Below are 113,397 nucleotides of genomic sequence, written 5' to 3' on the forward strand. Positions count from 1 at the left end.
ATATAAATATATATATATATATATAATTATCTCATATGGATGAAACAATCATATTATTATAGTTTATATGATTTAATTCAAGTTCAATCAGAAATACAATAGTAACATAAATTTAAAAACTTAATAATTTAATATAAATAATTAATTTTTTGAATACATTTTTTTATTCCACAGAAAAAGCAATAAATTGATTTGCCTCAAATCGAAAAAAGAAAACCTGAAAAGGTAATATAGGTTAGTGAAAAATTAGGTGACCCAACCCAACAACACAAACACCCAGCCACAGCCCCTCCGTGACCGAGCCACCGCACACAGCTCAGACCTCTCAATCTTACATTTCACACTTTTTAACCTGATACAGTAGATTTCAAAAAAAAAAAAAACCTTATACAGTAAAACAGCCAAAAAAGGAGCAACTTATTTTATGGTTATCTTTCCGCCACGTAATACACTCACCAAACGGGGCAAAAATCTAGCGGAACCGGGGAAAAAGCGAACTACTATACTCCACGTGTAAGCCAATCCGGCCGCCACCTGTTATATTGCATATACTACTTGTCCCCTAAACTGAAACCCAAATTTATTCTCACGTGCGAGATCTCACGCGTGCGAAGTAGCCTACGTGGGCAAGATCGAAACGTGGCAAGCAGAGATACATGGGGCAAGAACTAACATAGATGTCAAGTAGTGAGATGGCATGACACGTGGCGATCGTACACCAATCTGTGTGCTAAGCAACCAGTAGTAGTAACCCTTTCTTTCTTTCTCTCTCTAAAACCTTACCCTTCCTTGTAGGAATTGGACTTTCTCTCTCTAGTTTCTTCTTTTCTTTTTGTAATTTACTTTCTTTTAGGGTTTTTACGAGTAATGGATTTAGAGAGATGCTCTGTTTCGAGTTCATCATCATCTTTTTCTTCTTCGTCGGCGAGTTCGTCTGCGGAGGTGGAAGTGGATCGGATGGTGAGGATAGAGATGGAGGCGGCGGAGGCGCTGGCGGATTTAGCTCATTTAGCTATGAAAGAGAGTGGAAGCGGGGATTCTTCTACTGCTGGTGGTGGTAGATGGGGAAGTAAAGGAAAACGAGGTAAAAAACGAGTCAAGAGCGAGTCGCCTCCGCTTGACCCGTTTACTAAACCGGTTCTTGACTCGCTCACTAACTGCCTGGATCCTGCCCCGGTTAGTCTTTTAAATTCTTTAACTTTTGTTTTTCTTTTTAAGTTATTTAAAAAAAAAAAACATTTTATGTACGGAGGGCTAAGGTTTCAAGAAATAGTGAGTTACATATTAGTTAAATTAGTATGATTATTTTGTGGGAATTATAATAAAATAATAGAATTTGTTACAATTATGATAATATAGTGTCGAATTTGTTGTATTAGATAATTAATCTATTAGTGTTGCAGAATATTCAACGAGTGACCTTTTAAATGGGATTAGTGGCCAAGGCATAAAGTGCATTTGCTTATCTAGCTTGTATGTTAGAATATGGAAAACTGCAGCATTGCTTAAAAGCTTAGCAATAAAATTTTTAAAATTCAATCTTTGTAAAATTAGTGAACACTCAAACTCAATTGTAGTTTTTTCTTGTGGTAAAATCAGACTTTGCTAAAGATATTTGGACTTAGTTGTTGAATCTTGAATTAATCTTATTCTGCGGATCCTATGCATGAAGATGGCACCCAAAGTATAGAGTCCATTGATTTTAGCCTATGTTCTCTTGGCAGAACTTATTTCTTGGAATTTGACTTCTATTAATATCACATAATTTATTGGATTTCTGCCTTCTTTTTTTTTTTTTTTTCCCTTTGATTTTGCTTTTAGCATTATACTTCTGAAAAGGAAAAAGATAATAGAAGAGAAATCTGAAGGTTTTGCTGTTTATATCTGAGCATTGCTTATTGTAATGAGCCACTTGATGTCTAATATGTTCTGCGAAACTAGTTTCTTATCATTCATAATGATCTGTCACCAAAAATCAATATTTTCTGCAGGACTTGAGAAATATTTTTGTGTATTAGCAGGATCCAGCACCTGTGGATCAGCAACATGATGAACCACTATGTAGTGATACAGTAATAAAAGCTGCAAAGGTTGAGCAAGATGCGGATATTCCTAAACCAAGTCCTGTCTCTGTGAAAAATCACCCATCATATGGTGGTGGCAGGTCGAGACAAAATTTAACCGAGGTAAACTTTCATTCTCCAGCAATGTTCTCTTAATACTCCTTATTAGCAACTGAAAGCTTTTGATATTTCACACAGGCAGAAAAAGAGGAACGGAGACTGCGTAGGATATTGGCAAACAGAGAATCAGCTAGACAAACTATTCGACGTAGACAGGTAAACTATGTGCGATAAATTTGATAGATGTTCTGTTTATAGTTTACTTTCATATTGCTCATTCTACCCATTATTGCAATTAAATCACATTGGTTGACATTTCTGCTTTTATATATGTCTTCCTGTCAAATGGCTAAGCTGAGAACTGTGTTTTGAATCCTTATTCGCTTTCACTTATTATTTTCTTCAGTCACTGGACATTCTAATTTCATTTCTATATGTGGGATATTAGTTTAACTTCTTAGGTGTTAAGTTTGTTTGCTAATACAATGACTTGGAGCATCTCTTTCTGTGTTGAAGAGGTCCTGCATATTCTTTGGTCAGTTTTCCTCCTTGTATTATGTATTAGTTAAAATAGATTACCAGAAGCAAGTTTAGGCATTCAACTCATCGGCCTTCTTACTATCTGGCAACTCCTTTCTTGCATGTTTGTCCTCAATTTAATATATAAATTTAAGGCCTAGAGTAGTCAGTTAAACTAATATTTTAAAAATTAAGAGTTTAATTCAGTTTAAGCGCTGGAAAAGTAAGGTAGAAAGTAGAGCTAGGTTAACAAGTGGATATCAAATAAGAATATTATTGCTGGAGTACAACCTAGAGTCAAAATAAAATGATCTTTTTTCAAGTGTTCTGATTTGTAGAAAGACGGGCAAGTTGTTTCGTGTTTTTCATGTGTCAATTCATGTAATATCCATTATCTTCTTATATATTTAGCCTCTGCTTTATTTGAAATGCTTGGTTTCAGTCTAACCAGATCGCTCATTGGTTATGCTACTTTTTCACATCATTTTTCCCATTAGGCTCTATGTGAGGAGTTAACCAGGAAAGCTGCTGATCTAGCATGGGAAAATGAAAACTTAAAGAGGGTAATCACTGTTGTCTATAATTTTTAACATCTTTCAAGGAATTAGTTTTCCTTTTTACTCTTTCTGTTACTACTACTAAAATTATTCGAATTAGGTTTCGGAGTGGTTTTGAAGTTGTCATAATTTCTATTTGAGTTCCAAATAATTACCTTTTTATGATTAATAATAAATTCCTAAACTTGCTAACGTTACTTTTTCTTTTAATATTTAATGACATTTCTGTTGAGAAGGAGAAAGAATCAGTTTTAAAAGAGTTTCAGTCTTTGGAGTCCAGAAATAAGTATTTGAAGGCACAGGTGAGATGCGGTTTAATTCTTTTTTCCTGTCCCATTTCTAGGATCTAAGTTATGGTTGACACTGAATGGACCTCAAAATTCTGGAGGAATTCTTACTTCCCTGTGATACTTTCCCAATTTTGCTAGATGGCTAAGTTAATAAAAACTGAGGTGGAGGATTCCCCAGCAGACCTTAAGTCAGCCCATGTTGACAACTCTCTTGCCCCAGCTACAAACTGCTCATTGCTGTTATATAACCAACATCCATTTTCATCACTTTGCTGGCCTTCCATCATTCAGTCTTCAAATTCTGTCCAATCACATCTTGGGCCTCAAAGTACCATTATGATTCCATCAAGCATTTCCATGCCACCCAATGGAAAGCTTGATTCATCTCAGCAGCCACAAGAAAACCCCATGATTACCAATGGACCAAGAATTCCATTATATATAGTGTCATGTCCTTGGTTCTTTCCAGTTCCTGAGCATGCGAATGGACTCCACCCTCTGCCCTCCTTTGGCTTGCAACACAAACAAGATGGAACTTCTGTAAATAATCAATGTAGTAGAACTTCATCTGCAAAAGCTACTGCACTTATGCAGAACCAGTTTTCCTCTGCGTCTGAAAAAGTTAACTCAGAAGATGGTAATCCAGCAATTAATGATCTTAACGAGACACCAGTGGGAGTCCCCCCAGAAGGAGGCGGTCACTCCGCAGCACCCAACCATAAAGAAACAGTTGTTGCTCCTGTAATGCTTAGTTCTGTTACACCTACAGTTGCTGTTAAAAATGAGACTGGGACTCGATCAGAATCTGTTCCACATACTGATGGCATTTGTACAACATCTAAGCAACTAATAAGTGCTTTACCGGGAAAGAATCGAGATCCATTCAAGTTCCTAAGTAAGAATCTAGTGGATGCAGCGGCTGCAGCAGTGGCAAGAAGGAGGAGGAAGGAACTTACAAAACTTAAGAACCTCCATGGGCGCCAATGTCGGATGAACTGCTGAAGTCGTACGGTAAACAGGGTGGCTTTTTGGCTAGATTTGATCCCAGGGCCTGAGCAGTTAAACCTTGTTCTGAATGCGAACATGCAAGCAGAGAAGGCCTCTGAAAGAATAGAGATCAACCACTTGGTCGCACATCTCTGTGACTGCTATTTTTGGCTCTTTTCTTTTTTAATCTGTATTAATGCGGGCAATTTTGGTTGCCCCTTTTCATATGCACAAAGTACACGACAGGATGGAAGCTTAGTCAGAAGGCAAAATAGATGTGGAACGTGTTAGCATTTAGTAATTTATATTGCAAAGTTGGGTAAGGAATTAGTTTCTATGTTAACTGAATGTTGCTGCCATTTTGGTGGGTAGAGTTGGCAGGGGCAGTAAAAGTAGAATTAGGAGATGAATTTGAAGCTAGCTGGTGGGTCTGTAACATCTTGTTGTAATTCCTGTTTCTGAAAAATACGTTAAGTTAGTTACAAAATGAGGCATTCGAGTCTCTTTAAATGGTTGTTCTTGTTCAGATAAATATTTGGGTGATGCTTGATGCTGCAACTTATGCTTTTATTTCTTGGCACTTCTTATATTATATAACGATATGATATGATCGTTCAGCTTTTTAACTCGATTATTTAGCATCAAACTTTTGCAATTATAGGGCCGATGGTCATGGTGTTGTAATGCCGATAATAGACAGTCCAGTTAGTTTTTTTTGAGAAGCCGGATGAATATCTTTTCAACATTGTATCTATCTATTCTTCCAAAAGAAAAAAGAAGAAGAATATTTTATCAACATTGAATTTTTCAATTCTTCCAAAAGGAAAAAAAGAAGAAGAATATTTATCAAAATCAATGGATATAATGTTGAATAGATAATGCATTGAGAATTTTCATTAGTTATTTGCAATGATTAATCTATTATGGCTGTGGTTCATGTAAGAATTATAGATAAGATTCAGATTTAAAAATATAAAGATCGAAATAATTCAAAATAACTTGGGATTTAAAATGGTTTGGTTTCAAATTAACTTTCAGTTTAAAAGAAAAATATAAGACCAACTTGAAAATCGAGTGGCTCGAATTAAAATTAATATAACTAAGAGCAAAAACGACAAATTTATAATTGATATATGTGGGTTTGATACAAATTTGACACACGTTAATTTTTATAATATTCTGAAACTAAGATGCTTCCAACTTGAAATAATTTTAAAATCTGAATTAAGCTGATTCAGAATTACTTAGATTCACAAGCAAGGAGATTTTCATCCCGATTTTAAGTCGAATAATTTTTTGGTCAGTGAACATTGCTGATATGGGATTTGCGAAGGAGATCAATGCACCACCACCGGACACGAGAGAGGTTATCACACTCTGGCATTGTGCTCAAGAAGTTCTGCTTCAATCGGATCAATACAGTTCAAAGATTGTATGTGGGGTTCTATAATGACTGGATTATTCACTTTCAAGCCTCTTTTTCCTGGTGTAAACGAACCTCATCAGCATTTGCCAGATAATTGGAAGCCCGACAAAGGAGTCCTGGTCTGATGGACTTGATCTTGCAACGAAACTTGGCTATCGATTTCCAGAATGTGGTGGTATGCACCTTTGATCCACTATCATTAAAATCAAGTTGTGAACAACTCGATCCACTATTTTCCTTCAATCTCTTTAACAAAATATGGCAAAAAGAGGAATATTCATGGATGGACCATTAGAAAAAAAAAAGTAATTATTAGATTAGGAATTTACGTATAATATGTAAAACAAAAAAAATTCAAGAACACGCTTAGAGTTGATATATCTTTTTTTTCTTCTAATGAATGAATTTTTTTTCATTGTTTAATGTATGATGATTGAATTATATGAAATATATTTATGTACTTCTGACTGGATGTCGTACCATTGAATACTGACGAACATGCTTTTAGAAAATGATTTTGTAAAATGGGTATAACAAATTAGCTTTCACTTTGGAGGCTATAAAATTATGATGTTATTGCTTCAGAATAATGAATATAATTCAGAAACAAGACTTTGCTATCTAAGGCAGAAAAACAAATCAACTAAAAGAACCTAGGTCATAAATTTCTGTAAATAGCAATAGGGCTCTTGACACTGTGCTTGGAATCATTCCACTCGAGCCAAGCTGTTTGGATCTCTTTTCCATTTGCCATTTGATCACCCTTCACTAAAACCTTGAAATTTAGCTTTTGGTGCTTTGTAGTGAATCTCAGTGTATCAGGTATTACTTTGACTAAAAAATTCTCCGGAGCTTTCACAATTGCCTTGTATACTGATTTACCATATCCCACATGGGTCACCGTCCGGTAGTATACGGCAGAAATTTTAGACTCCGGAGTTTTTAGCTGCAAATGCATTGAAGGGTAGTTGAGGCCATCACTGCCCCGTGCAGGTTTGAAGTCTGAGCAATTGTACTTTTTCTTGCCACCAATTAGTGAGCCTATAGTTGTGCTATTGTAACCTTCCTTGCATAAGAAACTAAGATAGTTGCTCATTGAAATGTCATAGACAAGACCAGGATGGATTGCCCTTCTTGGGTTAATTTGCCCTGATCCTGACCCCAACTCCATGCTAATATCTTTGATCTTCATAGGAGTGGCTGTAGCAAGGAAAATGAGACATTGATTAGAAGGTAGTCTTAATAAGTTGTTTACCAAAAACCCAATGGCAGAACTTGTATTTTCCTTTTCAGTTAGTAGAGTGTCACCAGTAGTCATCAAAGCAGACTTGATCATAGCAGGCGACCAGTCAGGGTGGAAGCTCTTGACATAGCCAGCAGCAGCAGCAGCATGTGGGCAAGACATGGATGTTCCTGATATAATGTTAAAAGCGGAATATCGCTTGTCAGCTGGATCCCCTGTAATTGTTGCTAGTCTCGAGTATCCAGCTAATATGTCTAGTCCTGGTGCAGCAAGGTCAGGCTGTCCAATACAAACTTTTAGCATGTTTACCTCTATTGACGCAGAAATAGATGTATATACACAGATAACAAACGTTTTGACAAACCTTGAGGATGTTGAGGCTGATAAGTTGAGGTCCTCTAGCTGAAAATGATGCTATAGCCGGAGCAGCAATAGGGACAGTTCTTGTTTTGTATATAACAGCCTGAGGGTTCCTGCAATATAGATTGATCCAACCAGGCAACCATGAGGTTTAATTCAGTTTAAAAGATGTGATTTCAGTGGCATGCAGAGGACCCTCCATTTCCTTTTTTTTTTTTTCCCCCTTGGCCCTCGGCTAGGATCAAACTCCTACTCTGACGTGGAGCCGAATCCAGGACCACTGAGCCAAGCTAATTGGTTTCACAGAGCTTATTTTAAGAATAATAAATGCAATAGACTGAGGAGAATTTGGAATTCTGAACATGCACGAATTAAAAACAGAACATACTTGGTTGTGTTGATGTAGTGATCTATCTTTAGGCCATCCTTGATGCTGACACTGGTTGATCGTATTACAGAAGTAAAGGCAACATCATTGAATGTATCAATGGATAGGATTACTCCAGCTCCTTTAAGATCTCTAATGGTGTAATCTTGGGGGCCGTTCCCAAGGCAGTATACAATCTTTCCTTTCACTTTGTTCTTGTCCAGTGTTCCAGCATCACAGGCACTATCCACCATTGTTAAAATAAGACTCTTAGAAAATATTGGAGACAAACGGTATCATGAAAATTACGTTGAATTACCAGTTCAGAAGGTCAATAAGAAGTAGGTGGTGGAGGGGCTATGGAATACCTGGTATTTACATAATCACTATTGCTAACATTGTTCGCAAGGGGTCCACTAGTTAGGGGGTACATCTGCTTCTTTGGTGCAAAAGTGCTGATTGAAATTCCCTACCAATCAAACGAACAGAAAAACTAAATTTGGTACGAACAATTATGTTTGGAATGCAAAACAAGAATAAAACTCTTTGTACTGAAAAAGGACATTTTGAAAGGAAAGAAATATCCGATCAGAAGTGTTCCAAGTTTGTAGGACTTCAATTCATTTGAACTTTTGCACGTAATACATTCTAAATTAGGCATACAGGATTCTGCATATTGAAAGGATTATGCACGTCCAACTATCACCAGAACTGGCAAAGCAAGAAATTTTGTGCAGTGAATATTGCTTAATTACAGTTATAATTTACAAGAGATAACTTACAGTAGTTTTCAGGCCATTGCCCAACTTGAGTGCCGTCTTGAACTGCCTGTCGATGCTAGAAGCACCAACAGTCATGATCCATGGAGCCACATTAGAGACTGAACTTTGCATAGGCCCATCATTCCCTGCTGAGCAAGAAGTTAATATTCCATGCTTCATGGCGTGAAAAGATCCAATGGCAATTGGGTCCTGAATATAATCCCTGGACCACCCTCCAATTGAAACTGAGAGTAGGTCTACTCCATCAGCAATAGCATCATCAAATGCCGCTAGTAAGTCCATGTCTGTGCAACCACCTTCCCAGCATACTTTGTACATGGCAATGCGTGCTGATGGAACGCCGCCGCGCGCAGTTCCATTACCTATGCCGTATAAGCTTGCACTATTCACAGCAACTCCAGCAACCGTGGAAGAAGTGTGGGTTCCATGGCCATCATCATCCGCTGGACTTTTGTCTCGAGTGCTAATGTTCTGCAGGTCGTAGTACTTTGCACCTATTACCTTCCTGCCAATTTGACAAAGTATTCAGCACTGAATTACTGAAGTCTTCATCTGCCCAGCCACTAAGAGCCTAGGGGGCAAAAGTTTGAATGAACCTTGTAATGATTTTTTTTTTTTGGTAAATATATATAAAGAATTAATCTAGACATGCTGGGTAGAACCCTTACCATTAATCTATGCGTCATTGGCTGGACTTAATATAAGGAATTGTGCAATAATTTATTTCTCGACTCATTAATGGAAGTTGGTATTTTGTTTTCAAAAGTACTGTTTGCCAGTTGACATATTTAGAAGTTATTACAGGCAAAGAGGTCATGTGTTCGCTATTCTTAGATCCTTTCGCATTTTGATGTATTATATACATGTAAAGGAAAAGTGTATACTTGTTGCAGCCTGTAAAGTTGGCGCCAGTGGCACACTTTCCCTTCCATTTAGCTGGGTTAGGCCCGTAACCTTCATCTCTGAAGCTGGGCGCATTCACATAAATTCCTGAAAAGAAATACAAGGAACAAATAATACATAAAAAAATCATTAAATCTTCAGTTGATAATTGTAATATTTTTCTACTACCATAAGAAGAGAATTAATTTCGCCTTACCAGTATCCAGCACTCCCACTACAATACTACTCTCTATTGTGAGTCTTCTCTGTATTGTTTCTGTCATTCCGAGATAATCCCATGATCTTGTTGTGTGCAGTTTGTTCCTAGTATTTTCAAACACCGATACCACACTCTCTTCCTCTGCAATTATTTGCATGCAGCTCATAATTAAGGCAATGGGTTTAATTAAATATAAAGATAATTACTATTTACTAATAATTTGTCATATTACACTGCTCGGTCTATCACAGAAAAACTTTTAGAAATCCAAATTAGTTTACTACTACAAACTATATTAAAAGAAATAGTATAATACTGAAAGTAAGGCGCTGACTACAAACCTTGAGAGGAAAATAGTAATTATTCTTAATATAATTATTGGTACATTTTGTACACACAGACACACCTGATAGTCTGTTCACTTCATGAGGTAATAGCCTGGCTACAAACCCATTGAAGCTCCTTCCGTAGCTATATATTTTGGATTCTCTTGCAATAGACTCGCTGATAAATATTGTAAATCATTCGTTTTAGTAATATAGTACTTGAGAAAGTAAAATATTATATAAAAAGTATTTTTTTTAATGCAAAAAATAGGCTTTCAGAATAAAGAAAAAAAGAAATTATAGCAATTTTTCTGTTGTTTAAATGAAAAGAAATTTAGTTCACAATCTAATTTTGATATGAGAAATAGTAATTGAATGTGATGATAAAGAATATGATCAATACTCTCCGACTGCAGTAACAAGCAAGTTGTGATGCTGGTCTACGACTGAAATTCCAGCTTCAGGCAGGTCTCCCATGTAGACTATGTATGGCTGAGATTCATTACAAATTGAATCAATTTCATCAGCTAAGTTATAAAATGAGAAAAAAAAAATTCATATGAGAAAAAAAAAAATTCATCGCTACACAAAATGTATCTAAATTCCTTCCGAGCAAAATATCTGACCTTCCATAGAAGTAAAAATACACTCTATACGGTACAACTTACCGATTTTAAATATATATATTTAAATAAAAAAAATCAAATAAATTAGAATATCTTTCACATTTATTATGCGTTTATCAATTCGATTTGGAATTAAAATTATATTTCAAGAGTATGTGTGATAATATTATTATAAAAAATGGACTTTCTCAGTGCAGATATGGTATTGTAGGAAAACCGGCATATAATATGTAAAGAAAGAAAACTGTTAACCAAATGAACCTCGTCTTTTGTATAAGATTATCTATTTGGTCACAGAAGAACAACCTTTTACCCTTAATCTATGGAAGACACTTGACAATCATGCAGATAATAGCACGTAAAGCATTGTCAGTATACATATGCATGCATGAATCCTGAATGAATGTACCTTTCTTTCATTGTCACTATTGCCATGAACCAACACTGAAGTTAAAAGGTTAAGACTGAAGATCAACACTTTTAGATTCTTTGACATTTCCATATTGTCCCACTAAGTTTTCTCTCTTTCACTGGCATGTGAAGTGAATGAAAGTGTGAAACTGCGCTTTAAATAGATGAGATCTATGGAAGTATGAGTATTATAATTACCTATGAGTTCTTCTGTCTTAGCAAGGCGCAAAAAATGGCAATAGAATAGAATTTTAGTGAAGCGAAAATGAAGCTTTCAGTCTGTTTCAGACTGAGAGTTTAGTGGCTTGGTTTTTGGATCTTTATAGTGAGTGAATATATATACATTAATTCCTTTTCTTGGACATTAATTCCTTTTCTTGGAAGGTTGAAGGAAGACAGGAGACTTGTTCATGTTCACCTTCTCATCTAACTCGCACACATATACACAACAAGAAAAAAAAGAGGGAGAATTTTGTTTAGAACAATCTTTGTTGCTCACATGTACAGCCAAGAATCAACTACGCAGAGATTAAGGAGAATGCATGATCATAATATAAATCGTCATTAACCTTTGCATTTAGTTTTAATTTAATAATTTTAATTTGTTTCATTTTAATCATTCAACTTTTAGTTTTGGTTGCAATTTAGTAACCTTACCAATAAAAAATTGACATTGTCATGTGTTTCTTACTTAATTATATTTTTTTATGAATTGTTCTTGATACGCATTGATTTTTATTTATGAAGTGATTAAATTAAAATAGAATTAAAATTGGATAATTAAAACAAAACAAATTAAAATTTTATGATTAAAATGAAACTAAATACAAAATCATTCTCACAGAAAATGCTTTTGATAGTTAGCTACTTTTTATAGTAATGGTATTGATCATTGGAAATAACTATTTTCTTTTCTTCCAAGCTAGATGCAGAGGAATGATCTACAAGAATAATAATTAAGAAAATATAAAATTCAATTTTCTATAAACTTGGTGATTTACGCATCAATATTGTGAACACAAATAGACATTAAAGATTCATCGTCTTTAAGGAGTCAAAATCTCTCTTGAAAAATTTCTATTAATTTATTCAAAATCTATCTTTTAAAATATCTGGAGACAATATATAAAAAAATGATAAGTTTTCTAGTTACCCTGACCCAAACAAAATGGCAAAATCTCTATTAAATACATTGAGTTAAATATTTAGATAGAATATTAAAATATTATCAATGGCGTTTCAATCTTATTCTCATATAAAAAAATATTATTTTAAGAAAAACTTCCAAAAATGTGTTTATAAAACCCTAAACAATGAAATTTGGTTGAAAAGTGAGCAAAGTTACTGAGTTTTGACTGTTGGTGCATTTTGCATATCAAATGAGATCAAAAAATATTTAGAAACTAAATTCTGAAAATTGCAGCATTTTTTACTCCCATTGCTTCATGAATTTCAAAACGTCTTCTTAGGCTTTACCTACCAAATTCGAGGAGGTTATCCATATTGAAGTTTCATTGAATTCAACACATCATAATTTTAGAGTTTTTTTTAACTTTACATACTATTGATCTTTCTATGTGTATTTGGGATGTTAGATGTTGAAAAAATATGTTTATAATTTTTTTTAACTTTACATACTATTTTCCTTCCTTATCAAACTAATTTTTTGAATCAGACTATCACATCTCCACCATCTTTTATCTAATTTATCTTTAAGCCACACATCTACTAAAATGAGTTCTCCTCCGGTACTATTTGTAATTAATTTGACTTAATTTTTTTTAGGGAATAATGATACCATTAGTAATGATTTGAAACTACGCTATATCATGGATTTTCTGCTTTGGCCTCTATTAGCATCATTGTTTTGCCTTATTCATGGATTAAAGAACATAGTAGGAGATCGGACATCTTACAGTTTTTTTAAACCTATCATATTTAGTTTTGGAGTTTCTTGAATTTCTCGGCCAAACAATTAGAATGCACCTCATGTAATTAGTTCTAACTCTTACATATATATATATATATATATATATATATATATATATATATTATCAGTTGTTAATTGTCACATTTTAATATGTAATTTGATTCATTCATTTACTCCCATATCTTAGACATCTGTCATTCTAAAATTTATTAGAAGCCGCTCTTATCTCTGTTTTGAAATTCGCTTCTTGTTTTTATCATTGCATCGCACCGAGAGTATCGAGGATTAAATTTTGAAATGCTTGTTATGAGATGAAATTTTAATTGGCATAGAATGGAACACTTAGTCTTATCAATTGAAATAGTAAGTGTGGGTTGCTCTTGATGAATCTATGCTTAACTACCGACGGACAACCCTCGACTTTATCGTGAGAATAATTTTTTTTAATTTATTAATAAGAGATTACCTTAGATAAAAAAAAGAAAAAACCATTTAGTCGTTGATGGAAAAAAAAAGGGGATGATAATCATAAATAGAGAAACAATATATTTAATTTTATGAAGTTATATTTTCTTTGCGGTGATTTAAATTATGGAGTAAAAGTATTCAAAGTCACTGCTTCTTGTTTTTGTTGTCCAAATGACACATATTTCTCGCCTTCAAATCCATTTTTCTTTCTCTGAAACAACTCAACAAATTTTGCGACCTCCATTTTTATTCATGTCTACACTCAGAAGAAGGCAACTGAATGGCAACCTGCTACATTAAATATAATGGGAAAGCAGCATCAAAGAAACACATAGGATGGAGCAGGTAAAAGAAGTCCTCTTGCTATCCTCAAAACCACATGAAACCTATAGCTATAGAATTAACATACTGCTAAGCAAAAGAGTAAGATTAATACAAATAAACAAAGACAGCGTGTAATTATTATAGTAAACCTCACTAAATAACTCAGGATTTGCATGCGGTAGGAGACGAGATTGAGCAATCCAATAGGAAACCGAACATCAAACATAAACAGGACTTTCCTAATTTCAAATACACCCTCTCGGTCTCTCTTTCTCTTCACTTCTCACTTTTCTTCCTTTTCTTTCTTTGATTGTTGACGGAGAGAGCTTTTCGATCGTTGGAGATCTTCTTTGCTGCTGCCCTATTCAAAATCTGATGATTTTGTATGTCCTCCTGTCTAAGTTTGTTATCTCAACTATCTAAGCGGCGATTAGACATATATTTATTTTGCAGTATCAAGAATTTAGTTTAGATTTTATACCTGCTTCATTGCTACGAGGGTTTTAACGATTCTGAGAATGGAAAAGTACGAGTTCATTGAAAACCTTGGCCATGGTTCATATGGGTGTGTCTGTAAAGCGATCAATAAGGTATCTGGTGAAACTGTTGCAATCAAGATTCTTAAGAAGAGTTATTCTTCGTGGGATGAGTGTCTTAATTTGCGTGAGGTGAAGTCGTTAAGGAGAATGGCCAATCATCCGAATATTGTTCAACTCAAGGAACTAGCCCTAGAAAATAAGGTAGTCTTCTTAGTTTTTGAGTGCATGGAATGCAATCTACACCAAGTTATGGAAGCCCGTGGAAATCGGATTTTCTCTGAACGTGAAGTCAAGAATTGGTGTTTCCAAATCTTTCAAGGTCTTGCTGACATGCATAGGCAAGGATATTTTCATCGTGATTTGAAGCCAGAGAACCTGTTGGTAAGACGTAACACAGTCAAGATTGGTGATTTGGGTCTTGCTCGAGAGATCAATTCAGAACCATACACCGAGCGTGTCGGAACGCGTTGGTATCGGGCGCCGGAAGTACTGCTCCAATCGCGCATGTACAGTGCTAAGGTTGATATGTGGTCATTGGGTGTTATTATGGCCGAGTTATTCAGTTCTACTCCTCTTTTTCCTGGTACAAGTGAAGCTGATCAGATGTTTAAGATTTGCAAGGTAATTGGCAGTCCAACAAAGGAGTGCTGGTCTGATGGACTTGATCTTGCAAGGAATATCCGCTATCAATTTCCAGAATTTGGCGCTATGGACCTGTCTCAACTCATACCAACAGCAAGTAAAGATGCACTGAGTCTTATCAAATCACTCTGTTCTTGGGATCCATGCAAGAGGCCTACTGCTGAAGAAGCACTTCAACATCCATTCTTCCACAGTTGCTACTCTATTCCACCAACTATTCCTTATGAAGCACCTGGAATTATTGGAGGGACTCCGGTAAGTTCCATCCGCCAGAACAAAGAGCTCCTTAAAGCTTTAGCAAGCCATTATCTACAAGGCATAGAGATCGACTTGAATGCGGGGCCTGGGTTTATGCCGTTAGGTCATTCTATATGGTAATTATGATTTTAGATTCCATAACAGAGTCTTGTCTAGTGCCTTCATAAGGCAACAATTTATTTTTTTTGGTTTTTTGATGTGGTTCACTTAGTGGTTTTTTAATTTGCATATTGGTGATTAGGATATTCAATTAAACTGAGTATAATGGCCAATCTGTTGACTATGGGTTGATTTATTCTTATGCAAGTCTTTCTTCATTTCTTTTATCAATAAAAATAAACATATTTTTTTAAGAGATATTAATAAAAATATTGACTTACAGTTTTGTCGGATTGCAGGTTCATTGATCTATTTAAGACAAAAATTGACTGTAAAAATTGATAATGACAAATAAAATGAGACTCCGAAAAGCCATCTCCATTTTTAATTTATAAGAAAATTTATACAAACATGAATTTAAACCGTAATTGGTTAACATATTAGGCCAATCCTATTATCTTTGTCCCCTTTTTTTCTTTGCTCAAAATAGGATTGTCCAACACTGTCAACAGTAACTTTCTAGTGTGCTTTACATGGCTTTCCATATCAGATTGATAAAAAGTTCCTGACCTCCAAGATTTAGCATATAATTAACTGATGCAAGTTATCAAATTACAAGGAAAACAAATAGAGATCAAATATTTGAATCATCCATTATATGTATAGATAAGACCATCATCAAATTATATATCAAACATTTAGCAACACATTAATTATGTACATCTTCTTCTTTGTTAACTTTTCTGGATAACCGAATTGTTTAAAGAGAACAAGTTGATGAAACATCCTCCCTATTCTAAGCAAGACAAGAGAGAGCTATAGCACAACTCTAGCCTCAAGAAAACCAAAATAACTACAAGAACAATAATGAGAAGAACAAAACTGAAAGTGCAAAACTAAAGAACCAACATGAGCAGATTAATTCCATAGCAGAAGCAATGCAGAAACTGTGCAAGCAGGGCAGCAGTAAACAGAAGAAGCAGCAGATGAACTATTCGGTAGCAAGCAGACAGCAGAAAAACAGAGACCGCAGAGAAGAAAAGGGAGTATGGAACAATGAAGCAACATGATAACGAAAGGAAAAAAATATTGCTTTTTAACCAACACGAAAAACTTCAAGAAAAACAGTTTATTGTAACAAGGCAATATTTTTGCCTGGTAGTTTATGTCGTTTTGATATCCGAATAACACATATTTCTCACTTGCAAATCCATTTTATTAATGTCTGCAGTCAGAAGAAGGCAACTGAATAGCAACCTGCTGCATACATTAATTGGAACATGGTTTTCGGGATCACTTTTTTTTTTTTTTTTGATTAAAAAAGTTGAAATATCAAATGTCTAATTTTAAAAAAGTTCGGACGGAAAATACAATTATCGAAAAAAAAGAAAAAGAAAAAAAGAAAAGAGACAATAATCAAATTGTGAACTCTGAATGAAACAAGAATCACTCCACATTTAACAGAAATCAGGTAATGTACAATTTAAATTGAATTAATTTTTAAAAAAATCTCATTTGTTTTTAGGTGTCTTGCTTGTAAACTTTTTCTACAGGCGATTAATTCCAATTGATAATTAAAAATGATGGGAAAAATCATTATGCTATCATCAAATGCACATGAAAACTTTACAGAATAAAAATACTGCTAACCAATCAGTAAAATATTGGTTATCAAACTTTGTAATATGTGATTTTAATTCATAAAAATTGATGGGTCGCAATACTTTAATTTGAGTAATTTCGGAAAGATTTTTTTTTTATATAAAAAAGTCTGACATGGTACTCAAAAAAAAAAAATACTTTAAGAATAAGATTTTGATTTCTCAATTATTTTGTGATTTAATTGTAGCCATAATTAGACATTTTAGTGTTTTCTTTAAACATGAAATTTTATAATTTCCGTAATTAGAGTCTTATTTATAATTTCCGTAGAAATGGGGTTTTTGTTTTAATGCAACACAATAATAAAAAAGTTCAGAGATTCGATAAATAAAGTGAGAAAATTTAGAGGCCTTAATGCATATGATACTTATATAAATGGAGGCCTTAAATATTGAGAGGCCTTAGGCGGTTGTGTCATTGGCATACCCCACGGAGACATTTGACTCACCATGCAGCACAATTCTAATTTTTGAAACCCTTTTCTCCGCCTGAAGATTTGCTGCAAAGAAATGTGATGGGTTTAGGAGCTGTGTTTGCAGCATTCTACTCTACCCAAATCTGAAAGGTTAGATACGTACGCCAGTAGAATTGAATGTTAGAAATACTATCACCAATTAATTTTTATTTTATCCAAATTGATGGGCATATATCTGTAAAACCTGTCTTTACAGAAACAAAAGAATATGAAATTGCACTAAGAAAAGAGAAGTAACCCAACACACTATTCTGGCTATACGTTTCTTAAAAAGTGTCACTAAATCTTCATAAACAAATACCAGAGTTTCCTGAAGTTACTCAACTACCAATGCTTTGTGTAATTAAACCTCACTAAATAACTCAGCTTCGTATGTGGTAGGGGCTGAATTTATGATAAGTAAACCAACAGACATAGGGAAAACCAAAACCGAACATAATTATAAATACAACCTCTCAGTCTCTCTTCTCTCTTTTCTCTTCACTTCTCACTTCTCTTTTTTCTTTGATTGTCGACAGAGAGAATATTTCTATCGTTGGAGATTTTTCTTTGCTGCTTCCGTAGTCAAAACCCGATGATCTTTTATGTCCTCCTGTCTATGTTTTGTTATCTCAACTACTTAATCGGAGATTAGACAGATATATTTTTAGCAGTATCAAGAATTTACCTTAGATTTCACATATCTGCTTTATTGCTTCTACCAGGGTTTTAACGACTCTGAGAATGGAGAAGTACGAATTCATTGAAAAACTTGGTCATGGTTCATATGGGTGTGTTTGGAAAGCGATCCACAGGCTATCTGGTGAAACTGTTGCCATCAAGATTCTTAAGAAGAATTATTCTTCGGGGGATGAGTGTCTTAACTTGCGTGAGGTGAAGTCGTTAAGGAGAATGGCCAATCATCCGAATATTGTTCAACTCAAGGAACTAGCCCTAGAAAATAACGTAGCGTTCTTAGTTTTTGAGTGCATGGAATGCAATCTCCACCAAGTTATGAAAGCCCGTGGAAATCGGATTTCCTCTGAATCTGAAGTCAAGAATTGGTGTTTTCAAATCTTTCAGGGTCTTGCTTACATGCATAAGCAAGGATACTTTCACCGCGACTTAAAGCCAGAGAACTTATTGGTTAGACATAACACGGTCAAAATTGGTGATTTGGGTCTTGCTCGAGAGATCAATTCAAAACCACCTTACACTGACTATGTCGTGACTCGTTGGTATCGGGCACCGGAACTGCTACTCCGTTCGAGCTTGTATGGTTCTAAGGTTGATATGTGGTCATTGGGCGTTATTATGGCCGAGTTATTCACTTTTACTCCTCTTTTTCGTGGTAAAAGTGAAGCTGATCAGATGTACAATATATGCAGGATAATTGGCAGTCCGACAAAGATGTCTTGGCCTTATGGAATTGATCTTGCAAGGAATATCCGCTATCAATTTCCAGAATTTGGCGGTATGGACCTGTCTCAACTCATACCAACAGCAAGTAAAGATGCACTTAGTCTTATCAAATCACTCTGTTCTTGGGATCCATGCAAGAGGCCTACTGCTATAGAAGCACTTCAACATTCATTCTTTAATAGTTGCTACTCTATTCCATCAACTATTCCTTGTGAAGCACCTAGTGCCTTGAAATGCAGAAACTTTGCAAGCAGAGCAGCAGTAAGCAGACAGCAGAAAAGGGACTGCAAGCAAAAACTACAATTTGAGGCTGAGCAACAATGAAGCACCGCCATAAGTAAAGGAAGAGAATGCTGCTTTTAACCAACCTGTAAAATCTTAGTTAAAGAAAATGTCAAGAATATCAGTTTATGACAACGGGCAGTAGACACAGAAGCATCATCAAGAGAATTTGGTGGTTGCAATTAGCCTCACTAAATCATCACTTTGTTCTTGGAGGCCTACTGCTAAATCGGGGGATGGAGTCGAATGAATTGTATTCTCACCATGCTTCATCACTTGCTTTACATTCCGTAACAGAGTCTTGTGTAATGCCTTCATGGCAACAATTTTCTAGTTTTGTGATGTCATTCACCCATTCACTTGCATATTGATGATTAAGATATTCAGTTGAATTGGGTGTAATGAAGCAGTCTATTGACTGTAGATAGATTTATCTTTGTGGAAATTTTTACCCTCTTTGAATTTGGATAGGGCGATTCAATTTCATTAATCTTTTGAACTTCAATCAAGTATTCATTTAATTACTTTCACATCTAACAAACACTCTCAAACTGACAAATAACTCTTTTTCTTTTTCATTTTCCCTTTCTTAGACTGGGTGCAGTTATCTAAATTCTTGTACCCAAGAGGATATATATTACGTCTTAGATCAAAAAGTCAACTAGATTTACTGAGAAATCTGTCTACGGGGTCATGAAATAGACCAAAGAGAACAAAGCAACCAGCATATGTAAGAAAGCTCATGAACACTAACTACGATCTATGTAAATTACAGTAACAACAACATAATCAAATGTACATCTTGTTGCCTATTATCGTTTCCTAGCCAAAAGTTTATCTGTATCAGACAATATAATTTCTTGACACCGCACAATTCCTGCTGCTCCTCCAGAGCACAGCCATCTCTCACTACCTTTGTTTATATTCCATCTAACTCTATGCATTGCAATTATTTTTGGAGGGATAACCTCAATTTCATTTGCAACTTCTGCTTTTACAATTTCTTTCTGCCGTCTGTTATTTTGTCCTTCATCTATGCAAACCAATGCTAGGTCCTCTCCTGTCATTTTCTTGCTGATACTTTTTGATTTTGATTTAGTTCGACTTCTGAAAGCTGCAAGACTTTCATCTGATTCAGATTGCACACCTGGATCATTGACATCACAAAGGGCTGCCACAAGTTTGAAAAAACATTATGATCTCAGAAAAATAGATAAATTATGGCTGGGTAGCAACATAAATGTAGCAACGGAATTGCTTAACCATACCTAATAGTTGATTATCTGCAGCCAGTGCATTTGCCTTGTTAATATTAGCTCTTTTTGTCTGATTCGACTCTAATAAACTCCGCATAGATCTTGGATTGTCCCCAACAGTGTTAACTGGCTTTTTCAAAGTTAAAGGGGTATCTGGTAATGGAATGTTAACGGTAATGGCTGCCTCATCTTTACTCAGGGACCCAACCATAAAATGTGGAGTTCGATGCCTGGATGGGCTTTTCTCTACAGCTTTTGTTGTGAGCTGATTACAGATAGAACACGATAAGTTATTGCAATTCTCTGATGCAACTTGGATATCTTATGCACCACATTTCCAGACTATATTTATATATAAAAAAGAAAAGCTGGATGAAATATAAAAATTATTCTGCTCAACCTAATTAAGACAAGGATCCCTTTAAAAGATACCTCTTGGGGCCAAATCCTGTCTAGCCACAACGTAAAAAAGATGCTAAAAGATAGAAAGTTTTTGTAGAGGGACCTCAGAACTGTAATTTTCCTATACGAAACAACAAATTAAGAGAAAATTTACAATGAAGAAAAAGAATAGAGAATTCCAAGCATTTGGAAGTCTACTATTTCTACAATTTTTCCACAATACATCATAATACGGGTCCACCTCACAATTTGAATCAGAGGAATTGGTCCTTCTGTGGACTGATCAATGAAATCATGTCATATGTTTCAGGAGTATAACATATTATACTAGAAGAGTAATCAACTAACCTGGAAGCGGCAAACAGTACCATCAGCACTGCTATACGCAGCCAAGCCTATTAAAATTCAAAAATAATTTATCAGATTTTGACAAATAAAAGCACAAAAAGAAAAGTAAAAGCAATTTCGATCAACCAGCTGCCATTATTTTGAGAAGGAAACAATTTGTAAATCTATCCATCCACAACCATTTTCCACAGAAGACTTTTCTTGGCAGCATGCCAAAATGCGAGAAGGTACAAGATGCTGCATACAAATAATAGTTCACAATATTCTGGTTTGGCCCATTTAGTATATTAAAATAAAGAAAATAAATAGTGACCAAGCCAAAGATTTGACGGAAGCATTTATAGACACAAGCATACAATTCTGAAGCAAATCGAACCTAGGATGCAAAACCTATTTCTGTCGTTAAGCATGCATATGCAACAGACATTTTTCAGCGACGGATGATTAAACCAAAACGTGAAATAAAAAAGGAGCCCAATACTTTTCATACTAAAAGGTAAATGATAGCCAATGCCAGCTTAAATAGGACTGCTCATGCCATATGTTCAAAAGAAGGTATAACTATTCGTACTCTCAAATCAAACTCCCACCCCTCTCTCTTTAAATAAACAAATAAAAAATTCCATCACTTAATAGTATGACTATATGGATTAGAAGCAAATGGGATTTACCTGTTTTTCTTGACACTTGAACACTCCAGATAGCAAAGGATGAAAAATTAAAAATATTTTGGATTCCTTGTTGTTTAGGCCCAACAGATGGTTGTCCATTAACATGGGCGTCATATGCCGCCTTCACCAAGCTAAGGAGTCTCAATGTTCCATCATCAAAGGAGAGGATAATACATCTAAAAAGATGTGAAGTTTCGATTTTAAGAAAAAGTATTGTCAAACAAAACCTCCAATCAGTGTTCTATCCGGCAAAAGGATTGATTAAGTACCTTGGATCTGGAAGCCAATCTAGACTATAAATGAATTTTGGTGCTGGATGGAGGTCCCACAAAGGTCGAAACGGATCACTGAAAAAGCCAAAATTAATATCTTTAATATGGTAGGTAATAAATCTGTACCATTAAATTTTAATATGAATGCCCATAGCCTGGACTCTGTAAGCTTTGCACAGCTGTACCGAGTTAATATTGTTTTATATCATGAATACAAACTAAACAATACAGACAACAGAAAAAAGAAAATCAGAAACTCATATAGGAAACTCAATCCTGCTGGCCTTTTATGCTTCCTCAACACTTAATATTGAGCGTCCAGATGGAACCAAAAAAAATAGTCCTATACAATAGGATGCAAATACATGGTTTAAACTGTATGGCTATACTGCTCTATCCAAAGATACCAGAAAATGCATGAGGCTAATAAAGGCACATAAAGGGACCAACACTTATGTTCACAAATCAGATGGATATAGCATCCATGAAAATTTATCACTCATACTTTGTTCTAGTATTATAGATTATAGCAGTAACAACTCAGCCATGAAGGAATAAAAAATATACTTGTGAGATTTATGCACATCTATATAATTTGTTTTCACTTCTTTGGGAGCCTCAGCACTTTATAAGCAACACATATCATACAATGTCATGGAAATGTAGTTGAAAGTACCAAAAAGGTAAACATGTTTAGGAAATCAGAAACAGGTTACGTCTCTGCTTTGGATGTCATAAAAGGACCCTACTCGATGAAATTTCTTATTCAGTGAGCATGCACGGACCATATGTCTACTACAGCCCAAACACGATAGACAAGTTACATTAACACTCCTATAAAAGTTCACTCAAGTCCTATACAACCACATGCTGAAAAATCCATCCAAGTAAGGTGAGAAACAAGAACACTTATATATTTCTAAATTAAACGAAAGAAACTGGGAACCACACCATCAAAAAGCCCCTAATTAAGAATCTAAAGCAACAAACAGAATATCTTACCGTATGTCCCAAAACTTCAGGCCTCCATGTCCACCAGTAACTATAACATTGTCACTCTCTTGATCACTGCAAACTTTCAAAAATTACTTTAGCCAAAGCTGCATTGTTTGTGACCTTTCTATGTAGCATGACATATTTCTTAAGAAAGAAGCTATTGGATTGGAAAACTCAACTACATCGCATAAGTACTTTGTATGGGACAAAGTTAGATTTTACATTTCATTAGGATGCATTGTTGAAAATTATGATAAGGGGTAGTTACTCCCTCCTAAGTTTTGCCAAATTACCAGGGGCAGAACCAGAAATTAATTTAGGGGGGAATAAAAGAATTATTTTTAAGAATATATGGAGTAAAAAAAATATTAAAGAGGATATGAATGAAATAATAATATTAATGAATAAAATAAAATTCAGCAATATATGAAAATTCAAATTAAATAACTAAAAGAATATGACTGAAATTTAATTAAATAATGGGGGGGGTGCAAACTATAAATATAAAATTTCTGGAGTAGCTAATAAGTACTTTCTCGACAATAATCAAAAACTTTATAGGTAAATTTGTAGTTAAAAAGTTTTTGGGAGGGACCATGGCCCCCTCAAAGGACCACCTAGTTCCGCCCCTGCATATTGCACTAGTCAGTTCCTCATTTTTAAACATTATATTGATTCCCCTTCTAGTTTGTAATACTATACTAGTTAACCCCTTTACAGTTACTTAGGTATTAAGTAAAACGAGGAAAAAATACCCTCTAATTGACAAAAAAAAAATAAAGGGATCATTACTATTTGCTCCTAGTTTTCCATATTACATTATTATACTAAATATCCATGTACTTTGTAATAATATATCAATTCCCCCATTTGTACTTGACTTGACATTCTGTATCTTTTGGAGTTAACCTTCTATTACTTTCACCCCAGATGATATATAAATATTTTAACATTTATATCTTCAGTGTATAAGGTAAATTGTTCAAATTTTCACAAGTATAGTGAATATTTTTCAATAAGATACTTAATTAAATATATTATCTTCACTACATTTTATAATTTAATTGAATTACGTAAATATATAGAAATAACTAAAATAACGTAAGTAATAATTATATTAATATGTTTGAAAGTATAAATTTTTAATATAGTTGCTAAAGTCACATGTGTTTGAACATACAATTCTACTTCAAATAATCTATAAACCCAAACAGAATACCAAAATAAGCCAGTACTAAAAATAAGTGCAATTATAATTTTAAATATATAATAATTTTAGTAATTACTTTAGAAATTTAAACTTCCAAAAATATTAAAATAATAATTATTTATTTATAATGGTTTACTTTTTTGTATATTTAAGATTTTACTTATAAAATTTACTGGTTATAATATAATTAGTTAAGTATTATGAAAAATGTTTCACTATAGTTATTAAATTTGAAGAATTGACATTACAGTTTACAATATAAATATTAAATTTTAGAAAATTCTTTTACCACATCAGGCCGAATAATGAAAAATCTATTACAAGTTACATGGGAATTTAGTATATTGAAAAATAAGGACAAAATAGTCTAATATGGAAAACCTCATTGGGGAAATAGTAATAACCCCTTTATAATTTATTTTAGGGAATTGAAGAACATAATTTTCCTTTCATTTTAAATTAACTGAAAAATAATGGAGGGAATTAATTTATTATTATAGACTACACGATGAGTTCAGTATAATATTAGAAAATGAGGACTCAGTAGTGTAATATAGAAAACCTCATGAGGGAAATAATAATTACCCCTTATATTAAACGAGAAGTTAATAATATGCTTGATCTTTAAAACTTAAATAATTACTCATTAGAAATTCTTGTAACTGTAATGTGGATGCAGGTATTATCATAAAAGAAAGAATCAAGGAAAGTCAAAAGAGAAGGCTGCAGGATACAGTACCATGTTAATTAGTCATGAGGAAAATAATTGCGCAGGTTGATGAGACCGCTTAAGCTTCTTCTTTTTCTTTTTGTGCAAATAAGTAAAATTGTATAAAAAAAAAAAAAAGCAGAAGGATGGAATTTAAAGATGCTAATTTGTCAAAGATTGATACTTGACCAACAATCAATTCTCTCTCATATTATTCCATCCTTAATACCATTGAGGTCAAAGAAATCCAGAGATCAGTATGATATAATTTCTGGTTCTGATAATTCAGATGTTTCCTGTGTTATGTTTTCTCATCGCTTAGGAGTTAGGAGTCTAATGCAACATCCAATATAAGAAACACATAAGTTTAGTACTATTAGAAATTTATTCTCCTTATGAATTGCTGCCTATAAATTTTAAAATGACCTAAACTTTAGTCATAAAGATACAGGAGTGGCATTTGGAAAATAAAAGTAAACTCTTACAACCCCCCAACCCCACCCCACCTCCAGAATCCCCCTTTCTGGAGATATTTGATTTCAAGGAAAGGATAGTGAAACAAAAGATTATGTATCTCAACCCCAACGCTTACAAATTACCTTTTAGGCAGGACAGGTCACACAAACCTATGGCAGTTTTGCAAATTATCAAATCTAATCACCAACATCACTAATTTGCACTAGAATAAATAAATAAAATGTTATGGTTAGTATTTCAAATCACTGACCTTCCAGCTGGTGCCCATGCAACTGCTCTAATAGCAACTGTATCTGCACTGAAGCACAGCAAAGGCCTTGTATCTGAAGAGTAGAAATGTAAAGATGAAATAATCAGCATACTTTATGCCTAAAGTATGAGACTCTACATAAACCATATCTAGAGTGTATAAGCACAGATGATATTTAGAATACTCAGCTCGTTACCTCCAGATAAGCCACTCGCAGAGAACTTCCATAGAGCAACCTGGAATTCGATGAAATGGCCATGGTTAGAAAAGAACATCCTTTTCGGAAGCATTATGCTAGGGGTTAAGTATTCTCAATTTTAAAAACAAAGTGAGATGGTTTGGTAAAAGACAAGTCTCTGGTAGTCATGAAGTTACTTGAATCTTCTATTTAATAAGACTTTGAATTTTCCATTATCGACTATTTTGATCTTTATAGCTACTTTATATTGTTCCAGTGTTGTGATTTCTAGCTAAGGATTCATTCATTTTCTAGTTCTAAAGGTTGTATTTTAGAGTTTTGTTCTCATGCTTGGTATTCTCTCTGAGTCACAATCTCCTTCTTCATGCTTTTCCCAGTATATTGCAAAGAACATATGAGCTTTCATTCATATGAAGATGAAACTCTGAAAACCTGAAAATTCAGTATTTGTATATTCCATTGCACATTAAGGTAAATCCTTATCATCCTAAACTTCTACCATGTCAAATCCTCATCTCAAACCAAACTTGAAAATACTTTTGGGCTTAATGCTCATCATTAGGAGTATTTTGGCTTCTGATGCAATCCATACTAAGACACGGTGAAAAGCAAGATGGTATTGCTTAAAAATGGATATTGAACTGAGTCAACCAACAAGATCCAATGAACATATATTTGTACACAGAATGTGACAGTTTTTAGAATTGAATAGCTACTCGTAATGAGCACATTAAGCATATTACCCTTGTGTGTCTGTGTGTATATATGCCTATAGATCTATGTATCTTCTGAACTATGCAAAATTATAATAGCGACACTCTTCTAGTTACTGTGAAGCAGATGAAGATGATATATTAACGCTGACAAGGAAACTCAGATGATTAATAGATTACCGTGCCATCATGGCATCCAGCAAGTAAGTAATCATGAGGGTATGAAGTTGACCACTCCACTGTCAAAGGAATGCTGCACAGAGAATTGCATAAGAGGAATTATAACAAATCAAATAAAACATGGTCACATTATGGTCAGTAAAGCCATTGTTTTATAGCTCACAAAAAGACAACAATTTTTTGGTAGATGAATTTGATATTCCCATGTGATAAAAGATCATCATGGATCGTTCTATTCAATTGTGCAATTCCACTTAAATGCAGAACCCCCCAAAGCCCATATCTAACATACAGGGGAAAGGATGGAAAATTGCAGTGAAGTCCTTCCATTTTGTCTATCCTTTGTTTGTACTCCTCGAGGAGGTAAATTATCTTTCTGCACCATTTCTATTAGAGGAATTTTTCAGATCTACTACATGGAATCTTAAAGTTCTCCAATTTCCATTAAAAGATTCTAGTTGGAGTGGACACTATAACACAAACTATAGTATCTTAGCTTCCTAGTATAAATACTTCATGCTTCTACTATTGTTACAGGCTAACACGTGAGAAATTAAAGGTTTTGGTCTATTTTACTGGATCTAGGAAAATCTTTACCGCAATCCCAATTAAATTTCACATAAATATCAAGGATATAGAAGATAGACAAGTAAATTACCTAAAAATGCAAGTAATTTACCTCTGTATTTCCCCACGCTTAGCAATTGAACCTCTAAATACTGGCTTCAATTTGACATATCGAGGATCAGTACCTTCTCTATTAGAAGAAGAATAAATAACTTTTGTTACATGAGGAAGAGGAACATCCCATCTGCACATAAGAATGGGACTCATGAGATACTAACAAATAAAACTATTGCTTTTGACTCATAACATGGAAACCAACAACTAGAGATTGGCATACCAAAAAATAAAGGCTCACTGTTATGGGAAAATAAAAAATAATAATAATAACATTGGCTATTGACCACATGTAGTTGTATGAACTTTGCCATTTTGACCTCTTATTACATTTTCTATAGGTCACTTCTACAACCCCTGTGCATCACATATTTAGCAATCATTTATTTCATTCCCGATATTGCAACATTGACATACATCTCTAATACATTTTCCTAGTTTTATAAAACTTGCTAAATTGCATAAATTGAACGCATAGAAGTTGCAACTTGCAAATCAAGATATACGTAATTTTGCATTATGCCTATTCCTTAATAAAGATACCGAAATCAGCAGTCCACCCCCCACCCAAACAGGCAGGTACTATCACCTCATAAAAGTAGGGAAAAAAAAAAAAAAGAACTGTAACGAAGAAAACGTCAACAGTTAAAAGCATAATTTATATATACTACTTACACTTCAAGGAATCCATTTCCTAGCAAGACGGCAAGATAACCCATCCGATGCTGGCACTTGGAGTCGGATCCATAACACGGCTGCCATTTTACATCCCATACAACTTTTGCATCATGAGCTATGCATAAGACAACTCTTGGCAAAGCAACATCCTTTGGGATAGAACAAAAACCAGTGTTGATTTCTCCAGAAACATTATCTAAACCACAATTAAGCACAGCAGGATCCTGTACACTGTTCTCCAGTATTTGGTAGTCCTCAGTGAAGGACTGATCATCTTCATTTTGAGTCAATACTGGTGGACATGGAACACCAGCACCTTTACCATCTGCCCTTGCCTTACTTTTCCATCTTCCAATTTTCCCAGCAGCTTCAGCAGTTGAATTACATGCAGAGACTGCTTTTGGAGAATCCTTTCGTTTTTTCCCCTTGTGTTTCTGTATGGTCTGCTTTTGGGTATTATCAGAAACCCCTTCTACAGCAAGCAATTGCGATGAGTCTTCTAGGTATTGAACAGCAAGGGTTGCCTTACTTTCCAATCTTCTACATCGCCCAGTAGTTTGAGCAGTTGAACAACTTGCAGACAAAGCTTCGGTACAACTTTTTCGTTTCTTTCCCTTGTTTTTCCCAATGATCTGTCTTTGGGTATTCTCAGAAATCCCTTCTATAGCAAGCACTTGAGATGAATCTTCTGGGTATTCAACAGCAAGGGCTTGAACATATTGGTTGTTGCAAAATATATTATCAAGATCATCGCTTGCCTTCTTTCTAGGTCGTCCTCTTGTCTTCTTAAGTTTAGTTAAACTCTCGTTCGTGGCTTCAGCATTAAGAGCTTCTTCTATTTGCTTCTTTCTGGGTCTACCTCTTGGCCTCTTGAATTGAGTGCAGTTCTGCTTTGTGGCCTCATCATTCGAAGATTCATCTAGTTGCTTCTTTCTAGGTCGTCCTTTGGGCCGCTTTACCAGAGCTGATTCGCCATTGCAAGCATCCTCATTTTGAGTTCCCTGTTTTGACTTTTTTAGTGGTAGTGGTGTCTCTTCATCATTGCCACTGACATTTAGAATACACCATATCTGAACTATACCTCTGCCAGTAAGTGAAGCGCCTATCTTGTGATAGTAAGAGTCAGGAGGATGAGCAGCAACAGCAACAAACTAGAAAAGAAAAGAATACTTTAAGGCATGAACATAAGATAATAGCATTCAATACTAGGTAAACCATCACACCTCATCCTAATAAAATGTCTGGTACAGGACTATAACTAACCACACATGTCTATAAAAATCTACCTCGTAAACTAACATTTAGATGAGTTTATTTACATAACTTCAGGAACTTTACTCAATTCAAATTGTATATGCACTACTGAATCTCATTGTTCTTCTGATGTTAATAGGCATGAATTCATTTTCACTAAATATTAAACAAAATCTTAACAGATTGGTTATACATTCAAAAAATATCAACATGCACCAAGAATCAATCACCAATATGAATTATAACGTGATTACATCCTACATTTATACTATGAGAAAGAAACTCAGACAGCCAAATAATATTTTATTTAATAGCCTATTTGGTTTCACTCAAGGTTAGCTCAAGTTTCATACCAAGCTCGTATGTGATAGAGGATAAGTAAAATCACCAAGATTAGGAGTAGTACCTCAGCAAGTCAAAGAGGTTTGATCTCAGCAAGTCAAAGAGGTCAGAGCTCAGCAAGCCAAAAAAGGTTGAAACTCGGTTTATGCTATAAGTGGGACAACTAGGATTATAAGAATCAACCTAGATTATTGATGGAGACCATATTTATAAGGCCCAAGCCCATTATAGCTAATGGCAACCTTGGAATTTTACTAAACCCATCATACAAAACCCTACTAAATAAAAATTTAGACTCTTCTACATGCTCTAACTTTTGATTAAAGATATTATTTTCTCTATGATAGCCTAAATTAAGCATCAGAATCGGATTGCTGGAATATGGCATCCTCTCGATCGCCTCTCGTTTTCCTTTTGCAGGTGCCCTCATTGAATATCAAGTTAGCATTCTCCTTAAGCCTTTTTAAGAATTCTATGAGCTTTCAATATGCATCCCAGTCGATTTGGGGATTAGAACTAACACAATTCTTCCTAGTTAATGTTTAACTCAAAAACAAACATCAACCCTAAGCTTATCAAAATTCAAGATTTTGATATATGGTCCTAGCCAATTATGGTTAACATTCTATAAAATTATAAAATTTGCTAGAATTAGGTAGAACTTCCTCTAAAAATTGGGCATTTACCCCTCTAAATATCAACAAAATGCAGTTCTTTTAGGATTCCAAAACTAACAATAACGTTGAAAGTAAGTTTCCCAACTCGGACTCCTAATAAGATTTTCAGTCTATCACTTAGAAATAAAAAAAGGTTACTATTTATATACTTTTATTAAACTTGTACTCACCTTAAACATCCATCCATTGAACATCGTACAAACTAAATATGTTTAATTTACTTTGAGATATTCCTATTTCATTCATAAAAATGTTTGCACTGTTAATGTTCTTAAGAACTATAACCATCAAAATTGACATTCTAATATCTATCAAAATCCTATTCGACAACCAAATTATACCATTCCACCAAAATAAGCAAAATTCTCAAGTCTATACCTTCTCAGACGAATAAAAAGCTAATAATTCCATAAAATGTCTTCTAGAATTCCAATTGTATATAAGAAAACAATTCATGTTAATTCCAGCCTATAATATAAACATACCAAGCCTAAATCAATTAAATACCTAGTTTCATCAAGGATACATAGGGATAAGCTCAAAATTACCAACAAATAGAGAGAACCTATCCATAAATAGCCGTTAATCAAACCATAAACACCTTCTTATGCAAATGTCCTATAATTTTCTAGAGGTGGAACCCTTTAGAAGCTAAGCTTATATAAAGAACTGAATGCATTACAAATGAGTTTATTCACCTCCTCATTCATCTGATAAATCAACATCTGTTATATTAATTTCAATTAATATGAATGACTATTGATAAACTTTAAAGACTAATACAATTCCCAACACTTGGAAAAGCATGTAAATTATTGCAAACTAATTTAACACCTAACAACAACAAATGCAAATTTGCATTTAGGAAGAATTTAGAACCAGAATTAGCTTGCCCGTGAATTAATTAAGCAATAAAAAAGCAATGAAAAACTTGAATGAAACCGCACATGGTTACAAAAATTATTGTTCATTGTTCAAGCATCTATAGATTAATATGGATATCAGGGTTTCATTTTTTGCATACAGCTAATGGTGGATGCTGCCGAGGGTAGCAACGCAAGAGAAGCTTCGTTGACCCCAATACAGAAGCCCCAATTGGATATCGGTGCTAGCTCAGCTAAATGGAACACCAAATTCCGGTTCTCCAAAGTCAAGATCTGTCTCCTTATTCCTTTAAATTTCATGTTCTATAGAGACAAGGGGCAGTTGGCGAGTCAAAGAAGGTTGGGGAAGGCAATTCATAGCACACCAGCACCAAGGATGAACCACAAAACGAGATGGAAGTATGGCTGATTCAAAAACTCAAGTTTCCTCACTCTGAACTCATTTCTTTTCTTTTTCATTTTTTTCTCTCTCAAAAATGAATGGAATGGATCATCTTCCATTTTCACCCCTCCTCTCTCTTTTGTACCTTTTCTTTTCACAATATATTACTAGAATGCTCACATCCCTTGGATTTTATTTAACTTATATCTGGACTTGGCTTGTGAAGGATAACCAATTCATCTTTCCATAGAATAGTGCTACCCTGAAGTAAGATGTTCAAAGACTAAATAAATAAAAACTCTCGTAACATCTCTCCTGAAATGTTTGTATTATCATGACTAACTCTATTACCTATAGTTGTGGCATATGTTACACAAACTCCCTAATATCTTCTATTCCCAGTCATGCATAAGCAGTAATTTTAAGTGATATTTAAGGAACTACACAGCTGCAAATTGTGGTGGCACTGGCAACCACAAAAGTAAAGCATTCCAAAGTACTCTTCGGTATGTCATAAATCTCAATACAAGAGATAAAGCCAATTAGCTTCCCATAAGCTACCCAGCAATCACAGCTCACCATATTCGCTGAAAAAGGAGGGAAAAAGTGGTGCATCAAGTAAAGGGAGCGGAGAGAGGAAATACCTCGCATTTGATATGGTCAGCAGGCCTTTCATGAGTCCTAGGACACCAATCCAATGCCCAAACAGACCCTCCAACATGCATAATAAAGTCATTACTGCAATAAAAAGGAAAAAGGAGAAGCTTGAACTAGATCACACGAAAGGTTGACTATACAGTAGTTGTGAACTTATCAAAAAGCTGCAGGATTGAAATGAGATATATTTACGTACAATCAATCCTGGAAAGTCTTTACAAATAAGAAAAGCATCAAATAAATGGGAAAAACAATGCAGAAAACACTTTTCATTTGTCAAAATGCAATTCAGTTTTCAAATTTGGCCTGATTAGAGAGAGAACCATTTAAAGAAAAGGTCAGAAAGTTGATACCTAGATTCTGACGATGCACTACCCCCATATAGTTTCTCTTTCTGCAACAAAACCAAACCAAAAGCAAATGATATCTACATTGCATAATAGAGGAAGTAAAATCAAACAAAAGATAACTCTTTCCTTCAAGTACATACCCTTGGAACAGCTACTGATGAAAACTGAGGTAAATTTACTTCACCAAGAAAACCTTTCTCTTGACAACTTTCCAATTCACAAGAGAACCTAATTGTTTTAGGTTCACAATAATAATACTTCCATTCTCTGATTACAATTCAAAATTCATAAGAATATAAACACGGATAGAGAAAAACAACAAGAAAGAGTGAAACTGAAGTAAGTAGTGACCTTAAGAAAGTTATTGAGGAAGATAATTGTTGAATTTCAGGAGAATCAGTCACCGTCTCTCCACATAGCTTAGAAATTTTGTCGATTGCATTGAGGTAATTATCAATTGAATTATCAAACAGCGAAACCCTAATTTCTGTATCATTATTGCGTTCTAATGATTCTTCTGCTTCTTTCACCATTTTTTGTGATTTTTGAACTTTTCTTCTTTCTTTTCAGTTCAAGACCCCGGGTTCGAACGCCAGACCTGTTGGTTACAGTTTTAAAAACAAAAACACTCCCTTTAATTGACTAGAGTTGTCTTGTCTGGAGCCATTTTGACCCGCAGTACCAATGCAACGATGGCGTATTAGTTTGAACGGGAAGCTGCTCACAGACCAAAGCAAAAGAGTAAAAAATTTTGCTTTTAGTCCCTGGACGAGCTTATTCCCCTGATTCTCAATTTGGTTACGGTAAAGGGCGTGTTTGAAATTGATATTATTTGTTCAAAAAGTATATCTGGAACTCTTTTATTTACTATATTAATTATTTAGTCTTTTTGTAAATTATTTTTCTCAAATCTTTTGAAAAATTATTAATTCATTTTCTTTTTTAAAAATTAATTTTAAAATTAAAAAGTAATATAAAATAAAAATTGAAGGTTGAAAAATACACAGCTAAAATAGTTCTGACCATCTTTTTGGTGATGGATTCATCCAGCATCAACATGATTGGCATGCAAAATTTCTTTTAAAATAAAATAAATATAAATTTGTATAAGATTATAAAAAACATATGATAATTATAAAAATATATAGTCTACATTGAGCTTTTAAAAATTTGTTATCTCTCTAAATAATTATAAAATTATGTTAATTGGCTATTTTTGAATTTCTGATTGGTTTTTATTGAGTTTTTCTATTGCTTTTGCTAGGTTTATATTTGATTTCTACTAAATTTATCTAGATTATGTTTAATATTGATATGTTTTTTAGTAAAACAATAAAAGATGAATAAGCATACAGTTGAAAACTTAAAATATTATCATTATATAACATGAAATAAAGCAAGATGACACAAACTTAACTAAATATAAAGTAAAATATCTAATTATAATATTTTAATAATTAATTTATTTAATAACAAAGCTGAACGTAAGCAAATCTAAGAAAAAAGCAAACCAACTTTTTCAAAACAAATTAAATTAAGTTTAAGAAAGTCTCTTTATAATATCCTTAGATAAATTAAAATGTATTTTTTTGGTAAAATACATTTCTTAAATGCATATATTTCTTATTAATAAAATATTTTAACTTGCCTTATATAAGCTAGCAAGTTTTTCTTTTTTACTTTAATTAATTATTTTAATTTGAAGAAAATACAATATTTAGAAAAACTAATAAAAATTGAAAGAAAAAAGTTAAATTATGTACTGGGCGGCCGATTTAAATTAGACAATAATTTTAATATGTTATCAAATATCTCATATAATAGTGAAAATTAAAAATGATGAAACTAATAATTAAAAACATTAAATTTATTTATAATTCAGGTGTACCAAAGAACCATTCTTAAAATAGAATAATTTGTAATTACTAAATAAACACGTGGGAGCACTTTGCCTATCAAGGGGCCGACAAAAGTGTGCTGTAGCCATCATGCATCTGCACAAAAGGAAAGCATGTGAATTTGAAGATGTGTGCAAAAGAAAATAAATTCTTTATAAAAATGATTAAAATGTAATTTTGTATAAACCCATTACTGCAAGAAATTTGCAGCTCCAAGAAACTGCCTCCTTCTCCTCCTCTAACTACCCAACTCTCCTTATCCCCCCCAGTTTTATGAAGTCTAATCATTTCCATCCTCTTTTCCACAAGAACCACTTTGGAAACATGTGGTGAAGATTGAGACCTACCTTTTGATTTAGTTATATTGCTAAGAAAAAGATTTCTACAACATTCTTCATATGAGACTTGTTTGTATTTATGCGCAGCACGTGTCAGTATAAGAGATTTTTAGATAGAGTTTGTCTGTCATGTTATATGTAGAAAATTCAATTAAATGTTAGTATGTTATATTTATATTTACTCTACTTTTTATATTGGTTGAATTATTTGTTATTATTATTATTATTCATCTATTATTTAAAAACTAATTAATACAAATGTAATAGTTAATAAATAATATTATATATTATTATACAATTGAATTTATTAAAAATGACATAGTGAGACAATGGAATTATCTAGTGATATATATATATATATATATATGTTACTTATTAAATAGTAGATACAAATTAATAAATGTAGTTATGCCACTTAAAAGAAGTTAGAGAAATTTGTAGAGTCAGTTATCAGGGCATTTACTAATTATACTGATCATCTATCACTTTAAGGCTAATTGATTGTAAGGCTATATTTGAATGAAATCCTTCATTTAAGAAAAATACATGAAGGAGAAAGTAAAATGTAGAAAGTTGAAAGAGATATTTTGATGCTCTGGAATACATTGATAAATTATTGTGAAATTCATTTAGAAATTCTATCTATTTTGTTAAAATTTAATTTAGCTATAACTAAGTCTACACAAATTTGAATACATATAACTTTTACTCAATCCAAAACACATAAATTTTGCAGTTATAAATGAATTTCATAAATTTTATAAATCTTAACTAAATATAATACAATACTATGTTTGATTAGAATCTATTAAAAAATTTATTTCATTTGAGAAATAAAAATGGAAGAGAAAGTAAAATATAAATAATAAAATTCATTAAAAAATTCATTTCATTTGAGAAATAGAGATGAAAGAGAAAATAAAATAGAAATGATAAAATCGAAAGAGATATTTTAATATTATGAAATGCTAATATAAAATTTATTTAAAAACTCCATATATTCTTTTATAATTTAATTTAGCTATAAACAATTCCATATAAATTTTATTATATATAATTCTAAATTAATTTTTTCTTCATTCGGACTATATAAACTTTAGAGTTATAAATAAATTCTACAAATTTTATGGATTTCAACCAAAGAAAATATAAGTTTTTTTTATTAAACATGTATGATTAAGTTTAAATCAATTAGGTAGCTCATTCTTATTGGATATATTAAAAATAATGCGGTAAATATACCTAAAAATATTTTTAAAAATTAATAAGTATCATCATTTATGTCTGATGATACAGTTGACAGATTGCACCCAAAATCCTTTAGAAACTTTAGATTATAGGATTTCATCTTCTTAATCCTAACTCCGTCCAGATCAACTAAAACAACAATTATTTGTATTTGTTTTGTTAATTGGGCTTCAGTTAAGATTTCAAGTAAGATTCTGCAGAGTTGAAGACAACTTCGAAATGAATGAGCCAAATTTAGCTTAACAAATTTGTTTATTAATCTGTGAGAGATTCATCTGTCTCGCAGTTCCAATAATTTCATAAATTAGTTCTTTGTGTTTAGCTTAGGGCAATGATGATGTCCGAATTAGGACACTGAGATTAACATAAAAGCAAGAAAACACAAAACTCTTGTACCATAAAACCTCAAAAGGATAATTCAATAATCAGTGCAAGAACGATAGAAGTACAAAAACATGCGGTTCATATGTATCATATCAGAACTTCGGGAAGAAAACAAAGGAAGTACATCCATGCCCACTTTACAGATTCCAAGAAGGAATATATCTAGACATGACAATCTGCATAGTCAAAAACACACTGAAACTGGAAAAGGAAATACAAGAATTTAACACATATATGAGCCTGTCCGATCATTGATTTTTGACAAGTAGAGATATATTTGCCTCGTTTTTTTTTTTCCTGACATCGACCAGGCATTATGCTATTGGTTTAGGCCATTAATTCACATCATACACCTTCCCTTATCAGCTCTGACAGGTGCATATCACTGTTCTTACAAGATCTTGTAATATCATTATACTTATAATTATTATACATGGATCGATCTCTGAGGATCAAGAAAGAAAAACTCCGGTAATTGATCATGGGTTTACCTTGCTCGATCGAACCACAACTGGTAGCCCACCGCTAAAAGTAGCAGTCAAACCAGGAGAGAATCTTGGTGTTCGATAAGATGTCTCTAATTCAATATGGAATTTTCTAAGCAATGAAATAGCAACACTTTTAAGCTCTAACAAAGCCATTTCTTTCCCCAAACATACCCTTAATCCTGCTTGGAAAACAGGATACTTGAAAGGGTTTTCATTGAAGAAAGTACCATTTCTCAACCACCTTTCTGGCTTGAATTCTAAGCAATCTTGACCCCATAAATCTTCCATCCGTCCCATTGCGTATGGATGATAAGTAACCCTAGTTCCTCTATTCACGAAAGTCCCATCTGGTAACGTATCATCTTCTTGACAAAACTTTGAATCAAATTGGATAGGAGGATAGAGCCTCATGCTTTCATAAACTGTTGCTTGCAAGTAGTGAAGATCTTTCATCTGTTCATAGCTTGTGAGTTCTTGATTCGGACCAAGAACTCTATCTGCTTCTAATAGAATTGCTGAACTTACTTCTGGGTGGTTCGCAAGTAGCCAGAATAAGCTAGTTAAGGCAGAGGCCACCGTGTCGCGGCCAGCCAAGAGGAAACTTATAACAATATCTCTTAAGTAAGTCTCATCATTAACAGTTTGCATAAAACGAGATAGAAGATCTTTGTGTGACAGGAATCCCATGATTCGCTTTTGCCTGATAACTTCTTGAGCTAAAATATTGATCACCGTCATAGCTTCTTTCATTTTCTTTTCTGAGCCTAAGTTCAGCTTCCTTTTAATCTTCCAAACAAGTGGAGAAACAACCATGGCTCTTTCAGCAGATAATTTTGATGCTAAGTCAAAAGCAACAGCAAATTCTGAAATCGGAAGAGTGGGCTCTAAGCATCTTGGGTCAAGTCCAAAAGAAAATCTGCATATACTATCGAAAGAAAATCTTCGAAACACGTCTTGCAAATCCAAGACTCCACCTTCGTTCCCTGAAACTGAAGATAAAAGTGGAACAAGGCGATGCTCAATCTCATAAAGAACAATCTCAAATGCGTACATTCTTATAGAGAATCTATCGAGTTCGAGACTGGCCATCTTTTTCTGAAACCTCCATGAATCACCATCAACATTGAATATCCCTCGACCAAGAAAATTACCCAAGATTGTAGAGAAAGGCTTCCCTTTTGGGTAGTTATCAAATCTTGTTTTAAGCATATACTCAACGTTTTCCGGGTTGGCTGTTATAGTATTTCCAAGAACATGAATATGGATTGTTTTTGTCGGAGAACTCTTCAAAAGATGAGCATACCAATCACAAAGATTATTGAATTGTTTGGTCCAACTCAAGGTGAGATAAGCTTCACATATCTCACAATTGCACCGAAGCTTTAATCTTAGTGAGTAGAATAAGAGAGAAAAAAGACAAGAACCGATGATAGCTAGTAAAACAAAGAAAAGAACAGCATGAAGAGACTGCAAAAACCAGGAAGCTTCAAGCTCCATTAATGGAAAAAGATTTGGTACCAAAAAGAAAAGAAAAGAAAAAGTAAATAAGAATGACAATAGACACAGACAAAGAAGAGAGAAGTGGGATAGACAAGAGCGCAATTGAAGGGTTTTTATGTATAGAATTAAGATTTTATAGTTAGAAATGAGTCGCTTTAAGTGCTATAATTCTGTGTTTATTAAAAACAATAAATAAAAAGAAAGACTAACAGTGGGACCATCATCACCAAAAGAAATTCTCTCAGAAAACTGAAACTGGGAAAGGAAAGGAAGCAGATCATCTGCTTCAACCCATCTCTCCCTACCTAAAAAGCACGTGTTCTTTATTTCTCTAATTAATTTTTATAAATAATAGGAAAAATCCTTCATTTTCATTGTTAGCTATAAGGGTATGGCGTGTGTTTCTTGGATTTTGGTGCTGCGGTGTGTGTTTCTTCGAATTTATGACCAGAAAAAGACACCAAGTTATTGTAAGCATATACAGAGGCCATTTATGAGGTTGGTCATTTCGCAGCTGCAATTACCAGCTGTATATTATGTTCATATTCATCAATCCATCGCCCAATTAACTTCAGATTTTCCTTTCCATGTGGATTTCATCCTCTGCTCAATTTTGAATTTTAAGGTCTCGTAGTCATTTGATTTAATTTTTTAAAAAATATTCTTATATATTCAATTTCAATAAATGTTTACAAAACTTAAATGAATTTTAAGTAAAAAGTTTCTTTTTTTCTTTTTAGTGAAAAAGTCTCAAATTTTATGTAAATTTAATTCAAATTTTATAAATCTTTATTAAATAAATATATAAAAGCATTAAAGAAGCATTGGATTATTATAAGCTATAGCACCTTAGAATCTAATTTTACTCTATATAATGTAATTTCAATTACGTGTTATTTTCTAATGACTGAAATATAAGTTATAAATGAATTAAATCTCTTGTGATCTACTTGAAATTTGTTTTATAAAAATCCGTTCAAATTTACTAACAAAAACTTATTAGTATTAACAAATTAATTTCAAGCTTATCAATATTTGGTTCGTAACTCGCGAGTTGGCTTGTATATAGATTCATAATCTAATCCATTCTTAAACTATTTCATTAATGAACTTATTAATAGATTCATAAAAGATGCAAAATTTATTATTTACATTATAGTTTTTTTATTACATATATATCAATACATATAAGTTAATACGTAAAATATTTTCATTCATTTTATAATATTTCATATGTAACTTGTATTAAATATTAAATTTTTTTATTATAAATGTAATAAATTACATCAGTTGTAAATAAATAAAAAAAGTTTAATAAATTAAATTATATTAAACAGCTAATATAAAATAAAGTTTAATAAATCAAGCTCGAAAATAATTCAAATTCAACTCAAGTTTATTACCATTGAACCTAAACTCAGTTGGAGTTCATGCAAGGCTTGACTCGATTAGTTTATAGCTTTACTTGCATCCATTTAATGATCACATACAATATTATTTAAACTAGCCAAAAGCTTTTTACACTAATTATATAGTGGGACAAAATTTAAATTCTATTTTAATCCATGAAATTTTAATTCAGATGACAAGGAGTAATTTACCATTGAACTCTTACCCTTTTCTCTTATAATAATAAGATTGTTTTTGTTACTTTTAGTAAATAAAAAGAAAAAGAAATTTATTAAGGAGTTGCAAAGGCATCTAAACCCAATAGAGTTGCCATATTACACTTAGAACTACAAAGAATACCCAAACACAAAACTCAATCCTAAAACTAAAATTTAATTTTTAATACTTGCATATAAGCAATTGCTTTATGAACTTTATATTTAGGTTTAAGTTAATTATAACACCCAATTTGATTCATTCAATTATTATTAAATTTTTAATTGTATTTGCAAGTAAGAGATTAGTATGTCTTAAAAACAAATAAGAAAAAAACAATGAAGAGAAAATATGGTTCTCTCCCTAATCATATTAATCAAATTGCAAGTTTATGATGTAAAAGAAGGTTTTATCAAAAATACTATGAAAATTTACTTCTTCTTTTTTTTAATTCACTAGCAATGATTCGCCAAAGTTTATTTATTGGCATCAGCATAATTTTGGTGCTACAATTGGTTTTAGTCAATATTTATTGAGGAATTCTTTATTTAAATTCTGAGAAAATAATGATAAATGGCATTCCTCGAATTCCAAAGCCTTTATTCTAAAGAACTATAAATAAGGAAAAAAAAAAAAAAAGGTCTGCCACTTAAAGACATATATAAGTCAAAAAAATGATGCCCAATCTTTTCATGTCACATTAATATTCCTCAACTATGCTCTAACGTCATCCCACCTGAGTAGGAATATATTAAATACTCAGTTTCGTTTAAAAGTTAATCAAAAAAAATAAAAAATCTAAGTTCCTTTTACAACAATTATTAGCAATACTTTCTTTTGGATATTGCTTTTAGATAATTTATTTTTGTGTTTATTTTTCTAAATTTAATAATTTATCATCTATTTAGCAAATTAAATTAATTTTATATTTTTGTTATTAGATAAAAATAAAATATACATATTTATTAACGAGAAATATATTTCTTCCACATACATTATATATTATAATTTAATATTTACTATTTTAGTTTTAAGATATTTTATTGTGTGAATAATAAATTTTTTATTTTTAATAATTCTATATTCTTGTATAAAATAAAATCCATTCAAAAAGTATTAAAAATAAAAATATTATTCTTCACGTAACAAAATACTTTTAAATTGATAGTTAGTAAATAATTTTATTTTATTTTTAATTATTAAAAAATATGTATTAATTTAATTTATTAAATAAATAGTAAGTTATTAAATTAAAAAGATTGAATAAAATAAATTAATAAAAGATATTTACTTATTAATTTAATTTTATCTAACAGATTGTTCAAAAGCGAATATTGGTAGCATATTTATTCCAAATTTTTTAAATAAAACTCTAAAACATATATCCAACCAACTCAAACACCTTAATTTTAATTTAATTTGTTTTTAAAGTTTTAACTTATAAAATACTTTTTGATTAAATTTTAATAATAGTATTATTTTTAATAAATTTATTTTAGAAATGTACTTATATTTTACATAAAAATAATTAATAAAACTAAATTTTATAATATAATATACATATATTTCAATAATAAAGTTGTAATTTTGGCCAGTAGGATTAATTCCAAACTTTTCAATCAAAAATCGAATCAAACCAGATTTATATCAGTTTATAAATTTTGTAAACCAAAATTGGATTAAAAAATAATTAAACCAAAGTAATAAATTCGAATTAGTTTAGCTCGCCCCTTCACTTAAGTTAAGCAACTGGGTTAATGATAATAAAGTAAAGTTGATACCGAAACACAAAGAGACCGCATAAATTGAAATTGTGCCAGAGAGACAATTCTGTCCGGTGAATCTCTTGTCAGAATATCAAATCAATTATATCAAAGTAATTAAGCACGTTTATGCTGGGATTTTATATATTGATACTATGATTTCTTAAAAATATTTCTGGAATATTTCCAAAAGAAAGAATATTTAGGGAATATTAGTTTGTCTTCTGTGTTTAGCTGCGTGAGTGGGTCAAGGGAGTACTGTGCTTGCTTGGTACGGCTACATAATTTAAAAAAAAATAAATAAATATTAAAATAATTAAGTAAGGACGAAAACATATTCCCCTGAAATTAGCTTTTTGGCCATGGAACACATGATAACCAAAAGGATAATTATTATTTAAACCCCTTATTTTGCTAATATTGTACACTGCATCCCTAAGATTTTAAAAAATATACCTACACCTTCTATCATGCACATATATCTAGAATTAATATAGAGAATGTCAAGTGCGATCTTAACGGGTGGTAAAATACTACTTCAATATAATTGCATATTCAATATTCGAATTTGAGACCTTAGATAAATTATAAAAAACAATTATCATCTCGTTTTCACGCTTTTGAATAAGGAATAATATTATTAAACTACATAATTAATATGTACCGAGTAATAATTATACGCCGACGAATAGCTGTGATAATTAAGAACTAACTACGGCAACTAAAAAATAGAATTAGTAGCTGATGACAAACCTAATAAAAATATTTTATATTTTCTAATCAATAAGTTGAATTTAGAACTCTGTTGATGAACTCATTAACCTTAAAATTGTAAAATGGAATTGGTTTATTGAGAAATGTGGGCAGTGTTTTGTGCTACGCAACATAATCTTAGTGAATATGCTTACCTAAGTTGACCATATACAATATTTTCATCAAGTAAAGATTAAGGCGATGATAGCCTCCATTTTTCAAGTTCATCAGGCTAAATTTCTTTTGAATATCTCATTTGTTCAATTATTGTGCCTTATTATTATATACTAGATTGACTAAAGCATTGCAATAAAAATACAAATAGATGAACAATAACATATCATATAGTAAAATTAATATATAGTTTAGGTGTAAGTGGGTCTACATCCATCATTCTATGCTCTACTCATTTAACCCTAACCATCATCCATATTCATCTTGTTAAATCATTGCCTCCACCGGTCTTTTCCTGTTAAATTTAAAAACAAAAGAAATCTAATTGTAGAACATAAAAGAATCCCTTTAGTGTTCAAAAAAAAAAAATTAAAAAAAAAACATCCCTTAAATTAAAACAACAAAAAAGGCCCCAAATTCTTATTATTGTTTGCAAAATAAATAAATGAACTGTCTTTAAAAATTAATAAATAATAGAGTAAAATTTCATATAATTTAAAACTAATGTGAGGAACTCAAATATGATTTTATTTTAAAAAATAAGAGACTAAGGTCACTATATGAAGAGAAAAATGCATTTTAGTCAGTATATGTAATAAGATAAGTTACAAAATTTCATAAAGAATAAGCCAACTTCTGGAGATTGTAGGATCATATGCAAACAACATGGAAAAAGAAATCCTATTAGGAAAGGAAGTTTTATTGAATAAGTATGTATAGAAAGCATGAGATTACACAAGACAACCCTAATTGCTTTACATGGATTCATCTCTTGCTAATTTAGTCATTTTGAATGAGTGGTAAGATTTAAATATTTGGTGCTCCTCCAATTTTCACTTGTGGTTTTAGGTAAGGCAACCAATTCAAGATCAAATTTAGCGAACCTCTAATCAATTACGAGACAACAACAACAGCTCAAGTATCCATTGAGAAATTGATGTGGTTTAAAATATGGTCATAATATCACAAAATTCTTTTCCCAAAAGAAAATTTTGTAAAGTGTCTATTGACATTAATCTTTTCTGAAACCAAACTATATCAAAAAATTATTTTAATATGATTTTTAATCTCGTTATTTATTTATATAAATTATTATATTAAACTTTCTCAAAATTAATTGAACTAAAGATCAAACCTAGATCAGATTTTAAAGGATTTCCATTTACCCCTACATATATACATATATACTTGGGACAAAAAATTTATTTGGCATATGTCGCTATTTTGATGATTTTTATTTCGACATGTATATTTGATTTTACACATGAAATTCAAATTTATATATAATTTTACATACTTTTTATTAATTAATAAGATACATTCATAATTAAAAAATAATTCAAATCCTAAGAAATAATATTTTAATTATATTTTTAACATTATATTTACTAACAAGATAATTTTTCTAATTAGACAACGATTCTAATTCTAGAAAAGTTATATTTTAAATATTTTATTAAATAATAAATTAGCTTTGTAATTATATAATAATTTATAATCTTAAAAAAATAATAATATCAATTATATTTTTAGCATTAATTTATATAATACTAAAAATTAATGGATAAAAAATTTCAAAGTAATTTTTATATTGTTACACTAATAAAATTCTAAAACTAAAATTTTATTTTAAGAAAGACACCTAAAAGTATCTAGTTTATTGTTTTTTTTTAAAATATTATAAATAGTTATAAAATATTATTTTTTTTAATTTTTTATATGTTAATTTTATATCATAATTTATAATCAAAATAATAACAATTGCAATGCAACAAAGATGTAAATGATATCTATAAATATATTAATTTATGATATTTAAAATTCTTTTGACATGTGTGTTTACTTTTTGACAATAAAATTTTTATTTTGACATGTAAGATTCAAGCTTATGTTTAATTGTATGAACTTTTTATTAATTTACTAAATAATAAGTTACATATTAATTAAACACTCATTATAATCCTAAGAATAAAATATTAATAATGATTAGATTTTTAATTAAATAATAATTAGTTTTTTAATTAGATAATGATTATTCTAAAAAATGACATATTAATTATATTTTAATATTATATTAACTAATAAATTAATTTTATAATTAGATAATTATTCTAATTATAGAAAATAATATTTTTAAATATTATATTCTCTAATAAATTATTTTTAATTATATAATAATTTATAATACTAAAAAACAGTAATATCAATTATACTGATAGTATTAATTAATATAATATTAGAACTAAAAATAATATTCTAAAAATAATTTTTAGATTATTTCACTAATAAAATTTTAAAAATAATTAATAACATTTAAAAATAGTTAGTTTGCTATTATATTTTAAAATAATATAAATTAATATTAAATATCAAAAATTTATTAAATTATATCTATAAATTTAATTTTATAATCGAAATAATAATAACAATTGTACAACGACGGACAAACGACTACTTATATATTAAATTTCAAAACATAAATTTTTGTTAAATATGTCACGATTTTTACATATAAAATTTTTATTGTGACATATGTACTTAAATTTAACATATGAAATTCAAATTAATATATAGTCTTATAATATTTTTTATTAATTTATTAAATAATAAGCTATGTTCCTAATTAAAAGTATTTTAATTTTATAAAATAATATTTAATGATATTTTTAAAATTATATTAACTAAATAAATTAGTTTTCTAGTTAGACAATAATTTAAATTCTAGAAAATAATACTTTTGACATTTTATTAATTAATAAGTTATTTTTATAATTATATAAAAATTTCTAGTTCTAAAAAATAGTAATATCAACTATATTTATAATATTAATTTTTATAAATACTAAAGTTAATAAATATTTTAAAAATAAATTTTTTATATTGCATCTATCAATCTTAATATTGATAATTAATTATTTCTTAAAATAATCTAGATAATCGTAAAAAATTTAAATATTCATATTAAAATTCAGAATTAAAGCAAAAGTTAAAATTTAATATAAAAAAAATATAGCAAAAAGGATATTTTCTAATAAAAATGTTTGATTATTAGAAAAATATTATTTAAAAATATAATTTCAAATCTTAATTTTTAATTTAGAATAATAGTTAAAAATTCTAAGGCTAAAAGTTTTTGGAAGTTAATTCTTTTATATATCTGAATGTACTTTCTTAAATTTAAATTCTTGAAAATTTAGAATTTCACCTTCAATTATTTAAAAATAATAAAACAAATTTTTTATAATTTTTTAATTCTATTATTAATTCTCCATTAGAAGATAGAAATACAAAAGAAAAGTTAGGTTTTTTTATAAAAAAATAAAATAAATTAATGAAATTATGTATGAATTTGAGTGGAACACTATGAAGAAGAAAATAGGAAAAAGAATAAATATTTTTGGGTGAGCAGTAATGTTAGAGCAGAACCCGAAAGACTGATTGGTAACGGCAGTTGGTTAGATAGGGAGTCAGAGTGGGTCAACCTTTTAGGGCAATGAGGAAAGTGGGTTTGGAACATCTTGAAGAACCCCACGTGCAAATGTCTTAGCCCATCCCTCCATCCACCCAAAAGCTTCTTTTTGCTATTCGTGTCGCATCCCATTCCTATGGCAGAACAGAAGCATTTCCTGTATTTTCATTTATTATTTTATTGTTTTTCTCTTCTTAGAAATCTCTGAGTGAAGCCACAAAGAAGACCCTCTAGTTTGGATAAGATCATAATCCACTATTTTAGATCTTTAATTTTATCCAACGTTGATTGGATGACTTTAAAATGTCTATTATTGGATTTTAAGTCAATTTAGATTTAGTTTTTTAATAATATTTTATTTAATGATTTTCGAATTAGCTTTTTACTTTACGAGTAGCAGATATCTAGTTTTGAATTGTAATGTTTGACACGAATTGATCATTTCTTTTTCTTTTTTCTTTTTTAGCAGGGTCAAATTCATTATTTCTCTAACTAAGTAAATAAAAGAAAAATTAATTTTCAATTTTAACACCTTTTTTTTTTTTGAGTTCTTCGACTAAATTTTTTATTTCGTCCGACCAACAATCATCTTTTGAATAAGCAGTAAGTAATTGATTGCATTTTCTATTTTATATAATTTTATTTGATTTACTAAACATATATTTTTCAAATTTATTTATTTATTTATTATTATTATTATTATTATCATGATTTATCTGAATTTTTTATAATATTTAATTTTCTTTGTGAAGTTAATGATGATATTTAATTTTTCTTTTATGAAGGTATTCATAAAGTATAATAGATTTAAAATAATAATAATAAAATTTTCTAATATTGATTTTCTTGCAATCGAATTCATATAAAAAATTAAAAATACTAATAATAAAATTTTTAATATTGGTTTTCTAGCAATCAAATTCATATAAAAGCTAAAAAGTTTATTTGTGATGTATATAGTCATTGAATAGAGCATATAGCTCGCAGAGTTATATATTAGACTGATAATAATGACTAAGCATTTTAATAAGTGCTAGAATTCAAACCTCACCAAATTTGAAAAGTGACTAAGAAATTAAAGATTTTTCTTTTGTCATTTTCATTTATTATACTAATTCAAAAACTGAATAAGGTGTTTTCTTCATATATATATATATATAATACAATTGCACAATAATATTCCTATATTATTATTGTACAATAACTTTCTATAGAATAGTTATAATATTTCTCTTATTATTATTATCATTATCGTGGCTGTATATTTACTTTTTCTAGTCTAATATAATTTCTTATTATAATAATATTTTCTAATTTGCCTCCTCAATTGAAGCAGGATTGCAAAAACAGTTGAGATTAACAGAAAAGGCATGGTTGGATTTGATACATGCCATCTTATTCTTGTAAACTTTTGTAAGTTGTGTAATGAGAATTCGAATGGATTAAGAAAGAAATTAAAAGAGAATAAAAAATCAAATTTTCTCAAAAAATAAGAAAGAAATTAAAAGAGGTTTGGTGGTTGGTAGTAAGGGAGACGTTTTTGACTTCATATGGGGGGTGAGGTTTGGTATATGAGGTTAGACGTTGAGTTGAAGGGATGAGTTGGATTTGATGAGGGCTAAAACGACAAAAGAAAATTTGTAGTTTTGTTTACTAAGACTATATATATATATATATATATAATGAATAAAATTAAAATAAAACTTAATTAGAAGCTAACTAGTAAAGAAAAGAAATGTGATGTTGAATAGAGAAACGAACAAAAATAATGACTTGTTTTTTTTATTGAGAAAATATTAATAAAAAGCCTAACAAAATTAGGGAGTTTCCGGGAAAGCATTGGAGGTGGGAGGGTCTTAGTAATTGGAAGTTTAATATTCAGAAATTTTTTGAAGTGTAATGTTTAAAGAGTAAATTGAAGCTTAATGGTGAGAAAGAGAAGATCTTCAAGTTTGATGTTTAAAGATAATTGCAAAATTAATTCATGTTTAGGAAAATTTTGAAACATAATATATGGGAGAGTTTAGGGGTTTATAATGCTTAAAGAGACAAAAGTTGATGGGAGTTACCATATAAACATAAATTTGGTTTAAAATCCTCAAATTATGTAGGGTGTTTCTTTCATATATAGGTAAACAATACTTTTCTATGTAATATTTATAATGCTTTTCCTATTATGATCATGACTATCTTTTTACATGCCCATTCTAATATATTTTTCTATTACAATAATATTTTCTGATGATTTATTTTGAAACTATATATAATTTAAGGGTTTCTCTAAAGTATTATTGTAGTATTTTACTTATTTTTTAATTATATATAATTAGTTATTTAAGTGAATTTCATAATTGTTACTCATTAAATTTTAAAAATAAATATTTTTTAAATAAATAAAAATAACATATTTAGTTGATCGATAATTAAGATATATTTAGTAGACATAATATGATAAAAAATGAAAGATTAAGTATGGCTAAAATTAATTGATTTTAATTATTTAGTATTCAATTATATTAACAATTTATTAAAATTAAAATAATATTAATTTTATAAATTTATATACATCCATTGTATTAGAATGACTTAAATTGAAATTAAGTAGATACTTTCTTACATATCCTTTTTCAATTTTTACTGGAGGTATTTTAATTGTTATCTAGCCACAAGGATGCTCAATGAAATTTGACCCGATCAATTTATATATATTAAGTTTTGAGATTTAAAATTCTTTTGATATGTGCGTTTAATTTTTTACATATAAAACTTTTATTTTAATATGTATACTTATTTTGACATATGAAATTCAAATTTATGTGTAATTTTATGTTTTTTTCTATTAATTCATTAATTAATAAGTTAAATTCCTAACTAATCACGCATTCTAATCCCAAGAAATAATATATTAATAATAAATTAGTTTTCTAATTAGATAATAATTAATCTTTTAATTAGATAATGATTATTCTAAAAAATAACATATTAATTATATTTTAATATTATATTAACTAATAAATTAGAATTGGATAATATTTATAATTATTAAAAATAATTAATTTACTATTATTTTTTAGAATATTATAAATTAATATTAAATATTAAAAATTTATTAAATTATATATATAAACTCTATTTTATAGTCGAAATAATAATAACGGTCATACAACACACAGTTGAACGTAAAACTCATTAAACCACATTAATTAAATAAATATTAATCATTTCATCTATTTCTTTTTTTATTTACTGCTCACCTAATATGGTATATAATATTATATTGCTCATTTGATATACTATATAATAGTTTCATAAAATTATTTTTTAATTTTAAAATATTAATTCTATGTTTGGTTGAAATTTAGTAAACGTTTATTTCATTTAAAAAATTAAGAAAAAATAGAATATAAATAATAAATTTGAAAGAAATATTTGAATGTTATGAAATATATTAACTTATTAATGTGGGATTTATTTAAAAATTTTATTTATTTTGTTAGAATTTAGTTTAAGTATAACCAATTCTACATAAATTTAATTATATGTAGAATTTTAAATTAGCTTTCACTCCATTCAAAGCACGTAAACTTTAAATTTATAAATAAATTATATATAATTTATAAGAGTTATAAATTTCAACCAATGAAAAATTTAATGAAAATATAAAACACATCAGATTCGCAATAGTTGTATAATATTACGCCATCAATTAAGATTGCAACATCTAGCATAAATACTTCGGTATAAATATCAATATAATTTCCTATTTCAAAATAGAAAATCCCACTATTTAAGATTTATGAATTTCTTAAATAAATTTAATTGTTTAAATTTCATTATTCTTTCAAAGTCTCTTTTTAAGTTGTCTTTCGACTACATCTATCACTCAACCAAAGGCCAATCACAAATTTCTCCATACCTCAACTGTTCCACTCACTTAAATAACCCTTTCAAAATGACTATCGTCAGCATTACACATATTTGTAATCATTATCCCATCATCCCCACATCAACATCTATAAATCATCAATATGGTTACTATCATTGCCTAATATGTTTTAAGATATAGAACTTTGGAACGTCTATCTAAATGTTTATGTTTTAATTTTTCGGACGAGGCAAATTCATTGTGACGTCGAAATTCATAAAATTTATAAAATTTATTTATAAATTTAAAATTTATATATTTTAAATAAAGTGAAAGTTAATTTAGTATTCTATATAATTAAGTTTGTATGGAATTGGCTATAACCAAATTAAATTCTAACAAAATAGATAGAATTTCCAAATGAATTTCATATTAGTAAGTCAATACATTTCGTAACACCAAAATATCTCTTTCAATTTATCATTTCAATACGTCCGTACAATATTGTAGCTGCATGCTGTGTTTTAGTTAGGAAAGGCTCCACTTATTTAGTTATGTTTATATACTTCGAGTTTTCTCCTTTTGACATACTATACTTTCTACTTTTCTTATTATGTTATTTCCCCTTTATAAATTAATGAAAGAAAAAATATTATCATATATATAACAAAAATATTTTATAACTGGCCTAATTACACATTAAATCTCAGATTATACATTTCTTAACACTTTTATTCAATTGTTTCAAAATTTTAAAATAAATATTTATTTTTTTAACTTACTTTTAAAAATATTTTTCGATAACAATTTTTGAGATTTCATAGTAAAAAAGATGATGTATGAAGTTGATCGTGCTTACTAAACGAATAATAATTATGAATCAACAAAAATAGTTTATCCTAGATATAATAATATGACCATTAAAAATCTAATATGTGCATTATTTCATTTGATTTACATCTAACTGTAATATTTTTTTTTATCAATTTACTAATTTTTATGTTAGTAAGCAAAACTGACTTGTCACATTATTTTTTTCATTTCAAAAATTGTTATCGAAATATATTTTTGAAAATGAATTGAAAACATAGATATTTGTTTTAAAATTTTGAAATAATTAGATAAAATTATTAAAAAGTATAAAATTGAGGATTTATTTATTAGGCCTTTATAATGAGGAGGGGTACTTTTAAAGTTTTTAATAACAATAATGATAATAATGATGATGATGATCCCAAAATCTGCATTTTTGCTGAATTTGACTTTACATATAAAACGAAAATGTTTGACACAGGTAAAATAGCTTTGAGTTTCACTTTTTATTAAAGAAAGAAAAGCGAAAACGAAGGAAGATTTATGTATAGCAAAAGCATTAGCAATGTTGTGTAATGCTTAGGACCACACTAATGTGTGGTAAGGGTTTCTGCCTTTCTTTTTCTATTGTGAAGAGATGTCCTAACCCTCAGGACCGCATGAATGTATGGTGTCTGATTCTAGTTTTTTTTTTTAATTTTTTTTTTCTTAGTAAGAGTTCAAATTCAAATTGTATTGCGATGATTTAACTTTCCTAAAATTTAGAAATCATTAGAGCAAAAAGGCCAAAGGTCAGGCAGTAAAGCTCACGTTGTCGACCTCTTGTCCGTTTGTGAGTGATTTCTCGTATGTGTAAAGATGGGTAGACCGTCAGCAAAGATATCCACATGACTGTTTGTCCTATTCATATATTCACGATCATTACTTTTTACAGCAAGAAGTTAATAAAGCTATTATTTGGTCTACACAAATAGATCAAATTGATAGGAATCAAGAGCAATTTGCTAAAAATGACATAGATAAAAAAGTTTTCAAAAAAATGTGACCAGAAATTGAGATAAAAAGTAGTGTTCCATATTCCCTCTAATTCCATTTTGTATTTAATCTGCGGCTATTACTTTGAATAATGATTGCTATATATTGCACCAAGTAAACTGTATTTCCTTGTATAGATGCAACCATATATAAATGTCGGCCACTTTTGACGGTAGATAATGCTGGGAATAGAAAAATGTCTGTGACTTATATAATGATGATTATTATCATATGTATTATTAATTTTTCAGACGGTCAAGGTTGATATTGATTAGAAATAATTCTCAACAAAACATACTTAAAATATCACACCAGTTAATGGTCTGATTTATATTTATCTATTTTTATTTGTAAGAACTGAAAAGTCTTTGAGTTTATCCATTAATTTTGGTGAGTTTATCATTTTTATAGCAATTATGGGTGACATAAACTTTATGCTCTTAAATGGATATAAGGCACTTTATAAGAATTATATGTAGTTATTTGATAAAAAATAATTTTAGATATTTTAATTTTTTAATTTTGAGCACAATAGTAATAGATATTATGATTTATTTTTGTGTGACATTTTAATACTTTTAGACATATAATTTTCTTTTAGTATGCCATGTATATTACATTTAAATTTTTAATATTATTAAAAAATAGAATCTAACAGTATTATAGTTTAATTAAAAATTAAATGTACTTAAAAGGTTATAAGATTTAAATATTTATTAAATTAATTTAAAACTAAAAATCAAAATAATTAAATAATTAAAATTCAAGTGTTTAAATAACATTATGCCCGTTTATTTTCTCAAACAAAAGAGATCAATCACTCAATCTGATCTCTATTGGTTGATCTATTTATACTTTTTAAGACTATAAAAAAATAAGTCAGTCAGAAAATCGCATGTCTCCATAATACAAATTATGATAACTTTTTAGGCTGATAATTCAGAAGAGGAATGAGTACATAATTTCCATAATGTAACCCATTACTTATAATTTGTTGACTCTTAAATAAATAGAAAATTAATGTTTGATGCATTATTTTGCAATTTTCTTCTTTTAATTAATTTTAGAAAGGAATTAGGGTTTCTAAACCCTTATATATATATATATATATATATATATAGTTTTAATGCATTGTATTATATAGATGGGGATTACATATATATGTTCATAGGAAACAAAAGAGAGTGCAGTTTTGAAGTAAAGTGTGAAAGTGGGTTTGAGGTTCAATTCCATTATTGCAGTGATGAAGATGGACATCACATTAGTGCTCCAATAATACGCAATCCACTTGTTGCATTAATCTTCTCTTTGCCTTTCATTTTCTCACTGTTTACTACGTCGTGCGATTAAATGTCCCTATAAGAATTTACATTCCCTTGTTCTGTATTTTAATTTTAGTTTTTGAATAAGACATCTTGAAAAAGATAAATTTCAAAAAAATAATATATATATATTCTCCTACTTATCCATCCTGCTACTTTCAAAATTGGGAGTTATCCTGTTATTGTGAATAGAGGAACTTCTTTTTATACTTTGACCAATAAATATATATATATATATATATACAGATGAGTTATTAAATTTAGATTGAGTTAGGATATTATTCATATTTTCTATTCCTAGATCTGGAGTAGTACTCCCGGTAGTATGCCAGGTTAATCTAGGGGCTTGCCATCCCAATATATATATATATACTGTGAGATTAGAAGGCGTTTGTTATTGTTTTTATTTTTTCAAATAAAAAATAAAATGTATTTATTAGAATTTTAAAACTCCTTACATATATTTACAAAAACAATTTATTTTCATAATTCTTTTCTCTTCATATTCTCTCACATTATGGTGTTTAATAATTTCTTTCACCCCTATTTTTTCTCTGTATTTTCTTTTTAAATTCTTTTCTCTTTATGTTTTTATGTGAAACTGAATAAAAAGATTTGAGAATACAATAAATAAAAAAATTAAAAATTCTTAATTTCTTATAAATAATAAACAAAATAAAAAATATACTAAAAATGACACAATTCTTAAATTTTTATTGAAACTTAAGAAACTAACATAATATATGTATACAATGAAAGAATAAGACAATTCAAGATTAATTTTAATCAATATATATTTATATCTATATATATTTTAGAGGTCAATTTTCTTGATAGACATACAACAGTGTTACACACTGATGAATGGACAACATTACGTTTTGATAATGCATGTAATTGGATATTTGATGGATGATTTTAGCTGTTATTTTATTTTATTTTATTTTACTTTCGGTTGGAGAGATGGAAAAAAAGTTTTGAATGTTGATGCCACATAATATATCCAAAAGTATAATCTAGTGGCTATTATTTGATAGAGAATTTAAACAACTTCTAAACATACTGTTTTCTTTTATGATAATGATATATATTTATTTGATTTTAAGATAAATGGGGAAAAGGATATTATACAGTTGCAACATCCAACAAATATACTGTTACAATAAGTTGAGCTTTGGTTATGACAAGCTCAAGCAGCTCCTCCAACAAGAATTAAAATTGTATATATATATATATATATATAACCCCATTAGCTTGCCTTAATTTGAAGATTTCTGTGTTTTTCTTTTCTTTTACAACATGATTTGGATATTACTTATTATGAGATCTTCTGATATGGACATGACCAAGCTTAAAGATGGACTTGATGGAGAGGACAACAAGAAAACCAAAGATAAAGTTTAAAGATCTATTGAAGCATCTTCAAGGCCGCAATTCTGGTCAAGGTCCAAGAAGCTAATTAATTGGTATATGTCAAGATCTGGTCGAAATTACTAGGATAGGCCCAAGTAAAGACACATCCGAATGGGCTTTTATTTAATGTTTTGCAAGTCCAAATACATGAAGACTAATGTGAAATTTAATATTTGGTGAAATCTCTTCTTTAAGTTCGAACAATGTTATTGCCTATTTTTCTTATGTGGTAGGGTTAATAGTTTTACTAGGGTTTATTATGTTAGGTGGCTATAAAAACGTCCATTAAGTTGTGTTTTAAAAAATTCGAATTTTGATAAAATTATAGTAGTTGTTTCCTTTGCATATTTGCTTGAATTCTTGAATTCTTGTTGAATGCATAAACTACTTATCAAGGAATTGATCTATCCTTGTGGCGTGTTAAGGGTTAGGGTTTAAAGAACTTAGTTTTCTTTAGGTTCTGATCTTGATCAACCATACCTTGCAATCTGATTTAAGCGGTTCTTGGGTTTTGAAACTCAATTTGTTCTTGGGTTTCTAAGATAGTAATTCACGGGTTCATAATCATTAGGGTTCGTGGTTCTAATCCTTGGAGGTTCTTAACATCTTCTTAGTTGTCCATTCATATGCAAATATTTTATGTATTAGTGTTAACTATTTTAATTAATTGCAACTATTAATGTCGGAGCAATTACAGCATGATTTTATGTTTTCCCCTTTTGAAAAAAAATTTAATAAGAAAAATCTTTATTATAGAAAAAAGAATTTATCAGAAAATTAATTTGACACATACTAAAATTTAATAAATCTTAGAAATTCGCGATAAATTGAATATGAGAATAAGTTAACTGAGAATAAGAATATGAATCACTTACATATTCTTTTTTTCTCTTTTTTTTTTCTTTCTTATTTCTCTTTCCATAGATCTTTAACTAGCCACTATACTTTCCATTAGTTGCAAGCCAACTATACCTCCCAAATTGGGGAACAGAGAAGCCAAGAAAATCATAGTAGGACAGAGGAGGTGTGTCGAAACATTTTCAACGTGTATATAAAAAGCTGGGACATGCAGATAAAGCCTAACTTTATGTTTAATAAAATTATTGAAGCATACTAACAAAAAGAAATTGGGTGGCAGTAGGGCAGGTCACCAGTTATTGCTGTACTCTTCATCCAAAATGGAACTCTTGTTTCTCATGTTAACTAGGGTTCAACGTCATGTAAACAATCTGACAAGGTTTGAAATTTTAGTCCACATATTGAAGCGAACTTCAGGAGAGCCTCTAGCTAGGGTTTGTTTGTAACTTCACTTCTACCACTATTTCTCACTTCTTTATATGAAAACCCTTGTATATGGCATCATTATCCATATTTTCCAATTCAAAGGAATCTTTGAATATTATTCTGCTAAATTAGTTTTGATCGATCTTTTCACAAACTGGTATGTTGTTTCTTTGGGTACATGTATCTAGAATTAGTTAGAGCTTACCAGAAATGACTTTTACAGGTAATAAAAATATTATCTTTAAGAGTTTTAATGCAGTTAAATTTATAAAGTTTAAATTTGAATTCTTAGTTAAACTACAAAAGACTTTCACCATCCTATTTATCTATTTTTAGATAAATATTGTATTTTAATTTAGAATCTGATTAACTATCTATTGTAATTATATATATTGCCGCAATATGCTTTCTTGTTCCTATTATCGCATCTCTGTGCTGTTACTGTGATCACTTCAATTGTGCTTCTCTATGGTTTGGTTTTTCTTTTTGTTTTTTGCTCCTTTCTGTTCCTCTTTCTTAAGCTGATTCATATCCATTAATGTAGGGATTAAGCTTCTCTATGGCGTGTGCAATCTCATCTTTATCAAATCAATCATTCTCTAAGTGATGTGCTTACTTTTTATTATAAATCCTTACTGAATTTACTTGGCAGATGATATATACATATAATATTAATAAAAACAAAATAATATAGCAAGCAGATAATAAACAAAAAGTAAGAGATTTAAGGGTGCATTACGTATTGCATGATGCAAAATGCAAAGCCTTGTTGCTATCTTTTCATTTGAAACTTTCTTGGAGCTTTGTGAAAGGCGTTCAATTAGCATTTCCCCAATGTGAAGGGTCACCAAGCAGATTAAGGCATGTGGTTCCTCATCATCATCATCATCCAGAAAAGACGACAAGTCTCTGTTTATGGCTTGTTCTTGCTGTGACATGATTCCCACATATTTTTAGATGGATATCCTCAATTGTAATTCTTGATAAAAAAAAAAATAAGCATGTATACTGGGATCGTTTTGGGCAACAAAAGCTCCCACTCAGTAGACAGTGAAGTAAAGATGGAATAGACTGCCAAACTATCCATCATGTGCTAGCTGAACATTCTGAATCCTTAGGTGGGCCATTAATGTACAACAAGAAAGTATATTGAACTTTTATGTTATCGTGGGTGAGGATATTAGCTATAATCATAGACACAATTAAAGTGAAAATATATATTTTAAATTTCTCAGCATATCTTGAGTTGAGTTTGGGATCTCACATTCTTGAAAATAATTTTGGTACTAGAGTTGTTAGATTCTAAACTGCTATAACAAAAATAAAGAGTAATATAAGAAAGCATATTGAATCTTATGAAGATACTAGCTATAATAATAAACAGGATAAAAGTGAACCTTTTTCTTTTAAAAAATAAAAAGTTTCCACCGAATTTCAAGTTTGTAATCTCATAATTCTAAATATTATTCCATTCTAAATTACTAAAAAGATAGAGTCTCAAGAATTTATATATGCTGAGATACAATGGAGTGGTTTGTAATTCTAATACTGATTGGATCCAAAGATAAGTTCTATACCATTTATTTTCCATCAGCCTTCATATAATAAAAGTTAATATCGATGGTTTTTTTCTTCAATTTATTAATTTGAGCCCTCACTAAAATTAACTAGGGTTTTGCACCCATTTTACAGTCGAATATCAATAGAAAACAGCAGAAATATCTGAATTATTCTGTGGTTCCATGCTACAAGAATTCATGGGGAAAAGATGTTCATGGCCAAAATATAAACAAATAAGAACGCCTTCTTTTCCTCTCTCTGTCTCCAACGATGAAATAATTGAGTGGGTGACCTATGCTTTTCTTTTCTATTACATGTCAGTCTTTGTATACCCACCATAGAACACATTTGAACTGTGTCAATGGGTAACTTACTTCATCATCCAACAAAAATAGTTTCAAAGCAAGAGCAAATGTTGACAAGAGCACAGCTTCTCCTAATATTAACAGTTGAAAAGAGAAGTAGCTATTATCATTTCATCTTCAGTACCTACGGGCTGTGGCCCCTTGGTTAGGTTTTCTTCCTTTTTCTCACATTATTTTTTTACTAACTTTGGGGTAGTTCTTTCTTTCGAGCTCAACAATTTAAAATATTTCCTTTAATAAAACGTGCCTATTAATTATTAAAGTTGCATCAATATAATATGAAGAATGATTGTTTTCATTGAACTGTGAAAAATGGTTGCCATGACCCAGAAAGTGACTTGGAGACTGATTCCACGTACCGTTAATATCTTCATAAAGGCAATGAGTTCTCTAGGCCCATCTTCATTTTAACTCATTATTCACACCAACTTTAGTTAGCCAATTCATTGATATCAACTGAAGAATCTACACAAATTAGGCTAAGCTGGGAAAATAAAACGAGCCCAGGAAATGGGGTTGTTGAATGAATATGAACCCGACTAAACTCGTGCACGAAACGGCACTGATCCGTTCCATGTATATATATGTGGACTGGACTCACCTCTGAAAACTAACTATTATGGGAAAGAAAGAACTCCAGGTCTTCTTGAATTCCCCCCGTGATGCATGGTTATCTATTAAGAAGAAATTTGCCACATAATGTGAAATATTAAAATTGAAATTTTCTTATCTAAACTTGGTATACACACTCTTATGCATCGAACACTGAGCTGAGCCAAGAAGTTTTCATTAAAATTTTAATAGAATACACAAGTATTTTCTAGTACTAACGTAGTTTCATATCCATTCTGCATGGTCCAATTATAAGTCGAGTTATTGACATTTACTCGGCTATATTCCCCATATATGAGTCACTGTGTAGACATTGGCTTAGCTACATGGCCCAGGTATGAGTCGTCACTCTTAGCATTGGCTCTGTTATAAATGGCTTATCTGTCATGAGCAACAGTATTTATAATGCATCACTTACAGGTCTTTTTCAAATGTCATGTGAATGGGGAATGCTCATTAATGTGTCCCGGAAACATCTAGCATTTAGGAGGAGAAAGCCCAATTATATCAAATGCTTGTTTAAATATTTTGTGGGGTATTGGAATCATAACATGCACAGCATATATATTATCGAATAAGATATGAGTAGTTCGGAAGAAAAATGAATTCATTTGTCAGCATGTCCTTTCGGTGTCATGCACCATTTAATATAATTTTTTTTCTAGGAATCATTATTCTCTCATTGATATATACAACTGTCTTGGCATCAAGGATTGAAATTGTTGGAAAAATTATATGGGTGAAGGGGTGAAGCTCATCAACAAAAAAACTGCCTTTTCAGAGATGGTATTTACAATGTGGGATCAGGATCTGTACTAGCTAGGAGACAAAAATATATAGCTTATGTAAAACATGGCCGAACTGGCTTTTTTGCCTCATATCTGGATAATATCCATCCCTATTTTTTGCCTCTATGTAAATGATAAGAGTTGGAGGAAACTGAAATAAAGCCTAAGCATGGCATATGTTAGGCAGGATTGAAATGTTTTCCATGTGCATGAAAACAAAGCAAGGTAGAATTTGCACGTATTAATTTAGGATCCAAACAAGAAGAAAATGGGATGGCAGATGGGAGTAGTCAAGGTTATTGCCAGCTTTTTGTTGTCTTTGTTGTCCAAATATAGGTGGACTTTGCCTGTTGTCCAAATGATCTCTCCAAGTTGAAATTATTACTTACAATGCGATCCATGAATCTTCTTCCTCAAACAAACTGACAACCATATGAGGTTCACACCAAATTATCTCTACCAGATATTCATGCTTCTCTACTGTAGTCGTAATTGCTTTTAGAACATTATTTTCCCTACATCAAGATATATACAATGCACCGACCTCAAAACCAACATATCCTTATTATTATTATTATTATTATTATTATTATTATTTTTTGAGTTCACTTTTTGATTTTTTTATATTGAATTTCAAAATTGTATTCTAAGACTTATTCTATGGTTTTGGTGTATTGCACCTTGATCTATATAAGAAATTTGATTTTTTTTCTTAATGTTAGGTATATTATGCTTGACTCATATACATTAGTCATTTTTATGACTAAATGGAAATACCAACGGATATAATTTCCGTCCATTTATATAATCCATTGTAAATCTGGTTTAAAAATTACATTTATTACTTAAATCGTTCAAATAAGCCTCATATTATCTTCTTCTTCTTTTTAAAGAAAGGCCGAAGGTTCAAATGGCATTAGAAATAAAAGAAAAAGAAATGAAAATTAATCATTTTAATAGGTATAAAAATAGTAATCACTACCTATTAAAATTTTTACAAATATATATCGGTTATATAATTGGATTCGGACAACGAGTATCCATTAAGTTAAATTCAAATGCGATTTGAATACAAAATAGATTTTAAAAGACTAAATGATCTATCTTAAATTCAAATAAAATTAGCTGTCTTATTAAAGTACGGTGGATTTCTTAAACCGACCGGCTGCCATTCCTACGCCAGTCGAAGTATGTTCCAGTATTACCTACTTGTTCGGTTTAATACATTGGTTTTAGGCCAGCCTTTCACAATGGATATTCTAATCTCTGGTGCTTAGCTTACTGACCAATGACTCGAGTTTCATACATTTTTGTCTCACCCTTCTGATGCTAAAAGCTTAGTCATTTCAGATCCTACGTCTGGCCCTGGAGTGGGAATTAGCACTTAATAATTTCGGCTTTAAGTTTCAGGACCATTGGGGCAACACCTGTCAAACCATTTACAGTTAAGTTTATCTACGAACAACGGGGTCCTCTAACGTTGCTGTTGGAATGTTTTAATCTGTCAGTTTCATTAAATTCTTCATAAATTTTGTCCTTCTCTTTTGCTTGTCTTATTTTATTTTAATTTGTGTAACCTTGTGCTGCTTCACTCATGAAGGATGAAGCTTAATCCATACTGTAATCTCACCAGTATCAGATTAATCATTCTTTAACAGATTTCATTAATTTGGAAGATAAAAGAAGATCTTACTGATGTGCAATGCCAACATATATTATTCTTAAAAAAAAAAAAAAGATTCATATTACGTACTCCATGATGCAAAATGGAAACAAATTAGTTGCTTTCTTGTGCTAAGAGTTTTTGGAGGATAGCAAAAGAATTGCCAGTGTCAGGGCAAATTGTGAGGTAATTTATGTGGTGATTAGTCACTCGTTTCACTGGCCAAAAAAGACAAGCCCAGTTTGTTCAATTCTTGATGTGAATCTCTCACCACAAAATCTGAAACCACCAATAGAATCTGATTGATTTCCTCACACCCTTCGGGAGTGGGGAATGAAGAAATTTCCAACTCAATGCACCAACATTCCTTAACATTGATGAGACTTGTTAATCACCTAAATATTGAGATCATAAAAGAAGAAATTATCTGGTTGCTCGGCTCATAGCTCATATTACTATAATACATTGGGTCTTCACATAAGTTAGAAAAGAACTATCGACAGGAAAATTAAAATGTATCTGGAGCAGGCAACTTATATAATATAATATATAATCCTCTATATTTGACGGTAGTGACATGAGAGACAAAAAGAATAAAGCTACATCATGTGCGTAAAAAAAGATTTTCTAAGAAATACTCCATTGTAAATGTTAGGACCAATAAACCAACCAAGGGATAATGATCTAATGGTCACTTAATTTTGTTTTAGGTTTCATTTTAGTCACTAATCTTTTTTTTTTTTGTTTCATTTTGGTAACAACAGTGGTCATTACCTGGCAAAAATATGTTGATGTGTTTAAATTACCATATGATTGTGTCACATATGTCTAAATTTAATCTTATTCACTATCTTAGTCAGATTAGTAATTATATCTAAACAATGTAAATGCATTAATGTTAACACAATGGTTTCATTACAAATAAAAGGACTACATGGCGATAAATGACATAATTCAAAGAAGGTATTACCTTTATCAAAATTATGAGTTAGATCACTAATATGACTAGGATAGTAACTAGGATAAGCTTTAGATATGTGTCACACAATCATAAGGCAATTTAAACATATCATATTTTATATATTCTGTTGTTACTCAAATAAAAATTCAAATAAAAGTTGAATGATCAAAATGAAATGAAAAAAAGATTAGTGATCAAAATCAAACATAGAGCAAAGTCAAGTGACCATTAGGATTATTACCCTAACCAACCAAGCTTAGTCGAATATCGCAATTGTTAGATCTAGTTCTTTTATATTCATTTTGACCTTAAACTTTAATTGAGTTGAAAATTAAATCTAAAAGAAAAAGTACGCCTCGACAAAACAAGAAATTAGCTATTTCTCTTTCTTTTTAAATATTTAAATGAATTTAAGCATGGTTATAAACATAGGATTTTAATACAAATTTAATATTTTTATATTATTTTATTTAGCAAGTATATCATTTTCTAATATTTAATAACTTTTGTTATCATTTTGGTGAGTTTATAGAATTGAGGATTTACTTTTTCGGCTTCAACTTTTAATGAGTTTATTTATCATCGTTTTATTGTATCTAAATAAGTTCAAACTTTTAATGAGTCTAAAATAATTTCATGATCGTGTTATTGTATTTAAATAAATCTGAACTTTTAATGAATCTAGAATAGTTTCATGATCGTGTTATTGTATTTAAACAAGTATGACATGTATCAAATTTAGATAAAAAATTTATTTATAACAATTGTTAATTTTTAAATGTTGTTTTGACGAAGAATTTCTTTGTAATAATTGTTAATTTTTATATGATTTGAGAATGATAACGAGTTGAAGAGATATGAATTCACAAAGCTCCATTTTGTTAATAGACCGAACTATATATAACAGAACCCAAACTTTATGTAGTATGTGGGCTAGTAAATAACCCAAACCTTCTGCATTACAAGGCTATATATTTCCCAAACTTAAAAGGTTCACTTTATTGTATTCAGATTTGGATTCATCAAAAGATTGATTGAATTGATCGAAAATCTACATATTTTTATGTATGTAGAATCTTTTTTCAACAAATATATGTGTATAGAACTAATAGTTTAATATCTTTTTTAAGAATTATTTTTAGCCTAGTGAAATTTGAACCCGACATTTACTTAGTAAAATAGTTATATCTTACCATTAGCTTAGCAACCATATTTATGCATGGATGGAGGCTAATATAACGGAAGAGAAGTAAATAAATAGATAATTAGTTTTAATCATGTTACAAATAAAATTGTTTTGAGAGAGGAGAGGAATAATTCCCTTCATTTTTCTTATAGAAATTGAAATTAATTATATTCTAATTTAAAATGTAAAAAATTTTGACTTATAAAAAAAATTAAAATATAATTAATTATTTATTTTCTATAATTATAATAAAACATTTAAAATTAATTAATTCTCTAAATGAAAAATTTTATATAACCAAATGCAATAGGATAAATATTTTCGCTTTCCTTCCCCTCGTCTCTTCATTGGCATAAAAGGAATAGACATGGTGTTATGGAGACAAAGAAAGAATAATAAAGAAGGGATATGGTTATGGTTTCGGTGGCAAGAAACAAAAAGGTAAGGACAATTTATTATCCTAATCCCAAAGCATAAGAGAAGGTCACAAAACGAATCAACCTAACAGCAACCAAAGAGCATTAGATTACAAAAACAGATAAAAACAGACTGGCACATCATATTTTTCATAACTTCTCTTTTTCTTTGTATAATGATGGTGATCCAATTTTTAGAGCTGTTGAAGATTGGCTTGCAAAGCTAAATATACAGATCGCCATCCCTCCTGTGTAGGATGCACTGTGTCCCAAAAGAATGTAGCTTCAGGATCGTCACAAACTGTATACATCTTTGTCCCATTTTCATGTAAATCCCCGCATGAGTATTGAGTGCTTGTGCCAACGCAGCATGGCTTCAGTGGGTTCTGAAATGTCGAACTTCCTACAAGACAAAGTCGCAAAGCATTTAATTCCATTAAGAATATTGAAAGATCAATGTAATTAATTAATTATCTGAAAGAATTTAATGGATTAGCATGCACTAAAATTTGGTTACCTGGATGATCGCCTTTGTTCTTGAAAACAGTCATGAAAGCAGAATAAATATCAAGAATGACAAAAGTAGAATCCTTGGTTTCATTGTTCAACTTTGCCACTGCTTGCTGCAACATGAGGTTGTGCAAACTGACAAGCTCGTTTTCAGTTCCATTGCATTGTTGGAAGGAAGAGGCAAAGGTGCTGCGAGGAAGACAGCCTAAGGGTTGTAAAGCAGTCACTGCTACTTTCTTTACTCCCAATTCATGAATTCTTTTCAAGTTCACAGTTATCTGGTTCACCACCTTTCTTATGAAGTCCGGAAAACCCTGTATGATCGCACAAGTTTATATCAAATAATATTTAAAAATATATATATAACATTGCTTGAATGCTGCTTTATAATAAATATTTACTGAACCGTTTGGTTTCATACTCAAAACAAAATAATAAAAGGAAAAACAAGTTAACATATCTTAGGTAACAAACATCTCCTATTTAATGTCTGATCAGAATTATGCCACCTCACAATTGTATTAGCTGAAGTATGAAGACCTGTTTTTTTCTTTCTTTTTTCTTTTTCATTTTAAAAATCCAATCTAGATAAGTATTTAATGAGATATTCGTCATTCTAACAATAGATCTGAAACAAGTAGAGAAAGCTAGAAGTTCTCTCAAGAACGAATAAAGAAAGTTAAGGTGAACCGAACCCTTTAAATGTACATAATCATTTAACTTTGTACTTGTAGATTTTATATGGTTTCAAGTTTCAATAAGTAAACAATTATTTCCAATACTAAAAATCATTTGTTTATCATATTTTTAATGTTAATTTATATAAATGTAATTAATGTATTAATTAACAAAATAATAAAATTTCTCATTCTATGCTGTATATTTCCAATTACACCTTTCTTTAAATTATTATTATACGGAACAATTTAACATTAATCAATTTATATATAAATTAAGTTCTTACATTTATAGATTAGAAGTATTTATAATTAGAATAGTAACAACAGCCATGCCGCTGTTAGTTATATTAGAATTCAGAGATTACCTAATTCAAAACGATTTGGGAATTAGACATGTTACATTTACAGAAAACCAAATAATTCAGAGGTCACCTATATAAGAGTAATATATCAGAAACAAATTATGGTAATTCTATTTTAAGAAAATAATACGAGTATTATATGAGAGACCACCTAACCCACAAAGATGTGTGAACTAAACTTGTCACCTTTACAAAAGAAACAAATTATGGATGGGTCCAGATATATGCACTATAATCCTTAAGTGAACATGACGTGCAAATTACACATCTGCTGACAAGTGACAACTATGCACGCCAAAAAGAAAAGCAAACAAAGAAAAACTGATGAAACTAGTAGTCATGTTAGTTTATTATATAACTTTACTTGCACACATGTCATTAACCCATTTAATCTATTTGCCATATTATTTTGGTTGTTTTTCCTGGTTCTGAATGGAGTGGGTTTTGGACATCTCTAAATTTTTGTCGGTTGATGCATTTGTCAAATCTCAAAAACCATGAAAACGATCTCTAAGAGAGATTCAAATTCAAATTAATTGAAGAGATGTCTCTTTTTTTCTTTTTCTTTTGGGAAATCAATACTTGTCATTACATGAGTGTTGCTTTCCACGATAGATAAGCATGGATCAGAGTCACATAGACAAGATATATAGATGTTTTTCCACCAAAAGGGAAATATAGCATTCGTGTAATCTACCATCTTTCATTATGGGCAAACCATAAGTATATGCAGGTCTAACAAAGCAAAGAGTATGTGAGAAAAGAAAAAACCTAATACTTTATATCTATTATTGAAAGGGTAGTTCAAATTTCTATTCTTTTAGTATAAGCTACTAGTATCATAGATAAATTTTTATACATTAGTATTGAATTTATATATCCCATGTGATTGTCTAAAATTAGATTAATTTTTTATTTTTAATGTGATTAAAACTTTAGCCTAATGATAAGCTGAAACTATATTGTATGACTGAACTTCAGAATTTAAATATCACAATATTTAAAAAATTTTAAAAAAATTAAAATACAAAAGATATTATTAGTTCTTATTCAACATATTTCCACTGCAGTGTCCGAGTAGATATTGTTACTTTCTCTCGAATCATAATAATATTGAAATCATTGAATTATTTATTTCTCTTGAAATCTTTTCAATATTTATATTTACACATGCCTTTTTTTATGCCTGAATATAATTAATCATTTATTAAAATATTCTTCTAGTTAATTTTAGTATCTTAATAAATTATTTAAAGTTGTTTTAACTAAATGGCTCAGTAGAGAAAAACAAATTCTAACCTGAGCAGAGCCATTTGTGGCGAGGTAGGTGGCGTAGTCATTGCCGGCAAGGGAGACAAGGGCGGCGGAGGAGTGAAGATCCCTGGTGGTGTAGACTTTGTCATTGATCATATTTTGGAAAAGGTCAATTTGCACAGTCATGTTTGGCTCAGGGACAAATGTATCAAATACCCCTGTACCTCCATATGCAAAATTCATTCCATATTTCAAGTGGTTGGTTGCATACTTTCTCCATTTGTAAGGCATTGGAGACTTCACCCCAATAAACCTAGCTGTGTGTATACACATGTTGTCACCACCAAATATTAGGATCCGCCATAACCGAATAATAATATAGAGAATTGAATGTTTATATAACCTTTCCAACTCATCTTACAAACTAAATTTAGTATTAATTGGATGTTCGTGTTTTCTTTTTCTAATTCACTGAAAATGATAAACTCTTATATAATATTGATTAATCATACTTCCTAAATCTTACAGATAAAAAAATACCAACAAATTCACTGATTGTTGTGTGTTTGGGGGTAGATTATTATTATTATTATTGGCACAATATATAATGACCATGTTTTGAAGAAAACAGCAAAAGGGAGGGAAAAAGAGAGTTGTTGGGTTAGTAGTTAATACTCACTAAATTCCAAATGCATCATGAATCACAAAAGTGTTTTGCAAAGGAAGCATTAACGATAAAGTTGATACATTTACAACTCAAGTTTAACGTTAAAGGACCACTACAAATAAAAACTATTATTGCTAATTACTAGGCAAAGAGCAACTAATCATCCAAAGCAAAGATTGAACTATAAGTATTCGTGGAAACTTCTCGCGGGTCTAAAAAGAAAGTATCATAGAATGATGGTATTGTGGGGTAAAGTAGGTTGGGGCAAAGGAATATTACAGAAGCACTGATAACTTGTAGGTGTAATAAATAACTATCAACAAAAATGTACATATGCTTTAGGCCACGTGAGAGAGGAATTGTGAGTCTGGACTCTCAAAGAAAGAGAAAAAAAAAAAAAAGAAGAAGAAGAAGAAAGGCTTTAGTGTAAAAAAAAAAAAGAGCTCCAATAATGCAGCATTTTACAGGCAAAGCAAAGAACATACAGTAATGTAATCATCACTAGAATAAAAAAGTGTCAAAGCATGGATGCATGAGGAACCCCACCACTTACATTAATATTGCAGACTACAGAAATAAGCATTACTAAAGCAAAACTAAAGCCCATCATCACTTGTATATATTATCAAGAAAATAAAGTTAAAGTTGTATAAAAGCATAGATCAAAAGAAAGCAATATATATATGAATAGGGACCCACCAAGATAATCAGTCAAGATACGGCCGTCGGAGAAACGCCCGGCGGGTTTGCCTGGGAAAGTGATTCCATAAGGTTCTTTCCAAGAACTTGCTAATGATTTCTGGACATTGCCTGTATCTGCATACGAGTCTCCAAATACGAAGAGCTTACTTGGCTTAAAACTGAAGAGATGGCGGTGTCTATGGTGGTGGTGGTGCTGCTGATGGCCGCCATGCACACCTATTAATATCGCATACCCCAACAAAAGAGAACAAGAAACAGAAATGAATTAGTAGAATTCAAGCTTTGGAACAAAGAATAAGAAACCAAGAAAGTTCAAGTGTGAGCTAAATATTAATTGAATTGAGAAGTTAAAAGAGAGCAAAATCTTGAAACCTGCAATAAGGAAAAGGAGAGAAATGGAAAAGATTGAGAAGAGGAGAAACTGTAGTGTGCCCATGATATAGGGATTTTTCAAAGTTAATAATAAGCCAAATTTGCACCGAGGGGAATTGATGAGGAGAAATATTGGAGGATAATTGGAACCAAAGAAAGAAAGTATAAAGCTCTATTTATATAATAGTGCGGAGCCACTAACAGACCCTTTGGTGAGCTAGCTTGGGTCAACCGCGGTGTGCGGTTTGAAAAGTTATTAGAACTATGGTGCCACTTGGAAATTGCATAATCTGGGTTTGATCATCTTCTCTTGTTTCCCATTAAAGAATATGTTTCTCCTTGAGCTCTCTATTATTTAACTCCAAACTGACAATTTCTTTTTATTTTTATTTTTATTATTATCTTTAATTAGTTTTCTTGAAAGAAGAATTTTCATTTTGAATTCATAATCGTCAATTTTATGTAAAGGTTTATTCTAGATAATAAAAATTGAGACATTTTATTTAAATAGACTTTTCGCGTTTGAATTAAATGTTTCAATAATCGAACACTCATTATCGGACATTTATTATCAACCAACTGGATAAAATTAAATATTTGATAATATCTCACTAAGAGATTCATATGGTATAACAATTCTAAATAGAATTAGAATAATACAATAAATAAATAAACAAGAAACAGCTCAAAATATGGTACTCCTAAAATAAGAGACCATGCTCGAGAAGTCAAGAAAATAATAGGTATCAAAGAAAAGCAAAGAAAGGTTATATAAGGGTATGATAAGAAAATACAAGGTAAGTAACAAAATTCTATCTTATACAAATTTCATTGATCTCCTATCTGCTATTTAATTTGCCATCAAAATGAGCGGTCCGAGATAAAATGTCTAGTATTCCTCCGAGTTATTCTACAATTGGCAGGATATGCGGGATGCTATAGATATAGTTTTTGATATCCTTCCTAGCAAGGATCATGATAAGAAGTGACGCTGTCTATACTCGGCGTGGGAGATTTTTATTTAGATTTAATATATACACCACAATTATAGGAAAATGATATGTATGTCTAAGTGTTTTATATTTCGGTATTGGATAATTGACACAAATTTAATCATTTAAAATTAATAAATAAGTGTCAATCATCTATCAGTTTGTTGTATATGTAGGAACATAAACTGAGCCTAAGTCTAAGTAAAAAAATTTCAATTAAAGTTTAATCGTCTAAAGTTTGGTTTGGAACTTTTTTAAAAATTTTCTTCTTAAATTCTTAGAAACAACAATGGTATTTAGAAAGAGATTTATTTTTCTAAAAAATTTCTTTTTTATCTAGACGTGATACATACATCATAATAAATAGTAAAGTAAAAAATATTATTAATGTTTTACACTTCGGTGTTGAAAGATTGACACATTCTATTATTTAAAATTAATAATAAATATATTTCAATTATTTATTAGTTTAGTATATAAATAAGACATACATCAAATCTATCTATTTTCTTTAGATATCGACATCCTATAATACAAGTTCTTTTTACCATCAATCATAACCGCCACACCATCCTTTTATAATCCATTCAAGAATATCTCTTTTCTCTGTATCTCAAATAGGAAATCCTCCCAAAATCCAGCTAGGAGAGCAATTTTTTTATCTTTCATCAATATCATCATCAGTTTAAAAATAATAGAAATGAGTAAATAGACAAAGATAGTTCTAAGAATGAAATTATTTTTTAAAATAATTTCAGTAAAAATAATAAATACCAAATTTAAAGAAAATCATTGAAGGTGCTGGGATGAGAAACAGGAAAAATATTTATCTCTTACTTCTTTCACCAAGGACGGAAAACCATGAAATTAGTAACTAGTTTTGACTAGTACGTACGCAAAAATATGAGAAGAAAAGTAAAAAAGAGAATATAATATTGAGAAATTTCATGATCCGTAGTTTTTCTCTCAATATATTTATGTATTAAAAATTTATAAAATTAACATAAAAAGTTTTTTTTAAGTAATTTATATAAAATATATTTAATATATAAAATTCATAAAAAATTACATAAAGATTATATATCAAAGTATTTTATCTAAATTTGACACGAATTCATTAAATAAATATTTAAAAATTACATCATAATAAATTATGGGTCCCTATAAATTTACTCATAATATAATATAAGGTTAAGGGATAATGTTATTCTTTCTACATAGACAAGAAATTAAATAAGAAATAACTCTTTTCAAAACATCTAAAGGAAAGCCTAGACTACTAATTATAATTGATTTTACCAAGTAAGGAATTTGTAAAAATTATTAATGGAAAAAAAATCTAATTTCAGAGCATATTAAGAATTAATCTTAAACGTTAGCTTGAGATAAATCTTACTATTTTCCTTTTTATGTTTAGAAAGCAAGATTCAAGAGGTAATAGTTAGATACTTAATTGTTAGCTTGATTTAGATCTTGAATGAATCTTGTGAGACGTTAAACTCTTATGGATATTTATATTACTTAGCATCTTTTGCCGTTCAAGAAATTCAAAGCTCAAAAATTTCTGTGACTTGTATCTGATAAGGGGAAATGTTAATAGAATTCTTTTTTTTTTCTTTTCCCGGAATTACTATGTAAATAATTTCTCAATTTGCAGGATTAAACCTCCGAATTTGATTTTGAGGAAAGACGAAACTGGCTTTAATTTTCAAGCTCTGGGAAACTTGACGGAATTTGCCTTACAGGGAGTTTCCTAATGAAGGATCCATAGGATAAAAAACATAAGGTATGGCAACTTGTAACCGCGCTCGAAAGAGGTGCAAGGCATCATCCTGGAAGTGATATACAGGAAACTTCTATCCATCTTCAGAATATTGTGAAAAAATGTTAGTATTATGATTTGAATGGATCTAAGACATGTATTTAAATGGACTTGGAAGAAGTCAAAGGCACATTTCTACGGCTAATACTTTCTAGTTTCCATGTCTTTGAGCGACATCTTTTTCTTTTTAAATAATAAAAGACAATTAATTTAGTGTCATTTAATATCAGTATTTTATATATTTTAAATTATTAAATTTAATCATAATTACTGAAGAAACATGTATTTATAGACTAATAAAATGTTCTTTTACTCATTTTCAGGGACATTTATGTTTTATATTACAGATTATATAAATTTTTATAAAAAATACTAATTTTAGTTTTTATTAAAAATAAAATTCTTATGACACTAAAATATTATGTGATACTAAATAATGAATAATAAAAAGGGTGAGCAAAAGCCTAATACAACATTAAATCAAATCAATTAAGTAGATGCTCAGGAGACGCCTTTGCGATGTTGCCAAAGCGCAATCTTGGACATCAGCCTCAGGAAGATATTAAGCAACATCTTATTGGTGGCTAATATGTTATAAAATCATTTCAGTCCGAAAGGTCTCCCTGAAATGCATAATCTATTATAAGCACAACAATTATGAATGGCTTGCCCATGTCAGGTTTAATACTATAGAAATTGAAAAAGCGACATGTACTTTTAATATTTTATATTTAGATTATAGAAATCAATATGTATATAGTTATTATATGTTTATTAGTTGTCTGAAATACATAAAACTTGATAAAACTTCTTAATAATAAATATATTAAAAAAGAAACTACATGCGGTTTTAAATTAATTTCTCTATTGTTTATATTTAATTAATAGTTTGAATATTTATTGTAAATGAGAGATTCAGTGTATATACTATTATAAAAAGAAAATTGACAAGTATTATAAATATTTAATACTTTAATAGTGAATAATTGACACGTATTATATTATTTAAAATTAATAAAATTATATCAATCGTTTATTATTTTAGTATGTAAAAGACACATATACTATGCTTATGTTTGGATTTACAAATTGAAACTTTTTATAAAACTCAAAACCTACCCAGTATTTAAAAATCACAAATGTTAGAAAAACGAGCTTAATTAAAATTAAAATAAAGGCCATCTTAAGATGAAAATGTTCGGCAGCTAGCTACCAATAAAAAAAGTTAAAATTTGGCAGCTATTCGACAGCGCGATACCGGTAAGGCAATGCATGCAAGCTCTATTAACGTGACCGACCCCTTAATTTAAAGAAACTACAAAAGAACTTTCTACTAAGAAATGAACGAATGCTCTTGGATATGCAGTAGAAGAACATTCCTCTAATGGAAAACGAGAGGCTGCAAACTGAGAGTCAATAATGGAGGAAAGATCATGTACTTTTTTGGCAAGTGCACTCTTCACTGTATCAGCATCGCGCTTTAATGCATTGCAATTAAATTATGAAGTGGAATATGTGTGGTTCACCAATCAGTCTTATACTTCCAATCCATTTCCAATTGTACCAATGGAGTACCAAACCCTATCATATCCTGTCCTTTTAAGCTTTCTCCTTTTTATCTTCATAGTATTAAGGGTGTGGAAGACAAAAAAGGACAGACCCAACTCACCTCCCGGACCAAGGAAGTTAGCTTTCATTGGCAACTTGCACCAGGTGGCTGGTACTGATTTACCTCATCACCGTATAACAGAATTGGCAGAAACTTATGGACCAATTATAGTGTGCAAATTGGCCAAATTTCAGCTCTTGTGTTTTCTTCATTTGAAGGAGCCCAAGAAGTGCTGAAAAACCAGGGCGAGTTGTTCGCCGAGACCCCTTCTCCTGGCAGCAGAAATAGTCTTTTACTATGGTATGGATATTATATTTGGTACATACGGAGACCATTGGAGACAATTGAGAAAATTATGCACCTTAGAGCTGCTTAGTGCAAAACGCATAGAATCGTTCAGTTCAGTTAGGGGAGAAGAGCTTTCAAATTTTCTCATGTTTCTTCACTCAAAAGCAGGAACCCCTGTCAATCTTTCCAAGAAGCTGTTTGCTTTAACAAACAATATCATTGCAAGAATCGCCGTGCGCAAGAGCAAAAACCAAGAAGCCCTTTTAAACCTTATTGAAGACGTCATCGAGGCAGCAGGAGGCTTCAGAATTGCTGATGTATTTCCTTCCTTGCAATTTCTTCGATCATCTCTGGTACCAAGTCTAAAGTGGAGAAATTGCATCGAATTGCAGATTAAATACTGGAAGACATCATAAATGAACACAAAGCCACCTGGGCAGCCTCCAAGGATGGTGATGATGGTGATTAAAAGGAAGCCAAAAATCTTTTAGATGTTCTTTTGGATCTTCAGAAAGATGGAGACCTTCAAAATCCCTTTGACCAACGACAGCATCAAAGCAGCTATTCTGATAAGTATATACATATCTTCCTTTTCTTGTCATTCCTAATCACATATCCTCCTTAGTTTAGCAAGGTGTAATGACTTGTTATATAATTACATACTGTAGGGATCAGAAGGGGGTCACAATGACACCTACAATGTCACACAATCAAGAAAACCAATTAATTATGCAATCCAATCAATCCAAATTGTCACACAAACAAATTAACAAAAGAAACCAGCAACTAAATACGGTAAATAACTAGCTATAACAAAAGAAAATAATAGCAAACAACACACACGATTTATACGTGGAAAACCCCTTCGATATGAAGAGTAAAAACCACGGGACCTTTTGAGGAGTCCACCCTTAACTTCTCTTATTTATAAATTGAAGGAAAAAGAACCCCAAATCAGTCTACAAAAGATTTACAACCTACCAACAAATACCAACAATAAGAGAATTGAAATAGAGAACAAAAAAGTGTAGAATTCACCCAAAAACAGCAGCTCTGTCCAGAGAAAATTTCCGATGAACCAGAGCTCTAATTGACGATCCGAACGGTCAGAATGTAGCTCCGAGTGCCTCAACAAGCTGACAAACTTTCAGCAAAATCCAACGGTGGAATCTTCTCCGGAGACCAAAACACTAGAACTGGTGCTGAGAAAAACGAGCAGGACAGCACCCTTTGGAACTCTCTAGTTTCCTCTCTCTTTTGTGTATGTTTTTAATCTGAAAATTACTGCTTCCTTCACACATTAAGTGTCTACACAATAGTTTCTACAAGCTTCTCTTGAAAGCCATAGAACCCATGCCAAAGTGGATCCAAAAATAAGACATAACAAGTCCATCATAAAAGCTCATAATACATGTGTCCAAAAGTAATAAAAAATATTGTAAGATGGGCTGGACCCATAACACATACTAGTGAGTATATCAGTTCAACTTCTGTTACATTAATCTTAATAGTTATTATAGCACTCAATTCACTGTAACAACTGATGAGAACAAGTAGAATTTTTCTTTTATTAATTGGTTCTTCAATTGATTCAGTACAAACTTCATTTCAGGAAATGCTTGGCGATGGAAGTGATACATCTGCAAAAGCCACAAAATGGGCAATGTCAGAGTTGAATGAGGTACCCAGAAGCAATGGAACAGGCACAAGAAGAAGTAAGGCAAGTGTTTGGCGAAACAGGAAAGATTGAGGAAGCACGCGTTCATGAATTGAAATACTTAAGGGCAGTGTTCAAAGAGACTTTGAGTTTACATCTCCCACTAGCAATGATTCCAAGAGAATTTAAGGTGAAGACTAAGATTGATGGATATGATATTTATCCCAAAACTAAAGCGTTGGTCAATGTGTGGGCGATTGGCAGGGATCCTACTGTTTGGGGTGAACCTGAAAAGTTCTGTCCTGAAAGATTTTGGATAGTTCAATTAGTTTCAGAGGCAATAATTTTGAACTAATTCCATTTGGTTCAGGGAAAAGGATATGCCCTGGTATGACATTAGCCATAACCACTGTGGAGCCTTTTATGGCGAATACACTGTTCTATTTTGATTGGAAATTTGGCGATGGAGTGACTGCTGATACTTTTGATATGAGTGAATGTTTCGGTGCTTCAATTAAAAGAAAAACCGATCTTATCTTAGCTAAGCCATGAGCAACACCATTGACTTGTCTCTTTATAAAAATTAAGGAAAAGTTACTTCCTACCTGAAGATCATGACGGTCCTAGATAATTTTACCAAACACAGAAATATCCCTAGAGGAAGAGAAAAGAAGATCAACGACAACCTACGCATTTAACTCAAAAATAGCATTGGTTAGAGATAAATTATGGACCCATCCAATAGCCACTTGCTTCAGCTTCCTTAACCGACCATGTCCTTAGGAGAAGGCGAGAGCAGTATCTTACAAAAATACCAGCCGAGTTAAGTAGATTGTAATTCTTTCTACTCGGTGATACTAATCACATATCGATTTTATAAGTATTTTTAATGAGTTTGATAATTTGAATATCGAATTGATTTTTTTTTTCACCACTCTTATAAAAAAACAACTCAACATTCCCATAATTAATGACTATAAAATTTATATACAGAAAAACTCAACAGCTCCATTATATGTGTAAAACTCCTCTGAACACATGTTAATATTTATTTACTAAAAGTAATTAATATAAATAAGAAAAAAATGAACCACTTTTGTGATAACGGTGACTCAAAAGATGAAATTTTAAAGAAAAAAATAGAAAAAAATAACTATTTGAAAAAGAAAAAAAAAGGTTTTAGTATAAAATTAAATAAAATTGAGCTAAATGTTAAATCTTTATTGAAATCCAAACAATTTTTAGATTTGCCAAAAACTTAGAAGTGCATTTTTTTCTTATTGCAACTTTAAACTTAGGTGTTTTAATCCATAAAATTGCACGACTAAACTCTCAAATTGTGAGTTTAGATATTAGGGATTTGATATTTACAGGTAATTTTATTAAATAAAATTTATAAGAAACTTTTTCTTTGAATGGTCTGCCCTCTTCATAATTTTTATAGGGCGGGAAATTGCAAAGCCGTTCCATATTTGTTATAAGTTCGAAGTGTCTTCTACACCCACATAATAGATTTTAGATTATTCATATCTACATAATTGGGCTCGAGGCAGAACTAATTGCAAATGGAATCCAAACTCAATAATCAACTGTAAAATTAAAATTTATATAGTATTTGGTTGAAACCTCCAAAATACATTAAATTTAAAATTTATATGTGATCGGTCCAAATTATATATAAATATTTAAGTGTATTTTAGAGCTTAATGATATATTTGTATATATAATATGGTGAAAATATGTGATTTTATCTCACTTAAGTTTAATGATCTATTTTCAGATAATATTAGTCAAAAAGAATATGGAGCTAAATATTCGAAAAGAAGTTTAATTGGACATGTTTGTGTCAAAGTCCAAGATTAAGACGCATGGACTGCAAATTACAAGGCCTAAGAGACATTTTAGTCATTTTGTATAATTATTAGGATTTATATTAAGAGTTATTTATAAGATAGTATTTAGTGGAAATAAAGATACTTAAAGTCTTATCTATTAAATGGATTTATATTAGGTATACATTTCTAGGAAAATTTATTTAGATGAAGACTCCCATCTATATAATATCTCTGCAAAAACCTAATTCTAGAGGGAGGAGAATTTTCTTCTATCTGCTCCCTACATATGTCTACCATTATTTTCTCTACAATTTTTTCATAAACATTTTAGTTTAATTTTCATTACTCTTTTTAAGATCTAAGGAGACTTCAAGAAGTGGAGAGTGAGGACCAATCTTCTTCCTACTTGAAGAAATCCTGGATCTAGATTGAGCCTTAATTTTCAGTCTTATTTTATGTCTTTCTATTTAATACCATAATTATTCGGTTAAATATGTTAGGCTAGTTTTCATAAATGTTTAATTTAGCCTTTTTACTTTTGTATGAACTTTGTTATTTATTTATTTAATGAATGATCTTTTTACCTTCATATATATATTAATTTCATCTATTATTATTGGAAACCATCATATCAATTTAGTAATAATATTTGTTATAAAAATCTTTAGGTTAAAAGTATTAAAATCATCATCTTTACTTTAATCTATGCAGGTATAAGAAACATAGGTTGTATCAATATGTAGGTATAAGAAACATAGGTTGTATCATTAACTTGAGTGACTTAGGAAAAAGGCACATTACAATCTCATTCATCAGATCTAACCTTAAAGTAAAACAAGAAGATTACTAAGTAAATGGCTAGAATAAATGTTATCTTTAGCATATAGTTTTAGATCATAAGCATTTGCATTTGCATTGCATATTTATTTATTGTTTAGTTACTTTACTTTATGAATATTACTCTCTCAAACATAGTGATTTAAAGTGTTTAGATTTACGTTATTATTTTGTGTTGATAATTAGTCTTTATAATAAATAGCCTTATAGTTTCTTGAGAGATTGACCTCGTGGTGAACTTATTCTTACTATAGAAATGGTTTATGCACTTGCGAGTACTAAAAAAGACACATTAATATGCTTTAAATATAATAAAAATTAATTTAATATTCTAAGTAATCAAATTTGTATAAAATTAGCTATAGTTAAACTAAATTCTAATAAAATATATAGAATTTTCAAATAAATTCCATATTAGTAAGTTCATACATTTTATAATACTAAAATATCTCTTTTCAACTTTATCATTTATATTTTATCTTCTCTCTGATATTTTTTTATTCATAAAATGAATTTAAATTTAAACCAAACAGTAGCCTAATCTTTCTAATTCTTTTGCAATTCAATACTCCAAATCTTCCCTCCGTACGTATAGCATAACATCGTTTCTGATTGTTTTCTCTATCTCTTCCTTTTCTCTTAGATTTAGAGAAACCCCTTTTTGTTTCCACTTAGGAGAGAGATATCTTATCTTATCTTTCACCATATATGAAAAGGTCCTGAAAAATTTCTTTTAAACTTAAAGGTATAATTAATCTCCCATGCATCATTTTGGACCTATTAATATATTGTCTTTCTTCTTCTTTTTTAATAAAATGTTCAACTAATAATAAAATTTAATATATACGCTCTTACCATTTAAAATTAGATAAGATACCGTTATAGATATATTTAAGAAAAAAAATCAAATTAAGCAAATATCAATGCAAATACTTTTTGCATTTTCTACAATATCAGTGTATTCCATTGTGCAAAAAGGTTCAGGAGATTAATTTCTGGCATTTCTTTTCTTTTAAAAAAAAAAAGGACACAGAGAAATCTAGAATCACTTTTCACAAATACAAATGCTCTTGTTAAGAGTTTACATGACCTAGCACTTGTTTCAAAAACCATATGATACATCCAATAAATCTTCTTCAAGATCACAAAGTAACGAGAACTTACCTATTTTTGAAAGGAGTAATCTTAATAACCAAGCCAGGAAAAACATCATCTGGATCATGAATATGAGGGTTTTCTTCGACAATATAAGGATCTCCACATTTTTCACTAATGGTATGCAACGTCTCTCCTTCTCTAACCACATAAATCTCATCACATGGCTTCTTCACAATCCCATTCTGATTCACAGTAATCAACCTCAATTCGCTTTCGCTAACTTCACAGCAGCTCAAAACCAGCATCATGGCCATCAACAAAGCACAGTAACAAGAGATCTTCTCAGCCATTATAGTTGATGAAGAAATACCCACCACCATTTTCTTTACGATTCCTGCTTCTTTAATTAATTATCTTGGTTGTAAAAGCTTTTGCTTAAAAATATAGCTATGAATAATGAGAGCTGTCTATTGAGGTATCTTGATAGGTAAAGAATATTAATTCGTGTATGCATAAACAAAAGAGTGCTAAATAAGAGAAAAAAGAAAAAGGAGCAATGTTTTCTGTATTAGGTAGTTGAAGTGGGTGGTGTAGTTTCTGGCGGGAGTTGAGATGGTTCCTTCAGTGTGGTAGGTAACTTTGTCAACATAATTCAAAATGTTGAAAGAAGAAAGAGTTTGGTTAACTGTTCTTATTTTAATGGTCTTGGTTCCTTATTCTCTTTTCTATTTTTTCCAAGTTTCAACACGTACAATTTCCTTCTATACACTTTCATTTTGCTTAATTAACAATTATTCAAGCTTTGTGTTCTTGATATACGATTATATTTATTCAGATAGGTAAGTGGAATGGATAACTTAATCAATTATTATATTTTATTTGGTCCATTTTGTTTTATTCAATTTGAGGGTTACACTTCAACAAAATCATATATTGGTGTATGTAAAGTGACCCAAGTAGGTCAGGTATCATGCAATCTGAAAGTCTTGCTTTTGCCTAAGCTGACAGAGTGATTGGACTTTTGTTTGATAACTTGATGGATTCCGTATTTTCTTTCTTTAAATTCTGAAGGGTTATGCATTAAAAGAGTTGGCTAGCTGCCTACCTAAAGGGAAGTAGTGAAAATTGGACTTTCTTGAATTAGCATGGATATGAAACTACCCAATTTAAGATTTTATTCTGAAGCTAGACCTGATTCCGGATTTGGAATTGAAGGTGGAACTGAATCGATTTATGGATAGTTGGGTTGGTTTCTGTCCAGGAACCGGACGATTCCGATTTCAAGCTGATTTTAAGTTTTTTTTTTTTCTTTTTGGAATTAAGCTCTAGCAGTATGGTCATGCATACGTCCAAGATTTCATTCATAAGTAAAAATAAAAACACATAAGATAAGAATCAATAAACCATAGGTTTGAAGCATTATTTACTGAAATGCCGTCATGGTGGGAGCAATGCAAACAAATTTGGAGGCCAGTGCAGATGGAGGTTAGTAAAATGCTGCCCAAAAAAATTGTATTATAGTGATTGCATTCTCTTAGCATCATCTCAGTTTGAGGTTAGTTTAAAAAATCAATGTTGAAATAGGACTTAATTCAAAATATCAAACTAATTCAAATAGATTTAATAATATGTATTTTAAAAGAGATCAAAATCGGTTTCAGTAGAAACTAAACCATAAAAATAAGTGATTAAGTAGTCTTATTATGTTATATTTGTCGCCGCTATAATATTATTAAAAAAATTATTTAAAATATATCTGATTCAGAAAATTTGACGGGTCATTCATTGACCTAATTTTAAAACAAAACAATAAATACATAACATATGATAGCATCTAATTGGATCAAAAGAACGAGAGATTCACTAAAATCATATTTGCTATCATATATATATATAAATTAATAAATAATATAAAATTTAATTTACTCATTCTAACTCTAATTTTATTTTTAGTTTTTTTATCTAATTTAACCGTCGGAATGGTCCATCGATCTATCTCGGCATTCTCTATCCACGGCTATTGTCTTAGTATACTCAGTTGAAAGAACATTCAAATGCTTGTCATGGGGATTAGTTTTTAATGATTAAAATTTTACAAGTAATAAAGAAAAAAAATATAGAAAGTAATTTGATATTTAAAATAAAATAATTCTAAGAGTGGCGTGTGAGATAGAAATAAATAGACAAAAGTAAATTTAACAATTTGTTATATAAAATATTTTATCATTATCTCCATTTTTAATTAAACATTTAATAATCATCTTATTGTTTTTTACAAATATATTTTGAAAAGCCGTCTTTTTCATCTATTGTAAATATTTTTAATTCAAATTTTTTACTTTCGGTTCACTTCTCATTATTTTTGGATTGACATGAAAAGTTGGAAAGAGTGATAAGCAAAGACAATAAGTGGCTGAGTACACAGCTCACCTAGGACGCATAAAAGCTATATACATACTCGAAAAGGGGAAGAGAAAGATCCTTTTTTTTTTTACAAGTTCTTGGTACAAAACTAAAAGTAGGTGGGCTTAGATTGCCCCAAAACCGCCCCTTAGGAAAGGTAGAAGGGTTTTCCTCATCTTTGACAATAAAGTCTTAGGTTGTGTTTGAAATTGGTATTGGAGAATTGGAAAAAAAAAAAAATTAAATTTTTTAATTTCATAAATTAATTATTTTATATTTATAAATCATTATTCTTAAATATATTTTAAACACAGCATCAATTAACTTATTTATTGTAAAACTAATTTTTAAGGCTAGAAAAGTGAAATATAATGAAAACTGTCGCGTTCAGATTTCAATAGATCAAAATAATGTAATAGTTATAAATCAATTAAAGATTTTTTTTTTGACATTCTGAGTTATAAAAAAAAACCTACAGAGTATGAAATTATAAAAATATAAAACCGTATTAGAATCTGCAAATGAGTTAGCATATCTATTCTTACAAAATACACATATTCTTCTCAATGAATGAAATCACATGATAGTATTTTTACTTATCCCAAACTTTTTTTTAAAGATACATATATCCTTAATTCAGACCCGTACACTTATAAAGAAAAAAAAAAAAAAAAAGATTGATTTTTAATATAAAAAAAATAAAATTATTTTATTTAAAGTTTTAAATTTGAATATTTTCACCTCTACTAATATTGGATATGTAATTCACAATGCATTAGCCTTCAATAAGTATTAAAAATTAAACAAAACTTTTTTTGTGATAAAAATGAAATAATTTAAGTAGTTACCCCTAGAAATATCATACCCATAACCTAAAATTCTATGTAAAACACTTAGTTAAAGTAACAAACCAGGCGAATAACTTAAAGAAACCTGCAACAAAAAATATTTGGCCATGTTTATGCTCAAATATGCCAAATTAAATACTACCCACTGCATATAATTTGCTAGGCATCTCTATATATGATTTGCTAAGCATCTTTATTTTAGTGAAGGGTTATTCTAGGCCAAATAAATAATTTCAATTTAACTAAATAAATAACTAATTTCTATTAAATAAACTCACATGCTAGAAAATGTTTAAAATAAAATGAAAAAAAACATTTATTAAATTATATCAAAAATTAAAATATTAAAGTGATCAAATGGACAAAATTTAAGAGTGCAAATATACATTTGGCTGATATTCTAAGTGGCAAATGTGTAATTTTCTGGCAAGGCTGATGGTTGAACGCTATAATAGGAAAATTTGGAACCTGGTCAACTCGATGACTATACAGCACCGCCATCGTTGGTCAACAATACCAAATGACTATAAAACGGCAAAATGTAAAGCAACAAAGAATACTGCCCAAAAATGCAAATATTGTGTGGCATTCAGGTATCAGCAATAGTGAGGAATTCAATGATTATCGCACAGATTCCATTATTAAATAACAGAAGTCACTGCATTGAATTTAACTAGTTGAGCATCATCAATAAGTGAATCTTTTTTGCACATATCCGTACAGAGTTTTAAAGGATTGCTAAGAGCAATTGCGCCCAGATACTTGGGCCGTTACCAGCAAGAAAGACTTGCTTACAGAGAGGGCTTCGACGCTCCATATCCTTTGGTTTTCAGGGTGCCAATATTTTTCATGGTTTCATTAACGAATCTCTGACATAGTTGAGGACTTCATCTGCATTGACTGTCCAAGCAACTGAAATAGGGGAATGTTCTGTCCACGGGTTGCTTGTATTCCATCTAACATCAAATTGTAGCCTCATAATCAGTGCATGTAAAGGGAAAACCGAGTAAAATGCATCACAGAACTTGCTAGTCTAATCGTACCTTTTAAGTCCTTGGTCTAGTAGTGTATGTCCCACGCAGATGCCCTGTGTCTCAACTCTCACAACCCCTTTCTTGTATGTGAAGAGATCAGGGCGAGTTAGTGCCACAAATGCCACAGGGTCGTGAAGAAAAATCCCTGGAACAGCATATCAAGGACTAATTTTCAGTAAACTACATAAATGGCACACAGAAACTACAATTTAAACATCATAAGTAAGAACTGTAAGACGAAAAAAATAGAATACAAAAAATTTACCATGTACACCATCGGACTTTACATGCCAATCTCTGTAGAAGTTGCACATATCACATATTATTTGAGCATGCTTGCCCTTTGATTGCCTCAGTGCAAGAAGATCCTCATCTGCAGTATAAACAGTTTTCAGAAAGAACCATGCAAGGAAAGCTTTGTGCATAAACTGAGAAGAGAGAGAGGTGCTACTTCACCTGTAAATTTCACTTGGGTGGTAATATTCAATCCAACAACAACTATGTTTGCTCCAGATGTAAACACTACATCCGCTGCCTCTGGGTCTCCATAAATCTGCAACTCACAAAAATGTAGGTAAAAGTCATTCAAACTTATTTTAGGATCTCATTCATAATTTGTCATCAAAGCTAGATGTTAAAGTGCAATGCTCGATTGGAGGTTTATCAAATAACAATTGCTTCTTTTTGCATAACGAGGATGCTCTTCAGCTCTTCCATCAAGAGAAAAGATTATCAACACCAATACTTACGGTCTTTATCATGTTTAAACCGGCAAGAGATTGGGAACAAATTTTCAATTAGAAGTTCCAATAAATGAGGCCAGGTTAGATTACTAATGTGTTTCTGGGGCTTTGTAAATTTGCAAAGATTAGAAGATATACACAATACCACATACATTTGCTTCAGCAGCAGGATTTACATTTCCAAGTGCAAAGAATGAACCTCCAAGAATAACTATTCGTTTCACCTTGCTTGCGAAGGAGGAGTCCCTTTTGATTGCCTGGCATAATAAAACATAATAGTTACAAAAGTCTTATTTATGTATTATGAGGTAAAGCTGGAGGGACAGTATAGCTTACCAGAGCCAAGTTAGTCAGTGGTCCTAGAGCAAGTATAGATACTTCACCAGGGTACTCAGAGATCTGATCAACTAAAAACTCAGAAGCACTCTTCTCAATTTTCTGTGCCCTTGGAGAAGGTAGAAAAAGATTCCCCACCCCGTCAGAACCATGAGCAAAGTCAGCAACACGTGGCTTTCCACCCTTTTCAACAAGAAAGTATGGTTACTGGTTAGAAAATATGAAAGCTAATGGTGATGTACATTGGCAATCAAATGAGTGATGCTCAAACTATTTGCAAGAATGCAAACTAATGCACAAAGTTCTCTAATGAGACCATGATTCGTTAAGGCACATTAAACAGGGGTCAGCAAGCATAACAGTTGTAGAAATAATAACCCACAACAAATATAGGCAAGGAAAACCAAATGTCAATGAGAGAAAATCAACCCAATTTTGAAAACAATAACACATTGCAAAACAACACCCGGAAGCAAGAAAAAAGAAAACAGATTTAAACATCATTCAAGATGTACCATATCAAGTTAAACTTTAATACAACCTCAGAGAATCGACACAGAAAAAACCAATAATCCATTTAGATAGTTACCTTTAGAGGCTCAGAATTGCCAGCTGCTACAGGAACACCTGAACACCCTGCAATCTCACACTATCCTTTTGCACAACAAAAACATGAATTGATCATGAACATTTTCCAACAAATGAAACACCTGGAAAATGGTGAATTAAATATAATGCTATAGAAAGTGGAACTAATTTAAACAAGCATACATACCAGAAGCAAAGCATTACGTGTAGCATCTTCTAATTTAGCATTACCAAATGTAGTCGTCAAGCCTAAGATATCCAATTCCGGTGATTGAAATGCCATTAAGATTGCCATACTATCATCTGCAGATCAATTAATACACAGAAAATAACTAAATCAAACACTTAGATTAGTAGAAAAAATTTTGAGGTAGAAACACTTTCTTAATGCAAGTCAGCTGATAAAAACAATAAAAGCGAATAAGTAAAAGGGAATTCCATTGTTTGAAAAATAATTACAACCTTTTTAAGCTCCTGATCATCTTGCAATCAGACATATTTATAACTAATCTAAGCATCTAGTCAATATGGTACGCAACCATCTTTTAGATTTTTTTATGGTTTTTCCTTAAACAGTTACTATGCATTACAAAAAGTAGTGAATATGAGAAGAATCTGGGATCAAATCCCTTCCATTTTAATTGATTCCATCAGGCCAATAAAAAGATTATAACAGTTTTAAGACTTTCAAGTCCCCCCCTTCAGCATCTGGGAATCAAAAAAATTCTGAAATTCCCAGCTTTAACCTTTTACTTTTTAGCGAAAAATAAAGGAACTTTCCTAAAAAGAAAAACCAACATCAATTTTAACAATTAAAGCTTCAAACTTTTCTTCCAAAAGTTCCATCAGAGCCTAAACTCAATCACACCCACTTCTCTGCAAATCCGAAGTTTCACATTTAACAATACAAAGAAAATAAAGAGACAGAAGATAAAACTTGCATTATCACAATTCAACACAAAACACAAAACAGAAGGCCTAAAGATCATTACTTCACAACAAAAAAATAAAAGAAAAAAAGAAAAAGGGAAAGCTCACCGATCCCAGGGTCGGTGTCAATAATGAGCTTTTGAGGCATAGCACTTTCACCATTAGATTTCACCATCCGACCATCCATGTTAATTTCCCTTTCTCGAAACCAAAATCAACTGGATAATAATGAAAATAAGCAGTAATCAATTCAATCTATCTATCAAAAAGCTTTAGCTCCAACTAACTATTATTACTTATCACATGTGTATATATAAAGAACAGTCAGTGATGGTTGTTGGGGAGGTTTTTTGTCGGGTTTGAAAGGGTGATGATTCTGATGCAAAGATGAGCTGCCACCACCAACACCAAACCCAACAAAATCAAACCCCCAATTACTTAGAAAACAAAAGTCTTATGTGTTTTTTTAATGAGGAGAATTGAATAAGAAATAGAAATATTGGCCAAAGTAATTGCGATTTATCCCAATAATTAGTTGCCATGTGCTATGAATATTCCTCGTCGATCTTGCATTTCTAATTTTGCTTTTCTTTTCTTTTTATTCTGATTTTTCTTTTTTAACCTTTCATTTTGAGAAAAATATTTATTTAGATTTGTTATATATACTATAATTAGTATTAGAATTAGAGTGACGTACACAAATTATTATTATTATAAAAATTATAATATAAAAATATTTGATAAATTAGTATATAATATATATATATTTATCAAAAATATTTAATTATTTATGAATTCTTTTATTACATAATAAAAATTCACGTGTTATTATATACTTTACAAATTTAATGAATGTTTGGACTTTAAAAAAACTAATAAAGTATAATAATAATAATAATAATAAATATATAAATTGATATATTAATAAAATAAAATTAAAAGTATCGTACCTTTTTATTTTTGATTTTTTAGTCTTCAGCTTTGTGAAAGTTCATATTAAATTATTTGAATTTCATTGTAGGTATATATATAGTATGAGTAATTCACCAATTCATTATAGGATTAGGAATTTATATAAAATTATTATATAGGATTAGAATTATATTAGATTGATTACTAATTAATTAATTCTGTTAGGATTAGAAAAAAAACTAATCACTAATTAATTCTATTGAAATTAGAAATTTAATTAATTATATATAGAATTATGATAAAATTAATAAAAATATTTTAATTAGTTCAAAACAATTCCATATTTTTGTATATGTTATAGATAAATAGGAGATTATATATATATATATATATATATATTTGATACTCAATTATTTAAAATTAATAAATATGTATTAAATATATAAAGATAAATTTTTTATATATATAATAAACCAAATTTTATGTGTCAAATACATCGAATAAAAATTAATAAGAAAAATATAATAAATTATCTTTAGCTAATATGAAAAAAATTAATAAATAATTTTGTGTATTAAATGTTTATTTTTTTATATGTTAATTTCCCGTCAAATTAACATAACAATATCTAATTTCTTATATATTGAAATATTTTGTCAAAATATCATTGTAGCCTAAATCTAATTTATTGTAATTTTCTCTTTTACTTTGTAGTATCTATTAAAGTAAAATTTAATTAATTATCTTTGTCGTTATTTTTATTAATGGGGCATCGACTATTATAGAAATCTCCTTATTTTATATCTTTGCCTACTCAAATCCACATAAGCAACATTTTATAGTTAACAATTACGTGCTAACATTTTCTCAGTAGAATATAGTTTTACGTTTTGATTTAGTGTGTTCGAGTTTGTAAAGATTATTATAAGTCCAAACCCAAATGGAATTAGGATTCCATTTTTCTTTTTTTATTTTAAGAAAATTCTTCAATTTTATCATTTGTGTATTATATAACAATTTATAATTTTTTTTTAAAAATAGTTATAATACTTTTTTCTTGTTGTAATTTCTCAATTATAGTAATTTTAATTTCATTATTTCAAAATTAGTCAAGTCATATAACACATCATAAATTTAGGGTTAAGTTTATTTATTTTTATTTGATGGAAATTAATTAATTTATTTTGATTTGTACGTAACATTAGGAACTCTGCGCCGTCAAGCTTCCAACTCGGAGGTGGAATGTTAATCCAGCAAAAGGAGACTTTTCTTTAATAGCATGAGAAAAATAAGTGCAAAGTCCTTAAATATACGAATTCATCCACATTAATTGTATAATAATATAATTAAATACTCAGCAATATAAATATAATAATTAGTAAAAAAAAATAGCCCATGCTATTATATAATTAATAAATAATAGTGCATATCTAAAAAAGAAAAAAGAAATTTAACACTTTTTTTCTTTGTTTTATTGTATAACAAAATCCATTTGGTTGAATCCGACCATCCAGCAGATAAATTTTGACTATTCGTTCAATGTATGGAAAGAAGTTTGGTTTCATATTGAGAACTTGTTGATATCAATTTGATGGTTAAGTTTGTTGAGAAAAATAAATTTTTGATACATATCTTTGTGCTAATCTCATTGAAGATTCTATTTATCTTTGGGCTTTTCGTTATATATTCATAGATTTGAATAAGAATATTATGAGTATATTATTGACTTATTTATTAGGAGAAATATTTTAGGTTATATAAATGGATTATGGATATGCCTCGATAATGCTAAGGACTCATTCTTGTCTATTGCTAGAATTAAACATATTTATTAAAAAAATAATTATTCAATTGTCTAACTTTGAATTATTTTACTAAATTAGTAGTGTTAAAAATAGATTAACCATAACTTTTATAGACTTTACAAAAGTTGTGATTGAGTACCATCTAATTTTTATAGCTTCTTAAAAAATTTAAAAGTCAATATTGAATACCTTATTACTTATACAGAGTTTTCTAAAATTACTATTGAATTCACTTTGGATTTTAACTTTAACCAAAATCTCTAAAAGTCTTAATTGAATACATTTTCCTAAGCATAAGCTTATATAGACTGACAAAAAAAGTTACATCCATCTCGAGTTTAAATATTTGTTTGATTAAGTTAGTTGGTGCAATTAAAATTAATAGTTAGTAGCTAACCTATACAAGTATTTTATAAATATTGATGAATTGTTGTTGTTAAGATGTAAAATGATTAAAACAATATATAATATAGTTTATTTTTTTATTATAAAAATAAAAAGTATAAATATAAAATCAAATCAAATAATAATATTGACGAGAATAATAAGATATTTATCAACAAATAACTCATTTTTATCTAAAAAAATGCAACATATATATCGTAATGTGCATGCATAACCAAATAAATGATTATCATGAAATGAATATGTTTATTTTTATTCTTTTATAAAAAGTTCAATTACAGGCTTTTATCTTTAAAATTTAATTTATTAAAAGAAATTATATGGGCTGCTCTGAGAATTATAATGAATACTTGTATAATTTTCTTGATAAAAAGAATTTTTTTGTTGCTGCCCAAAATTAAAAAAAAAATCATGTGTTTTACTAGAAATTTAATGCGATAAATAATTTCTTAACCTTTTAAAATAGGAAAATATAGAGGATGAGAAAATATAATATCTTGTCTAGAACTTTAAAAGGAATTTCTGTCAAAAAAAATTCAAAAGGAATTACATTGTAAATATAAAATTACATAATTTTTTAAATTGCAATGTTACTTTGAAATTTGATATTTTATTTTGTCTTAATCTAATAATAATGTAAGAGTTTTATACCCCAAAGTAAGATTACTAATTACAATTCTTTTGAAATAATAAAAAGCAATTTTTATCAGAAAAATAAAATCAAAAGAGGGAAATGAGAAAGGAGGAGATGACCCACCAAATCAGGAATGGGGAGAGCGAAAGCATTATTTGTTTTCTTTTTATGAATTGCCAATTTGATTCTGAATTTGGAAGAATAGTTCCTTTCCATAATCAATCAAATAGTTGAACCATCCACTTTTGTTTTCCCCCTTTAGTTGAATACAATTTGATTATCTAAACACCATAAAAAATAAATTGATCACAACGGAGAAAATCTATCACTTAAGATAACGGAAAATCTTTTAGAAAAATAATAAATAAAAAATATATAAATAAATTAGAAAATATATAAATGACTAAATTTTTTGAATAAAAATTTTAAAAATTAAAGAGTATGTTTTCAGTTAAGACTTTTAAAGATTTTTATATATTTTTTTAAGTAAATTACTTCTAGAGAGTTTATAAATTTTTATAGACTTTTACAGAATTAATAATTTTATGAATGAGTTTCACAAATTTTATTTAAAAATATTTTTATGAATTTTTGCAAATTATTATTATCTATTGTTTAATTATTTAAAAATAAATTTAATTATTTTGCTTTTATTATTTTTCTTCTTTTTTTTCTTTGCATTTACTTTAAATATTATTTCACATAATTTTATTTGCAACTCCATAAATAACAAATTTTATTTTATTGTTGTGTCAAACTCATATCACTTTTAAATATTCTACCTCATAACATCGACAATAATTTTCTTTTATCAAGACAATCATTTTTAAAAAAAGTTATCATATCACAATTTATCTCCTAGACAAGACTATCAAATTGATGTCATACTCGTTATATTTTGTTTATTATCTATTTGATAAATGCTTAAACCAACAAAAATTACTCTTACTAATTATTTGATAAATACTTATATCGACAATAATAACGCTTACTAACAGACATAATTATCTAAATAATCTTTCTAATAAAACCTAAAAGTCTATATATGGTGGGGTTATTTGCTCAAAATAATTCACTAAGTGTTTTATTTTAAATTCATACTTTTTATAAGGGTTCCTTTTAAAATTAAATTAAGAAATTATAATTAACTCTTTTTGTATTTATGAGTACAAAAAAATATTATTAGTAAATAGTTTTTTAGCTTCTGAGTTTCATTTAATTTATTATATCTTTTAATATGAAGAATATAGTGAAGAGAAATAAAGACGATAATGTAGGAGAATTTGAGAAGAAGAAAAATAAGTTTTCAGAAAAAAAAGTCTATTGAAATCTTAAAGAAAAATGAAAAAGAATTCTTGACAAATTTTATTCATAAAAATGTACAAAAAGTATATAAAAGTTTGTGTCTATAGAAGTATCTTTATAGACTTTACAAAAGTTGTAATTGATACACCTTAATTTATATAAACTTTTGAGTCTTTAAAAATCAATATTAAATACCTCATGACCTATTCAGAGGCTCTTAAAATTATTATTGAATAGACCATAACTTTTAAATTCCATCAAAATTTTAAAATTTTTTAAGGGAATACACCCTCCTAATTCGTTTAAGAAATGGAACTAATGTTTTTTCAATGAAAATCTTTTGTGAATGAAAAATAAAATTCTTTGAAAATATATCAAAATCAAAATATTAGAAATTGAGTTGATTAAGGTGAGAATTAAATAAAAAATATAACCAATAAAATCGGGCTTAGATTTAAATAATATCAAAACAATTAAAACTAGTCACTTAGTATAAACAAAAAAGTGTAGAACCAACTAATATAACTGGATTTAGATTCAAATAATACCAGTGACTAAAACTACCTCCTGGATTGGTTGAATGTTAACCTTTATAAATTATTTATATTTCTTATCCTTTTGCTAACTTGGAATCTCTAACACAAGATGATCTAGTTCAATGAATCAAATATTTCAGTTAAATTTTTCTTTTATCGAAATAGCATGTGTAAGCTTTTTTTTTTTTTTTCTTTTTTTGTCCACACTTAATAGGAACAGATTGATCAGTTTGTTATTCTCCTGTACCCCCCTGTGAAGGTGTTTTCTTTTTTCTCTGAACAGTGGAGGAGAGAGACCCACCCGGGATATGATAATGTGAGGTTAAAATGATAAGAGACTCAATGAAAACAGGTTGAAATGAATCACAATACATAAAGAGCAGTTAGTGGTATAAATAATAAAGTACCTCTAAGAAGCCATAGCCTACAAGAAAATGATTTTAAGTACCCAGAAACCCAACTGCGAGAGTGCGTGAACTCTAAATAAACTGTATATTAGCTTGATAATATATCCACTCTGGGCTAGTTACAGTTATAATGTCGTTTAACACAAATACGGTATGTAGCAGTAGTAGTATTTTATAGTTATTCTTTCTTTTAAAAAAAAAAAAATTAATCTAGAGTTACTTCGTCTTCTTGTGGAGAATTATAGTTTAAAATTAGGCAAAAAATATGGAACCTACAGCAGTTTAATCCTTACCACTCCAACTGGAAAATACGACTGATCTATTAATTAACTTCCAATTGGACTATGAACATGTCAAAGCGTGGAGTCTAATAAACATTAACGCATCTGCTTATAGAATTATATAAAATATATAATCAAGTACCATTTTGACGAAATAGCAATAAAGAAAACGTATGTACAAGCCCAAAGAACAAAAACAAAACAAAAAAATAAAAAACAAAATTGCACATTATATCACATGGAAATGAATGGTGCTTACCGTTTTCCCTACCTACCATACCAGGCCCATCTCTTAGGCCCCCCCGCATTTGTCCCTCGTATCTAATCAAATGCATGTGCTAACACGTGATGAATTTACCGTCTTTAAAGGTTATCCCTTTAAAAAAGAAAATATATTCCTATTATTAAACTAAATTATCTGCTCCAATTACAGGGAAAAGATATAAATAACAATGTGGCTGAGTGGACCAAAACTTCATCATCATCCAAAGAAAACATTCAAATTCTGCAAATTGCACTCGCAAGGTTAAAATGAAGAAATTGCAGCAACCTAACCTGATTTGAACATATAGCTGAGTCATATATCAGTTTTAAGTGCACAAAGGATGCTGGGCTCTTTACAATAATAATTTCTTTCTTGAAATGATTAGCTTAACCGGTCCACAGGATTATATCGTTTTGTAGGATAATAGCAACCGCTTCTACCTCCTATTTACTTCCAAAATAATGCAAAGAATGCGTTAGTTAATCGTTAGCTAGAGCAACTTGTAATGAAGAAGTGATATCATTAGCACTAAAACTAAGCAAGCACGAGTTGCCCCTATTTCCCTCGCCACAAAAGGTAGGCTCCTGATGATTAGAACGCCTGTCAAGACTTCCCGCTCCTACACAAATACAACTGCTCTCCTAAGTTACTGATTCAGGCAATTTTATGCCTACCCAATCTCACTCTTGGTAGCATGTTTGATGGACAAAAATTAGATACACATGCCTTGTCTCAATTGAAGCAAAACATCTTCATGACAACATGTCGTCACTCCGCCAAAATTTCACCTGCAAAGAATACAAAATTAGACTCTTTCAGAGACATCATCTGCAAAAACTATAAAGAATAATAGCATCTGCTGGATAACATGCCACACAATATGCATATAGAAACACAACCCGCATATTAGCTGCCCTGTGGCTTTATTATGTCATTTATGCTTCCGCGACAATTCGAGCAGGAGCCAGGCGAGAGCCATTATATTCGATTTGGTCACGAGTACTTATAAACTTTCCTAAATCAACACTCAGCACTCAAGTAAGTTCAGTTTGAGGGAAGGACAAAAAATGGAATCAAGGAATAATCAAGATCAGAGCAAGACAGAACAGAAATTTGACATACTAATCACTTTTGTGACCATCATATAGGACCCCATGATAAACCAAACGTGTAACAGGATTTATGCAACAAGCAAAATCCTACCAGAGATGCCTCAAGTTGCAACAAGCACATAACAAAAAATTATGTGTACTACATACAGCTGCATGCGTCCATACATTTAGCATGGCATGAATAAGAATGCACAGACCTTTCTAGCCAAAAAACCTGCTCACATCCAACACCAGTGCTGATCATTTTAAGTAACTCATCAAATTTTTAAGTTAGGAGAGATCATGGCATTTGCAGGTGTCCTTGTCAGATTGCTCTTTGCATTTCCAGCAGCTTGTCCAACAGAGCTTTTAGCACTAGCCATGTCAGATGCCAAGATCGACTTCTTTATCTGCCAAAACGATGGGAAAGCAATTTATAAATTGAAAAAAATAAATTGTGAAAGAACGCAAGTACCAGAAATTCCATCTTCTTTAAAGCTCCTAAATCATTATATACTATCTGCCTCACAATCAAATATACATTTCCTAATGTGTATGCAAAGCATAAGTATACATAGGCATTCTTATGTCTATAAAATAGATGTATGCGAGTGTGTGTCTGTGCTTATGTATAATATCAGGTGAAAAGGTTCTGAAATAAATACCACTGCAAGGCGTTCCTTATGAATATCGCTTGTAAGCTGCAAAACAACCAAGCAAAAACAATCATCAAAAGCAAAACAACAAAGCAAAGAAAAGTTGCTTCTTGGAAAAAAAAAAAGCCGATAATTCATAGTTGGAAACAAAAGACGTGTTCTCACACCTTGCTTCCACTTCAGAAAAACAGAAAGAACCCAAGTGAATTCTTACCGGTTTCCGGTAGGTCTTGATCTCATCACCACTAAATCCTGGAAGTGTCATATTCCAGTTTCTCTCTGCACCAAACCACAAGAATATACAATGATTCGCACCAGAAGTAAAAAATATGTTAGAGGAGTATTCTCATAAAACTAACCAAGATGTAGAAGTATGTCTTTTGCTTCCAGTGTATCGGATTTTCGATGCTTGGCCAGTGAGCAACCAAATGTTGTAATCTGCCAAAAGAGAAGAAGCACTAATGATCTAAAGAATGAAAAGAAAACAGCTTATAAAAAAAATTACAGAGGCCGGAAGAAGGTTTTCCAAGATCACTTGTTAACCAACAAGATCCTTTCAAACGATCTGAAATAACCATCAATAGATTAGACTCTGAAAATTCCTATATTTGCAACTTTAAGAGAATTTCAGATGGTGATTGTTTTTGAACTATTTTTGTCTGCTCAAATCCATATCTATCCATACAAAAGAAATCCATTTAGTTTCAGTTTTTCTTTTGCCCTTGATTTCTTCTACATTAACCAGAAGTCAGGTCAAATAACCTAGAAACTAGCATTCAAGGTGAAACTAGGTACCATTCTGTAATACTTTTGAATTGATCACAGCAATATTAAAGAGATTAAAAAAGTATAACTACTGATTAAGCTAAGAATTAGGTAAAATCATCAATTTGCGAATTTCAGCAGTTTAAGATGCATCATGGTAAAGAGACCAACCATCCGTATGTGCATCACATGCACAAGCAAACACGTGCATAGGTTGTCTATACTCACAGATTCAACAAATTCATCAGCTATATCCGCAAGAATGTCTTCAACTTCAGGATCTAATTTCTCAGATGGATCAATCTATCCAGAAAGCAGCACAGATCACATTAACAAGAGAAATTAATTGATTATACTGCAATTATATTTGACAGAGAACAAAGCAATAACTGTCAAGTTGCATGCAGCAACCCAAAACATATTGCGTTTCTTAGACATGGCACAAATTTGCAGGACCTAGGAATTTTTTTATGCTTTTAGATATCAACACAACTTCATTTATAGATGGATTCAACTAACAAAATCATTGACAGAATAATCTCTCCCATATTCCTCAAAGGCTTCTTGAATCATTTCTCCAACAACTGTATCAGCTATCCACATGCCTCATGAACAGATGATTAGCATAAAGGCTACAAGTAACTATCCCCAATTTGGTTTACATAAAGAATTTATTACTTTCTTTTCACCGACTTTCCAAGTACATAGCACCTCAGCTCTGTAAATTATGCAGTAAAGAAAAAGATAATCTTAGGATTTAATTCTTAAGTATGTGATATCAGACTACTCCGGTAAAATTCTGAATGTGAGAGTCATATACAACTTCTTGTTAGGAAGCATAAGGCCTCTTGTTGTTTCAGGAATTTCCTTATTTACTAAGTTCTTTACCTCTTGGTGACTTAGTTTAGAAGTTTCCCGGACTGGGATTTCAGGTCCTAATAGGACATGGTACTTAGGCTCCTCTTTAAATTACTTACTCTAATCTGTTATAATTCAATCTTTTCTTAACCCCTAACAATTCTTTTGCTAAAAATCTATGAATTATTGAAATTTTCCATAGTAAAGCATTAATAGCCACACTTCTGAATTTGACCAAATTTATGATTCTATTCACACAACTTTAATTGAATGGCTCACTAATCACACTGGGCTAACTACCAATTTTAACTGCAGGCCATAGTACTTACTTTTACTTATTAAAAGATTTCTTTTTTTTTTTAAAAAAGAAGAAAACAGAAAACTGTCTATTTAAACAATAGTATAAGCTGTCTATCTAAGAACACATCTGCATGATCTTTTGACATTCACTTGACTAGTTCTTTACTGTTCTATGCACATGATACAACCTCCAATTTTAAATAAAGCACTTATGACAGTGGCAAAGTTGACAAGAAAAAATCATCAGTGTATGACATGTCTTATTATGGACTAAATATTGATAATCTGAATCCCATCTAGTCAATGATCTAGTAAATGCAAACCTTTAATGCACAGTACAATATCGTCCTTTTGTGATGAAAATAGAACAGTATAATCCTAAAAAGATAATCAAAAAAATATGAAAGTGGCAATGTGAATTTTTCTCAAGTTGAAATTTACAAAGAGAGCAAAGGCAGCTCACCTGGGTAACTAGCTCATGGATATTTCTTTTGCTAAGAATGCGGTTACCAGATTCATCACTTTCTGGAATAGCTGTTCTATTCAGAGTCCCTGGCTGTACAGTATTTGACACGGTGTTGGCTACAGGGCTGGGATGAACCACGGCTAAGGATGAAGGCTTTTGATTAGGTAAAGATTGAAGAGCAAGCTGTTGTGTTATGGACCGTGGACCCCTTGTCGGTGGAAATTGTTGCCCAAGATGTTCAGATGGTGGATGTGATGTTAAGGACTGATGTGGTTGTGAAGGTGACATGTGCTGCTGCTGTGAATTTGTTGGAAGGGATTGATGTTGCTGAGGAATATGCGATCTTTGTTGCAAAGAAGATGGTGAGTTTATCTGTGGTCTATATGATGGGGACGGCAGTGGAGGTTTGCCTTGAGATCCTGACGACAACCATGGCTGATTAGGGGACTGCAAATTTTGTGATGTGTTTGGTGCTGGAGAACCAGAACCTACCAGAGAGGGTCTGATATAACCCTGACCTTGGAAATTCTGTAGGAAGGAAAAGGGAAAAAAACTCAGCATGCATAAAATAGAAAAGGGGAAAAGCAAACTTTTTTCCCTTTCCCGTGAAGCACAGAAAGGAAAAAAGATATCACTAAAAATGCAAAATCAATCAATAAACCCTACCTATTGCCCTAATGATTCACTTGAACTACAGTAAAAATGGTGCTCCAATCTATGGTCTACCAAATAGCTTTCAAGGGCACCTTCAATTATACCAGAATAAAGGGACACCTTTTAGACAAGACCTGTGAAATCCAGATTCAACTATAATTCTGCTAAACTAAATGCAAGTGATAAAATGTTTTCTTGAATATCAGTTAATGATGCCAAGGAAAAGGCTTAATGCATGTCGACGTTCTCTAAAGCATAAACTCAGAGGCCAAAGCCGAATTTAAATAGCAGATTATCTAATTATGTGGTTAGTGACTTGCCCCACATTGGGGAGTAAAGGCATTAATCTACTCGGGAGCTACTAGGACTCGACTCGGAAGACAGTCGCATTCAACTCGACTATCATCAAACTGAGATCAAGCTCGAGGAATTAGAGTAGCGAGTCGAGCCACTTTATAATACTCGACTCAAGTAGCTTCTGAGATTATTGAGTATTTGATTTTATATTAAATATTATTAGAGTTTGAATTCAAGCTAATTCAAGCTTTAATTTAACAGTAATGTATAAACTTAAAATCAAGCTGAGCTCAAGTATGAAAATATAAAGCTATCCATCAAGTCTCAACGTCAAATTCTCAAGTCGAGCTTGAGCTGATGCTGTATTGACTGGTTGGCTTGACCACACACTAGTCCCACATAATACATCTGTCTGGGATCTTCCAACTCAAACTAAGATAAAATGCATCCTTTTCTAGCCAACATATTGTTTTTAACACCTTAACAAAATACAACAGCAAATATTTAAACCATACAATCAACATTAAGGAGAAAAAACACAAAAAAGAAGAAAGAAATTAAAGAATAAAAAGGTAAATTCTTAAAAAAATGTGAGAATACTGACATGGGTGGTAGAAGAGTGATTATTAGATGGTCTAAGAACAGGTGATTGAAGTGCTGGTCTCTGTTGATGATTTGCCCTAATTTGGGAACTTGATGTATTCATTGATCCCATCATCCCCATTCCTGGCCTCACCTACAAGTACAAACAACTCAACAGCAGTAAACAAAAGAAAAACATCATCCATAAAAACTAACTATTTTTAAAAATAATGTTTTAAAATAAAACCAACCTGCGAATTAGCCGTGAACTGCTGTCCAAGAGTAGAGGTAAAAGGAGGACCAGGAGAAGGGGCGGGAACACCAATAGTAACGCCACCTACGCCGCCCCTTGGCTGGAGAGTAGCAGGAATTGGAGGCGAAACAGAGGGAGAAGATGAAGAAGAAGGAATAGAAGAGAAATGTGAAAAGTGTGGATGTGGGTTTGGCCATGGTCTATGCAGTTGTGGTGGCCTAGTATTAGTAGCAGTAGTAGTAGAGGTTGTGTGTGGTTGAGACTGTGGCTGAGTAATGAGTGGAGTAGTAGTAGTTGTAGTAGTAGAAGCTGAGGGTTTAGGGTTAGGGTTAGGTTTTTGAGAAGGGCTTGCAGGAACGGCCGACGCGGATTGCGGTTGAGATGCAGGTGTTGGTTGTTGTTGTTGCTGCAGCAGCTGCGGCTGCTGCTGCTGAGGTGGTGCTGGCGATTGAAGTGCCGGGGATGGAGGCTGCTGCAGTGGCTGCTGCGGCTGCGGCTGCGGCTGCGGTGATGGTTGAGAAGGCAGCGAAGTGGTGGTAGTGGAGGGAGATGGGGCTTGATTGTCCATCTAAAGATTTTTGCAAGTCGTGGAGGGAAATTTTGGTAAAGGATTTTAGATAGACATCCTGATTTGTGGTACGGAGCTGTATTTATACTCTGTATGTATCTTCTTTTTCTCTCTTTTTTGTTTTTGGATTTGAAACGAGAAATTCTGTGTCGTTTTCCATTTAGCTTTCTTCTGTCGTTTAAGTCACATGGCAACCAAGATATAAAATATAGTAGACGCTCTATTTATTAACATATTTAGTGGATTAAAAAATCATTAAATTTCAAAAAATTTGACTTATTAAAGTATAACAATTAAAATTTTAAAATAGTTCTCAATCAATATATTCAAAAGCATAATGCGTTAAATAAATATAAAATTAATAAATTATTTTATTAAAATGAGTCTATATTCTAATTAAATATTTAATTTTCAATTTAATAAGCGATGATAGAAAAAAAACATATATACTCTAAAATTATTTTTGCTATCCTTCTACAATAATATAGAATATTATCTTTATTACTTATATTACCCCTGAAATATCTCTTTTTATATTCTTTTTTTTATGAATCTTTTTATAGTTCATATTATGAAAAGTCGTTACCAAAATTTATTAATTATTGTTTAATAGAACTATTAATTACCTAATATAAAACAGAGTTGGTTTCTCTAAAATTTATTAATTAATAGAATAATTAATCTATTAATATTATATATAAAATGGGCAGACTGTATTTCAAAATATTTATCTACTATGACTATTTTAATACCGTTTAGGATTAGCTTGGCATAAGATTTTAATAAAAGTTACGTAAATTGATAATTATTTTAAATTTAATTAAATAAATTTTAGTAATTAACACCTAATAACTATTTTAAATATATTCAATTTATTTATGTGTAAATATTTTAGACTTGCAGTTATGTAATATGGTAGTTATGGATGCAGTTAATATAAATTTTTAGTAATACATGAAGAATCATATGATAGGGGAATTCTGCATAGAAAAGTGTCTAAAGTTGCACTGAAACCCAGAATGCATTTATTGATGCACCATTGTCATCAAGCAGTGCCTGGTAATCTTGGTTAGAGTTTCCATACTTCACATCTGAAACAGGAAAGGATCCTTCTCTCTGTGTCCAGAAAAAGTGAACAACTTATTAACTTGGAGTTTAACTTCGCTTGATCAGTGGCCTGAAAAACTGACCAGTCAATGGCCACGATTGCAGAAGCAAAGAAAATATAACCAGGTGACCTGCAGACAATTCGTGGCATAATGGGCAGGTATGAGTGTGACTAAGCTGGCAACTACGCGCCTCATGGCTTTTAAAATTCAAGAGCAACAGTATCTTCCTTCTGATGGTAGATATCTGTAAACAAAAGGAAACATGACTGTTGATTTAACAGACATGTTCTTTGAACTAAATGCGGGCAGCAATATACAGTTTCTCCTCTTCTGCATTGGTGAAAATAGTTAAGAAAGAAAATAAATAAGAACGATCAATTACAAAATCAGCAGACAGTTTGACTGATTCCAGACTCTTTAGCTCCAGTGCAGATTAAGATAAGGTTATGGAATGAAAAAAAATATCAGACTCTTTTCCCCAAAGTTGCTGACATTTTGCAAAGAAGGTGTCAAAAATATGCATCTACTATAGACTTTAGCTATGATTATGAGTTAACTCACAAGTATATTAACTATTTAATAACATGATAAAGCAATCGGAAGAAAAGTATTAGCAACAAATCTAAAAGTAACAGAAAATTATTACACAAACTGTACCTGCACATTTAGTTTGTGTAAAAAAACTACGAAGAGGAAGCTCAGACAGTTTTGACAATAGAAATGGAAGTAAAACGTTTTACGTCTAAGCTAAAGGAAAGTCGTTGCTCTTTCAGCTAAGGGTAAAAGGAAGAGGAGGAAGCAATATGTCAGGTCAATCGCAGCATACTTCGGGGGAGTAAAGGAGCTGTGCTTTCAGTGTGAGCAGCTGGACGGAGAAAGCAAGTATTCAAAGGTTCAATCGAGACAACTTGTTTGGCTAAAGGTAAAAATAAGTTTTAAATGTTATAGGTAAAGGCAAGTATTAAATGTTTCAAAGTTATTTATTTGGGGTGTGACACAATTGATTTGCTAACTATGATTAAATAAAAGAGTGCTAAGTGGGAGTAGATTGAAAATAACAAAAATAATAAAAGAAGTACCGAATAAAAATAAATTGAAAATTTTATATCAAATAGAAATAAGAGAAAAAAATTTAATGCGAGCGAGGCATTTTAGCCACGAATATCGACTGCCAAGGAAGAACCATGTCAGAACTATCAGTCTATGACCCATGTTATTGAGAAAGAATCCAATATAGTCACAATAGAAATTGATGTGAACTGCTATTCTCTGTCATATGAAACAATTCATAAAGAGTTTATTGATTTTGAGAATGCCAAATCAGCACCACGATCAGAAAAGAAAGTATCAAAATTTTAGTGGATACATCAAACTATAGCTACAGGGTCATTCATTCTACATGGATCCTATAATACAGTGCATTGGCAAAACCCGTCTTCGTGTCCCTCTACTCTATATCAAATATTATATAAAATAAAGATAAAAAGAGAAGGGTCAAATCAGCCATTGTTTATAGAAGAAAATGTCCTTGACAACAAGAAAGCCTTGGAGGTACCAATACCAAGAAACCTACAGGGACAACGGTTATGTATGTCAAAGAAAACTAACTCCCAAAAGACACACACACACATATACATATATATATATTAACTGGAATTTCATTTCCTATTCAATCCTATAACGATTGATAACAGCGAAGGAAAAACATTGGTTTTAGATGCTTGTACGACAAGATGCTCTCATATACCAAAGTTAAACTCAAGTAAGCTGGAGTGAGGCTCAGCAAATACAGAGTTCTCCAATTAACATTTCTTCTCCACCAACTAATCATTTCAGGCCAATATACTATGTCAGAATTTAGCTGAGCTACAAAACGACTATATATATATATATATATACATATTTTATATTAAAGAATCTTTCATGTTGTTTAGTTATATTTATTTGCCCTTTTTTCTTTTCATTTATGTTCTTTTAACAAATGTGGATGATTGCTTCTACTCATTGTAAGAGTCATACTTGTTAGACATTCTTTTATTTATCAAGCAGACGCTATAGCCCTATCTACCGAGTTGTTTTACTCTGAAAAGCATCAGTTTTCAAAATTTCAGGGATTATAATTTATAAATTATAATGCATGGTCAGGGGCAGACAAAAAATTGAGACGAGTGGAGGCTAAATCATGAAATCGGTTCTTGAAATATCACAAACTCTAATCATGAAAATAGTGTCTCTACAACTAATAAGCAGGGAAACTTGGTGCAATGCCTGACAAACAATTAGACTGAAAATATTGAGAAAACATGAAATCATTGAGTCTTTTTAATATCATTATAGAACTTGACAGAGTTGGTTAGATTAGAGTTTGATGGAGGCTGGATGTGACATTATTGTATTATAGTGTTTAAAAAAGAGGCTTACATCCTTTAACAGTCTCTTCATTTTAAGCTTGATGTTGTTCTTTCCATGTCACTAAAAAAAATCCGAACTGCAAAGAAAATAAAAGGAAAAAGAAATTGTAACAAAAAAACAAATTATAAACTTCATGGAACGATTCTAAAGGTTCTAAGATTTTTACCTGTCATGTTCCTAGCCATGAGAAGTACTACTAAGGGCTGAGGTTTTTACCTTAATTTTAATTTTTTTTTATCTATGGCGTTTAATTTATAGGAGATTATTGTTGTATACATCACAATTAATAAGAAAGTGACACGTATGTATGAGTATTTTATACTTTAATATTGAATTATTAACACATATTTTATTATTTAAAACTAATGAATATGTGTCAACTAATATGAATAATAATCACTTAGCTTAAAGGTCGAATCTCGACTAATCCAGAAAGTCGAAACTTTATGATAGACTTATTTGAGTAAATGATGACCCTTAAATCTAGAGATCTCCTTATCAAAGGTAAGATATTTACGAAAAAGTCCAAGCTGAATATTCTAAAAGGACAATATGATAATGTTACTAAAAAAACATTAAACTCTAATAGATAAAAAGGTAATTTTCTTTTATTATTCTCTAACTTTTATAGAAAACAGATAATTCTCCAATTATGATCTACTTTAGGCATTAGAGTAGAATCGCCGAAATCTGACATTCACTCAGACAACCTCTTCTTTTTTTTATTTTGCAGATCTTATAAACCAAAAATCTTCAAACTCTCACAAAGCTCTCTAAAATTTGCCGAATTCATCAATTAATAATAATAATTTCTTCTCATAGTTATAATACTAACAAATGATAAAATAAAATAGTGTGGAAAAAAACAAAAAGGGTGGCTCTGCTGTCTGCATCCTTTGACATAGTCTTCATGCTAAGCTTGAAGTTTTTCTTCCCACTGTTAATTCAAATCTGGAATATGAAGATCATCCTGCAAAGATTGGACCCCATAAAAGCCGTTGTAATAAAATAGAATTTGACAAGATTACTATGAAGGTTCAAGATATTTACCATTACTGCTCCTAGTTATAGCATATAAGAAGCACCGTGAGCTGCTCCACTTATAATGAAACAAAAGGCCCATTTCCATCATTAAGCACTTGGTACTCTCCATTGGAGTTTCCTTCCTCTAGAGCAGGTATAGGAGCTGAACTTTCTTTATCACTGTTAAAGAAATTAATCAGCAGCATCTTTTAATTATGAAAGTATTTTACACATTCGCTTTTGCATTTGAGAAAGATTTCTTCAGAAGAGGAGAAAAGACTGAATCAACTTATATATATTTTCAAGAGACTGCACAAATAGCAAAAGAAGACACACATAACAAGAATTTGAGCTTACGTCGTTGAATAAATGATTAGTCCAACTGTTACGACTGCAAGAGACAGAAAGTATAACCAATCAACCTGCAATTGAGGCAATGCAATTTGATCAGTGGTACAGCAAGGGAAAGACCACTAGTCCACATATCTTGTGGCTTAGTACCTCCTGATGGTAGAAACAGATGCGAAAAACGACTGCCCACATATCAGATGTCAGCATGGACAGATTGAACATTGTGGCTCCACCCAACTATATTTTGAAAAAGGCACAGACAAAAAAGAAAACTCTCATGAGAGATTATAACCATGAATTAATCAGATAGATTGGAAACAGAATGTGGGTTGTCTGTATGCTGGACTTGTGCAACTATATCAATCAGTCTCCACCTCACTCAAAGTTCATAAAAATATTAGCTTCTTAATTTCATTTAACAGTAGCAATTTGACAAATGGTGGAACTAAATACCTTTAGAACAAAAGGAGTAAGGGTATAGAACATAAACATTGACAGAGTATAACCAGCTATGGCTAATATCTGAAAGCCAAACGAAATAGATGTCAGTTTTCAAACAGTAACCAATCAAATATGATCTTTCATCAACAGATGAAAAATTGATCATATTGGCTAAGGTCCTCTATGAATGCAAGAAAATATTACTTACAATATCTGCAGTCCAGTTGATTGATTTCAGGGTCTTTAGCTCTAATACAGATCTTAATAAAGTTATGGAATGCAAGTAATAGTCTGATTTTGTACACAGTCTTAAAAATATTTAGTCTTTAAAGCTAGAATTACAGCTAAAGGAATTGTAATGTCCCAAAAGCAATTAAAGTTTCAAAGGATACAACTGAACCACAGACACTAGCAATCCAAAAATACCAAGCATTGCCACCACTTCAACACGATCTTTATTCTTAACAAAGAATTCCTGCACTTTCAGGACGAATTAGAAGATGAACAACCGACGATGTGAAAAGAGAGAGTAGATTTCATGGTTTTGATTTTGCACATGAAAATATTTGCTGTAGCTAAGACAACAAAAGTTGGATAAGACATCTGCAGAGCTTGAATAAAATTCACCTACGTACCTCACCAACATTACTTAAAGCAAAGAAAATTGTACCAGCAATAACAAGTAAATCACCCAAAAGAGGCCTCGAACCACCTACGAGATAAATGTGATTGTGAATATTATGCGCAAAATTAAGCATTAGTACAATTGGGAATCATGTGAGGATCGTAAAATGTACTTTGAAGAAGAGAAAAAACTGTTACCTCCACCTCCAACGCCAGCATCAGATAAAAGCACTAAACCAAGCCCCAACACACAGAGGGCTGCACCAAATAGCTGCCAGATTGAATATCGCGTGCCAAGGAAGAACCATGTGAGAACTATGGCCCATACTATTGTCCAGCAGTCCAATAATGTCACACTAGTGATTGATGTGTACTGATATGCTCTATTTACTGCATCAAAAATTTTGTCAAGAACAGTAAGTGAATGATTACTGGTAATCCAAAATAGTATCAAACTGATGATAAGTTTTCCAACTTTCCAACCAGACACAATGATGAACTCACTTGTCAGAATCAATTTCAAGTACAAGAAGCATGACTTACCAAGATAGTTGCCTTGAACATCAACGAATCCTAAGAGAAGATACCAGTACCAAGAAACCTGAAAACCCCAAGCCACAAATTATATGTCAAATCCTCATTAACTCGCGATATAGGATCAGAACTAGTTTCTTATTTTCTATATAATTCTTATTTTAAAACGAAATAACAGAAAGAAAGGGAGACAGATACCCTTAGTTTTTGGCGCCTATACAGCAAAATGCTTCCAAATACCAAAGCTAAAGCAAAGTAATTGAAGCTGGATTGAGTAATGGGTGCATCAATACCTAGAGAAGAAGTGAAGGTTATAAATATGAAAATTAAGAAAAATTACCAGAAATACTTTTAAAGTGGTTGTTAAAAAAAGTTTACCTAGATCAACTACTAGTGAAGATGTGAGGCTGCAAACTGCAAGTATAAAAGAAACTACTTGACCTAACAACAGCAAGTACAGTATCTTCAGGGTAGCATGGCTTTTCCACCATCTGCAGCTGTTGTTGCCATACCAGTTCATTCTGAGGCCACAGACAAAAGCCAAAGAGAATTAAAACGAAAAAACAAAACAACCTTCTCGATGTGACTGTTGGAAATGAAAATCAACATACAGAACCCCTTTCCATTTTTTCCTGCATTGCGCAGTTCTTTTACGTTGAATTATAATGATATTTTACAGCATAGTGTAGTTTAGACAATTTTTAAAGGTCTCCATGCATCCTTCAGCTACCATTCTTTTTCTTTTTTCTTTCTTATGGTTCTGTTGTCATTTTGACTGTAAGTTGTATCAGCTGTCGTTGATGGAGCTGAGGCTTGTCTCCTCTGAATTAATTTTGTCAATGAAATTGTTTCTGTGTAAGAGAATATGTTCCTTAAGCTACCAAACATTTTGCCTAGACTGTGGAGACTATGGTCTTTTCCCGTGTTGATTTCTTAATTTTATTTTTCATCCCATAGCTTTTCCTTTTCATACTTTTATTATATTTAACTTGGCCATTTTATATTTTCTGCTCAGAGAGAAAAAAATAAAAAAATAAAAAAAATAGCCCGGTCTCCCTCACGTGAATTTCTCTGCCAGATCATTCTAACTTCTTTGAATATGTACTTTTAAAAATAACTAATAATTTACTATTATTATTATTATTTAATTATAAAATTAAACTTATAAATAAAAATAATAAATTTTAATTTATAATACTTAATTTTTAATATTCTTCTAAATACTTTTTATGACTTTATTAATAGATAATTTATAAATTATATTAAATATATTTATTATTTAATTTTAATGTAGTGAATACTGTTAATATAATTAATATTATTATATTTTAAAACTAAAAATTATTGGATATTTAAAAAATTAATTTATTAATAAATATAATATTAAAGATATAATTTAAAATTTTATTTTTGAGAATTAGAATCATTATCTAATTAGAGAACTAACTTATTTGTTAATATAATATTAAAATATAATATTCTTAATATAAAATTAAAATTTTATCTAATTAGAAAATATTATTAATTAGTAAATATAATATTAAAATATATCTAAAATATTAATTTTTGTAAATAAAATTAAAATTTAATTAGGAATATAAATTATTATTCAATAATTAATAGAATAAATTATAAAATTATATATAAATTTAAATTTTATATGTTAAAAATAAATAAATATATATATATATATATATATATATCATATGTCAAAAAGAATTTTAATTTTTATAAATTTATATGAAGAGAGTGAGAAATACAGAAAGAGATATCATTCCATTGTCTATATATAATATAAACAATAAATACTAAAATTATTTTTGTAAAAGAAAAATAGCAAAAGAAATATTGATATAAAATATAATATGTATTATGTTAAAAAGATAATTCATGATATCCATAGCTATTGAAAAACAACAGGGCGTATTGTATAAGTTATATTAGTGGAGAATATGTTGATGATTCAAAATATAAGTTGTACAATTCAAAGCAGATATATTCTGATATTTTTAATTCATATACATTGATAATTTTATGTGATCATGATTCTTTTATATATTTTTCGTCCGACTGATTCTTATATTTTATGAAGCTAGTCCAGTTTGCCAATGTACTTGAAGTTACCCTATTTCACTCCGAAGCTAAAGACAATAGCAAACAGTCAACATCTACCATATATGCATATGTTTTTTCTTTTTTTTCTTTACAAATATGAATATTTTAAAAGAAAAATTATATAAATGTAGTTTTATTTAAATAGAAAATTATTTATATAAGAACTAAAATTTTAAAGAATATTTTCATCGTAATGAAAAGAGAAATTTTTAAAAACAATTGATTAGGCTTTGCTTTTCTGTGGAAAATATTCTTCGGATCGATAAACTGTTTTAAAAAGACGGATTCAAAACAGATAATTAATTTTAAAAAAATATAAAAAATATCTAATATATTTTATTATTAAATTTGTAATTTTCTTATTTTTATTGTAATAAAATATCAAAAATATAATTTTACAGAAATTACTTTATTAATTTTAAGATGTTTTTAAAAAAATTCCACTAACTTGTACACACTCTTAGGAAACCAATTTCCATCAAATTATTTAGGAATAGTTTAGTTTTATTAATTATGTAAGCTTAATAATTTAGAATCTATTTGAAAAATTCTATCAAATCTCTTAGGATTTGATTTAGTAAATGATCAATTCTGTGGATTTAATGATATTAGGATTTTAAATAATTTTTTTATTTACATCGCAATTTAAAATTTTCTAATATTTTATAAAATTTATTTATATCAGACAATATAGTAGTAGTTTCCATAAATTGATGTTGTTGTATTCTTGGCCATATATTATATACATAGGACAAATTTCAACTAACATATAGTAAAATGAAAAAATCCAAAATGATAAATTCAGATAGTTAGATGTTTTAATTCAATTAAAAAGTAACAACATGAGTTCGAGTCATTGATCGCTTAATCAGTATGAAGTCTAAGAATCATCGAAAATGGAACTTTGCGGATTCATCAAAATTCTTACAGCTACAAGTAACTCTTTTTATAATAAAATTAAAGGAAATCAAATTATTGATATACATTAATATCCACAGCATAAGCACTATTAATAAAATGTTATTTTTCCTATCTTTACAGCTAAAATATATTTTATTTTTTGTAATATAAAATGTTAAAGGAAATCAAACAGTTTTTAATATAAAAAAGAGCCACTTTAATAATAAAATTGTTCCTTTCTCTATTATTTTATCTTGCAAAATTTATATTTTTATAAAATAAATCCCTTGATGATACTCCAATCAATGATAGTATTTTATTTTTGATAAATTCATTAAATCTAGATAAAATATTTTATTTTTTAATTTTTTAAATAATTTTTTTATAAAAATTATATTCTTTAAAATAATAAAATATCATTTAATATTATATTATCTTTTTTTACTAAACAATAATTAACCATATAATACTGGTATATGTTTATTTTACCGCGATCAGTACTAAACTTCTCGTATAATTAGATCCATCTCTTAACGTTTGTAAATGCCATGAGAGGAAAACTTTTAACATACTTATTTTTTATACATAAACATTATCCCGTTATGAAAATTCTATTTTTAATTAAAACCAATCTTTAGTTCTTAAAAATATTAATTATCATTTTCATTTTAGTTTTTATAAATATAATTAATAAGTTAGAAAAGTCTTTTACTCTTATGTGATATATGTTAATTCACCTTTCACTCAATAACAGCACGTGTTTATATTTTATATTCATATAAATTCAAATCTAATTCAGTTTTTCTTTAAAAATAATTATGACCAAAACAATAGTAACAAAGGAGACGACAAAATTGAAACATAAACTAATGGGATGAAAGCCCAAACAACACTTCAAACCGGGTACACATACTAAGCACATAAAAGGCTCTAACGCCTATAAAAATTGTAAAAATGCCAATAGATCCTTGCAACACCTACCAGTCAACCAAAACAACCCTCTTTCACCTCTTCAACTCCACCAGCGATGATAAATAAAACCAGAGCAAAAACCATCCTCCCTCTGAACCCTCCGATCACCAGATCTCGAACGAACATAACAAAAGAAAAAGCAAGGATAAATCGTCTAAGTCCACCACCAAAAGCAATTGGAATCGGCAAACATGGCTTGACGCACCATCGAGAGCTTGTCCACCTCACAAATGGAACAAAGTACCTAATCCAGTTGATCTAAATAGTAACGACCTTGCTCCACAACAACCCAAGCGACAGACTCACATAGGACACAGGCGGGTTGAAAAAGCGAAAATCACTGCACGACCATAACTGGTCAAACCCAAAGAATCTTGCACCAAAATAAAAGCAATAACCCAACAAAAAGCCTAACTAGGGGCACCAATGCATCAGTAAACACACCAGGAAAATTAACAAAAATACTGATTTATTTTTATTTACAATTTTCTTATTTTTTTTATTTTTATTGTGTTAAAATGTAAAAATATAATTTTAATTGTTTGGTTGTTTAAAACAACAACAAAAAAAACTAAAGAATAATTAAAAAAAAACCATCGCACCGTAAATTTGAAATTATAAATTAAAGAATAATATTTTTTAAAAAAATTGTACAATAATAATAATACTTTTATTAAATTTTAAAATAATTTTGAAAGTTCAAAAAGACAGCTATACCAACAGCTGTAGAGACCGCCGCGGGGCTAAGCCACTGAAGGCCGCGCTACTTAAAACCCTAACAGAGGGAAGCAAGACGAGAGAGAGAGAGCGTACAACAATAATATTACTCATTGTTTATGGCTGCATAATCAAATTTACTTTTTTTACTTATCTTTTTTACTCAAAGAAAAACATGTATTATCAATTGATTTATTATTACAAAATAGAATTATTTGGATAATTTATTATCTGTTAAATACTTAATATTAATTTTTTAAAATACGTTCTTTAGTTTCTATGGGTGAATTATTAAAATCACCAAAAAGTAATTTATTTAAAATATATTAAATTTTGAGATAGTTGTAGTTCCAAAATCATGATAGTATAATTGGAATAGGATAAGAAAATCATAAATAAAGTAAACATCTACGATTTCTTAAAACAAAAGAAGAAAAAGATAAAAAATTTCCATTATATAGTAATAATAATAATAATAAATTTATTATAATTATAATTATAATGACTTATCATTTAAATCTACATTACTTAATACTAGAATTATTATCTTCATCTATTAAATTTTAGGATAAGAAAAATTTTCTAATTAAGAAATAGGTCATTTATTATTTAAAGTTAAATTTATAATAAATAACATGTTTAAATTATCTGATATATATCACTATTTTAAATGAGAAGTGATAGTCTCAAATTAATTTCAGTTATGATACATAATTTGAGACGAATAAAAAAAGATATAAACTAATATAAAAAAAATTAAAAAAAGAAAACAAATCCCTTTGTAAAATTGTCTTCTCTTGTCATTTTAGTAATAAAAAAATTAAAATTGTTATTATTACTTAATTTTCCATATTAATTTTATATTATATTATATTTAAAGTTAATATAATATTATATTTTTTAGATTAAAATTTTTTAGTCAATATTAAACACATATATTATGAGATATTTCATGAGTTTAAAACGAGGCATATGAGTATGTTTATGGGTAGAAGAGCATGGAAATGTATCAAGAAGCTCATGCTAAATTACTACTAAATGTTTTAGATTATGTTGATAATTTATTAATTAAGATATTCCTCAAAACGTAATTAAAATATATATAATTGGATTGCGGATAATTTTTTTCTATTGGTCAGATTAGGAAAATGGGGAGATTGATTACTTAGGGTTTAAGAACAAAATTGCTTGTTGTGGGAGTAGAATAAGGATACTTCGAACTAATAAGGATTCCATTGTTGTTCATGGATTTCTAAAGTTGAAAAAGTAGTGCACTGAAATTCTTCGTTAACAACAGCAATTCCTAGGAGCAATGCTATAAGCAATTTCAGTCAATTATTCATTACTAAAACTAAATATATTTTAGTTAGTTTATTTGTTTGTGCTAACTTTTATATATATTATTCGTTTTAGAAATATATATATATATATATATATATATATATATATATAGAGTATTTTGAGATTTAAATTTTTTGATATGTGTGCTTAATTTTTGACACATAGCATTCAAGTTTATGTGTAATTTGATAATTTATTTATTAATTTATTAATTAATAAGTTACATTCATAATTAAATATTGATTCTAAACCTAAAAAATAACATATTAATTATATTTTAATATTTTATTAACTAATAAATAATTTCCTAATCAGATAATAATACTAATTTTATCTTATAAAATAATATATTAATTATATTTTAATATTATATTAACTAATAAATTATTTTTCTAATTGAAAATAATTCTAATTCTAAAAAATAATATCTTAACTTATATTTTTAATATTATATTTAATTATAAATTAATTTTTTAATTATATAATAATTTTTTATTTTGAAAAAGTAATATCAATTATTTTGGCAGTATTAACTTATATAATATTAATTAATTAATTAATATTTTTAAACTAATTTATATATTATTGCACTAATAAAATTTTAAAATCTTAAAAGATTAAGAATAATATTTAAAAATAATTAGTTTATTATTATTTTTAAAATATTATAAATTAATATTAAATATTAAAAAATTTATTAAATTATATTTATTAATTTAATTTTATAATGAAATAATAATAATAGTTGGAGAACGCACACGTAAATAGTCAGTTATAAATAAATAAGATATACTTGTTTACTGATGGTCCAGAGGTTCGTCTATAGAGTTGCTAGAGTTGCATGTGTTTTCTTTAAACAGTTAAAAAGAGATTGGTAGCATTGATTAGGATTTAAAACTCGAAACATCACAAGACGAGGAGAATTATAATTGATAAGTCTAAATTAGACATGTTCATGGGTGGGGCCTGACTTGATTTTGGATAAGCTCGAGCCTGCTTTGGCCCGATAATTTTTTAATATCTCTGAGTCCAAGCCCGAGCTCAAAATTTTTTGAAAAGTCCGGCCCGGCCCAGCCAATTATTAAGCCTGTCCCAAATTGCAGCTACATTTAGATTTAGAGTTTTGTTTTGTTTAATATATTATTAATAACAGTAAAATTATAAACAGAAATAATAGATAACTAAGTGGTATATAACACTTAATTATAAGTTGAAGGTCTAGGTATGATATTTTTTTTCCAACTAAATTAGACATCGGGCCGAGCCGGACTTAAATTTTTATATAAATCCCAAGCTCGAAGAGTGCGGGCTTGAGCGGGCCGGGCGAGTACCCAGGGTCATGAATAGGTCTAATATAAATCAAGAGGATAGTCAAAAGACCCAACTTACAATGGAAATAAAAAAATTTAAATAAAATGGTGCATCACCCATTAAATTCAAGAAATTAAATTTAAAGCCTAAGAAAATTTGGCCGACAATTCTATAACAACACCACCCAACAAAATGGAGCAGAGACTTCAACTAAACTCATTAGAAGCAAAATGATACATCGACATTGTTGGATCAAAATCCAACTCATTTGATTTGCAAGGTGCTCACAGTAAAGCTCAAGAAATAAAAGCTTAAGGTATAATAAAGCAGACTGTCATTGTCTATCTATGGCCCTGCGACCTATAAGCTTCCATTAATGATGGTAGACATAAGCAAAAATAGGAGATATGAACTCGAGCATATAATCGTTTCGAGTCTTTTCAAACAAAGCCATCAACTCTTTCTCTCCATTTGACTTTCGTTTGTTGATGGGAATCCACAGGTCTAAAGCTGGTGATATCGCGGTACTGAGATTTAACTAAACAAAGACCACCGCAATGGAATCTTGCACCAAAATCACAAAATAAGAGGAGTTAGCTTTTGGTGGCTAAAGCCCTATAAGCCACCTCTCTGGAAACCCTAAGTCTTGGTACAGGCACAAAAGTCCTGTAATGGTTTATTAATTTAGATTGTTTAATATTAATATGTTGTCATTAGTTTGATTGTTTTTGAATTTACAGTAATTTAAAAAAAAGTCAAATAATTTACTAAAAAAGATAAAAGAAAAATAATAGAATTGCGGGTGATAATAAATAGAGGCTTACGTGTTGCTACTATCATCGAGTTTCATTTTTACTCATTCAATAATTTTAAATAGCCAATTTCGCCATTATATTCAAAGATCGATAGGGAAGCATAACCAATAAAAACTATATAATTTGCTAGAAAAATTAGTTCAAGGACATATCTGTACTTGGGAAGGAACATGAGGGGGCCAAAATGCTTTTTCTCCCTAGTCGAAAGGAAAGAGAAAAGCTCAAAAGAAATTTATAGAAAAAGAAAAAGGCAACGGCCGACTTTCTTTTTGGTGTCTTTTTTAAACTCTGATTAAATGTCAGATGCATCCCACAATTCCCACTTGGTGGTCCATACCTCAACTTGGCGATGACAAGGGACACTCTTATTCAATCATTATCCACAACACCATGCTGGCAATGATTCACCATCCCCTCATTTTTTCCTATAAGGAA

The 113,397-nt window shown here is 30.3% G+C and overlaps 11 protein-coding genes and 1 pseudogene across 20 annotated transcripts; 4 read left to right on the forward strand and 8 right to left on the reverse strand.

Annotated features, from left to right (window-relative positions):
• Positions 1 to 754: 754 nt before the first annotated feature.
• On the forward strand, positions 755 to 4,986 carry LOC8273730. The gene is made up of 6 exons (XM_002533501.4): positions 755 to 1,176; positions 2,022 to 2,186; positions 2,262 to 2,339; positions 3,140 to 3,205; positions 3,436 to 3,501; positions 3,628 to 4,986. Exons 1-6 carry the CDS (start codon positions 868 to 870, stop codon positions 4,489 to 4,491), a joined length of 1,548 nt encoding a protein of 515 aa, XP_002533547.2. The 5' UTR covers positions 755 to 867; the 3' UTR covers positions 4,492 to 4,986.
• A 1,465-nt stretch (positions 4,987 to 6,451) lies between these two features.
• LOC8273731 (subtilisin-like protease SBT4.15) lies at positions 6,452 to 11,259 on the reverse strand. Its single transcript, XM_002533500.3, has 11 exons — positions 11,118 to 11,259; positions 10,486 to 10,574; positions 10,163 to 10,260; positions 9,754 to 9,897; positions 9,539 to 9,644; positions 8,655 to 9,159; positions 8,241 to 8,341; positions 7,894 to 8,115; positions 7,510 to 7,618; positions 7,211 to 7,424; positions 6,452 to 7,102 (listed from the first exon to the last, which is right to left on the reverse strand). Exons 1-11 carry the CDS (start codon positions 11,208 to 11,210, stop codon positions 6,561 to 6,563), a joined length of 2,223 nt encoding a protein of 740 aa, XP_002533546.1. The 5' UTR covers positions 11,211 to 11,259; the 3' UTR covers positions 6,452 to 6,560.
• Positions 11,260 to 14,359: 3,100 nt separating this feature from the next.
• LOC8267152 (cyclin-dependent kinase F-4) lies at positions 14,360 to 15,400 on the forward strand. Its single transcript, XM_002528691.1, has one exon. It carries the CDS (start codon positions 14,360 to 14,362, stop codon positions 15,398 to 15,400), a length of 1,041 nt encoding a protein of 346 aa, XP_002528737.1.
• Positions 15,401 to 17,508: 2,108 nt separating this feature from the next.
• On the forward strand, positions 17,509 to 19,531 carry LOC125368624 (cyclin-dependent kinase F-4-like). The gene is made up of 2 exons (XM_048369683.1): positions 17,509 to 17,606; positions 18,221 to 19,531. Exon 2 carries the CDS (start codon positions 18,240 to 18,242, stop codon positions 19,239 to 19,241), a length of 1,002 nt encoding a protein of 333 aa, XP_048225640.1. The 5' UTR covers positions 17,509 to 17,606; positions 18,221 to 18,239; the 3' UTR covers positions 19,242 to 19,531.
• Positions 19,532 to 19,928: 397 nt separating this feature from the next.
• Positions 19,929 to 33,549, reverse strand: LOC8273734. Of its 3 annotated transcripts, none has more exons than XM_015727986.3 (15): positions 33,139 to 33,537; positions 32,928 to 33,054; positions 32,791 to 32,831; positions 32,425 to 32,518; positions 28,239 to 29,392; positions 27,562 to 27,639; positions 26,883 to 26,955; positions 25,987 to 26,026; positions 25,791 to 25,863; positions 23,151 to 23,216; positions 22,146 to 22,223; positions 21,877 to 22,052; positions 21,206 to 21,252; positions 20,468 to 20,720; positions 19,929 to 20,370 (listed from the first exon to the last, which is right to left on the reverse strand). In XM_015727986.3, exons 1-15 carry the CDS (start codon positions 33,318 to 33,320, stop codon positions 20,012 to 20,014), a joined length of 2,841 nt encoding a protein of 946 aa, XP_015583472.2. In that variant the 5' UTR covers positions 33,321 to 33,537; the 3' UTR covers positions 19,929 to 20,011. The 3 variants fall into 3 exon arrangements, with proteins under 3 accessions (XP_015583472.2, XP_015583471.2, XP_015583473.2); XM_015727985.3 differs by having other exon boundaries at positions 27,562 to 27,693; positions 33,139 to 33,536; XM_015727987.3 differs by lacking the exon at positions 19,929 to 20,370 and adding an exon at positions 20,888 to 20,978 and having other exon boundaries at positions 20,579 to 20,720; positions 27,562 to 27,693; positions 33,139 to 33,549.
• Positions 33,550 to 36,717: 3,168 nt separating this feature from the next.
• LOC8273735 (cytochrome P450 94C1) lies at positions 36,718 to 38,953 on the reverse strand. Its single transcript, XM_002533498.3, has one exon. It carries the CDS (start codon positions 38,638 to 38,640, stop codon positions 37,135 to 37,137), a length of 1,506 nt encoding a protein of 501 aa, XP_002533544.1. The 5' UTR covers positions 38,641 to 38,953; the 3' UTR covers positions 36,718 to 37,134.
• Positions 38,954 to 63,710: 24,757 nt separating this feature from the next.
• LOC8267176 (GDSL esterase/lipase At5g03610) lies at positions 63,711 to 68,472 on the reverse strand. Its single transcript, XM_002528666.4, has 5 exons — positions 68,238 to 68,472; positions 67,863 to 68,081; positions 66,542 to 66,813; positions 64,208 to 64,514; positions 63,711 to 64,093 (listed from the first exon to the last, which is right to left on the reverse strand). The coding sequence occupies exons 1-5, from the start codon at positions 68,299 to 68,301 to the stop codon at positions 63,885 to 63,887; spliced, it is 1,071 nt and encodes a 356-aa protein (XP_002528712.1). The 5' UTR covers positions 68,302 to 68,472; the 3' UTR covers positions 63,711 to 63,884.
• Positions 68,473 to 72,193: 3,721 nt separating this feature from the next.
• Positions 72,194 to 78,985, reverse strand: LOC112536362. 5 transcript variants are annotated; one of them, XR_007214468.1, is made up of 3 exons: positions 78,442 to 78,985; positions 73,022 to 74,232; positions 72,194 to 72,932 (listed from the first exon to the last, which is right to left on the reverse strand). XR_007214468.1 is itself a non-coding variant. In XM_048370305.1 (2 exons), exons 1-2 carry the CDS (start codon positions 78,753 to 78,755, stop codon positions 74,139 to 74,141), a joined length of 408 nt encoding a protein of 135 aa, XP_048226262.1. In that variant the 5' UTR covers positions 78,756 to 78,985; the 3' UTR covers positions 72,194 to 74,138. The 5 variants fall into 5 exon arrangements, 3 of the variants coding, with proteins under 3 accessions (XP_048226262.1, XP_048226263.1, XP_048226264.1); XR_007214469.1 differs by lacking the exon at positions 72,194 to 72,932 and having other exon boundaries at positions 73,506 to 73,642; positions 73,987 to 74,232; XM_048370305.1 differs by having other exon boundaries at positions 72,194 to 74,232.
• On the forward strand, positions 72,471 to 75,417 carry LOC8267129 (annotated as a pseudogene).
• Positions 78,986 to 82,186: 3,201 nt separating the features above from the next.
• LOC8267175 (uridine nucleosidase 1) lies at positions 82,187 to 85,756 on the reverse strand. Its single transcript, XM_002528668.4, has 9 exons — positions 85,366 to 85,756; positions 84,515 to 84,630; positions 84,329 to 84,388; positions 83,740 to 83,922; positions 83,556 to 83,660; positions 83,117 to 83,213; positions 82,926 to 83,033; positions 82,670 to 82,805; positions 82,187 to 82,582 (listed from the first exon to the last, which is right to left on the reverse strand). The coding sequence occupies exons 1-9, from the start codon at positions 85,442 to 85,444 to the stop codon at positions 82,474 to 82,476; spliced, it is 993 nt and encodes a 330-aa protein (XP_002528714.1). The 5' UTR covers positions 85,445 to 85,756; the 3' UTR covers positions 82,187 to 82,473.
• A 6,179-nt stretch (positions 85,757 to 91,935) lies between these two features.
• LOC8267130 (transcription initiation factor TFIID subunit 12) lies at positions 91,936 to 98,396 on the reverse strand. 3 transcript variants are annotated; one of them, XM_048369693.1, is made up of 9 exons: positions 97,728 to 98,394; positions 97,499 to 97,630; positions 95,941 to 96,471; positions 94,491 to 94,622; positions 93,914 to 93,992; positions 93,769 to 93,833; positions 93,564 to 93,599; positions 93,117 to 93,308; positions 91,936 to 92,595 (listed from the first exon to the last, which is right to left on the reverse strand). In XM_048369693.1, exons 1-8 carry the CDS (start codon positions 98,295 to 98,297, stop codon positions 93,177 to 93,179), a joined length of 1,677 nt encoding a protein of 558 aa, XP_048225650.1. In that variant the 5' UTR covers positions 98,298 to 98,394; the 3' UTR covers positions 91,936 to 92,595; positions 93,117 to 93,176. The 3 variants fall into 3 exon arrangements, with proteins under 3 accessions (XP_048225650.1, XP_048225652.1, XP_048225651.1); XM_048369695.1 differs by having other exon boundaries at positions 94,548 to 94,622; positions 97,728 to 98,390; XM_048369694.1 differs by lacking the exon at positions 91,936 to 92,595 and having other exon boundaries at positions 93,115 to 93,308; positions 97,728 to 98,396.
• A 4,192-nt stretch (positions 98,397 to 102,588) lies between these two features.
• On the reverse strand, positions 102,589 to 105,628 carry LOC8267131 (solute carrier family 35 member F1). Of its 2 annotated transcripts, XM_002528670.4 has the most exons (13): positions 105,403 to 105,628; positions 105,170 to 105,312; positions 104,990 to 105,084; positions 104,801 to 104,858; positions 104,456 to 104,647; positions 104,269 to 104,345; positions 104,026 to 104,108; positions 103,842 to 103,893; positions 103,646 to 103,714; positions 103,343 to 103,429; positions 103,199 to 103,263; positions 102,869 to 103,021; positions 102,589 to 102,788 (listed from the first exon to the last, which is right to left on the reverse strand). In XM_002528670.4, exons 2-12 carry the CDS (start codon positions 105,309 to 105,311, stop codon positions 102,919 to 102,921), a joined length of 1,023 nt encoding a protein of 340 aa, XP_002528716.1. In that variant the 5' UTR covers position 105,312; positions 105,403 to 105,628; the 3' UTR covers positions 102,589 to 102,788; positions 102,869 to 102,918. The 2 variants fall into 2 exon arrangements, with proteins under 2 accessions (XP_002528716.1, XP_025014811.1); XM_025159043.2 differs by having other exon boundaries at positions 105,170 to 105,628.
• Positions 105,629 to 113,397: the final 7,769 nt, after the last annotated feature.

This window comes from Ricinus communis, chromosome 10, assembly GCF_019578655.1.
Source record: "Ricinus communis isolate WT05 ecotype wild-type chromosome 10, ASM1957865v1, whole genome shotgun sequence".
NCBI classification, from domain to species: domain Eukaryota; kingdom Viridiplantae; phylum Streptophyta; class Magnoliopsida; order Malpighiales; family Euphorbiaceae; genus Ricinus; species Ricinus communis.

Excerpts from the sequence above, each read along its gene's own strand:
- LOC8273730 (XM_002533501.4), top strand. The coding sequence starts at position 868 with ATGGATTTAGAGAGATGCTCTGTTTCGAGTTCATCATCATCTTTTTCT. Across the intron at positions 2,187-2,261 it reads CGAGACAAAATTTAACCGAG|GCAGAAAAAGAGGAACGGAG; the intron begins GTAAACTTTCAT and ends TATTTCACACAG. Across the intron at positions 3,502-3,627 it reads ATAAGTATTTGAAGGCACAG|ATGGCTAAGTTAATAAAAAC; the intron begins GTGAGATGCGGT and ends CAATTTTGCTAG.
- LOC8273731 (XM_002533500.3), bottom strand. The coding sequence starts at position 11,210 with ATGGAAATGTCAAAGAATCTAAAAGTGTTGATCTTCAGTCTTAACCTT. Across the intron at positions 9,645-9,753 it reads AGTGGGAGTGCTGGATACTG|GAATTTATGTGAATGCGCCC; the intron begins GTAAGGCGAAAT and ends ATTTCTTTTCAG. Across the intron at positions 7,619-7,893 it reads CACTACATCAACACAACCAA|GAACCCTCAGGCTGTTATAT; the intron begins GTATGTTCTGTT and ends TCTATATTGCAG.
- LOC8267152 (XM_002528691.1), top strand. The coding sequence starts at position 14,360 with ATGGAAAAGTACGAGTTCATTGAAAACCTTGGCCATGGTTCATATGGG.
- LOC125368624 (XM_048369683.1), top strand. The coding sequence starts at position 18,240 with ATGGAGAAGTACGAATTCATTGAAAAACTTGGTCATGGTTCATATGGG.
- LOC8273734 (XM_015727985.3), bottom strand. The coding sequence starts at position 33,320 with ATGGTGAAAGAAGCAGAAGAATCATTAGAACGCAATAATGATACAGAA. Across the intron at positions 27,694-28,238 it reads GGAAATGGATTCCTTGAAGT|ATGGGATGTTCCTCTTCCTC; the intron begins GTAAGTAGTATA and ends TCTTATGTGCAG. Across the intron at positions 23,217-25,790 it reads GCATGGGCACCAGCTGGAAG|TGATCAAGAGAGTGACAATG; the intron begins GTCAGTGATTTG and ends GAAAGTTTGCAG.
- LOC8273735 (XM_002533498.3), bottom strand. The coding sequence starts at position 38,640 with ATGGAGCTTGAAGCTTCCTGGTTTTTGCAGTCTCTTCATGCTGTTCTT.
- LOC8267176 (XM_002528666.4), bottom strand. The coding sequence starts at position 68,301 with ATGGGCACACTACAGTTTCTCCTCTTCTCAATCTTTTCCATTTCTCTC. Across the intron at positions 64,515-66,541 it reads CCACAAATGGCTCTGCTCAG|GGTTTTCCGGACTTCATAAG; the intron begins GTTAGAATTTGT and ends GCGATCATACAG. Across the intron at positions 64,094-64,207 it reads GAACAAAGGCGATCATCCAG|GAAGTTCGACATTTCAGAAC; the intron begins GTAACCAAATTT and ends TTTGTCTTGTAG.
- LOC112536362 (XM_048370305.1), bottom strand. The coding sequence starts at position 78,755 with ATGGTGGTGGGTATTTCTTCATCAACTATAATGGCTGAGAAGATCTCT. Across the intron at positions 74,233-78,441 it reads ATTACTCCTTTCAAAAATAG|TAATTTTCAGATTAAAAACA; the intron begins GTAAGTTCTCGT and ends TGAAGGAAGCAG.
- LOC8267175 (XM_002528668.4), bottom strand. The coding sequence starts at position 85,444 with ATGGATGGTCGGATGGTGAAATCTAATGGTGAAAGTGCTATGCCTCAA. Across the intron at positions 84,389-84,514 it reads CACGTAATGCTTTGCTTCTG|TGTGAGATTGCAGGGTGTTC; the intron begins GTATGTATGCTT and ends GCAAAAGGATAG. Across the intron at positions 82,806-82,925 it reads AAAGTCCGATGGTGTACATG|GGATTTTTCTTCACGACCCT; the intron begins GTAAATTTTTTG and ends ATGCTGTTCCAG.
- LOC8267130 (XM_048369693.1), bottom strand. The coding sequence starts at position 98,297 with ATGGACAATCAAGCCCCATCTCCCTCCACTACCACCACTTCGCTGCCT. Across the intron at positions 93,993-94,490 it reads ATGTGATGCACATACGGATG|ATTACAACATTTGGTTGCTC; the intron begins GTTGGTCTCTTT and ends CTCTTTTGGCAG. Across the intron at positions 93,309-93,563 it reads ATAAGGAACGCCTTGCAGTG|ATAAAGAAGTCGATCTTGGC; the intron begins GTATTTATTTCA and ends TCGTTTTGGCAG.
- LOC8267131 (XM_002528670.4), bottom strand. The coding sequence starts at position 105,311 with ATGAACTGGTATGGCAACAACAGCTGCAGATGGTGGAAAAGCCATGCT. Across the intron at positions 105,085-105,169 it reads TTCACTAGTAGTTGATCTAG|GTATTGATGCACCCATTACT; the intron begins GTAAACTTTTTT and ends CTTCTTCTCTAG. Across the intron at positions 104,346-104,455 it reads TGCTGGCGTTGGAGGTGGAG|GTGGTTCGAGGCCTCTTTTG; the intron begins GTAACAGTTTTT and ends TTTATCTCGTAG.